General features: G+C 47.0%; 1 protein-coding gene across 1 annotated transcript; it reads left to right on the top strand.

Annotated features, from left to right (window-relative positions):
* Positions 1 to 24,911: 24,911 nt before the first annotated feature.
* On the top strand, positions 24,912 to 139,579 carry HTR3A (5-hydroxytryptamine receptor 3A). Its single transcript, XM_078683971.1, has 9 exons — positions 24,912 to 24,981; positions 63,388 to 63,554; positions 96,282 to 96,326; positions 97,896 to 98,005; positions 114,341 to 114,510; positions 118,523 to 118,680; positions 129,775 to 129,985; positions 132,611 to 132,844; positions 139,284 to 139,579. Exons 1-9 carry the CDS (start codon positions 24,912 to 24,914, stop codon positions 139,577 to 139,579), a joined length of 1,461 nt encoding a protein of 486 aa, XP_078540097.1.
* The last annotated feature ends 4,600 nt before the right edge of the window (positions 139,580 to 144,179 follow it).

Below are 144,179 nucleotides of genomic sequence, written 5' to 3'. Positions count from 1 at the left end.
GCATGGACATGGCTGTGGTTTGCCTCCCCATTTCTGCCCTGCACATCAACGCCTCACTTGTCGTTGTGTACATTGCCATTCACGGGTCACTTGCATCCTACGCACATGGCTGCATTCTGCATCTACACACGTTCAGCTGTTGTGTGGCTATGGTGCCATGATATGGCTGTATTGTGTGCAGGGGTAGGTCAGGTTCACCATGGAGTGGTGTTGTTGTGTCTGGTGGGTGGACATGTTGTTTGGCATGCTGTATGTGGTTTGGTCACGTGTGCATTCCCACAAATGTGCGTTGTTTGATGGTGGCTTTGAGGTGTGTGGTGTGTTGATTTTGCACTTACCAAAGAGCAGTCCAGTTCCATATGTGCCATCCTGGAAGCGCTGGCTGATGATGGACTGTCGGAAGATGTAGGAATCGTGCACACTGCCTGGGTAGTTTGCGAAAACATTAGTGAAGAGTCCCCGTGGTCCACTACTTCCTGCACATTGATGGAATGCGTGTGCTTCCTGTTATGATAGTGGTGTGCTGTATCTACAGGGGGCACAAGTAGGACATGTGTGCAGTCCATTGCCCCCAACACGGCCGGGAATCCGGCTATGGCATAGAAGCCTTGCTTGGTCTACTGCTGTTCCTGCGCAGTGTGGGGGAAGTGAAGTTACTTAGGTATGAAGCTGAGGATGGCATCCAGGACCGGTATGATGAACTTAGTTAGGGCTGGCTGTGAGACCCCTACGACTCTGGCAGTTGTTGGTTGGAAGGTACCAGAGTCCAACAGGTGCAGCACAGCCAGCAGCTTTGTCTGCGGAGGGATGTTGGCTGTCCACTGTGTTGGGACCGTCAACCTGTGGGCAATGTGGGTCATGATGCGGAGGATGGTGTTCCTTTTGAACCTGTAGTGGGCATTGACTTGCTCTGGCGTTAGGTCTGTGAGACTGGTGCGTTTTCGGTAGGTCCGCTGTCTTACTCTGCGCTGCCTCTGTGGTGATCCGGGGGGGGGGCGTGGGGGGTCCAGGTCCTGGGGGTGGTGGCGGTGGGTGTTTTGGCCCTGTTGGGGCTCCGAGCTGCATCATGAGACGCTTCATGGCGTCATTTGTTCTTCGGGCGTGGCTGTGTGCGGGGCTCCGTTGCCTACTGCAGGTAGTCGACCGACTTTACACCTGCAGGTGGCAGGTGTTAAATACCTGCTGCAACCGCGGATTATCACGTGGTTGTGGTCCGCATCACAGATCTGGCATTTTGTTGTGAAAGTGGTGTTGTGGTTTTTTTGTGTGTTTTTTCATGGGTAAAACTACTCTGCATCTCATTAGGGTTAGTTGGTGGTCTCCACCGTGGAGATACATTTTGGGGCAGTTATAGCGGGAATACAGGCGATGTCTGCAGTTTGCACTAGCTTTTAATGGGGTATTAATTCTATCTCCACATTTATTGAGTTAGGGTGGGGATAAATTGGAGTTTAGTCCTTGTGAATATATCCCTAATTCGAAGGGATAGGATGTAGTCTAATGGCTGGAGCTGTCGATCTCAAAGCTGAGGAACTGGATTTGAGTCTCGGAACTTAGGAAGAGACACTCAATATCCTGTGATTTTGGGCAAATCGCTTAATCACCCGGTGCCTAACAAAAATGAATGTGTCCATCTATATATAACGAAACTGGTGCGCAAGCTGCTCTGATACTGGATATCTTCGGGTCTAGTTTGCGCTATATAAAACATAACAAAAAATGAAACTATTCGATTTTCTGTCGAGAACTCTTACGACTGAGTTTTTTTGTAAATGAGATAAAGTACCCCCTGCCATACATTATAAGGATAATGCAAGTCACAAAGAAGTTCAATGACCATATAGAGCATGGGTACTCTTAAACGTTTTCCCAGGGGTCACATTGGTCTGCGATGTGACTGAGGGACGCATTGATACCAACAAGGTGGGGTAGGGGTTTGTGGTAAGGTGGGTGTAAGGGAAGCTAGGCTTATACATCTAGTGTTTGAATTACACAATGTGAAACTAAAAACTTGAGATTATTCCCAGCTTCTACGCTTAACCAAATTGTGTGATCCTAGGCAATTATTTTATTTCACTTTTTCTTCATTATCAAATATGAGGACCTCGAAATACATGACTTCAGGATGTGTGCTGTACAAAGCCTTCTCCAGTGTTTGATTGACTAAACTATATGTTAATTATGTAGAATAGAAATCCCAGTCCCCAAAAAGCACACATGACAAATGACAACTGACTCCTATACTATTGGTATTGTTATCAGGGTGTAGGGCCGAATTAATGTTTCTCAATTCATGTTTGAAAAATATCACTAAAAAAATAGTTCTCAATGCACTGATAATCTGATGTACTAAGGTGAAACGATTCTGCATGTTAATGAATTATTAACAGACTTTGTCTTGCTTTTACTGCAAGATGTCTTTATAAATAAAGCTGTTTTTAAAGTTAAGTGGTTTAGGACACCCTATTTACTTCCTTTCTTTAATTTCAATCAACCTTTAAATAAATGCTTGCCAGTTTATTTAACATATTTTTCATGTTAGTGCAGAGTCACCTTAACATTAGTTCAGTGCTGCTCCTGACCCGAGGGCTGCATGTAGATGTCAGGAGGGCCGCGTGTGGCTCCCGGGCTGTAGAGTATCATCAATGTAGAGGAATGAGGCTGAAGGCCGCATTTCTTCATAAGGTTAGGGAAGCAGAGGTGACTTACAATAGCCTTACATTGTATGGCAGGGGGTTCTTTGTTCCTTATAATACATGGTCAGACCATCACCTTTCCCACAAACCACTTAAATCCTTGGTGCATAGCTCATATAAGAGAGAGAATATTCGTAAACATGGTGAATAAGAATAGAATTGTAGAATCTCTAGTGCAAACTTAAACAAAAAAACTATTGGATAGTTATTGCAAAAAGATATTAGAATCAGTGTATTACAAGTCATAAAAAAAGCAAAGTAAAAACATACAGAAATATTCTAACTTTTCTATAACTAATTCAGGAGTGTAAAAAATAAATATGTTGCTATAAATCTACCCCTTTCAGATTGTTATTGCACAACTAGAAAAACTGAGCGGAAGAAAGAAAATCAACATTTTGTTTACCGTTTAAACACCTATCTATATAATACACAGTGACCTGACTGGCCTTTCACCTTGGCTGCTGGTAGCAGGCATTGTGATGTCAGAACTTGACTGCAATAAGTTATTACACAGTTGACTTCTGAAGTTGTGATTTCTTTATAATCGGCGACTGAGTGCCTCACAAGTTGCCGCAATAAATAAATAAATCAGAGACAGCTTATAAACAGGGATTTCAGAATCCCATGAATTATATGCACCTTGCTATATAACTAAGGTGTGAGGGAAATGTATTTAGAAAATCTAGGACTCTGTGTCAGTAGGGACATTGTTATGGCAAAGCAGTTCCTACATATCTGCCTTACGTTTGCCAGATTTAACCTAGAAGCATCATATACGGACCATTACTAGGCGAGTGGCATGCAGGGCATCACTTCAATTGGGGCATCAAAAATATTGCACCAGCCTGATATGCAAGTACCCACTAGAAAGTAGACACCTGAAGTGCAAGAATAGCTTTACTACCATCTCTTAACACACCAACATACTTTAAGTATGGTTCTGGAGTGCCACTTATGCCAGTTGGAAAGTATTTTACATTTCACATGCATTAGATATCTGATTTTAAGTTGTTCGCTGGATGTTTCACCCTGTATGCTGTTGGATTTACAATCTCTGTGAGGCATAGAAGCAAAATCTTTTAGTGTTGGTCATCAGAGTGGCAGAGATTTAACCACCAAAGTTTTATTTCACTGTGGAAGGTGCTACTTAGGTTGATAAACATTTTGGCAGAAAATCCACAAATCTTTGGGAATTCTGATGGGCTGGGAATACCCCACAAATCAGGAGCACATGGATAGTACCCACAAAGTAGTCTCATAAATACTGAGAAATGTGTCCAGGCATGTTGGGAACACTATTCCTGGCTTTTCCTAAAGACCCATCCATTTCTCTGTGGCCTTTCTTGGAGTTGTGACGCGTTAACATGAGCTGTGATGCTATTATTCCACCATGTCTGGTGAAGTCAGAGCCATGCCTTGGCATAGCAGATGCCACATCTGAAGGTGTCTCCAAGAGAATGTCAGCTACATAGTGTACACTAAATAGTGAAGTAATATCTCTAGAGAAGAGGATGCTAAATACAGCATTTTTGGGGAACGAAAGCTTTTGCAAGGCCTGACAAAAATTATATTGAATTGGATAGCATTTCTTAGAGAACGGGAATGAAGACACCCTTATCATCACCAAAACCTACCCACAATACAACAGATGACAAAAGCTTAAATTCATGGTTGATCTACGTTGGATTCAAGCCAGTTCAACTGATGATAAATAAAGGCCACATTAGGAGTTCAATGTTTTTGCCTGGCCTACAATCACAATTTTTGGGCAAATTGGGCCCAGACCTGGGGTTTTCACAACACACCTTCCTCCAGATTGTACCTGGAGGTACTTGTGTGAGCAAAACAGTGCTGTGTTTTGGGGCAGCATATGGAAAACCAGGTGCAAAGACCAATTCTGTAAGTTCTTTGTGATTGCATGGGGGAAGACTTGGAATTAGGCACAAAAAGTAACCAAATACCAGGAAAAATATCTACCTTTTGAGACCAAAATATCTTTGCTTTAAGCCAATGTATTTTTTTTTTGGCAAGGCTAAGGCTTTCCAAGCAATAACGTTTAACAAAAAGCATGACAGAACAAAACAAGCATTGACAAATCGGAAGGCTGGCACCCATCCCTGGGCCTCCCGGTTTTGCCAATGCTTGCGTGTGCGGAGTTAAAAAAAATACAGTGTCCTCTGTAACAGGGTCTATGAGCAACTGGTTGGACATCTCTGAACATGGTAAAATTATTATTATTATAAAGTCCTGCTATCATGGTATGGCATAAGAGTGCTAGATATAAACAAAGGGGCAACCTGCTCTGCGGGCAGCGAACTGTGAAGCAAACAAAGTGTTTCATTTCTGCAGGTGGTAGGCACCAGCATTCTAGTCTGAGAACCCAGATTTATAAATTGATCTTCAGTCTTTCACCCAACAGCAAGAGAGTGAAAGGCAGAAAAGTGGGCTAGAAAGAGGAAGCGAAAGATGCGAAAACAAAGACAAAAGAGGAAAGCAGGGGAGAAAAAGAATCCGGAAGAGTGAGCTAAATGGACAAGAAGTATAGGGTGGTAGAAGAAAAGAGCATGAGGTATAATTAGGCTTAGGCTTAGGCAGTTCTGGGGTCTGCGCAGCCCTGGCATTCAGGAGTTCCGGGGGCGAGCACCTAAGAAGTGCATTTTACCTTGGCTCAATTATTTATTTAACAAATTAAGCACTGCTCATACTTGCAGGTTACTTGAACTCAAGCTAAGGACTGGCAGGCTGTCTATCCTCTATGAGTACCATGGTACTTACCCTGTGGCACGAATGTGATGCAGGCTCTCTGCGCTGGGAGTCTGGTGGCGCGAACCACTTTGTACATCAAGGGGGAGAATGTGAAGAAAATATCGAGAAAACACACATTCTAATGCTCAATATGTAAGAGACAGATAATTATTGTATATGACTCAAATTCGTTGTAATCAAGTGAGTGCTCTCATTTATTAGATGTTACATGTTTCAGCCCGTTATGTTAATACTGAGAGGGTCTGATGAATCAATGATACTGGGGGCTTGATTCTTCGAATCAGAAGTCTGCACTTGCAGGTGTCCGGCCTCCCATGGGTGCATATGTCTGATTTTTTGGAATTCACAAATGGTTTCAAGGGAGGGTCGACACTGATGTCTACACGATAGAATAAATATATCCTTCAGTTCAGGAAATGAATCAAAGACTGTGTATTCGAAGTCATTTTGATCAGCAAAAATCATTTAGGGACCTGATGCTCATTGCAGGTGTGTTTAGCGCTACATAAGAAGTATTTGATGACATTCAACAGGGGCGTAGCTTTGGGGCGGTGGGGGGGTGGCGGGTGTTACCCCAATAAAAATGTATTCCATTGTTAATAGTTGGGTACAAGTGCCTTCAGTTGGGTATGGTGTGGTGTCTGTTGGATTTTAGCTCGGATGTTTAAAAATCCATAGAGAAAAACACACACTCTGTTTCGAAGGTCTTAAAAAAACAGTTGATTCATTGTTGGGAAATCTGAAGTTCACCCCCTCCCCCCACCCCCTATCTCACTGACTAAGCTACGCTCCTGACGATGAAGTCAAGGGGGCTGCTGGCATTTGTGAGTTGGATCTAAATAATAAGTCTCAAACTGAATTCATCTTCAAGAAAAGGTAGTCTGGCCACCACTAAGATGGCTGCTTCCAGATCGAGCTCCGTAGCGTCGCACCGCTCTGAGAGCCACTCTACTGTCCTGAGATAGACTGCGGACGATTGGGGAATAAGTGATGGTGGAGCTATACCCATTTCGAGGACCTGATGTCCAGAGGAGCAACAGTGGAAAAAGACATCTGACCAGGCAATCTTTTTCATGATCTCCTCCTCAGATTCCCTCACTACTGCGCGGCAAAAGGGCCTCTCATCTCGCTATTGCCCCTCTCTCGTATGCATTTTCTTTGTTTTGAAGCACTGGCAAAGGTTGCCTTTATTAATCATATAAAACACAATGATGGTGTGCTGTCCTTTTACTGGGAGCGTCTGGAGTAAATGCCAGAAGCAAATCACTTGATTCAATTGTTTTGAATATAAAGAAGATTTTTATGCTTTTATGTCTCCTACTGAAGATGGCAAGAGTCTTGACCACAAACACCCCACAGGAGTGAATACAAAGGTCTTATGAATGAGCATAAAAATACACATCTTGGCCAACAGACACAATCAATGTGGCCCTCACAGCCCTCTGTCAACATGCATAGTCAGTCTGTGGTGCTGCTGGGCCCCCGGGTGAAAGACACTCATGTTTCTAATGCTTCTTAGTCGTTTATGGTCTGCTGACACACTTTTAGGCAGTGGGGCACGACCCTCTGCTTCCAGCCTAAGTGTCCTACACAAACTGAATCTCAGGGACCTAAAAGAGACACAACAGTACAAATTCACAATCTCATATCTTATTACACCTGCATACTTGCATCCAGATCCTCTCGCATGGTTAGACAACTGCTTGTGGGATGCCCCACACGTTATTCTCCAGGGTCCTGTGGCCTCCCAAATAGTTCATTTATATTCTAGACCAACAGCTGACCCATTGTGGATACTCATCTCTCAACAACATTTGCATAACTGACAACTACCTCTGTGCTCCTCACGAATATTATAGAAATCATGCTACCCCAAAACTGCCTTTCATCCCAGAAAATAGCCATGATGATGCAAGCGCGTACCCAAAACTTGTCACTGTCCTCTCTCTATGAGCACAGGTTCCGCAGTATATTAAAAGGAGATGATCTTTTCTTACCTCCTTATGAAACTGCAGTCTTACCGAAGACACAAATCTCCTCTCTCTCGAGACGGGAAGGCTGAGAAGGGACTAGGTAGGCATATCATATAAAGCATTAGAACAACAACTGATCATACTCGTGGTAGGCTAATCCAGCTAGATCTAAGTAATCCGGCAGAGCAATACTACTAAAAAGGTTCCTACCCTACTAGGTTCTGAAGACATGGACAGTTTGGGGGTAGATATGTGCTAGCAAACCTTTTTATACGTGCAGAGATGATCATTGTAGGGTCCATATATGCCCCAAACTCAAATAGTGCTAATTTATTTTCCCAAATGTCCTTACGGGATTTGGATCTACATGCACAATAAGAGGTGGTGACTGGAGCCCAGCAATTGACCCTGTCTTGGACAGAATGGACCCTATTGATTTTGGTAACAAAAATGACAGGACATTCCTTTGGGGTACAGTCAAGGATGATCTTTTAGCAGATGTATAGAGACGAGGAACCGGACTGAGAAAAGTTGTTTCTTCCTTATAGGGGCACACAAAACGTCCCAAGGACTGATTACTTCCTTATCTTGGGCTCTCTACTTCCTAAGGCGCAGGAGTGCAACGTCTTGGGAAATGCTTTATTGGACCGCCCTGTACCAACCCTCACTATTACCTATGGTCTCACTATACCCATACACAAACAGTGGCTGATGAATGTCTCTGAATACAAGATGCCCATAGATAAATAGGAGATAGCTGCCAGCATCTGAACATATGTGACTTAAAATACAAGTTTGGTAACCACAGCACAAATGCTCTTGGCAGCAGAAAAAGCCTTAGTTAAAGGCTTGATGATGAAAGATGCTTCCATATCGAAACAGAAAATGTGAATGGAACAAGCAAGACTTGAATCTACCAGAAAAGACTTAACACTCATATAGGAATCCCAATGAAGAGAATAGAAGAGGGCTTGAATGGATGAAACTCTTTCTTAATTCCCTCTTCACCACTGGGGCCAAAGATGCCCTGCCACGCCTGAAACTGCAACATTGCATCTGATCTATTATCTTCCTTAAAATGGGTATTATATTCGCACTTAGCCACGATTTTGGGGGCACCTCTATTGCTATACTTCTCATGATATTTGTGAGCAATGGGGCCCATAGATCGAGATTGTCTAGGAAGAGGTTGGCTGGTACCCCCTGTAAGGTACTTATTTCTCTTGGTAGATTTCAGTGCACAGAGAACCCCCCTGTAAGTGGCCGGGTGTATCTCCATTCTGCCACCTATCTTTGTGGGGGTACCTAGTCCAGGATGACTGTCGATTGCGTCAATAGCACTGTATAGCCCGGAGAAATGCTCAACCCAGTCTTGTGGTGGAATGGTGACATCAGTGTGTGCTGTTGTCATCTTTGAACTATGGATCATTAACTCTCTTCCAAAACAAATAGGAATCTTTCCTTGTGCTTGCTGCATGCAGTTTCACAGGCAGGGCCGGCTTTAGCGCTGGTGGCGCCCGGTGTGATAATCATTTTTGGTGCCCCCACACCCCATGACCGCCTCCTTGGATTCTCTCACTACCACTGGGCAAAAGTACCCTTCATCTCTCCAATCATGTTATTGCTAAACACAGCGCCCCCTCCTGAGGTCAGCGTCCCCCTCCACAGGTCAGCGCCCAGTGCGGCCGCACCAGTCACGCTGACCTAAAGCCAGCTCTGTTCACGGCATGGAATTATGAGAATGACATGAATTAGTGGGAAACGCTGGACAGCTTGCAAAGGCGTAAAACGTATACCGCAGCGGGTATTGGTGAATGGTTCTGAAATCCAACCTTAGGCGCATGATTGTAAACCTGTAAACCACTTAATTATGAGGATACCAGACTTTTTCACCAAGAGGTAGACTGCAGCCGCTTTGATATAGAGAAATTATGGGAATATGTAAGAGTGCAATCGGTGCACTGATGATTATTCACTCACCCTCATTCATCATTGGGCTGTACCTGGTTCATATACTTTGGGCTAATTATTGAAATCTTTCATGTTCCCCTTGCCTGACTGTTCTCAAGACTTTGAATATTGATTGAGATGTTGATATTTACTGATTTGTTTGTTTCATGCCTAAATGTGCTTTTTTTGTTCTAGATTGCTTGAATGTTAATGAGACCCCCTCTCGGTTACTGTGTTTGAAGATAGGTTTTTTGACATGCATTACACTGTCACATGTACAAAGGTTATGATTTTAATTTATGATTCAAAAATTAAAAGTAATCCAAGAAACGTTTAAAAGAATGGATGCATGGCCAAGTTATTATGCAGACGAGGTGAAGAATTCCGGTTCTGCAAGATGGCTGCCGAGTTGGACAATCATGCATTTCAGACCCTCAGAATTAAAGAAGTCTAGAACTTTAGGCCAGTATTTTTCAGACAATGCCATGACAATCTGGAACAGTCTTCTCATGACATTGAGAAAGTTTCCCTTCAGTGTAAATTATGTTCTGCAATTGTAATATGTTTTATAAATCAATGCTGTTTTGAAATGGAACGTTTTCTGTACTGTTTCAGTATAATAAACTGACATTTTCATTGCATTATCGGTCCTTCACAGGGACCAGGTTCAATTATGCTATCTTCAGGCTTTTATAAAAAAAACTTTTAAAAAGATGCATTAAAAAAGAACTTACTTTGGTTTATAAGCTTTTACATTGGTTTGTTATTTGTGTTTACTTCTTTTCAGACTTTACAGAGAAACATTGTTCCTGTGAGAGAAGAGTTCAGTACCATGGAAAGCTCCCTGCAAATGTAAATAAAAATACAGTAATTCTGATTTGAGTTTTCTACCTGAGCCTTATATACAATACCAGGTTGAGGCATCCTATGAATCCATGCCATCGCTGTCTGATCTTTTTTACCGTTCCTATATGTGGAGCAGCGTTGTGGAGTTAATATTAGGATGGGAGATTCGACGTGCATTATAGATTTGACCTAAGTAGGGAGCAAAATTAATGGGCGACTGCTGACCAATCAGATTCTGATCCACTGCGGATTACTTTCAAGACATAGTCTGTGCAATGAAACAAGTAGTATTCCCACTGATGTAATCCTCATGATTTGTTTGTCTATTGTGGTGTTGTGGTGCAAGACAGACAATCAGACCTGTTTGCCAGTCGTATTAATTGGTGTCAGCGACTGCTATGGGTGTTTCACATCTGTCAGTGTCTGTCTGACTGTGACAGATGCACTGCCCAATCTCTATTTGAGTCTGTTAGACCTGAAATCCTTGGCGTGGTTTCCCCCCCAAGCTTTTTGCCTTCCTTCCTCTTTTTTTACTGAGTTTGTTTTTGTTGGACCTAGAACTCTGGGCACGTGACCACTATTAACCAATGCTAAGGTGCACGTGCACACTCCTGTAAACATGGAAAAAATGGACCAACATCAAATTAGCACATTTGATTTACTTGCAAGTCCCTAGTGAAGTGGTACTACGTGTACCCAGGGCCTGCAAATTAAATGCTACTAGTGGGCCTGCCCCATTACACAAAAACAGGGAAACCACAAAACAATCCGTAGGCTCTGGCCTACAGCACTTAATGTGACTCTTCGTGCCGGACTTTGAAAAGGTAACTTTTTCAGCGGGACCAATCTGGTCCCTGTATCCGGTCTGCACAACATCACGGTCAGCCTCAACTTGTGACTGTCCCCCAGTCTAGCACATCCAGAAGACCGCGAGTGGTGTTTTGTGTTTTTAGGCACTAAACTTACCTAGATCTTTGAAACTGCATATCTCTGGGTTCTACTGATTGGATTCTTGTCATTTTAATGTTGATTTATTTATTCAATTTTACTCTAGTTTTCTAAATTGGGATGCTAGTTTTCTTGTGTTATGTTTTCACTTTATTACGGTTTGTGTACTGCATAAATACTTTACACATTGCCTCTAAGCTAAGCCTGACTGCTTTTGTGCCACGCCATCAGAGGGTTAACACAGCTTAATTTAGTGAGTTTTTGTGGTTCATCCTGACAAAGATTGTGGTTAGTGCTTGAGTAGGGTTTCACCCCCTCAATAACTAACACAATATTTCACAGAGACTATGGTAACAACACAATTAATGTGGTTAACAGGGGCATAATGGTGGCCACTGCAGTGCAGAGAGGGGGCTTCAGCTCTTCAGTGGCACCCACTCAGCGTAAAGCCAATAAAGACTCGGGGGCCCTCATCACATTCTGCATTACACCACTGGTGGTAAACTCTGATCCAACCCATACTGGCAGATAAATTCCACTTCAAGATTTGGCCACATCTATAACCTAGAATGCAGTTCATGTCATACTGTGTCCTTTTGGTTTGTTGTGGTTTGGATCAACAGCTAGAAAAGTGTAGACTGGATGGAATTAAGATTTATTAACTATGAGATCACAAAATAAGACACTCACAGTGGTCAGACATTGTTACAGAAATGTTATAAAATGAAGGCAAGTTAACTTTCAAATCGGTCAATGTGTGCAACCGCTACTAGGAGGTGATGGTAAAGAATGGTATTTGAAACAAAAGGAAGCATACTCCTGTTGCTCTCTAGACACAGTGGTAGCCGTGGCCCCTTCTGGAAAGAGTGGTAGGGTGGTGGGGCAGTGTGGGGGTATTTTGAGGAATGATGACGAGGGAAAGTTATTAATTTAATTTCCCATCAACGTCGTACATCGATATACACCCCACACAGCCACACCGCTCTTACCTGGACGGGCCGTGGCTGCACAGTGGCACCCAATAACTTTAACTTGCTTCTTCTGTAATATTTGTCTTTGGTAACCTTGTGGATAAAGGAGTGAGGATAATGGAGGCTGACCTTCTTCGCTTAACTTAAATTCACTGTTGAGGTCTGTATTGACTTGGAGGGGTCACCAAAACTAAGTCACCAGCCTTAGGGCCTGATTTAGAGTTTGGCCGACAGATACTCCATCACAAATGTGATGAATAACCTATCTTTCTCATTATAAGTATATCACACTTGCAATATTATTTGTACTAATACGGATGGGATATCCCTTAAGATTGTCATGGAGGACCAGTCCATCTAACTCTAAATTATGCACTTAGTGTTAATTATGGTTTCTGTATCAATAACATAGAGATTTGATTTTGAGATTCTGAGCTATGATGGATCCTTATTTCTTGCAAGACTATTGAGCAAGTAGACAGAGGTTTTTACGGGAACTAATTGCTCATGTTTCAACTATTCACTTAGGTGCACAGAGCCATCTATAGCATCATCGCCATTCAGTAGAGCTGCACACTCACCATGATACTATCCCTTGACTGAAGTGCACAGAGGCTTCTGTGGTGCCAACCCCTCAAACTTCCACCACACACTGCCCCATCAGGAGAAGAAAGGCTTGTTTGACAAAAGGCATTCATACCACTTACTAAGGTGCACATAATCTTCTATTGTAACAGTGTTTCATAACTCAAGCACTCAATAAGGAGCAATTAACTTTCTATGACATCAGTCATAACATCATCTTTCACTGGATGCACAGAGCATTCTGGGACAGAAAACACTGACCCCTTTACTTCTCTTTGAGGTGCACACACATCTCTGTGGAATCATTTTCTCCTACATCCGTAATTCATAGCACTGTACGACAAATTGCACTCACTGAGGTGCACAGAGCCTTCTATTACAATGGCTTGTCATTCATCCACCATTCACCAAGGTGTACCACACATCAACCACTCACTGAGATGACCAAGCCCTTACACAGCACCAGCCTCTCACACCTGTGGTACTCAATGATGATAAAGCAATCTCCGATGGCAGCATCTCCTCATTCATTCATCAATCACAGAGGTGCACATAGAAGTCTATGGTGTCAGCCCATCACGCCATCACTTTTCACTGAGGTGTCCACAGCCTTCTAAGGCACCGCCACCTCACACCACTACCATTAACTGAGGGCCCACAGACTTCTAAGGCACCTGCCCCTCACACTGCCACTATTCACTGAGGTGTCCACAGCCTTCTAAGGCACCTGCCCCTCACAACGCCACTATTCACTGAGGTGTCCACAGCCTTCTAAGGAACATGCCCCTCACACTGTGACGATTCACTGAGGGGTCCACAGCCTTCTAAGGCACCTGCCTCCCAGAACGCCACTATTCACTGAGGTGTCCACAGCCTTCTAAGGCACCTGCCCCTCACAACACCACTATTCACTGAGGTGTCCACAGCCTTCTAAGGCACCTGCCCCTCACAACGCCACTATTCACTGAGGTGTCCACAGCCTTCTAAAGCACCTGCCCCTCACAACGCCACTATTCACTGAGGTGTACACAGACTTCTAAGGCACCTGCCCTCACACTGCCACAATTCACTGAGGGGTCCACAGCCTTCTAAGGCACCTGCCCCTCACAACGCCACTATTCACTGAGGTGTCCACAGCCTTCAAAGGCACCTGCCCCTCACACTGCCACAATTCACTGAGGGGTCCACAGCCTTCTAAGGCACTTGCCCCTCACACCGCCACCATTCACTGAGGGGTCCACAGTCTTCAAAGGTACCTGCCCCTCACAACATCACTATTCACTGAGGTGTCCACAGACTTCTAAGGCACCTGCCCCACACAACGCCACTATTCACTGAGGTGTTCACAGCCATCTAAGGCGCCTGCACCTCACACCTCTATTCACTGAGGTGTCCACAGCTTTCAAAGGCAACTGCACCTCACACCACTACCGTTAACTGAGGGCACACCGCCTTCTAAGGCACCTGCCCCTCACACCACTATTCACTGAGGTGTCCACAGCCTTCTCAAGTACCAGCCTCTCACACAAACACTATTCACTGACGTGTCCACAGCATACTAGGGCCGTCACACCACTACTATTCACTGAGGTGGTCACACACTTATAAGGCACCCGCCCCTCACACCACCACCCTTCACTGAGGTGCCAACAGCCTTCTAATGTGCCAGCCCCTCACACCACCCCTATTCACCAGCCCCTCACACCACTACTATTTACTAGGGTGCCCACAGCCATCTAAGACATCAGCCCCTCACACCACTACTATTCACTGAGGTGTCCACAACCTTCTAAGGCACCTGCCCCTCACAACGGCACTATTCACTGGGGTATCCACAGCCTCCTAAGGCACCTGCCCCTCACACCACTATTCACTGAGGTGTCCACAGCCTTCGAAGACACCTGCCCCTCACAACGCCATTATTCACTGAGGTGTCCACAGCCTTATAAGGCCCCTGCACCTCACACCACTACCATTAACTGAGGGTCCGCAGACTTCTAAGGCACCTGGACCTCACACCACAATTCACTGAGGTGTCCACAGCCTTCTAAGGCACCTGCACCTCACACCACTATTCACTGAGGTGTCCACAGCCTTCTAAGGCACCTGCACCTCACACCACTACCATTAACTGAGGGCCCACAGACGTCTAAGGCACCTGCACCTCTCACCACTATTCACTGAGGTGTCCACAGCCTTCTAAGGCACCTGCACCTCACACCACAATTCACTGAGGTGTCCACATCCTTCTAAGGCATCTGCACCTCACACCACTATTCATTGAGGTGTCCACAGCCTTCTAAGGCACTTGCACCTCACACCACTACCATTAACTGAGGCCCCACAGATTTCTAAGGCACCTGCCTCTCACACCACTATTCACTGAGGTGTCCACAGCCTTCTAAGGCACCTGCCCCTCAAAACGCCACTTTTCACTCAGATGTCCACAGACTTCTAAGGCACCTGCACCTCACACCACTACCACCAACTGAGGGCCCAGAGACTTCTAAGGCACCTGCCACCCCACCACTGTACACTGAGGTGTCCACAGCCTTCTAAGGCACCCGCACCTCACACCACTATTCACTGAGGCGTCCACAGCCTTCTAAGGCACCTGCCCCTCACACCACTATTCACTGAGGCGTCCACAGCCTTCTAAGGCACCTACCCCTCACACACTATTCACTGAGGTGTTCACAGCCTTCTCAAGCACCTGCACCTCACGCCACTATTCACTGAGGTGTCCACAGTTGCACTCACTGAGGTGCACAGAGCCATCTATTACACTGGCTTGTCATTCATCCACCATTCACCAAGGTGTACCACACATCAACCACTCACTGAGATGACCAAGCCCTTACACAGCACCAGCCTCTCACACCTGTGGTACTCAATGATGATAAAGCAATCTCCGATGGCAGCATCTCCTCATTCATTCATCAATCACAGAGGTGCACATAGAAGTCTATGGTGTCAGCCCATCACACCATCACTTTTCACTGAGGTGTACACAGCCTTCTAAGGCACCGGCACCTCACACCACTACCATTAACTGAGGGCCCACAGACTTCTAAGGCACCTGCCCCTCACAATGCCACTATTCACTGAGGTGTCCACAGCCTTCCAAGGCACCTGCCCCTCACAATGCCACTATTCACTGAGGTGTCCACAGCCTTCTAAGGCACATGCCCCTCACACTGTCACAATTCACTGAGGGGTCCACAGCCTTCTAAGGCACCTGCCTCCCACAACGCCACTATACACTGAGGTGTCCACAGCCTTCTAAGGCACCTGCCCCTCACATTACCACTATTCACTGAGGTGTCCACAGCCTTCTTAGGCACCTGCCCCTCACAACGCCACTATTCACTGAGGTGTCCACAGCCTTCTAAGGCACCTGCCCCTCACAACGCCACTATTCACTGAGGTGTACACAGACTTCTAAGGCACCTGCCCTCACACTGCCACAATTCACTGAGGTGTCCACAGCCTTCTAAGGCACTTGCACCTCACACCACTACCATTAACTGAGGCCCCACAGACTTCTAAGGCACCTGCCTCTCACACCACTATTCACTGAGGTGTCCACAGTCTTCTAAGGCACTTGCACCTCACACCACTAACATTAACTGAGGCCCCACAGACTTCTAAGGCACCTGCCTCTCACACCACTATTCACTGAGGTGTCCACAGCCTTCTAAGGCACCTGCCCCTCAAAACGCCACTTTTCATTCAGATGTCCACAGACTTCTAAGGCACCTGCACCTCACACCACTACCACCAACTGAGGGCCCAGAGACTTCTAAGGCACCTGCACCTCCACCACTGTACACTGAGGTGTCCACAGCCTTCTAAGGCACCTGCACCTCACACCACTATTCACTGAGGCGTCCACAGCCTTCTAAGGCACCTGCCCCTCACACCACTATTTACTGAGTTGTCCACAGCCTACAAGGCACCTGCACCTCACACCACTACCACTATCTGAGGGCCCACAGACTTATAAGGCACCTACACATCACACCACTATTCATGGAGGTGTCTACAGCCTTCTAAGGCACCTGCCCCTCACACCACTATTCACTGAGGCGCCCACAGCCTTCTAAGGCACCTACCCCTCACACACTATTCACTGAGGTGTTCACAGCCTTCTCAAGCACCTGCACCTCACGCCACTATTCACTGAGGAGTCCACAGCCTTCTAAGGCACCTGCACCTCACACCACTATTCACTGAGGTGTCCACAGCCTTCTAAGGCGCCTGCCCCTCACACTGCCACCATTCACTGAGTGGTCCACAGCCTTCTAAGGCACCTGCACCTCACACCACTATTCACTGACGTGTCCACAGCCTTCTAAGGCACCTGCACCTAACACCACTATTCACTGAGGTGTCCACAGCCTTCTAAGGCACCTGCCCCTCACACTGCCACCATTCACTGAGTGGTCCACAGCCTTCTAAGGCACCTGGACCTCACACCACTATTCACTGAGGTGTCCACAGCCTTCTAAGGCACCTGGACCTCACACCACTATTCACTGAGGTGTCCACAGCCTTCTAAGGCACTTGCACCTCACACCACTATTCACTGAGGTGTCCACAGCCTTCTAAGGCACCACCCCCTCACACCAACACTATTCACCGAAGTGTCCACAACATTCTAGGGCACCAAGACGTCACACAACTATTATTCCCTGAGCTGATCACACACTTATAAGTCACTCGCCCCTCACACCGCCACCATTCACGGAGGTGCAAACAGCCTTCTAAGGTGTCAGCCCCTCACACCACCCTATGCACCAGCCCCTCACATCACTACTATTCACTAAGGTACCCACAGCCGTCTAAGGCATCAGCCCCTCACACCACTACTATACACTTTAGGCACTCAGCCTTCTGAGGCTCTAGCCCCTCTCACCACCCCTATTCACTGTGGTGTCCTCAGTCTTTCAAGGCAACTGCACCCCACACCACTTCAGTTCGCTGCATTGATCACTCTCTTCAACAAATACACAACGCAACTCCAGTCCTGCCTGGCAATCCTGTACACTTTAACACCCCCCGTAAACCACACAAATATAGGCCTTAGTTGCCTCCCTTTCTGATGGGTCTATTCAACTTCGCTCTGAAACCCTATGGACACCTGAAAGCACCTCACAGTCCACCAGGGTCTTATAGTTCACATAACTCCAATGGCTTTAAGAGGGCATATAACAGTTTGACACACAAAGGTGAGCCAGTTCCCAGGGTACAGAGTATGAGTAAGGACCTTATTTAGAAATACACGGACGGGATACTCCATCAAAATGTGACGCATGTCCCGTCCGCTGTTCTACAAGAGCCATGGTCTATAATACACTTGTAATATGGCAGACAAGACATCCCATCCGCCAAACTCTAAAGAAGGCCCTAGGTAACTGAATACATTAATGAGTAAACACATACATAACAGTAATCCATTTAGGAATGTCAGGTATTTGTAAAGAAGAGAAAATGAAACAATGAAAATATTAATTTAACATCAATAGTCAGAAAGGATGAAAATGTACAGAGAAGAACTGGGCGGTCAGTAGAACATGAGCAGCAGAGGATTATGGGAGCAGTAAAAGGGGAGAGAAGAAGGGAAGAGCAGTCCAAGAGGAGTGGCACAAGAGATGGCGGAGCAGTGCAAAAGGAGAAGGGGAGCGGTGCAAGAGGAGAGACAGAGAAGAAGGGGGAGCAGTGCAAGAGGAGAAACAGAGGAGATGGGGAGTAGTGCAAGAGGAGAGACAGAGGAGAAGGGGGAGAAGTGCAGGAAGTGAAACAGAGGAGAAGGGGGAGCAGTACAAGAGGTGAAATAGAGGAGAAGGGGGAGTGGTACAAGAGGAGAAGGGGAGCAGTGCAAGAGGAAAGGCAGAGGAGAAGGGGGAGCAGTGCAAGAGGAGAAACAGAGGAGATGGGGAGTAGTGCAAGAGGAGAGACAGAGGAGAAGGGGGAGAAGTGCAAGAGGAGAGACAGAGGAGAAGGGAGGAGTACAAGCGGAGAGGCAGAGGAGCAGAGACAGCGGGGAAGGGAGGAGCATCAAAAGAGGAGGGACAGAGCAGAAGGGGGAGGAGGGCAAGAGGAGAAACAGAGGAGAAGGGGGAGCAATGCAGGAGGAAAGACAGAGGAGAAGGGAGAGCAGGGCAAGCGGAGAGCCAGAGGAGAAGAGACAGAGGGGAAGGGAGGAGCATCAAAAGAGGAGAGAGAGCAGAAGGGGGAGGAGTACACGAGGAGAAGCAGAGGAGAAGCAGAGGAGAAGAGGGAGCTGTACAAGAGAAGAGATGGAGGAGGGAGGAGCAGCAGAAGAGGAGAGACAGAGGAGAAGAGGGAGCTGTACAAGAGAAGAGATGGAGGAGGGAGGAGCAGCAGAAGAGGAGATACAGAGGAGAAGCAGAGGCAGCATAAGAGGAGAGGTAGGGAAGGGAGGAGCAGCAGAAGGTGAGTGACAGAGGAGAAGGGAGGAGCAGCAGAAGAGGAGAGACAGGGGAGAAGGGGAGCAGCGTAAGAGGAAAAATAGAGGAGAAGGGAGAAGCAGCAGAAGAGGAGAGACAGAGTAGATGGGAGGAGCAGCAGAAGATGAGAGACAGAGGATAGGGGGAGCAGTGTAAGAGGAGAGATAGAGGAGACAGGAGGAATAGCAGAAGAGGAGAGACAGAGGAGAAGAGGGAGCTATACAAGAGAAGAGATGGAGGAGCAACAGAAGAGGGGAGATATAGGAGAAATAGGAGCAGCATAAGAGGAGAGACAGAGGAGAAGGGAAGAGCAGCAGAAGAGGAGCGAGATGAGAAGTGGGAGCAGTGTAAGGGGAGAGACAGAGGAGAAGTGGGAGCAGTGCAAGAGGAGAGACAGAGGAGAAGGGGAGCATGGCAAGAGGAGAGACAGATGAGAAGACGGAGCAGTGCAAGAAGAGAGACAGAGGAGAAGTGGGAGCAGTGCAAGAGGAGAGACAGATGAGAAGGGGAACAGAGCAAGAGGAGAGACAGAGGAGAGAGGGGAGCTTACAAGAGGAGACAGAGGAGAAGGCGGACAGAGCAAGAGGAGAGACAGAGGAGAGAGGGGAGCATACAAGAGGAGACAGAGGAGAAGGGGGACAGTGCAAGAGGAGAGACAGAGGAGAAGGGGGAGCAGCATAAGAGGAGAGACAGATGAGAAGATGGAACAGTGGAAAAAGAGAGACAGAGGAGAAGGGGCAGTGCAAGAGGAGAGACAGAGGTGAAGGGGAGCAGGGCAAGAGGAGAGAAGAAAGGAGAAGGGGGAGCTTACAAGAGGAGACTGAGGAGAAGTGCGAGCAGTGCAAGAGAAGAGACAGAGGATAAGGGGAGCAGTGCAAGAGGGGAGACAGAGAAGAAGGGGAGCTTACAAGAGGAGACAGAGGAGAAAGGGAGAGAGGTACAAGAGGAGAGAGAGAGAGGAGAAGTGGAAGCAGTGTAAGGGGAGGGACAGGGGAGAAGTGGGAGCTTAAAAGAGGGGATACAGATTAGAAGGGGGAGCAGTACAAATGGAGAGACAGAGGAGAAGGGAGGAGCAGTACAAGAGCAGAGAGAGAGGAGAAGTGGGAGCAGTGTTAGAGGAGAGACAGAGGAGAAATGGGAGGTTGCAAGAGGGGATACAGAGGAGAAGGGGGAGCAGTACAAGAGGAGAGACAGAGGCGAAGGGGGAGCTTACAAGAGGAGACAGGGGAGAAGGGGGAGCAGTGCAAGAGGAGTGATAGGGGAGAAGGGGATCAGTGCAAGAGACAGAGGTGAAGGGGAGAAGGGCAAGAGGAGAGACAGATGAGAAGAGGGAGCAGGGCAAGAGAGGAGACAGAGAAGAAGGGGGAGCTTACAAGAGGGGACAGAGGAGTAGTACAAGAGGGGAGAGAGAGGAGAAGGGAGGAGCAGTACAAGTGGAGAGACAGAGGAGAAGAGGGCGCAGAACAAGAGGAGAGACAGATGAGAAGTGGGAGCAATGCAATAGGGGAGACAGAGAAGAAGGGAGGAGTAGTACAAGAGGGGAGCGAGAGGAGAAGGGAGGAGCAGTACAAGTGGAGAGACAGAGGAGAAGAGGGCGCAGTACAAGAGGAGAGACAGAGGAGAAGGGGGAGCAGTGCAAGAGGAGAGACAGAGGAGAAGGGGAGCAGTGCAAGAGGAGAGACAGAGGAGAAGGAGGAGCAGTACAAGAGGAGAGACAGAGGAGAAGAGGGAGCAGTACAAGAGGGGAGATAGAGGAGAATGGGGAGCTTACAAGAGGAGACGGAAAAGAAGGAAGGAGCAGTACAAGAGGAGAGAAGTGGGAGCAGTGTAAGGGGAGAGGCACAGGAGAAGGAGGAGCAGTACAAGAGTAGAGGCAAAGGTAAAGAGAGAGCAGTGCAAGAGGAGAGACAGAGGAGAAGGGGAGCAGTGCAAGAGGAGAGACAGAGGAGAAGGGGGAGCAGTACAAGAGGAGAGACAGAGGAGAAGAGGGAGCAGTACAAGAGGAGAGACAGAGGAGAAGGGGAGCAGTACAAGAGGAGAGACAGAGGAGAAGGGGAGCAGTGCAAGAGGAGAGACAGAGGAGAAGGAGGAGCAGTACAAGAGTAGAGGCAGAGGAAAAGAGAGAGCAGTGCAAGAGGAGAGACAGAGGAGAAGGGGAGCAGTGCAAGAGGAGAGACAGAGGAGAAGGAGGAGCAGTACACGAGTAGAGGCAGAGGAAAAGAGAGAGCAGTGCAAGAGGAGAGACAGAGAAGAAGGGGAGCAGTACAAGAGGAGAGACAGAGGAGAAGGAGGAGCAGTACAAGAGTAGAGGCAGAGGAAAAGAGAGAGCAGTGCAAGAGGAGAGACAGAGGAGAAGGGGAGCAGTGCAAGAGGAGAGACAGAGGAGAAGGGGGAGCAGTACAAGAGGAGAGACAGAGGAGAAGAGGGAGCAGTGCAAGAGGAGAGACAGGGGAGAAGGGGAGCAGTGCAAGAGGAGAGATAGAGGAGAAGGGGAGCAGAGCAAGAGGAGAGACAGAGGAGAAGGGGAGCAGTGCAAGAGGAGAGACAGAGGAGAAGGGGGAGCAGTACAAGAGGAGAGACAGAGGAGAAGGGGAGCAGTGCAAGAGGAGAGACAGAGGAGAAGGAGGAGCAGTACAAGAGGAGAGACAGAGGAGAAGAGGGAGCAGTACAAGAGGGGAGATAGAGGAGAATGGGGAGCTCACAAGAGGAGATGGAAAAGAAGGAAGGAGCAGTACAAGAGGAGAGAAGTGGGAGCAGTGTAAGGGGAGAGGCACGGGAGAAGGGGAGCAGGACAAGAGACAAGATAGAGAAGAAGGGAGCACAGTGCAAGAGGAGAGACAGAGGATAAGGGGAGCAGTGCAAGAGGAGAGACAGGGGAGAAGGAGGAGCAGTACAAGAGTAGAGGCAGAGGAAAAGAGAGAGCAGTGCAAGAGGAGAGACAGAGGAGAAGGGGAGCAGAGCAAGAGGAGAGACAGAGGAGAAGGGGAGCAGTGCAAGAGGAGAGACAGAGGAGAAGGGGGAGCAGTACAAGAGGAGAGACAGAGGAGAAGGGGAGCAGTGCAAGAGGAGAGACAGAGGAGAAGGAGGAGCAGTACAAGAGGAGAGACAGAGGAGAAGGGGAGCAGTGCAAGAGGAGAGACAGAGGAGAAGGAGGAGCAGTACAAGAGTAGAGGCAGAGGAAAAGAGAGAGCAGTGCAAGAGGAGAGACAGAGGAGAAGGGGAGCAGTGCAAGAGGAGAGACAGAGGAGAAGGAGGAGCAGTACACGAGTAGAGGCAGAGGAAAAGAGAGAGCAGTGCAAGAGGAGAGACAGAGGAGAAGGGGAGCAGTGCAAGAGGAGAGACAGAGGAGAAGGAGGAGCAGTACAAGAGTAGAGGCAGATGAAAAGAGAGAGCAGTGCAAGAGGAGAGACAGAGGAGAAGGGGAGCAGTGCAAGAGGAGAGACAGAGGAGAAGGAGGAGCAGTACACGAGTAGAGGCAGAGGAAAAGAGAGAGCAGTGCAAGAGGAGAGACAGAGAAGAAGGGGAGCAGTACAAGAGGAGAGACAGAGGAGAAGGAGGAGCAGTACAAGAGTAGAGGCAGAGGAAAAGAGAGAGCAGTGCAAGAGGAGAGACAGAGGAGAAGGGGAGCAGTGCAAGAGGAGAGACAGAGGAGAAGGGGGAGCAGTACAAGAGGAGAGACAGAGGAGAAGAGGGAGCAGTGCAAGAGGAGAGACAGGGGAGAAGGGGAGCAGTGCAAGAGGAGAGACAGAGGAGAAGGGGGAGCAGTACAAGAGGAGAGACAGAGGAGAAGGGAAGCAGTGCAAGAGGAGAGACAGAGGAGAAGGGGGAGCAGTACAAGAGGAGAGACAGAGGAGAAGAGGGAGCAGTACAAGAGGAGAGACAGAGGAGAAGGGGGAGCAGTACAAGAGGAGAGACAGAGGAGAAGGGGAGCATTGCAAGAGGAGAGACAGAGGAGAAGGAGGAGCAGTACAAGAGTAGAGGCAGAGGAAAAGAGAGAGCAGTGCAAGAGGAGAGACAGAGGAGAAGGGGAGCAGAGCAAGAGGAGAGACAGAGGAGAAGGAGGAGCAGTACACGAGTAGAGGCAGAGGAAAAAAGAGAGCAGTGCAAGAGGAGAGACAGAGGAGAAGGAGAGCAGTGCAAGAGGAGAGACAGAGGAGAAGGGGAGCAGTGCAAGAGGAGAGACAGAGGAGAAGGAGGAGCAGTACACGAGTAGAGGCAGAGGAAAAAAGAGAGCAGTGCAAGAGGAGAGACAGAGGAGAAGGGGAGCAGTGCAAGAGGAGAGACAGAGGAGAAGGAGGAGCAGTACAAGAGTAGAGGCAGAGGAAAAGAGAGAGCAGTGCAAGAGGAGAGACAGAGGAGAAGGGGAGCAGTGCAAGAGGAGAGACAGAGGAGAAGGAGGAGCAGTACACGAGTAGAGGCAGAGGAAAAAAGAGAGCAGTGCAAGAGGAGAGACAGAGGAGAAGGGGAGCAGTGCAAGAGGAGAGACAGAGGAGAAGGAGGAGCAGTACAAGAGTAGAGGCAGAGGAAAAGAGAGAGCAGTGCAAGAGGAGAGACAGAGGAGAAGGGGAGCAGTGCAAAAGGAGAGACAGAGGAGAAAGGGGAGCAGTACAAGAGGAGAGACAGAGGAGAAGAGGGAGCAGTACAAGAGGGGAGATAGAGGAGAATGGGGAGCTTACAGGAGGAGACAGAAAAGAAGGAAGGAGCAGTACAAGAGGAGAGAAGTGGGAGCAGTGTAAGGGGAGAGGCACAGGAGAAGGAGGAGCAGTACAAGAGTAGAGGCAGAGGTAAAGAGAGAGCAGTGCAAGAGGAGAGACAGAGGAGAAGGGGAGCAGAGCAAGAGGAGCGACAGAGGAGAAGGGGAGCAGTGCAAGAGGAGAGACAGAGGAGAAGGGGGAGCAGTACAAGAGGAGAGACAGAGGAGAAGAGGGAGCAGTACAAGAGGAGAGACAGAGGAGAAGGGGAGCAGTGCAAGAGGAGAGGCACAGGAGAAGGGGAGCAGGACAAGAGATTAGATAGAGAAGAAGGAGCACAGTGCAAGAGGAGAGACAGAGGAGAAGGGGAGCAGTGCAAGAGAAAAGGCACAAGAGAAAGGGAGCGGGGCAAGAGAGAAGATAGAGGAGAAGGGAGCGCAGTGCAAGAGGAGAGACAGAGGAGAAGTACAAGAGGAGAGACAGAGAAGTGGGAGCTGTTCAAGAAGAGAGACAGGAGATGGGTGAGCAGTGCAAGAGGAGAGAGAGGAGAGGGGGGCAGTGTAAGGGGGAGACAGAGGGTAAAGAGGAGCAGTGGAGGGAGACAGACTGACGAAGACAGTGGAGAAGAGGGAGAAACGGATGAGGAGTGAAAGTGGACAAGCAGAACAGTGAGAAATAGAGAAGGGTGAATGCTGAGAAGTAGGAGAGGAGAAAGGGAAGCAGTGGAATAGGGGAGCTAGGGGGAGGACGAGAGAAGTGAAAATGTGAGAGAAGAAGACGAGCAGTTTTACGGTGAGAGAAAAGGTGGAGTGATTAAGTTAAGGATAAAAGAGACGAAATGAATCGAGAAACAGAGAAATATGAAGAGTGGTGGATGCATGGAGGGGGAGAAGGTGGGAGGAGGGACCGAGGGTGGGGAGAGTGAACGAGAGAGCTCAGACATCATTCAATAACATAGCTCCCTCCGTGTGGAGTCTCCCTGAAGTGCAGCTTGGAGAAAGGGGCGAGGATGAGAGCCTGCAGCCTTTGGACAGCTGCCACCATGCTGCTCACCGCCAGTCTGGGTCTACAGGGCACAGGTAGGAACAGAAACTCACCGGGGCCATGTTTACTGCTAATGAGGCCGGGGGGCTGACTGCTGTGGACAGGTGGCTTTCAGGTCAACAATTGTCAAACTCTGCATTTATTGAAATTTAAAAAAACTGAGTAGGAATCACCTTTTCGATAATGAAAACGGCCATGTTTTGTTTGCTGCCACTAAAACTGCGACCTTCCAGACCTCATAAAAATTCTTGCTTGTATATACCGCTTTATTCCGCTGTCCGGCCTGATTCTAGGCACGTATACTTTTGATAGATAAGATAATTAGAGGTAAAGCACATAAACTGATATTTCCCAGGTTCACGGGGTTAGTTCGGAAAGGGGGGGGGGGGGGGGGAAGCCGGACCGGAAAGTTTGTCGCAGACTTCCAAAGACAAGTTTGGCCCACAAGACTCCGCTTATCCCCTCTTCTGGAAAGACCTCTGCCGAATAACACATACAATTCCTTTTATACATCAACGCAATAACAAGCCCATTAGAGCCCTATTTTCATATATTTCTTTGTTTTACATACATGTCTTTATGCTACAAGCGTTCATCAGGAACACTAGGGTTACTTTCTTTCTCAAGCAGGTGTGCTCTACTGTCTAGAAACATGTCTTTAGGACGCATTTTAAATAATTTCGGACAATTAACGAACAGCAAGCTATGTTTTTGTATCCGGGTTTTTATTGCAGAGCTCTGCATGGAGCTAAAAAAAAAATCGGAGTTTTATATAGCACGACCTTGACCAGAAGGTATCAGTGCGCTGTACATAGCACCAATTGCTGTGCATGAGGACACATTCCTTTTTGTTAGGCACGGGGAGATTAAGTGATTTTCCCAGAATCACAGGATGTTCAGTGTCATTGCTGAGACTCGAACCCAGGGCCATATTATCAAGAACGGCAATAACATTATCGCTGCCCTAGCGGCAGGAAACTGCTGCTAAAGCGGCAATAAGGGGCTTGATAATATGCCCTTAAGAATTCCCATACAAGCCCAGGTTCTGGTGTGCACCTGGGCTTCTATGGGAAGTCACAAGGGCATTTTATCAAGCCCCTTATCGCCGGTTTAGCGCACTTTCCTGTAGATAAAGTGGCGATAATATCATCGCCGTTCTTGATAATATGGCCCCCAGTTCCCCAGATTCAAGGTCAACCGCCCTAGCCATTAGGCCAACTCCTCTCCCCAATTATTCTTTTCTACCCAAAGATTAGTGAGTCTCACACGATGTTTGGCCCAGGGGAGTTGTCGATGACCCATCAGGAAGGTAGAGAGCTGTAGTATGTTTCTGGAGTAGGGTGGCATCATTTTGGGTCATGTCGGATTACTGTCAGCGAGGGACCCATGTGCTGGGCTGTGGGGGTGCCACTGGAATGGTACCCTGGGTTGGGTGCCTAGGGGTCTATGTGCCATTCATGGCTCCTAAGGGGATTGCCTGGAAAATACTAGGCATATGATAGAGCCTTGGTTGAAGGAGTCAAGAAGAATGGAGTGTAGTTGGTGAACATTAAGAGTGTCTGACCGGTAAGTGAGTTTCAGAGTGAATGCCCGAGACGGAGATGCACGGGTCACAAGGTGTGTCCTAGCACAATCAGGGAATGCCCCTTCCAGGTCTCAAGAGGATTCTTGGGTAATATTCAGCTGATAATAAAGCCTTGAGCAAGACAGTGATAGAGCAACTGGGGCCGCAATGCTGGAAAGCAGTCCCGGTTCCAGCAGCTATTTCTGGGCCCTATCTGTGATCCGGCTGGCCATGGAAAAATGCTGAATTTGTCCTGGTGTAATTTTTTGGCACTGGGACACAATGCAGCAGTGCCTGCATGTTGTGTGCATTCCGATCCTTGCAGCAGCCAGCAGGCTGCGAGGGGCTTTCTGTTTTTCACTTTCAGCCTGGCTAAAACAAATGCCTGATTTAAAGGGCCATCAGCCCTTCATTTTTTTCAAGTATCATCCTGGGGAGCCTTCTGGAGCTGAACACCTAGATACCATTGCAATGGGTGCAAACAAAGGCACACAGTTGATCTCTTTACGAGAACTTTAGAGGAACTATGACTTGGAGGCAGGTTTTTGACTTTGTACAAGACATGTGCATGCACTGTAAGAATGTAAGATTTATGGGTGTATGAGTAATTACACTAACAAGGATTTAAATGACACATACTAAATTATTTTTAATTTAGTTTGATTGTAGCGCAACTTATCCCAGTATACGGTATCTTAGAGCTTACCTCACTCACAGAGGCACAATAAATCAAACAAGTGTGAAGATCAATGTACACGAAATATTACTTACGACATTGAGGGTTATGAGGTGTAGGAATCACATATTTTTCATACTTGTAGACATTATATATTAAGAGTGAACGATTGTGAGAAACACAATGTCAGGATATAAAACTTACACAGTCATTGCTGTTGTCTGTACTAACAAGACATTAGTACTTCTTAGAACAACAACAGATTGTAAAAATACAAATGAAGCTTGAAGCTCATGACATACAGTTTGCATGCAGCTCCTCGATGCCTGTAAATAGATCACTGAGCTATATTACAAGGATGGCAACTTATAAACTGGAAGTAGCAAAATGATCTCAGTGTCAAAAGCAGTAGCCCACTTACCTATCTATATAAAATACAGATGTGTTATCTCCAAATTGCACAATTTATTTTGCAGCATGCACATTAACTCTTTATGCTACTTTATGAGCCAAAACTGTGATTAGACAAAATACAGAACTGCATTACTTACCAGAGTCTTCTTACTGCTATAGAATCCCCTTAAAATTGCTGGCCACACATGGATCTCTGGGGCAGATGTCTCAACCCTGTAATGTATTTTAGCCTTACAGCCTGATGGTGAGGCTATATTGGTTGTAAAAGGCCCTGAATACAAGTTATAGGCCCAAGACACAGGCAATAACGAACAGGGCCTTTAACAACCGGTATAGCCTGAGGTTGCAGGGCTATATGGCTATTAAAACATTCCACCCACACATGGCAGAGTGTTCTACGTTAAAAAGGGAGAAATAGAAAGGCAAACATTAAAATGTTGGAGGATTTGGCTAATACCAGCCATTGTAAGCCCTGAACCCCTTCATTGTCTTCAATGGAGCTCCCAAAATTCCAATTTAAAATGCAGTCTCTTTGTGACTAATTAAATATGCTAAAACAAATTTGTTGTCACATTTGTCCTTGTTGCCAGTTTTTTGGCATCTTTTTTTTAAATAAATATATCAATTGAGTGCCAGACTCTGCTTTTCAAGCTCTGTCTCACCTGACTAATCTCTTTTGCCTCTGTCACACCATAATTACCCAATTTAATGGGTTCCTGGGGTACATTTTTTTCAGTTCCAGCACGGTGGCTGTGTATCGCAGAAAGTCCTTTGGAGCGCAACTGCTCTTTGATCCTCTTCTTGTGCCCCCAGGGATCTTTGGGATTATAGAAGGGAACAGAGATGCTTGTGCATATTTTGCACCAGCACGATGACAATGGGTCTTCCCTCCTTTGCAAGAGGTGCCGACCAATCCAAATGAGGGACCACTTTCCCTTTCCATCCATGCAGGATTACAGACATGGACAGAGAGGCAAAGAATCTGTTGGGAATCCCACTAACATAGAGGAAGTGCACAGTAACTACACTCCTCTCCTCCAGTGCACCACTAGGGAGGGTGGCGTTGTGATGAGAGAGACCCCTTCAGGCATTCCCATGCATGTGGGTCAGTGTCACACGACATGTGGCAGAATGGTGATGCCTTTCCATCATTTAAAGCAGAGGCTGGTCTGCCTTAGGAAAGGATGGAGCCATAGTACCAAATGGCATCCCTTACTTTTAGTAACAGACGCTCCTCAGCACTGACATAAATAATCAGGGTTCATGTCTGTGCTGAGGAGGGCATGGTTGTTTGTCACACACACCTAGTTAACAGTGCGTCGTGGTGCCAAAAGGGAACAATGCACCCAATATGTAATTCATGCCTTAGCTGGCAACTGATAAGGAAGATTTCTATGCTTCTCAACAGTAAGAAAGATCACAAAAGAGTGCCAGGCAAGCAATGTATATGGTTGAAGGGGGCAGATGGATCAGAGGTGCTTGCCCCCGAGTAGCAGGCAGGGGTGTGGATAGAAAAATAACCTAAAAATTACTTACCTTGCTGTCGGACTGCTGCCTCACCTCGCATCGTCCTTTTCTGTTTCTGCTTGAAGCAGGAAGAACCCACAGGCTCCCCTAAGCCAATCACAACACCCTAATGCAGCGTTGAGATTGGTCTGAGCGCCATGCTTCTGCGCTCAAACAGAAACTATAAGCCTGTGCATTTTCCTCACCAGATTGTGTATTACAGCATGGTGGGGAACATGCAAAGTGCGCATGACTATTTGGCCGGCTCAAGATGGCCGGCTAAACCGTCATGCGCACTTAAGTGCCCCAACCACTACTCCCCCGCTGGATGTGACAACAGCAAAGTCCCGCCCAGCCCCGTAAACCTGCCTGCCAACAGAAAATAAAAATGCTAATACCATAGTGTTAATATCATTTTAGTTTTTCCTTTTTCTACTGCTCAAAATGCAGTGGAGCGGCGCTCCTCCGCGACTAAGCGGAGGAGCCACCACTGCATGGATTCTAAAGGAATCCTGGTAGGTCATTCCAGGTCTCCAACAATTGCCTTAGTATTAATAGACCGACAAAGCTTTGGTTAAGAGTGACATGGAGCACTGAGTGTTACCTAATTGATTGGCAACTGATTCAGCCAGGTCTTGCGCGCCTAACCAGTAAGTGAGCCTGACTCAAAAAGTAGCGAAGGTTTGTTAATCTATCACCTTTCACTTCTATTTTGATTTTTATTGGAAATACGTCCGGCTTTCGCAGTCATACTTCTATTTATGTCTCGTGTGAACAGTCCTTTGAGTTTCCTTTTAGATTGAGTTGGCAACTCGAAGGAACTTAGAAATGGAGAGCGATAAAATGAGTGCTGAGTGTTTGTGCGCGCCAAAGATGGAGGGTGGCAATATAAAGACGGTGTCCCAGGAGATGTCAGTATTTTTTAACTCTCTTTCATACCTTAGCATCTTACAATTTAATGTACAAAACATATTGAAAAATAGAAGCTATCACTGGTGGAGTAGTCTGCTTGATAACAAAGGATATGAAACAATTGAAAATGAGATTTAAATATTAATATCAAACAAAACACCTTGGGCCTCATTTATGAGGTTTTGCCGTAGGGCAGCGCCACAGGCTGCGCTGCCCTATGGCACAAAAAAGGGCAGGGATGCACTGTATCTATCAAATATGGTGCATTCCTGTCCTTTTCCCCTGCGCCGGCACACAATGGTGGCTGTGCGACAATGCAGGCACCTTTGCACCATGGTGCAAGAGTGCATGCATTGCAGGGATGCTTATTTGTGTGCAGGAAGGGAAAACTACCTGCACAAAAACAATCTCAAGAGCCTTTTTCTTTTTTCTACACAGAAAAAGGAAAAATGAGGAGAAATAAAGATATTTTTCCTCGTTGTGCCTCTGAGGCGGCGAACATTTTTGGCGCTGCCTCACATTTATGATTTCTCATAAATCTGGGACAGTGTCAAAAAGCCATGGATGTTGCTGAGAACACACCTAGTAACACCCGATGCACGCCCCTTTATCGCAGAAATCTACGTTAAAGGGAACAATATTTACGAGGCAGAATTAAGCCACAAAAGTGACTTACTGACGCCTCCTAAATATGGAGCAGGCTCCTGCACCATGGAACGTCACAAAAAGTGATGTCCGGCGGTTCTCGTTGTTTTCTAACCGGGTTTTTTAGACCCTGGTGGTATTTGTGGGCGCCTAAACACTCCAGCGCTGATAACATTTGAGCTGAAAGTCATGTGGCTGATTCACAGTTGTGTGCAAAAAACGTGACATACACCGCGGGGAACCATTTTTGGTGATTGAATTGAATGCACCATTTCCACATTTTTCTTAACCTTTTTTTAAGGGCATTTGGCAAAAGGTAGAAGGTGAGGGTCATGCACATGTGGTGGAAAATATTTGCAGAAAGTTTAGGGCTACTGAATGACTCGGTGAGCAGAGACAGTGAAGTTGTTGTTCGGATGGTACTGAAGTCCTTCGGTGTGCATGTGTTTGATATTCTCTGAGAGTCTGCTAGGGCAGGGTTGGAGTTTTAATTCATATCACAATGCGGGGTGCCTGTGAATGTCGCCACATTAAATATAAAACGAATATGGTTTGATGTAAAATTTGGGCTTCCCTCGCGATGATCTTAAAATGATTGACACTACCTCTTAACGTGAAGATGCTCTTCCCGTGAACCTGTCATTTGCAAAAATATGTAGACGGTCCATCCAACGCTTTACGAATGCAGAAAGTTAATTTGTATTCACGTCACACTCCTGAGAATAGCTATATTCCTCCTTCTCTACATTTCTCTCTTTATTGTTTACTAACCTTCTACTTTTATAAAACTTATGGCCATATTATCAAGAACGGCAATAACATTAGCGCCATTTTAGCATCAGGAAACTGCCGCTAAAGCGGCAATAAGGGGCTTCATAATATGCCCTTTTGAATTCCCATAGAAGCCCAGGTTCTGGTGTGGAGGAAAGCAAACCTGGGCTTCAATAGGAATTCACAAGGGCGTATTATCAAGCCCCTTATCGCCGCTTTAGCGATAATGTTATCGCCGTTCTTGATAGTATGGCCCCGGGCTCTTTTGCAAATAGTCTGTTTTCTGAAAACAGCCACCTGGTTCATATTTTCCCTCCAATCCTTTGGCTCAGCTCACAAACCTTTGTAGGTATACAGCTGTGTTTAGAGTAGAGCAGCTCTCTAGTAGTACTTACATTCGTAATCGTTTGAACGCTCAAAATGTACATCCTGTCTATTTACAGATGTGTAAATCCTTAGCAAAAGTGCAGTTGCACTTGCTAACCTTTACCCCCTTTTCTTCAAGAGGAAAATATGTTTTCTGTATAAAGTCCCCTTCCCCCACAACCCCGCCAATTGTTAGTGTTCTCTGCCTATTCCTGCCCAGTAGGCAGATTTACTTCTGGGATGGGAATGGGAGGTGCAAAACTTTGTGAATACCCAAAAACTCGCTTATTAGTCAAAGTGTTCCCGCTATTGAACACCCACTGCTGCTGGGAGCAGAATAACACCACGTGATATATTACACCTTATCCAGGTAATATTATCACTCGGTAAATCAGCTTACAAGCGTAAATTCGTGTTTCCGGAAGTGCAATTTTTGAATTTGTCATTGAAATAATACAATTTCTTTGCTAAAATGTAGGAGTTCAGGTGATTTTAAAAAAAATTGTGACCAGTGGCTTTTCAGGTAATTGCACGCATATACTGTTATTTAATGTTTCAATTCCCCCACTGTAAGTTTGGGCCTACCAATTCTCCCATCTATAGCACTGTTGGATGTAAAACCAAGGTTGGATGGAAGTCGCTGCACAAGACATGGAGCCAGCTTTCCTTAGTTATGAAAGCTATTGAAAATGATATGATCGCTACTTTGAGTTACTATGAAACTCCTAGTCACAGTTTGCAAAGGGACACACACAAGGGAGTAGCCAGAAATATAAAATACTCCCCACTTTCAACCATATCCCAAATGGCACTGAGTGAGTAAGTGAGGGAAGTGAATCAGGTAGCCCTTAGGCTACTTCTACATAGGTATTCTGAAAACAGTGTGGCATATGGTGTCTTTTATGTCTTCATTCTTAATGGATTCACCCATCCTTCACTGCTTCCTTCTCTTCATCCATCCATCCATCCATCCTTCCTTCTCGTCATCCACCCATCTATCCATTCATCCCTCTCTCTCTCCATCTATTCTTCCGTTGTCATCAAACCACCCATTCTTCTGCCCATCCATCCATCCATCCTTTCTCCTCTCCTTCCATTGTTCTCTCCAACCATTCTAAATTTACTCCTACAATCCATTCCTCTGTCTTTCCATCGATCTATCCATCCTTCACTTCATCCATCCTTTCCTACATCCTTTCTATCCATCTTTATCCCCATCAATCTCTCCGTCCTGCCCTCCATGTATTCTGCCTTCCCTGTTTCCATCTCTCCGTTCACCCATCCACACGTCTGTCTGTCCATCTATCCATCCTTGCATCACCCTCCCTCTATTCCTTCCTTTTCCCCCTTTCTTTTTTCATTCCATCGTTCGCACACTCTTGCTTCAAAGCTCCATCATGCTTTTCCCCTGCAGTGGGTTCTATAAGCCTTTGTTTGGAGATCCGTGTCTCTGATCAAAAGGACAATCAGCAACCTTTTAGAGGTTTGATGCTACCCAGCCAGAAAAGTCAGCAACATTGCAATACACACCATATTGTTAGGAGCTCAATTACCAAGATGACTTGCATGAGGGAGGGTGATAGGCCTAGAGGAGTATGCCACTTCAGAGCTTACCAAGGCCTCATTTCAAGTGCCCGGTGGTGATTTGGGCACAAATTTGCACTCGAATTCGGATTGGAATTAGTGCACAAATCTCATGTCTTGTGGAATTGTGCACGGAAAATGAAATATTCTTTGTTTCTGAGCACAGGGACAAGGCATGCATGTGCCTTCACGCGTGGCTCAGCCCGCCTTGTAAAGTCTGTTCCTCCCATTTCATACTTCGGCACTGTGATTGCGCATTTGCGGGACATACGCAAGAAATGCTTTTATACAAAAACACCTGAATGGGAATCATTTACATAGTGAGTGGCTGCCAATCTCACGGACCAATGTTTGACATGCCTCTTCGCCGCAAATATAGGCCTAGGGATACGCAAGCTTATGAAAAAGCTGCAAACATAATACATTTTATTTTCATGCTGCATGTCAACATTGCATGCACCTTCTCCAAGACAACTCCCCACATAGGAATCCCCCCCCCCCCCCCCACACCCCGTAGCATTACCATGCAGCCATTGGCTGGCCAGATGTGCTTGCACATCCCCAGCACCTTCAGTCAAGGGCACTGGCCAGGAAACTTTCTCTGAGGATGATTAATGGAACTCTCTGGAACACAATCAATGGTGGGTTCCTGACACCCTTACACACTGATTGCAATTAATTCTGAATGCGGCCTCCTCCCGGCCTCCCGCTCATTTGTAGGCTGCGGCCAATTGTTAAACAACCGCTGGTATGCATGCAAAGCCCTACAAGCACCCTGTCGTGTAGGAGCATGTAGTTACTGCCCTGATTAATTCACGGCTGTCACTGCTAGGGGAAGTGATTAAATGATTGTGTGACGTTGTGAAGTTTACGGTGGGGACAGCTGAAACTATAAGATCTTTAGCTTAGCAGATGTAAAATGGCACAAATTGAAAGTGTATCGTCACCTCAGTCACGAAATATAACACGTTTGTTTCTGCATGATTACTTTTAAGTATAGAGAAACGTATGGACTTTTCAGGAATTCACCAAAAATACACGAAGTAAATGTGTGTAAAAGTTTGCAAAAACGGGAAACTGGTGAAATTCCACCTTTAAATAATATATATTTTTTTAAAAACTGTGAAGAGTGGTACGGTTTGAAAAAATGCCAAAATATGGGCGAGTCTATAGACAAAAGGAGAGATTTTGTGCTACAATGCAGAAAACAGACTATGTTAGGGGTTGCGCTATGGACAGTTCTGTGATATGTGGTCAATGTTTGTGCTATCCACAGATATTATGGGCCTCATTTCTGAGGCCGTGCGTCACTTTTATGCCGCCGGTGCGTCACTTTTTGTGACGCACCAGCAGCGTAAATAATGTGCTTTTTTGCACCATATTTACAAAGTGACGCATCTAGGTAGATGCGTCACTTTGTAACCCCTGCCCACATTATACCTGCGCCAGGTATAATGTATGCAGGGGGGGGGGGCGTTCTGACGCAAGAAAGGGTCATAGAAGTGACGCAGTGAAATCTATAAGATTTCACTGTGCCACTTCTAAGATACAAATGCGTCAATTTCTTACGCCTGCCTCACAGCAGGAGTAAGACTGACGCAGGTCCTTTCACATGGGGCTTGCCCCATGTGAAAGGACACATTGCTGGAGTTGCGTCACTTTTGTGACACACTCCAGCAATGCGTCACTTTTGCGCCATACAGATACATCAGAAATACTGACGTATCTGTAACTCCTTGCGCCATGATGTGTCATACTGTTAATATGACGCATCATTGGTGTCGCAAGGAGTGCGCAGTGAAAAGTGACGCATCGCTGTTTTCACGCAGCAATGCGTCAATTTTCATAAATGAGGCCCCATGATTGGCTTTTTTTCCTAACACAGAGACTTATTCTGATTGGTTCAAAGGGTGGCCAAACAGATTACTGTTTGGCCACCCGGGCAACCAATCAGAACAGGACCATCCTAATAGATTACCAACAGCCAACCACTATAGCTGTGGAATGAACTGACCAAGACTGATGTAAGATATCACCCACCAGTCACAATTTTGTTACGGTCTGAATTAAATGAAATCAGTTTGCTGAAAAAAATTAGGATTTGCACTTTCTTCTTGGGGACTGAAAAAAACACAAGATTTGCTCAGGGATACCCTGAGGTGCTCTTTCAAAACATCAACATTCCAGGTTGTCATGCAGCACAACCGCAGCAAGACACCTTGCTTGATTGTGCTGCGTGAAAGGGCAGAAATGAGCCCTATTTATCAAGATATGGGCCCAGATGCATAAAGCTAAAAATCACTCGCAAAGGGGCAGATTCTCAGAATCTGCCCCTTTGCGACCGGTATTTTAGCATTTAGGATGCATCATCTCAAATGCAAAAATCGCAAATTGAGAATTCGCTAAATTGCGATTACTTGCATTTAAGGAATCTCAAATTGAGATTCCTTAAATGCAATGCATTAAAGTTTAAAAAATAGCGATTTCGCTAATAGGGCACGCAAATTACCATGAAGTACAACTTCATGGTAATTTGCAAAAACTTTGAAAAATGCACTAAAGTGCATTTTTCAAAGTTTCATGTTGCGCACACACATGCCCTAAGGGTATGTGTGTGCGCAACATATGTGCACAGATCAATTTCAGGGGTGCAACAGGGTGTCCTCTGGACACCCCTGTACCCTTGAAATCGCATTCTCATTTTGCGATTCGCTAATTGCGATTCGCAAATTGAAAATTCTTCCCATTCATTCCTATGGGCCTCTAGGCCCATAGAAATGAATGGGGAGGTATTCCTTAATTTGCGAATCGCAATTAAGGAATTTTTAGAAATCGCTATTTTTAAAGTGATTTCTTCTTGCATACCATTTTGCTATTCCTTATTAGCGATTCCTTATTTTTCGCTAATAAGGAATCGCAAAATGGATGCTTGAGGCATCTGGGGGATGATGCATTCCTGCTCGCTTCTTGCACAGACGCGCTTTTGGCTGCCTTGCACAAACGCAGGCACCCTTGCACCATGGGGTGACTGACTGCATTGCAGGCAGGATTGTTTTTGTGCAGGTAGGTACACTTTCCTTCATAAAAACAATCCTCTTGAGGCTGTTCCACGTTCTATGTGCACTGCAGAATGCAGCACATATAGAAAGAGGAAAAAAGTAGGAGAAATATACACATTTCTCCTCATTACGCCTCCCCTGTGAAGGTGTAGCATTTTGACGCATTTCCAGGTCTACCACTCACGGCAATTCTGGGAATGCGCTAAAATCCATGGGTGGATGCGTGGGAACACCCACACTCCACCCATGGAATGCCTCCCTGGGGCAGTGTAATGCCAGGCAGTACCTTGCTCTGCCTTGCATTGCTCCAAATTCACAGGCACACAAGGCCACACAAGGTGGCCTTGTGTGGCTTGGTAAATATCATTCTAGGTTTTGTGTCACCCTCTGTCCCCTTCACATCACAAGGGCAATTGAAAACCTTTGATAAACATGTTCTTTTATGACTTAAATTCATGCTAAAAGAATCTTCACCTAGCAGAAAATTATGCATATGCAAAATATGGTGTGAATATCCATTTGCATTTTAACCTGCAAATCGTTTCTCAATGGGGGACACATTTTTCTCCATAGAGGAAATTGAACTTCTACATCCATGTTAAATATGGTGATAGTCTCTTTCCCGTCCCACCATGGAAATACACTTACTACTGCGTTTAACTGGACTACATTTACGAGCTTTTACAGGGTCGAAAATATCAGGAAGCCATAGAGGGCGATATGTACATGGATAGTCAGAACTCCAGGCGAAACGGAAACGTGCCTACTTGAATATACCCAAAGCACTTATACAGGCAGTTTTTGTGTAATTTTTGTTTATTAAATAGGCACTACCATAAGGTGCGCCTTGAGAGTGCTGCTACCTTACTTGCTTCATGGGACCATTGAGTCTGCCCAGGTATGTACCTACACACATGCTTATAAGTGTGGGAATGTGCCCCTTTTATAGTTGGTCTGACCTTCTTGGAATGTCCGCAAACCTGCCCCTAGTACCAAATCTATGAATACCAAAATTCCATCTTATTGAGAAATTTCAATACTTACAAATCCCATGTGAGATTAAATGTCTGCCAGTTCTGAACCTGTTACTCACGGTTGAGATTTTGCACACACAAATGCATTTCTTTGCTCACCTTCTGAAATTAGGTACACAAATACAGGGCCGGACTGGCCGTAGCGGGCACAGGGCAATCCACCGGTGCCCCGCACAGTTGGGGGCCGGTTTTGGGCCCCTGGGGGCCGTTTTTGTTACAGGGCCGTTTTTGCAGCATAGCTGCAAAATCATCCCTGTAACAAAATCGTCAGAAAACCGGCCCTGGCAAAGAGCTCAGCAGCACCCCCAACCCCCAGCGGGGGCCGGTTTTGGTTCCCAGTCCGGCCCTGCACAAATACCTTTGTGAATCAGGTCCTCTAGCAGCTTTTCCTGGTCCTCCTCAAGGGAGTGAGTGAGGGTACGCTTCCCAGGTAGAACCTGGATGTATTTTCTTCATTTTAGGCCCTGACTGAGAATATGTGGGTGTATCAAAGGTGTCCAGACTTGATTTCACAAATTCCAGCATGTCATTTGACCGTACCATTGGAACCAGTGTTTCAAGATGTGTTAGTCCTATTTGTTCGGTTGAAATTAGTAAAGACTACAATACCATAATGCTCCAGTCTAGGGTGTTAAAATAAAAATTGTGGCTTGTGGCATTTTTTCACGCAACGCAGCAAGACAATTTGCTGTGCTATGCTGCGTGAAAGGGAGAAGGCAGAAATGTGGCCACATTTACCATTATATGTGCATTCCTGTACTCTCCTTCCACTAGCGCACTCATTGCAGCCTCGCCCCAGCGCAGGCACTCTTGCATCATTGTACACGGGTAGCTGCTTCGCAGGTAGGATTGTTTTTGTGCAGGAAGGGACACCTTCCTGCACAAAAACAATTTTTAGAGGCAATTTTCTCTTCGCCAGTGTGCTGCATGCAGCACACTCAGAAAGAGGAAACAACAAGGAGAAATAAAGATATTTCTTCTCATTGCGCCTCTGATGGGAAGTCGTACAATTCTGATGCATTACCATGTTTAACAGTGTTGGTAAATCTGTGAATGAGTCAGAATGCATGCTTGGATGCGTGGGAACATCCACACACCACTCATGTAAACCCTTTGCCACTACACTGTAACGTAATGCAGCACGTAGCGTGGCTGTGCATGGTTTGGTAAATCTGATTTTAGGTACTGAGTCACTCTATGCCAGCTTGCATACCGCAAGGGCGATGCAAAACAATGATAAATCTGGCCATGTCTTTGGTGACATGGGGGGCCATCTAGTTAACTTAACCCCTTCGCTGCAGGAGTTATTCCCCCGCTGTGCTGGGGGTGAGGGGGGCGCGCACAGCGCCCCCATGCTCATGACGAGCTCAGCTCATCATGAGCTACGGCGCTCCTGTGCTCATGACGAGCTCAGCTCGTCACAGGTGCATTGGCTCCCGTGGAACGCTCAGCACAGCGGGGGAATTCTCCCCGCACCTGAGCGTTCCACGGCCCATGACGAGCTGAGCTCATCATGAGCACCGGAGCGCCGTGGCTCATGACGACCTCAGCTCGTCATGAGCGTCGAAAAGGTTAAGTACTCTACAAAATCAGTCTCCTGTGTTCAGCACTCCCAGCATCACCCTTGCTGCTGTTTGGCTGTGCTCCATCCTTTCACATCCCCTGTTCCTCGCTCAGTACCTTTCGACCGCTAGAAGTGGTATCACAAAGGCTCAATAATTACATAAATGAAACATCTACGTCTACATTCATTGCAGGGGACTTTTTAATTCTAGATAACTCCTGGACATTGCTGTAAAAATAGATGAGCGACTAAAGCAAATGGGATCTGGCTTGTGATGATAAAAGAGAGAGAGAGAGAGAGAGAGAGTGTGTGTGTGTGTGGGGGGGGGGCATACATAACCCACATGTGAGGACAAGATTGCTCCTGATAGCGTGGGTAAACCCTGGCAGAACCAGACAAACCCTATCTTTGTGAGGGCCGGTGTGTTAGGAGGACCAGTCCCCATATTATGTTCAGGAACTTTCGAGTGAGTGTATCAAAAAGCTAAAAGTGCAGTTATATTTGTCTTGGTCCACTTTATAACCTCTGTACTATCGAATCACGTGTGGTGTTAGAATAGTAAATACACACTTCATCACTGTCAATGGTCGGTACTCATAATAGTAAGTATGTTATGGTGTGTGTGTGTGTGTGTGTGTTTATGTGTGTGTAAGAGACATAGAGACTGAAAGGGAGAGAGAGACAGAAGAGAAAGAGGGAAGTGAAAGGATGAGAAAGCGAGAGAGAGAAAGGAAAAGAGAAAGAGGGTGCAGAGAGACAGGAGAGAAAGAAGAAGTGGGGCAAAGGAGAAAATAAATAGAAAAGAAAAATTGGGGAAAAAGGCGAAAAAGGGAGAGAGAAAAGGGGAGTGAGCAAGAATGAGAGAGTGACATAGGGATAAAGAGAGAGAAGTAGAGCATGAAGTAGGGAGAGGGAATGAAAGAGTGGAGAAACAGGAAAACGAATCAGAAAAGTGAGTAAGAAGGAAAAAAGAAGGAAGAAAATAGAGAGGGAGAGAGGGAGCGAGAACAATGGAGAGTGTGACAGTGAAAGAGATGTGGAGAAAGTGAGATTAAAGTGGAGAAATATGTCTAAAAAGGGAAGAAAGAATATGAGACTGAAGAAGGAAAGGCAAATGAGAGATAGAAAAGTTACAGCTATGGTATGTTGTTAAATGATATTTATGTAGCACTCATTCACCAAAAAAGATGAAGGCGAGCCTTTACAGTCTACTAAAAGTTTGCAACCCTTTTAGAAAATCCATATCTTCAGAGCTTTTAGAAGAGAAGAAAGTACATAGAAAAGGAATAGTATGGATGCTAAGAGGAAAGTTAAAAAAGGGAGGAAGGTATGAAAGGAAAGTTATGACGTCCCAGATGAGTTTTGTTGTATTTAGGAAAGAGTCTAAGGGCCGGATTTAGAGTTTTTTGGACAGTGCTCTATTATAAACATGATGGATAGGCCATACCCCAAAATTTAAATCAGGTCCTAAGTAAGAAGATGAGGACTTAAATAGGTTGTCAGGAATGAAGTCACGAATATGTTCAAAATGAAAATAGAGGCATGACCATAGATGGATAGTTTACAATACACTGTTTTTTATAAGAAATAAATAGTGAAACACTAAATGATGTCCGGCAGATCTGGGCTCCAAATATCAATGAAACAACTTGATTTTAGGTCAGTCGGATATAGCAGACCAAACATATGGGGAAGCCCGATACAATTAATTAGAGTTTTCTTGCCAAGTGGAGAAAGATAACAGATACTGAAGAAATATTTTGGGAGCACTAGCCTAGAAATGAAGGGCTTTGGTCCATTGCAGAGGAATAAGGAATAGCTGGAGAGCACAGAAACAGTTTGAGGAACTAGGAGGATAACCCAGTCAACCTGGAGTCCAAGATTGCATACTTTAGAAACAATGGCAAATCAGAATCCTATTTCCTTTGTGTGAGGAAGCCATTTGTGATGTGTGGTTGTGCAACCTCTCTGAGTTATAAATTCACCAATCCGTTCTGAGTTCAGTCAGGCTTATCTGTAAAACCTTAGCTCAACCTTGGATAGCTGTGGCTGCGAGTATTCAAGCTTTAACAAAGGAGCATGTGCAAAGCATTTAAAAGTACTACAACAGTTGAATAAGAAAGAGATACTACACAAAGGAAATCTGACACAATTTTTTTTAAAACAATCTTATTTTTATGACTTTTTAAGACAGTAAAATGAACAAAATCCACAGGGGGTTCTGGAGATATAGATTATTAAGCAAATCGTAAATCAATGCTTTTCACTTAAATCGCAAACAAGGATTTGGCAACTACTGTAGTTACTTTGCTAGATTTTCAACACTTTACGGAGTTAAATTCGGCTACTTCAGCCCACTTTGAATGACCAATTCCAGCAGGGAGCGAGTAATAGAAAACAATGAGGCTTGGCAGGACAGTTACCATGCAGTCAAAGCAGTCTTCAGCTGAGTTCCAGGCTCTATGGTGAACTACCATAGACTTCTAGAGAGTGATTCTAAAGCAAGGGATACAGGATGCTGAAAATGCTGATGGATGCTGAGGATGCTGATTCAGTGACAGGGGCCACCTCTCCATCCAGGAGCAAAGTGGGGTGACTTTGGCCACAGGGGTTGATGTCCCTCGATGTCCGGTTGAATTCCAGCCAAAAAACAGTTGCCACTTGTCTACTGGTCTCCGGTCAAAGCAAAACCAGTGGTTCTCTTTAACCGAGGTTACTATCCATCTTGGGTTACCAAATGGCACTCTGACGACTCCAGCAGAATCAAGTACAACTTTTGAGCATCAAGATTCAGTCTCCCAGGCTGTTTTTTAAAGAACAGTGGTGATCAAGAGATAATGGCTACCAACTGGCCAAGGCAGGCTTCTTCAGCTTTTGTGGCCCTAGATCTATAACAGAAAGTCAGCCAACTGACTCTTGGAGTTCACCTCTTTTGTCTGGGGCTTAGGGATGACTTTTCCTTGAGCAGGGAACCACAGGCTCCATATTCTCTTTGCTATCCCAAGGACCACCAGTTACAGTCCAATTGTTGGTGCAGGCTCTCTTTGCTGGGTCTAGGGACAAGCAGGGCACTCCTTCTTCGGTCCTCTCTCCAGTGTAGATGTGATCTGTGGTCTGGATGTCAGGGGTGCCGCTTTGATGCCCGCAACTGACCCTCAGGGGATGAAATGACTACTAGTCAATGGCTACCAAATCCCTTCCTGCCTGATGATGCTTCCTGCAAAGTGTGGCATATAGCTATGCCGGTGTGCAATATTCAGCCCAGTCCCAAGATTCAAGAACCCCTTTCTCTGTGTGGGGTTCTTAGTAGCCCACCCTAGAGGCATGGCTACCTGAGGGCTACATGCCTGCATGAAAACTGGTTTGGCAACTGTTTCTCCTTCTCTGCCCCAAGAGGCAACATGTCTACCAGAACAAAAGAGAAGCCTCTTTCCTGTGTGTCCACCATTTTCCCTTCAGGGGGTGTCTTACCCTCTGAAGTTTACCTTTTGTGCAGACACCTTGTTTGGCTTTCCCGCTAGTGCAGGGAACATCTCTTCCAACAGCAGCCTTGTTAGAAATTGAGTTTCTGGTTGACTAGGGTATGCACCTACCATGCAGCACCCACCACTCTAGTCAGGGTAAGGGAATTACACACCCACGATAACCCCTGCTCACCACAAGGTAGCTTGGCAGAGCAGTCAGGCTTATCCCAGAGGCAAAGTGTGGATGGATGGATAGGTTTTTATATAGCGCAATATCACCGCCAGGTCTCAAAGCGCTTTGCATTGGGAACCCGTCCTGGTTTTTCCCTGTGAGATAGCCCCTACTGGGTATCCCCAAGGTGAAATCCAGGCATCCCGCCGCGGGGGGCCGTAGTGGAGATTAAGCAAGCTATTGCCCAGAGTGGCAGAGTGTGAACCTGTGATTCGAGTAGGCACCGAAGCGAGAATTACCGAGTCCGTGGACATTTTGGGCTCAAGACCCTGCCGCGTCGGAATTTGAACCCTGGTCCCGGGCCTGATCTCAGCGTCCGGGTCTGCCTCCTCTAACCAGTGAGCCACACTTCTCCACACAAAGTGTAAAGCGTTTGCGCAACACACACATACCAGTGACACACAAAATAATCAATCAATCAATCAATCAGAGCATTTGTATAGCGCACTACTCACCCGGAGGGTCTCAAGGCGCTGGGGGGAGGGGGTCCGCTACTGCTCGAACAGCCAGGTCTTGAGCTGCTTCCTGAAGGCGAGGTGGTCCTGGGTGAGGCGGAGGTGGGTCGGAAGGGAGTTCCAAGTCTTGGCGGCCAGGTAGGAGAAGGACCTTCCTCCTGTGGTGGCTCTTCGGATGCGGGGGACGGCGGCGAGGGCGTGGCTGGTCGATCGAAGCTTGCGTTTGGGAGCGTAGAAGTTGAGACGGCTGTTGAGGTATCCTGGTCCTTGGTTGTGTAGGGCTTTGTGTGCGTGGGTGAGGAGCCGGAAGGTGATTCTCTTGTTGACCGGGAGCCAGTGCAGGTCTCTCAGGTGTCCGGAGATGTGGCTGCGGCGGGGGATGTCCAGGATGAGTCGTGCTGAGGTGTTCTGGATCCGCTGGAGTCTCTTCTGGAGTTTGGCGGTGGTTCCGGCGTAGAGGGAGTTGCCGTAGTCCAGACGGCTGGTGACGAGGGCCTGGGTGACCATCTTCCTGGTCTCGGTGGGGATCCAGCGGAAGATCTTGCGTAGCATGCGCAGGATGTTGAAGCACGACGAGGAGACGGCGTTGACTTGTCTGGTCATGGAGAGGGAGGAGTCCAAGATGAAGCCCAGGTTGCGTGCGTGGTCAGTTGGTTTGGGTGCGCTGCCCAGGGCGGGGGGCCACCAGGAGTCGTCCCAGGCGGAGGGTGAGGATCCCAGGATGAGGACTTCCGTCTTGTCCGAGTTCAGTTTCAGGCGGCTGTTCGACATCCATTTGGCAACGTCTGTCATCCCTTCGTGCAGGTTGGCTCTGGCGGTGGCGGGGTCGTTAGTGAGGGAGAGGATCAGCTGGGTGTCGTCGGCGTAGGAGATGATGTTCAGGTTGTGCTGGCGTGCGATGGCTGCGAGGGGGCTCATGTAGACGTTGAAGAGTGTTGGGCTGAGCGAGGAGCCTTGAGGAACGCCGCAGATGACTTCGGTGGCCTCCGATCTGAACGGGGGGAGGCGGACTCTCTGTGTCCTTCCGGCGAGGAAGGAGGTGATCCACTCCAGTGCCTTCTCCTGGATTCCGACGTTGCTGAGGCGCTGTACTAGGGTACGGTGGCAGACAGTGTCGAAGGCCGCGGAGAGGTCCAGGAGGATGAGGGCCGCTGTTTCTCCGTTGTCGAGCAGGGCTCGGATGTCATCTGTAGCTGCGATCAGGGCGGTCTCGGTGCTGTGGTTGGCCCGGAAGCCAGACTGCGAGAGGTCGAGGGAGCCGTTCGTCTCGAGGAAGGCGGCCAGTTGCTTGTTGACGGTCTTCTCGATGACTTTGGCCGGGAACGGGAGCAGCGAGATGGGGCGGTAGTTCTTGAGGTCGGTAGGGTCTGCTGAATACACCACAAAAGAGACTACACACAAGGTTATATAAAAATATCTCATATATTGTATATAAAACGCACTAGACGACAATCGCATAAATCACTTTGCCAACTAGGCAATTGTCAAGGCATCCCATTTAGTGCACTGAAGTAAATACTTATATATGGCACAAGTCATAACACCACATAGACAAAACTTCATAGGTAGTGTAATAAAGAAAACTCTTATATATTGCACCTGTCATGAAACCGTTCCCACTGGACATAATATGTAGATATTGTCCTTATTTTAGTTGCCCTGCCACTGCAAGGTATACAAATGACATCCAGCCATATATCAGTGCACGAAAAGGCTGCAGTTCAGATTTGAGGCCCAACACCTAAAACGCCCACTTTAAACCTGGCCGCCTTCATGCGGCCAGCTCCAGATTGGGGGCCCATCCTGTGCTTGCCCCCAAAAGGCCACAAAAGTAAAGAAATGCCCCCAATGTAGCAGTCAGGACAGAGGGAGGTAAACACGCCCTGTCGTTGTCAGTGGGAGGACCACCTTTGGTCCCCCACACACTAAATAATCACCACACAGCTGCCCACGATTGTGCAGTGCAGCTGCACATGCCATGAAGCTCAGCTCCACTCCACAAGCAGCGGGCGGAGCGGGTTAGATCACTGTGCAGGTGCACCACCATGAGACACATTTACAGGTCTACTCGTGGGTGGCACAACCAGTGCTGCGGGCCCACTAGTAGCATTTGATTTACAGGCCCTGGCACACCAAGTGCACTTTACTAGGGACTTACCAGTTAATCAAATATACCAATCATGGGTAATCAATTATAATTACAATTTACACATAGAGCACTTTGGCACTGATTAGCATTGGCAAAGTGCCCAGATCACTTAAACTGTCAAAAACGGAATCCAGCACACAGCGAAAAAATTCAGAAGGCACAGGCAAAAAGTCAGGGGAAAACAACATGAAGGATGCCAGGTCTTACTAGGCTCTTTATGTTCCTTCCTGGGAATAATTCACACCTCTCCCCAGGAGAGCAGAAAGCTAAAGCTGTGTTGTGGCCAGCCGCCATAATTGGCCACTGGAAAACTTGGGCAACAGAGTGGCATCTTTCAAAAGTTAGACCCATTCGGTGTTCTTAAAACGGCGGACTGGGAAAGTTTAAATGAGAAAAAACACAACCGCATTAGAACCATTCTCCACAGGGTCATCCTCACTGAATATTTGAGAAACAATACTGCCCCCAGAGGACTAATAGTCACGAATGCTCCCCGCATTTTTCTGAAAGATGAGACTTTCTGCAAGGATTGGGCACAAATAGCGTGGCAAAGCACACAGGATTGGATCATTCTTATAATTCAAACAGCCAAGCGCCTGTCTGAGTCCATTCTCATTGAAATCCGAACCACTGAAACATTTTAAAGCCACTCTGACTTCCTTCAAAAAAAGACTGGACGAGACCAATAAGGAGATCAATGCATATAAAGAAAGCTTGACACAAAGCAAAATCAACAAATTCCAGATAGATCTAAAAAAAATTCTCTTACTTGAAACCATACCCTTACGCAGACAACAGACTACAAAGCCTCCAAGAGGAGTAATACATCAGGAGGGTCTTCGGATAAGGACTCGTTAGGAAGCAGTAACTATAGCTCAAACAGGTACAGAAGAAAGCAACAAGGAAGAGGAAGGAACACCAGGTGGCAACAACCATGGACACCAGCACCACCGGGACCAAACATACATTATCCTGGTCAATACCCTCCAATGCATCCACAATATGGATACAGCTGGAACATGCCTTTTGGACCCCCCACCACCACTTGAGATAGCAATATATGAACAAGCTGTATCCAAAGACATTGAAGAGCTCAACAAGGACTACACTTTCCAGAATACTAGCACATCAGAATGGGCAACTACCAACGCGAGTGCATAAGACTCCTCAGTGACACAAAGAACTACAAAAAACTCAACCAGGACCCAAGTAATAGCCTGAGATCATGCATTCACACTCTAGTGGAAGAAGCAGAAACAACAGGACTTATTACGCCTGGAGAAGCCAAATTTCTTACCACCACTACAGGCAAAACACCTTACTTCTACCTGGTACCTAAGATACACAAGAGTATAACACCCCCTCCGGGGCGCCCAATTGTATTTGGCATTGGTTCTTTACTAGAGCCTCTGTCGGGTTACTGTGACTTCTTCCTCCAACCAATGGTTCAGACCACAAACACCTATCAACAGGACACAAAGGACCTTCTCAGACTACTCAACGGTCTAACATACAACCTAGAAACCTCGTTCCCAGTAAGTCTCGACGTGGAGAGCCTCTACATGAGCCTCCCACAAGATGACACACTGAGAGTCCTGGAGATGGCCCTGGAGAAAACAGACTGGCAATACCAGACATCCAAAAAATTCCTCTGGTAATGCGGTAAACTTGTGTTAAAAGACAACTTCTTTGAATTCGAAGGCCAACTCTACCTCCAAAAGTACGGTACATCTATGGGGAGCGTCTTCGCCCCTAGCATAGCAGGCCTTTATGTACACCACATAGAGACAAAAAACATTTTTTCCAACAATGTGTCACGGATTCCAGAAATAAAATTCTACAAACGCTATATAGACGATATCTTACTTATCTGGGAAGGTAACACAGAGTCGCTCAATACATTCTGCCAATGGCTCAACACCTGCGACCAGAACCTCAAATTTACGCACAGCTTTGATCGTCAAAAAACAACATTCCTAGAACTTGACATCGAAGCTGATGATGGTCACCTCAAAAGCAAAACACCTTTTAAACCGACCGCCCGAAATTCCCTTTTACATTTTTCCAGCTTCCATCCAAGGACCCTGAGGGAGAACCTTCCCTATGGACAATAGCTAGGGCTGCTAAGAAACTGCAGCAACGTGACAGACTTTAAGAATCAAGACAAGGACTTGAGCAATACGCTTAGGGATCGTGAGTATCCCAAACATATCACTGAAAAAGCCAGAAAACAAGCCAGAAATCAAAATTGCGAAGGACTCATCAAGACACATCCACGTGAAGCCACACCAATACCGTTGACATGCGTCACAACCTTCAACACGGTCTCTAATCAAGTTTCCATCATCATAAATAAACATTGGAAGATCCACAGGAGAGGGAACGTCAAATGGGACCCTTCTCCTTCTTTCCCACAAAAAAGCCAAATTCATAAAAGACGCCATTGTTTCTACAAGACTGTCACAACCACAACAACAAGGAAATTATGTCCAGAATGCTTGGGGCCTTCCAAAAGTCACAGGCCACTTTGCATGTGGCAATTGCAGAGTATGCCACCTGACTGCAACCACCAAGAATCTACACCTAGAGCCGGGCAAGACGTGGGAGTTGCGACAACACACCAATTGCAACACTGCACATGTAATATACCTCATTGTGTGTCCCTGCAACCTCACTTACATTAGGATGACAAACAGAAAAGTAAAGACCAGAATATGTGAGCATCGGAGCACCATACGATGTAAGAAGAACATCATTAAGATGACCAATCATTTTCTGGAGGCAGGACACACAACCAACGACATGAGCCAGGTCATCATAGAAGCCCTGGACCCTAACATGCCCAACATTCAACAGCAACTACTACTGAAAGAACAAAGATGGATCTATCGCCTTTCCAGCCACAAGACTGGCTTGAATGATAACATTCCTTGGAACAGTCTCAATAGACAATAAGTACAAAGTTTGTAATACCACAAATTAATACACACATTTCCACATGTCTGCCATCAGGGACATGACAGACCCAAAACACTGTGACATGCCGGTGGCACAAACCATATTAACCTCAGCACAATCTCTGAAACAGGAGCCCGTTACAGGCTCACAAACATCACCATTACATCAATATGGTATATTAAGAACACTCCCTCTAAAGAGTATATAGACAGCGCCCTATGATTCCCCTGGCCGCATCTATATCGCTGCCATCAGATAATTAATACACCCATGAACCATGATCATTGGAATCTTGAGTATAACCCCTCTCCAAGATGGCCGCCCTGCGGGTCACCCGACTCCCAAACTTGCTGCCTGCAGGTACTACACACAGGAACAACTCTCCTTACTATGCAGCGCCATAAGTTTTCCTAGGATGCACAAACATTGAAACTCTTAGCACTCTCATGAGCAGTGCCTGTCTCATCTTTTAAATAACACCCCTTTCCAATATGGCCACCCGGCAAGACATCCACAATAGCGCTCTAAGCATCCACTGCCCATTGATATTGCGCATGCTGAAGCATGCGCACCTAACCTAATGCTAAGTCACTGCCGTACCCGTACATGCATTCACGCACATACCGGGGCCACACTATTTAAGCCGCCTCCCCGGTACACCCAGTACCAGCCAGGACTACGGGGGACTGAATGAGGTTTGCAGCGGATGACTCTCCATTACCAAGGAAGGTTTTGCGTGCTCCAATGTTGCCACTACAGAGAGCCTATCTTGACGATTGCGCTCACCCTGGCGCTCTTTGATTTCCATATTGGAATCTTGGACGAACATCCCACCCCCAATCCTCGATATCTGCCTAAAACTCATTAGAATTGTAACTATGACTAAATCAACTACTTATGCATGTTTTTTAAATTGTTTATTTTCCTCCTTATATCGATTTCCACACTTGTGATATAACTTAGGAGCACTAAGCCTCCTTAGTGCATGATCTGACTACAGCAGTACTGCACATAGTGCGCTGTGGACCACTAGGCACCAACCATAGTGGCCCCCACGTACGACCCAGTGCCACAATTAGCAGTTATAGACTGCAAATAGCACTTGCGCTATCACTTGTGCAGCCAATGATTAGAGCCTTAAAGCCTCCAGTAAAGCGCACCTTGAACCCTATTGCCCATTCCCTAATGGGTGTGTGAAAATAATTGGGGGGCACTACCAACCAGAATATAAGATCCTTAAGTATTTGCCCGGCGGTGTCGCCTCTTGAACCCACAAAGAAGTTAAACTATTGAAGAGGCAGGCGCTGGAGACTGGAAGGCAGGAAACAAGGTTTTTATTCTCTCCGGAGGAGAACACAACGAAACGGACAGAAGGTATCGTTCTGAGGTGCTCTAACTGCATCCCTGAGGCCTGGCCTCTTATACACACGTTTATCTGTTTATTGCATGTAACACATTCTCGTCGATACTTTGATGTACGGAAAGACATCCTCAGAATCCCCCCTTCCCAGCCCGTTCCCACGCAAGGTTACAGTGGGAGTCCCCGCCCCGTTCACAACAGGTGATGATCATCGCGCAGCTGGATATTCCGCCGATTCACGGAGTGTGTGGGGTTTGATCGGATCTCGTAGGGCGGGGGGGCTTTGATCAACCCGGGGATCCCTTGCTGGGGGGAAACTTTCTATTGTACGGGGAGGGGCAAGGGATTGGTATCGGCAGAGCTGGGTGTCGGCCTGGGAACGGGGAAGACAAACGGGTACACGGGGAAAAGGGGTTTGCATCAAAGGGCCGGGGATTATAAATGGGAAGAAGGGAGGTGTCGCGCTGGGAACAGGACGAGGGCCTGGGGCAGAGCAGCGCTGAAGAGGGGTTTTATGATTCGCGGCAGGTGCAGGCAGGGGGGTTGTCAGTATGCGGGGGATGCCGGCGAAGCTAGGAGTGGGAGAGAGGCGCGCTGGCTCTCGGCGGGAGCAGGGAAGCCATGGTGTTCAAAATGGCGGCTGTTTTACGCGCACAAAAAGGTTAAGGAGAGCAAGAGGGCGCCGATAATGTTGACGGTCTCAGTCCAACTTTCAACAGTCCCCCCTTTTCAACATATCTAGCCACCTTGCTTTACTCAATGTCAATTTTCATCAAATTTCTAACTTCGGTATCATACAATGCTCTCATATGTTCGCTTCCAATGTCCACAGTTTTGGGAAAAATGCAACTCGCACATAGAGAACACATAGGTGGCAGACATTGAATTCCTAAGCATAGGCCACATATTACAACTACGGGAATCATGATAATGGTGAGTAGTCTCCAGCCCCAGCTTTTGACGGTGTCCCAGAACCAACCGCCAAGCGACCATTCTTCTTGCTCTTGGTGTACTTCCGAAGAGAGTCTGTGAAGATGTTCGATGGCTTTGTACACTGAGGGTGAGTTGTCCGGTATGTATGTACAACAGCTGGACCCAATAATGCGGCATGCTCCTCCACGGTCCGCCAGAACCACATCTAGAACGAGGCGGTTCTGAAGAGCCACCAGACGGACCGCTTGGAGTTCGGCAGTGTTGTTGGCAAAGATGCCCGCTGTGATGTTCATGGTTGTCTCGACTGCCTGAGTCAAATGTCGGATGGCACGGCTGTTTGCCATCGGGCCCCAGAGGGGGACGAGTCCTTTCATAGCATCGAGGAACTGCGCCCCTGTTGAGTCGGCTTGCTCAACGTCTTTGGCTCGTTTTTGCCTGTGGTGATTCGCTGGGGCCACATAAGTTGGAGGAAGGATGAAGGAGATGTAGCAAGTGCCCCCCCAGCCTTTGGGGAGCCAGGTGTAGGCCTTCGTGCCACAGATGAAATACATGTTTGGGGATGACACAAAGGAAGGTGGATCCGTGGAATCCAGAGTGCTGGTAAAGCGGCAAGCACTGCGACCCACCAGCTGTGTCCCAAGTCCTTCTACACACATGTGGCCTGTGACGTTGATAACCGACAGGGCCACAGTCAGAGTGGCAGCCGTTCGTTTCCGCAGATAGGAGAAGGTGGGCCTGGTTGGATTGTTGAACACCTGCATTTCGATTCGTTCTTTGGCCGGGATGTCCATTTGGATCGAGTCGCTGGGGGTCAGCGGGCAGAAGTGTGTCTTTGTCTTGTTTCGCCCGGCCCCATGAGAAGAATGTGCTGCAGTTCTGCTGGAGGTGGCGTTTCCCGTATAGCTCTCTTGCAGGAGGATCAGCCAGGCAAGGCAGGAGCCGTGGACGGAGAAGGGTGAAGGGATGAATGGTATTGAATGTCCAGTGGCATGGGGTAGCAACCCACAGATCCAGCAGTTGGTGGTGTTGGTGGCAAGATTGTGCTGGTGAAGTAGCTGCACGAAAGAGTTGTTCCAAAACTCCTTTCGCCTCTCTCTTAGTTGAGGAGAGAGCGAAATTAGATGATGTTCCTTCATGGTGGTAGGCTGAGCAGTGGTTAGGAATGTTTCGTGAGCAGGTGCGTGTTCTTCCATAATCCAGAGCGTAGTCATGAGGAGAAAACAGAGGAGGATTATGATGAAGAGTGCAATTGTCTTTGAGCTATGGAGTCTGTCTATTCTCGGATTTCTGTAGTGGGTATTTCCTGCTGTCTCCGTCGGCTTCTTATTTGGCGCTTCCATCATCTTCTTATCTGGCGCTTCCATCATCTTCGTCTTCAAGGTGCTCGGTAGTGGGCAGGACCACAGACTTAGTTTTAGCTTCTCTCCAGGTAACCCTTGGTAGTTTGGGTCACCGTTCTGAGATCCTTTAACCTAGTCCGTGGCCTACTTAGCCGAAGCTCCCTCCTTTCGACGCAGGAAATACCCTTCTCGAGATGGCACAGTGGGGTCAGGATGTTTTGAAAGTTCAAGTGTCTCAGTATCAGGGTAGCAGTTCAACGATGGTCGGTCCTGGTTCAGGAGCTCTTCTTGGGTGTTGACGGTGTCTGTCGTGGCCAGGGCTGGAGAGACCTTTTTGCAGTGATGAGCGTGCAGCCAGTGTTTCTTCCCCTCCACTCGAAGTGCGGTCCGAGTGGTGATCAGCACTTGCCAGGGGCCCGTCCACCGGGGTTCCAAACTCTTTGATCGCTGAAAATTTCGGATCAGCACGAAGTCCCCCGGCTGGATGGCGTGACCCGGACCCCTGGAAGCATCGGGGATGGCCTGCTGCACCTGCTGATGAAGGACAGACAAAGTTTCAGTCAATTTGTACAGATAATCAGACATTAGGACATCCGGAACGTCATGAATGGAAGTTGGTTTCGGGGCAGACCAGACGCTCATGGGTCGACCGAAGACAACTTCATAAGGGGTTAAGTGATGTCGGGTGGGGGTAGAGCGCATCGATAGCAATGCCAATGGGAGGGCGTCTGGCCATTTCAGGCCCGTCGTAGCCACTATTTTGGCCAGTTTAAGCTTTAGTGTGGCATTGTGTCGTTCGACAAGCCCAGCAGATTGAGGGTGGAAGACTGCGTGGAATTTCTGTTTAATACCCAGCCCATTTAGGATGAGCTGGATAACTTTGGCTATAAAGTGGGGGCCATTATCACTCCATAAAACACGACAGAGGCCATAACGGGGGAAAAACTCCTTTAACAGAACCTTTGCAGTGGCCATAGCGGTGTTGTCACGGGTTGGATATGCTTCCACCCACTTGCTAAATGCGCACACCACGACGAGTACATATTTCAGGCCTTGGCATCTGTCTAGCTGGATGTAGTCCATCTGCAGGACTTCAAATGGGTGGTTTGGGACCCCAAATCCCCCCCGGGGTACTACAGTTCCTTTCCCGGGGTTGTGTTGCAGGCATATTAAGCATTGTTGGACCAGGCGTTTGGCGGAATCTGGGATCTTGTCATTGTGCCAAACCCTGGAGACAAGTTCGATCATGGGGGCTGATCCTATGTGGGCAGGGGAGTGTGCCATGGTTAATATGGGGATCAAGTACGAATCAGGTAGCAACCATCTGTTCGTGTCTTTTGTCCGCCAGCAGCCTTCATCGTCTTTCAATCCCACCCGTGTCCATTCAGTCAATTCGTGTTGTGCGCTAGTCGTTTGTATGTCTCTAATTGTGTCCTTGGCGTCAGTCCAGTTTTCTGCTTGTGACCTGGTCACGTACATATGTGTTGTCGTTCTATTTTCAGCTGTCGTTCGGGCGGTGATGTCGGCTAGTGCATTTCCCTGTCCAATAATGTCTGTCACTTTCTTGTGTGCCTGGCATTTGATAACGGCAAGTTTGTTGGGGAGGAGGACAGCTTCAATTAAGGCGGAGACTAGATCCCCGTGCAAAATGGGTGTGCCGTGTGAGGTCAAGAATCCTCTCTCCCTCCAGAGGAGCCCAAAATGGTGAACCACCCCGAAGGCATACTGGCTGTCGGTGTAAATGTTCGCTGTGGTTCCTGTTGCCAGGATGCAGGCTCGCGTCAAAGCAATCAGTTCCGCTGCCTGGGCAGATCGCTGGGCGATGCGGGCTGTTTCTACTACAGTTCGAGCCGTGGTGACTGCATAGGCAGCGGAAGTGGTACCATCGGAGAGTTTGATGCAAGAACCGTCCACCCACAGCTCCCCGTCGGGGTCAGGGAAAGCCGTGTCTCTGAGATCGACCCTACTCCTGGTCTGTTCGTCCGTAAGAGTCACGCAGTCATGTACGGGGTGCACATTGGGATCGTTCTCTGGCAAGGGTAACAGAGTTGCTGGGTTCAGTGTGGTGCATCTTTTCAGGGTGATATGGGGGGCAAGCAAGGTCAGTTCGTATCCAGTCAGTCGTGCACTCGTCAGATGTTGCGTCTTGGTTTGGTTCAGCAGGGTGTCGACTGCATGGGGTACCAGTACCGTGAGGGAATTCGAGAGTACAATCCCCTCACTCTGTCGGATAGAGATTGCAGCAGCAGCTACAGCTCGAAGGCAGGCAGGCAAGGCTCTGGCGACAGGGTCAAGAGTGGCAGAGAAGTAAGCGCACGGTCGTTGCTTAGGGCCGATGGCCTGGGTCAGGACAGATAAAGCGCACCCCTCCCTTTCGTGAGTGTAAAGGGAGAAGGGCTTTTTGTAATCAGGGGTACCTAGGACAGGGGCTGAGCAAAGGGCATCTCGCAGTTCTGTGAAGGAAGTTTGACACTCAAGAGTCCAAGGGAGTGGGAAAGGGACGTCTTTGTTTAGCAGAGAAAGCAGTGGTTTTACAACGAGGCTGAAGTTTGGTAACCATTGTCGGCAGAAGGAGGTGAGGCCTAATAGGGAGCGAACCTGCTTCTGGGTTTTAGGGACAGGGGTATCTAGAATGGTTTGGATTCGATCAGGGGTGAGTTTTCTTCCATCTTTGGACAAAAGGTGGCCTAGGTAAGTGACCTGGGGTAGGCAGAATTGCAACTTCTTCTTGGAGACCTTGTGGCCATTTTCCGCAAGGAAGTGCAAGAGTTGAATGGTGGCGGTAACCGCTAGAGGGGTGGTGTCGGCTGCCAAAAGGATGTCATCGACATATTGTACCAACACCACCCCGTCGGGTAACTGGACTTGGTCTAGTTGTCTTTTGAGGGCCTGGCTGTAGATGCTAGGGCTTTCCGTGTAGCCTTGAGGCGCTCGGCAAAACCTATATGAGCGGGCTTTTAGGGTAAAGCCGAAGAGATATCGGCTGTCTGGGTGGATGGGGATGGAGAAGAATGCGTTCTTGAGGTCGATGACGGAAAAGGTGGTGGCAGTGGATGGAATCAAGGTCAGGATGGTGGTGATGTCTGAGACCACAGGGTACTGGGGTACCACCACTTTGTTGATCTCTCGGAGGTCGATGATGAAACGGTATGCTTTCTCATCTCCCTCTCCCTGCTTCTTGATAATGGGCAAGATAGGGCTGTTGCAAACGTTGCTAACCACTTCCTCTACCACACCTGCGTCTATCAGTGACTGGATAATCATTACCAATGCCTTCTCGCCCTCTGGCGATATCCGATATTGTGGGAGTTTTGGGAGTGTTGCGTCTGGTCGGACAGTAATGTGCACTGGGTCAATTAACATACGCCCTACGTCCGAATCCGCTTTGGCCCACAGATACGGAGGTAGAGTGTCAAGCAGGGACGCGTCAACGTCGGTGATGGAAAACATGTGTCGGGGAGAGCAATGTCTAAGCAGAACGGGGTTGTCGTAAAGAAACACTCGAACTCCATCTTGAGAACACCTGATCGTCGCTCGGAAGTGTTTCAGTAAGTCAAGTCCCATAATGGCGTCAGGGCTATTAGAGGAAAGCAAGAACGTGGTGTCGGTGGTGTTGTTTTCTACGTCAAAGAGAATCGGGGCAGACAAAGGGTTGGTGGAGGGCGTTCCATCGAAACCTGTCGATGTTATGAGTGAGCCAGACAAGGGTGCCCTTGGAATCAGTCGTTTAGATAACGCACTACGTGTTGCGCCAGTGTCTACCAGAAATGGAGACTTGGTACCCAGGACCTTAGCAGTGACGTAAGGGCCCTGCTGGTCAACATAGAGCTCGACTGGATCCCTCCCTCGCCCTTGGCTGTCCTATGCGAAGGTGTGAGTATCGTCATAGTCAGATTGTTGATATTGGTTCTGCCTGGGTCGATCGAACGTATTTGGTCTGCTTGTTCTGTCATTAGTCGCGTCATTTGGGGGCCCTCGTTGTTGTCCCTTAGGTCTCGGTCCGTTTGCTACGTCCCTGGGGTCTTTGTTTCTGATCATTTCCAGAAGAACTGGGCACTGGGATTTCCAATGGCCAGTCCCTTTGCAGAAAGCGCACTGGTCTTCTCTAAGGTCTGTGCGTCCACTGTAGGAAGTCACAGTGCGGTCCTGGGGAAATGTAGTCTTAGGGACGTTTGTCTGGTAGTTTCCCCGGTATTGGTCTCGTCCTATAGTCACCCCTTGCAGTTTGGCAATCATCACCCTCTCTTTTAAGTCCTTCTTCTTTTTCTCTGTCGCCCTATCGTTTTCATTTTTCTGATGCTCATAATATTGGGCCATTTGGAGAATCGCTGTAGGTTTGGAGGCTGCCCAACTACTCTCGCTGGCCTGTAGTTTCTGGGAGATTTCCGATGATAGGCCCTTAACATAATTCTGGACAAACAGATGGTGTCCGGTTGCAGTGGTCATGTCCTGGCCGCTGTAATCGGAGAACACCGTTTCAAACCGGGAGAAGTATTCCGATACATCCTCCTGGGGTTTTTGGCGACAGGCTGTTACTATCGACCAGTCCACTTTCTTTTCTGGGATTAGGGTTTTTAATTTCTCTACGATTTTATCTGGGAGGTCTAGAATGGATTTCAACGGCTTTTGTCCTGGTCCCCGTTGTTTGTCCAGGTCATCGAGTTGTGACCAGGTATGTCCAAACAGCTCAAGGTGGTCGACTTTCCGGATTTGCTTCCACACATCAGCTGGTAGACATAACCCGAAGAACAAGTCGATGTCAGCCAGGGTCATGATCGTTGAACCCAGGGCTGTACCCAATTCAGTATAGAAGGCAGTGGGGTTTTTACGTAGGTCGGGTAGAGATTTCCGGAATGTCAGTATCTCTTGCCGGTCCCATGGCTGGTAGACCCAGTTGTATACTACCCTTCCCTTCGCATCTTGGTTGTTTGCATCATCGTGAGTCCCTGTACCCCGAGGAGGAACCCAGTAAGGGGCAGCCTCACGTATCGGCATCATGGTGTTAGATTGCTCGGTTGGTGGTTCGGTCACTACGGAGGCTGCGGATTTAGCTCCCGGCTTTTGTTCAGTGAGGTGGCGGAAAACCTCAAGCGTACGCGTAAGGAGGTCCGACACATCACACTCGCCCTCATCCCCGATATCGACCTTCCGGTACAGAGTCCTTAGGCTCTCGGGACCTTTGTCTCGATATCGGTCCTCGTATGCATTCAAGACATGATAACACAGTCGTACGGTAAAATGTCGTCTGTGACTCCCTGTATACGAGCTGAACATATCTGTGATGTACTCTTCATCATCCTTCCTTTCTACCAGTGTCCTTGCTATTTTGTCGATCCCCGCTCGCTCATCTTTGTCTAGTCTGTTTGTTCTTGCAGGGCCAGCCCCTCGAGTCTCATGGTCGTCTAACGTTGTTGTTGATGCGGGTTTTAATACAAGGGGTTCGGCTGGCACAGAGGCCATTGGGGCCGACGCTGTGGCGGTACCTTCGTTTGTACCTGGGGGTGGCGCGTGTTGCGCCAAGGGTTGAGAAGGGGCATATGGAGGGGGCATGTAGATGATAGGAGGACCTAACAGCAGGTCCTCATTGGCTTGTCGTTTCGAGGGTAAATCAGGGTAGAGCATGGAGGGGGTTCTAACCGGACACTGGCTTGGCGTTTCCATTTCTAGTTTCTGTTTAGCTTTCTCTCTTTCCTTTATCTCTTTTTTTAGTTTCTGAGCAGCTAGGTGGGCTGTTTTTCGCAGCTCTTTTTCCAACCTACTCTCAGTTTTCTTTTTACGTTGTTCAGTTTCTTTTCGCCACATGCCGAAGCTGTCAAGCATAGTAGGTGTTGTCTTGTTTTTACCCAGGGCAGTTTCTAGCGTTTTTATTTTATCATCATCGAAGGATCCTATCAGGGGCCATTGACTTTCTTGACCCTTTTTTGTATATTTATGCCATAGTTTACTATAGGCTATAGCGGTCAATCCATGCTTCATGAACATGTCCTTATTAGGGGTGCCTTCCAGTGGGGCTGGATGGTCCATCTCTAATAGGCGGTCCGGGCTAAACAGGCTACTAATCAGTGGGGAGAAGACAGACATGACGGCTCGTAACGAGGGACTAAAAAGTCAGCACTGCCTATCTTATCACTAGGTGCAAAGACTGGACAGAATATTTCTATTCTACGTTGTTTGCAGGCAGTGAATACCTCATGGATCAAAATAACAAAAGACCAATAAATAACAATGGGGAGAATGAGCAGGTCCGCAAAGATCTGCGTTACCTACCCTTTTCACTATCTGCAAAAAGGGTGGTCTCTTCCCTGTTTGCAGACAGGGAATCTCCAGGAAACAATAGTTTTGCGAACAACAGTTCAGTTTCAAGTGATTATTGAGTGGGGGAGAAAAAATAAGCACGGCTGCTGCCCTACCTATCCTCCACTGCTTGCAAAGAGAGAGCCCGTTGTTTCTCCGTTTGCAGACAGTGAATCTCCAAATAAATAAAAAGAGCAATACTAGTATTTTTAAACAAACAAGCAATCAAGCAATTATTTCGCGACTTGTCGTGGTTACACGACCTTACCCGGACCGCATGGACAGTTTCCTGTCTTCCGAATCCAGCGCCCGATCGTCCTCTCTTCTCCGTTATCCTCGCGGCACTCCTGATGGTTCCCAGTCAGGACCGTAGATCACTCGAGAGAGGTCTGTTCGGAACCAGTGAAGTTCGGATGATCGGCTGTCAGACGAGGGTCTATCGGACAGACGCGTTCCCGATCGTTGCAGTCGTTCACTTTGTCGTCAGGACCTCTCCCACTGGATCCATGGGTCGCTGATGGGCCCCACGCTTGGGACGCCAATTGTGAAAATAATTGGGGGGCACTACCAACCAGAATATAAGATCCTTAAGTATTTTCCCGGCGGTGTCGCCTCTTGAACCCACAAAGAAGTTAAACTATTGAAGAGGCAGGCGCTGGAGACTGGAAGGCAGGAAACAAGGTTTTTATTCTCTCCGGAGGAGAACACAACGAAACGGACAGAAGGTATCGTTCTGAGGTGCTCTAACTGCATCCCTGAGGCCTGGCCTCTTATACACACGTTTATCTGTTTATTGCATGTAACACATTCTCGTCGATACTTTGATGTACGGAAAGACATCCTCAGAATCCCCCCTTCCCAGCCCGTTCCCACGCAAGGTTACAGTGGGAGTCCCCGCCCCGTTCACAACAGGTGATGATCATCGCGCAGCTGGATATTCCGCCGATTCACGGAGTGTGTGGGGTTTGATCGGATCTCGTAGGGCGGGGGGGCTTTGATCAACCCGGGGATCCCTTGCTGGGGGGAAACTTTCTATTGTACGGGGAGGGGCAAGGGATTGGTATCGGCAGAGCTGGGTGTCGGCCTGGGAACGGGGAAGACAAACGGGTACACGGGGAAAAGGGGTTTGCATCAAAGGGCCGGGGATCATAAATGGGAAGAAGGGAGGTGTCGCGCTGGGAACAGGACGAGGGCCTGGGGCAGAGCAGCGCTGAAGAGGGGTTTTATGATTCGCGGCAGGTGCAGGCAGGGGGGTTGTCAGTATGCGGGGGATGCCGGCGAAGCTAGGAGTGGGAGAGAGGCGCGCTGGCTCTCGGCGGGAGCAGGGAAGCCATGGTGTTCAAAATGGCGGCTGTTTTACGCGCACAAAAAGGTTAAGGAGAGCAAGAGGGCGCCGATAATGTTGACGGTCTCAGTCCAACTTTCAACAGGTGCATCATGCACAAAGTATTTCTGCATGTCGCGATTTGCATGGGCAACACACCAGTCACTGTAGTAGCTTTCTTGACAATGACTACAGAACACCAATGTAACCAGAAAGATTGGATTTGATGTTGCAACATTATATGTTTTGTCTTGTCTCTCTTTTCCCCACAGGAATGTTTGCTTTTTTTCAAAGTGTCAGTGAGTACACCAACATTTTTACCACACAACTTAGCACAGGTATAGGTACCGCACTGGTTTTCACATGGCATCCTTCACCTTTGCCACTCACCCATCACTCACCTGGTCCTGATGAAATCCCTGTTAATCACTTCTTAGGGGCTGAAACATAGACCGCCACACATATTCAACTTAATGGTAATAACCCCTGAATAGTTGCACCACACATATCTATTTTTAGTCATATCCTGAGCCGCCAACATTAAAATTAGAGTCAAGGATTCTCAGGTATTTTTAACTGAAAAAAATAACTTCACATCACACTTACGCACCAACACTAGCTCAGCTGTAATCAGGTGTCGTAGCACAACGGGGAGCACTCGGCAGCCCGGTTGGGACCCCAATGATGAAGCATGGCACCAACTAGGTTGGTGTGTGAGGGGTCTTTTAAGAACACCTAATGGGTCCAAGTTCACACTTCATACAGTGAATTAACTACATACACATAGTGGGCCTGTCCACATTGTTTAAGTTTAGTACGCATCCGGGGAACAGGACGTTCCCCTAAGCCCTCGCTCTCCCATTGATTTTTCTAGTAAACTTTCAAAAGTTGCCATTTACTTAGAAGTTACATCAAATTTGACCAGGGCATCAAGTCTGGTTTAATTAAACGATTCTTTTGATACCTTGGAGTACCGATTTTAGGAGTTTCAATCAGATGTTCGCACAGCTGAGTTGGTATAACCCGTTACTCGCCAAAGGGGCTACTAGCCTTTCTATAGCAAAAATGACAATTTGAGGGTTTTACTGTAAGGACATATAACAACACATGTCCTACTTTTAATATAGAGCACCCTTCCTTAGGGCTTGGTAGGCCTACGTTAGGGGATTAGGGATTTACACTGGTTACCAGTCGGCCAGCGGATTAAGTTCAAGGCTCTCTGCATAGCCTTTAAGGCCTTGCATGGAGATGGACCACGTTTCCTGAAAGATTTGTTTGGCTGGTACTCTCTCAACAGAGCGCTTTGCTCAGCCAATGCCTTCCTGATGCTCATCCCCAGATTAAAAGATCTAATTGGGGAGGAAGGAGTTTCAGCCATAATACTATTAAGGAGTGGAATGCTCTTCCACTCCCTCTTACGAAATCCCCCTTCCTGTTTGAGTTCAGGAAGTCGCTTAAAACTTGGCTTTTCAGATACTAGTTCTTCTTCTCAGTTCTCTTGGAGACCGCGAGCGCCTAGACACCTTCGGGTAGTAGTGCGCACAATAAATTGTTATAAAATAACATAACATAACTTGTATATATTAAAAAAGAAGATGTGGACTTGAGAGATTTAAATGGCAAAGTCAAGATAGCAGTTGGAAAACTCCTGTGCCAGCCAGCAATGGCAGGCTAGGTGTCTTGCTTTGTCACACTCGTGGTGGTACAATAAGTGCTGCAGTCCATGAGGGACACATTAATCTACAAGTCATGGGTACACCTGGTTCCAGATACTAGGGGTTTATAAGTCAGTTAACTTTTGCCGATTGGGTATAAGCCAATTAAACACAAACTTTTCCGAGTCCGAGCACATGTCCTGAAGCCTGGTCAGCAGGGCCCAGTGCATCACAGAGTCATCACACCAGTACTTAGTAGTCAAAAAGTGGGAGTGAACCTGCACAAAGCCATTTCCTCACACTTTGGCCAGTACCCGCCTAATTTAGGGTTCCACTTCGTGAGAGGGGATTTAGAGTATGAGGGTGCAAGTTTCCATATTTAATCCAGAATTGAACATATATAATCCATCACCACTGCATGATTGGACACAGTAGGAAAAGAAAGGAATCTAACCAAGAAGGATTCTGCAACAGAAATAGAAGGAAAATAATGAGCTTTGATAGCTCTTGTTCTTCTTGATTTTATCAGAGAAAATGTTATCAAGTGCATTGCAGAATTGTCAACATGGTGTGTCAGAAGGAGGAAGAGATAGAAGGTCAGCCAGGTCTTTGATGGTTTTAAATACCATTTGTTGTGTATTTTGGGTAAAGGGGGTACACTTGAATGGAGCTCAAAAAGGGCCACATAAAGGTGTTTAATATTATCATGCAGATGTGAGCTTGGTAGCCAGCCTAGCACTACTAAGAGAGATAGAGATAAATGGAGTGAGATAGAGTGGAAGAAAGAAAGAAGGAGTGCTGTGTGGAGAGCGTCAGCCATACAGTGGGATATAGAAAAAGAGGGAGTAGTGAGTGAAGGAGGAAGAGAAGAGAAGAGAAGAAAGAAATAGAACAGTGATTAATACAAAGGCGAGAGATTAAAAAAGAAATAAGATAAGAAGGAAGAAAGGAAGGAAACAGAAATGGGAGGGAAAGAGAAAGCAAGATAGGTAGACAAATAGATGAAAGATAGAATTATAGAGGGAGAAACAAAGAAATAGGAAATATAACAGATGGCTTTCACAACATATTTGGGTACTAATCCAGACTTTTACCCTTGCTTTGGTAAGGCAGGCAGAAAAAAGGGCGCAGAATTAGCAGCAGCGGTGGAAATTAATAGATGGCTCACAAAATAACTTCAGAAATGCACATCTATAGGTTTACGGCTACTTTTGGAATACAGTTCCATTTATTGCAATAGACATAGCCAGTGCTTAATTAGTAGAACAATAAATGCTGTGCACAAACCTTTGCTCAGAATCTGCTATTGAATATTAGTGTGCTTATTACCAAGGCTCCGTTGACTTGATTCCATCTAATGCCTCTTTAATCTCCCACTGGACGTAACTTTCCCCTGTAATTCACCCGTTCAAGTTTCTGCTTTCTCTTATTGTCACATTTTTATATTTTTTCTCTTCCTCCTTCTTTTCCTTTTGTGTGTTTTTCACTCTGTTGCTCTGTGTAAAAGTAAAAATATTAGCTGGTCCCCAATAATAAGTGCTGGAGGGCCCCACCTCCCAACACCGCTCAAATTCGCTAATGGATATAGCTTTCCAAGACTGCTACTAAAATTATAAAACTCTCGCAGTTTTCCCAGGAGTACTCATGCACGTTTGTGAATTCCTTTTTTGCACGATCAAATGTACATATGGATATATACTTGCTCATGCAAGGACAATTAACTTTCTATTTTTCTCTGTGGCTACACATATGCCTTCATTTATTTTGGGGATCTAACCTACCCCCAATGCCTTGCTCATTTATGTATTTACAATCAGATACGTTTGTTGGTGTGCAAAAAGTTTTCAGGACATTCCAGCCGTGGAAGCCCAATGTATGTATGAGTAGATATTTCAGAAGGACATACAAATGTTTTGGGAATCTTAAAATTGGATTTACGCTTATAAAATTGAATATTTGAGCGGTTTAACCGGCGGCAGTAGTGCAAATGACTTAGAAAATAAAACCTTACTAAAGCGAATGCCTGAAAATCGTTTTCACACTCCCCACGTCCCTCATAGTAAGTATGGCGGCTCTATGCACCTATAAAAATATGGAGGCAGTCCATAATTCCAGACTAGCGATCCTGGAAACGTAAATTATTGTAAACGGAAATGAGTTTTCTTCTCTCTTGTATTTACAGAAACCTGTAAAACAACGAGCTTATCTGCCAGCTGCAGCAAGCCAACTCTGATCCGTCTTTTCGACCACCTGATGGACGGCTACCAGAAGAGCGTGCGCCCGGTGCGTGACTGGAAGCAGGCGACGGACGTGTCCATCGACGTCATGGTCTACTCCATTCTCGACGTGGTAAGGCCTTCCTCCCCCATCCTTCATTCGGGCGTTTTGACCCTTACTCAATTAGCGCCTTTTGAGCCTTTGGTGTGATTTAAAGAATGACTCAGAAAAGCGCACGCGTTATGGGCCAATCCGGACGCTCGAGCCCACTGTACATTCCATATTGGCCATTAAACACCTCTACGCATAGGTATCTGGTGAAAATGAGAAAGCGCAATGGACACATCGCGTGAACCCTACAGCAGGAGCCAGCCTAAAGGACTGATGGCCAAATCACACCCATTTGCGGAACACGTCAAAATATATATGTAAATAATAAGGCAATATCACACATTGGTCGCAAACTAATGGCAGCTGTGTCCTGATATACCAGACAGAGAAATTGCTTCTCCCTCTTAAAATCAGTAGTGTAGCACGCATGCCAGGGGTAATGCAAACAAGCAAAAGGCCCCAAATCACCAGGGACGATGGTATTTTTGCCATAGGACAGCGCCGCAGGCCTTCCTGGTGCACTGCTGTACGGCAAAACAAAAGGGCAGGAATACGCCATATCGATTAGATACGGGGCATTCCTGTCCTTTTCCCCTGTGCCGGCGCACAATGGGATGTTGTGCGCCAATATTGGCACCTTTGCTCCATGATGCAAGGGAGCCTGCATTGTGGGGATGATTATTTGTGTGCAGGAAGAGAAACCATGCACTAAAATAATCACAAAAGGCTTTTCCCTCTATGTGTGCTACAAAAGCACACATAGAGAAAAAAAACCTTGATAAATAAAGATATTTCTCTTCGTTGTGCCTCCATTATGCCTTCCCTGGGAGGCGTAAGTTTTGGGCGCTGCCTCAGACTTACAATTTCCCGTAAATCTGGGGCAGTGTCAAAAAGCCATGTCTGTTACTGGGAACACAGCCAGCAACACCCATGGAACACCGCTTTTACGCAGTTTTCTGCATGAAAGGGGCACCTATTTATAAAGCCATGAAGAGCCACTTAACATTGCTTTATGTGGCCTTATAAATATGCCAGTGGCACATTGCACCACTGGAACTTAAAAAAAGTGACGTTCCGGCAGAGCAATAGTGCCGGTAGGCCCTGGTTCGGAAGCTAAATACCGCTATAACTGGGAAGCATAATGCCCGTCAGACCCTCAGGCCCTGATAAAAACACCTGCTGCACATTTGATATGCACCAACTCACTCAGGAAACCATTATGCCTTTTTGCCATTTTATGGTATTACCAATGAGGTTAAATATGTTGAGTATTATTCACCAAATTCCAGCATCACTATTCGTTCTGCCGGGGTCTCAGTGCTGATGATTTCATCAAGTCAAACTAACTGGAATGAGAACAGCCAGGCCATTGAATAAATTGACCTAGAGTTTGAAGAGACAAACTCACTATTATTGCATAGGGGACCAGCACAAAGAGCCGGCTAAGGCAGCTACCTGGGTTAAGGCACCTTCTTCAGAGTTCTATTTTCAACCTGGAGGTCACTAGTTTAAATTCTGATGGGGTGACTCTGCTGTTCAAGGTTCCTTGGGAAATAAAGTGAATAAAGTTGAGTTGATTGAAGTGACAGAAGCAATTGGTAGTGGTGTTCCCTAAAAGGGAGTAACCGCACTTTCAAATATATACAAGTATCAAGAATCCTGTTAGTTGGGGCATAAAATTATAACAATTACTGTGAGTACAGTCGGAGTGCTAGGGAGACCACCGTCACTCACTACCTAGGGTGACTAGAGCAAATCAAAATGACCTGCCAAGACAGAAATTCAAAAAGGGTCAGTTCAGCACTATCCTGATAACAATGTTAGGGATGACTTATTGGTCACAAAATTCTTTCAAGAATACAGTCATAATATATGCGTAGTACCGTATTTTCTGGCGTATAAGACGACTTTTTAACCCTTGAAAATCTTTTCAAAAGTCGGGGGTCGTCTTATACGCCGGGGTCATTTTATGAGCAAGCGAATATAGCCCAAACCCTATATTTTAAAGGAAAAGTAGGGGGTCGTCTTATACGCCCAGTCCCCTTATACGCCAGAAAATACGGTACATCAAAATAATCTTCTTGGGACAAGATGATCAGACCGAAGACTTTTTGCATGTGATTTTCTTTTTATTCGTATATTTGTATTCAAACGTCAAAAAGCAGCCAGCCAACATGTGTTTCGTCAGTACATAGTCCGTACCAAGACTTCCTCAAGGCTAAAATATATTAGGATCGAACATGCCACTTGAATTTGTGGTATAATAACCTCAAAGATTGTGTTAGTCACTGCAGGATGTGGACATAGTAACAAGCAAGAGAATATTTGTGTCGACCAAGTCCCGGTCTAAAATATAATGTTGGAAGAACTTTCTTAGATGCCGTATGGGGAATAGTTCACTTTGAAATGGCCAACTTGGTCCTCACAAGGTGTCTCCTCTAATTGCGGAAATGAGGGTGTAGTGGAGACCAGGACACCGGCATCTGTAGTCCTGTGCGATAACTTTCTGCCCGTCCTGTGACGTGAGTGACGGACCGATCGCTGCTAGTAATCATAGAAGTAAACCAGGTCTCCAGTCGCGTTATCATGCATGAAGGACGCTATCACTCGGGATCACGGATGTTGTTGTCTATAAATTGATTTTACTTCTATGATTACTAGCAGCGATCTGTCCGTCATTCACATCACCGGATGGGCAGAAAGCTATTGCACAGGACAGATATTTTATTTTTTAAATTACATTACATATTTTTAATATAAAGTTCCAAAACTGCACACTTAGAAAACTTTCCAAGTGAAATCAGTCAATGTGGAGGGTCTGCTGCTTGTTTGGCGCCTGGAGGGACGCCAGAAAATTGACTGGCTGAGCGGGGGGTGTCGCGCAGGCTCCCACGGGATCATCGAGGGCCTAAAAGTGCGCAACGCGACACCACAGCGCCATTTTGTCATGGCTCCTCAGGGGCTGAGGCCGGAGGTGAGGAGCTAAACCGCGCACCCATTGGGGCCAAGCGAGCAGTGCAAGCGGCCCTGGTCGAGTGTGGGGCTCGTAGCTGTGTGCAGAGGACAGCCGTGTGCCTGTGGCGGTGGTTAAGGCCGCAAAATAGCCTTGGCAGAGGAGCGTGGCCTCCGTAGAGGTGCCCCGGGGGGACCGTACCCCGGCACCGTGGAGCCCGGACAAGCGGACCCAGAGCCCAACATCCGTAGCAGGAGGTGAGGTGGGGGGACTCCGGTGGGGTGCTAGACTGTACCAGATCTGGAACCTGGAACTAAGAAGCTGCGGAAGGCCAGAGGAGGCGGCGCTCGCAATCCCGCATTTGCAGAGTGGTCGCAGGTCCCCGGAGGGTGCCCTGGGCGCTCCCTGGAGCGGAGGTGCACAGTGTGTACTTACAGCTTCTTTGGGCCCTGAAGGTGGTGAACCTGGTGAGGCTCCCTGATCTTGAGCCGCAGCAGCGGGCGGGACGGGACCCAGTGGAGGTGTGCACACGCCCGCAGGTACCGAGTGAGGGCAGCGCGGGGGGGCCTCCCTGCTGAGGGAAGTACCAGGCCTTTCAAGGTGACAGCAAACAGGCGAGTGACTTACCTACCCTGTCCAGCAGGCCTGTGGACCCTGCAGCCGGGTGGTGGACCACAGGAGTGGCAAATCCTCACATCATGAGGCCTAAAGGGGGAGGCAATACCCAGACCAACAAGTTGGATAAATACGCAGTTCCTCTGGGGCAGGGACAGACAGGCGTGGCAGCTGAGGACCAGGCGGGCCAGAAGGAACCGTCCCTGAGTTCCATAATGACCGCGATCCAGACGCTGGGCACGAACCTAGAGACTAAAATGGACAAAATCTCCATTGAAGGGAACCTGCTGCGAGCAGATCTGGGTAAGACCACAGAGAGATCTAAGGCCAACGCAACAGACATTGCAGTACTGCAGGCCTCGGAAAAGAAGCTTGAAAGTCGGATCACTGACCTGGTGCACCAGCACCGCCAAATGGCCCTTCGGCTCGAGGATCAGGAAGGGCGGGCCCGAAGAAGCAACATTCGCCTGGTAGGTGTGCCGGAGGGAAGGGAAGGGCACAGCGTAGAACTGTTCCTAGAGGACCTGATACTCACCCACTTGAAGCCGAAAAGACTGTCCAATATCTTCACGGTTGAGCGGGCTCACCGTGCACCGTTTCCCAGACCCAAGCTGGGGGCGCCACCCAGGACCATCTTGCTAAAATATTGAACTACAGGGACCGCGACGCCATCCTGCAGGCGGCAAGGCGAAAAGGAGACCTGCAACACGAGGCAGCCGCAATCTGGTTTTTCCCTGACTTCACACTCCAGGTCCAACAGGAACAGAGATCCTTCTTGGGCGTAAAGATGGCGCTCCGAAACAAAGGAATAAAATACATGATGTTCTTTCCGGCCAAGTTAAAGGTCATCTCGGGGGGTAAGTCCCTGTTCTTCACCACGCCGGCGGAGGTCCAGAACTGGCTGGACACAGCAGCTCCAGCCGAACAAGCACGACAAGATCATGACTCATGGAGGGACCACCGGGCCACATCCCCTGGGTCCGTGGTGAACAAATCGGAAGTAGACGTGCAGAGCCAGCGTTCATGGCGTTCCAGATCTGCCAGTCCGAGGTGGGACACTCTCCGTGACACAGATGCATGCTGAAGACGAACGCTACGGGACCAGGCCTTGCTGAACTGTAATGTATATTGTACTGGTGCTGATTGTAAAACTTTGACTCGGCTTGGGGGTGGCACAAATATCTGCCCAGTGACTATTTAACTTTGCTGCTATGCTTTGGGTGCTCCACGGCTGAGGGTAACACACTGGAGAGGGGGCGGTGCTGGTGCGGCGGCTGGAGTTGGGGCCGGCACACGTTTCCCCTAACAGAATTTTTCAGGAGGGGGTAGTTTTCCTCACTCCCGGGTTGGGATAGGGCGAAAGGCGCTCTGCTAATTGGGGTTGTGGGTAGTTTGAAACCTACGGAGCAGGGAGCAGGGTGGAGGGGAACTGTTGGGGGGGATGAGTCCCTTAGACATAGAGAAGGTCTTCGAGGATTGGTTGTTTGAGATGGTAGGGGGAGGGGGATGGGACTGGAGGGGGGAGGGCGGGTGGCGAGTTGGGGTGGGGGGGAGGACTTGACCAGACGCACCTACACCGTCTGATTGTTTCTATGCATGTCATGTGGGGGAGGGAGGGGGTTGGAGGGGAGTTGGGGAGGGGGGAACTGTTTTTCTGGTCGCACTTGAGTGGTTCGAAGAGGGTTGTGGGGCGCGCAGGTGTTCAAGGGACAAAGCCAGCAGTGAAACGTGGATATGGCTAAGAAATGGGACAAGAGCCTCAAGATACTGAGCTGGAACGTAAATGGGCTGGGGGACAAGCTCAAACGAACTATGGTATTACAGTTCGTAAAGCGCCACATGCCTGACGCAGTATTGCTACAGGAGACATACTTACTAGGCAACACCTGCCATGCCCTAAATAGGTGAGGTTACTCTTTGACAGTACACTCAGGCTTCACTTCGGGGTCCCGGGGAGTGGGGATCCTTCTCCGATGTACCTTCCCCTTCCTTCCAGATCATAATGAAACAGATCCACAGGGTCGCTTTGCAGCAGTCTCGGGGAAATGGGAGGGGCGCAGGTTGACTCTAGTCTCCACATATATCCCGCTGGGTCTCCAGACGCAGGCATACACTGACCTAGGTAAACTCCTCCTTTCCCTCCCAGATGGGCAGTTACTCGTTGGAGGTGACTTCAACGTGGTAGTTTCTGGTACACTGGACAGGCACCCACCCAGGGACATACCTCGGGGGCAGAGATGGCTGGGGGACTTCCTTGAGACATTTGGCCTCACAGATGTCTGGCATCTGGCACACCCGACGGACACACAGTATACATTCTTTTCGGGCCGCATCACTCTTTCTCCCGATTCGATTATATTCTCACCCTCCTACACCGTGACACTGAGGTGCGTAACGTCACACATCTGGCAAGGGGTATTTCTGACCACTCACCGGTTATAGCCCACCTCACTGTCGGGAATAGACGAGAGGGCTGCATTGCGCCTATCAATGCTTGGTATCTCCAAAATGAGGACCTCCGAAAGGTGCTTACCCTCTCGATAGACAGTTATTTCGAAAGTAATGACGGGTTGGTGGAATCGGCTGTGACATTATGGGAGGCCTTTAAAACGGTCCTCAGAGGAGAGGCCCTCTCGGAAATTGCTGGCCGGTGCAAGGAGAGGGAGGCACGGTTGGCTACGGTTAAGGCAGACCTTGGGAAGCTGGAGGAGGTGGCACGCAGAGAGGACACACCTGGGGCGCGCCATAGGCTGTCCCTCAAGACAGCGGAGTACCAGGCCATTGTGACTGATGGAGGTAAAAGATGGCCACCACTAGGGAGGGCAGGATATACGATCAGGGAGATAAGGCGGGTAAGCTTCTGGCTTGGCTTGACAAAAAGCAACAGGCCAGTAAGGTTGTGGCCTAGCTTCAGACAGCAGCTGGCACCACGGTCACTGAACCGCATGACATTGTCGTTGAATTTTCTCGTCATTTCCAGACAGTGTATAGCAGGGGGTCTGATCGCCCGGAGGAAGAATCAGTTGAATTATTAGCTGACCTCAGGATGCCGGCCCTATCTGATGTAGAACACGAACTCCTGGAGGCGCCGCTCACCACGGCAGAGGTGGAGCGAGCTATCAGAGATCTCCGTCCCGGTAAGGCTTTTATGATCCGAAAAGTGACGCATTGCTGGAGCTGCGTCGCAAGCGGGACGCAGCTCCAGCAATGCTCTGGGGTGCCCTATCTTGTTAATGCTGCGTCAATCCTTACGCCTGCTTCAAGCAGGAGCAGGATTTTGAAGCAGCATGGGCCCCAAAGCGACTGAGTGAAATCTTGTAGATTTCACTCAGCCACTTTTAGAAGGCGTTCCTGCGCCGGAACGCCCCCCCCTGCGCAGGAACGCCTCCTTCTGGCGCAGGGCTTTACAACGTGACGCATCTACCAGATGCGTCACGTTGTAAATACCCCGCACCATTGCGCATCTTTTGTGCCACTGCTGCGTCACAAAAGTGGTAATCGATGAGGAGTGGAAGTGTGCGCTCGCCACCCCTAAAGAAGTGGCTATCTCATCCAGACTGCGGCTCATTCAACTGAAAATCTTACACAGAGTGTACATGTCAAGCACCAGGCTGAAAAGAATGGGTAGGAGTGAGGAGGACTGCTGTAAGAGGGGGTGCGGGATGGTTGGTTCCTTCTTTCACATGGTATGGGAATGTCCGATACTTCAGACTTATTGGAAAAAGGTGGTACGATGTATGCAGGAGGTTTGGGGGGTAGAAATGCGCCCTGAGGCGAAACGCTGCATTTTGAACATCTGGGAGCCAACGGACCTACCAGCGAGGGGAAGGCTCTGGGTAACGCTTGGTCAAGTTTTAGCTAAGCGCAATATTGCACGACACTGGGGGGCAGTCCTGCCTCCACGACTCACCGAATGGAAACGGGACATGGACTGGTGCATGCACAAGAAAGAACGGTAAATGTAGCCCAGGGGTGCCCCAATAAATGGGGGGAGGTTTGGGACAAATGGAATGATTATAGAGGAAACATCTGTGAACCCCCTCAGCCTCGACAGTCGGTACTTGAGGTAGAGGTATAAGTGATTTACCATATTGCTGTCTTTTTGCCATGACATTGATGTTAAGATGTACGCCCTGTATGATCTTTTGTGCGTCTCTGTGACCCTAGTGTGCGACTATGCAGGCCACTGTTTGGTCTTAATAAAAAGAATTTAAAAAAAAAAAAGAAAAAAGAAGAATTACTTTTCAGGATCAGTAGTGGGCTGAAAGATGCAGCACTGAGGTCTTTCCTGATGACAGGTAAGTAAATCGGAATTTGTAGTTCGGCTGATTTTAGAGGAATATTTCGCCCAATAGTGAAGGAAGGGGGCGGAACTGAGGTGACATGTGTGCAAACATGCCCTGTGGCGCGTTTTAGGTTGGGGAATTAATTCCTCTTCAATCCTGAGGTTCCCTGTGAGCCAACTAGCCCACCAGGCACCTCCAGTATGCGCCAGGGAGCTGCGTTGCAGAGAGGTGTTCAGAGGGCACGCCCCCTTTTTACAACACTCTGCAACACAGCTCCGTGGCGCTTACTAGAGGTACCTGTTGGACTAGTTGGCCCCTAGGGGACCTCTGGATTGAAGAGGAATTAATTCCCCAACTTAAAACGCGCCACAGGGCATGTTTGCACACATATCACCACAAGCCCCGCGCCTTACCTTTACCACTGTGCAAACATGCCCCATAACACGTTCTAAGTGGGGGGATTAAGTCCCCTTGCATACTGGGGGTCCATGGGGGCCAACTGGCCTACCAGGAACCTCCAGTATGCGCCAAGGGGCTGCGTTGCAGAGAGGTGTAAAAAAGGGGCATGGCCTCATTACACCTCTCTGCAACACAGCCCCTTGGCGCGTTTGCAGAGGGGGAACTAATTCCCCTTGCATACTGGGGGTCCCTGGGGGCCAACTAGCCCACCAGGAACCTCCAGTATGCACCTGGGGGCTGCGTTGCAGAGAGGTGTAATAAGGCCACGCCCCTTTTTACACCCCTCTGCAACGCAGCCCCCTGGCGCATACTGGAGGCTCCTGGTGCACTAGTCGGCCCCCAGGGACCCCATGTATGCAAAGAGAATTAGTTCCCCCTCTGCAAACGCGCCAGGGGTCGCTTTTGCAGAGAGGTGCAGGGAGGGGGCGTGGCCTCCGCCTGATCCAGTTTTTCTTTAAAATCTGCTTTTAAGGAGGGGGGCTGCGTAGCCCCCCTTATTTTTCTTTTTTTTTGGCCCTGGTGACCCCATCCCCCAGGGCATGCCCCCTATTCTTATTTATTATTTTATTTTTTACGGGAAGGGGGCCGTGTGGCCACCCTCCCGTGGCCAATTCTGGCCCCGGGGACCCCATCCCCGGGGCATGGCCAACTTTTCCAATTTTTTTTTCTGGAGGGGGGCTGCCCCCTCCTATGCCCCCTTAAGGCCCCGGAGACCCCATCCCCCGGGGCCTGCCAAACTTTTTTTTTTTTTAAATATTTTTTTAATAGTGGAGGGGGGCTGCGTGGCCCCCTTCCTGGGCAACTTATGGCCCTGGGGACCCCATCCCCCGGGTCCTGCCCTCTCCGTTGGGGACCGTGGGGGGGTCCCCAAGCCCCCCACGGTCCCTGCCGGCTCCCCGCATCCTGCGGGAGCCGGCATTGCTTTTCTGCATGGGGAGCAGCTAACATGCTGCTCCCCATGCAGAAAAGCAATCCACTTTGATTTTTGAAAAAGAGAGAGCAGGTTTCCTGCTCTCTCTTTCAAAAACCAAAGCAGTTTGCTATGGTAGGGCGGGAGCGGCTCCCCAGTGTCCCGGTGTAGGCACCCCGGGACACTGCAGTAGCCGGCCCAGGGAAATGGCGGTCCCCAGGGCCATCAAGGGCTCCAGGAGGGGGCCGCGTGGCCCCCCTCCCACCTGTTAAAAGCCCCGGGGGTGGTGGTCCCAGGGGCTGGGGGGTCCATCACAGACCCCCCAATTCAAATATTAGTGCCCCGGGGAGGTGGCGGTCCCCGGGGCGTGTGGGAGGGGCTTGAGCCCCCCACACAAGTTTTTTTTTCTTTATTTATTACTAACGAAGCCCCGGGGGGTGGCGGTCCCCGGGGCCGTGTGGCCCTCGCTATCATACTTACTTTGCCCTGTGGATGGTGCTCCCCGGGGCAGTGTGGGGGGATTAGGGCCCCCACCCACACTTTTTTTCATAAAGCCCCCGGGATTTGGTGCCCCCGGGGGCTAATTAGAATAAAAAAATCAGACCGGGTTTTTTTTTTCCCCCACGGGGTACGCGTACATACGCGTACCTTGTGGTACCCCCTGAGCAGGCCTAGGGTGTTTCTACCATGCCCCTTTGCGTGTTTTGCACGTTTGTTTTGATAGAGCGCGCGAGGTCACCCGGCCAATGATTTCGCCGTTTCCGGCTTCAGGGCCCATATACTTTCAGTTCACACTACTCATTGACAGGGCGACTTCACGGGCTGCTACCAATTGTGTGTTCCTTACCGTTATTACTCAGTGTACCCGACTTACCATCCACCGACACGGGTACCTATGACCTCAACGGATCAGGGGCCTAGCTGTAAAAGGAAAGGCAGCAAATGCAAATTCAAATGACTTTCAATACTGTTGTAAAATGACCACGGACAACTGGAAGTTTTAAAAGCTTTATCTAAAGTTCGTTTTCTTCATGCATAAGATACACAAGAATAAGGCAATCAATAACCAAGATAATGTAAATTATGTAACTATAGAGAAATAAAGACAGGGTAATCATTTAAAATGCAAATGTGAGATGCAAAGAAAATATGCTATGCATTCAAGGCAACAATTCTTGAGACAGTTTAAGTAAGGCCGTTCTAGACCAAATCAGAAAATGACAAAATGCAATGCAAAATATGATTTCTAAAAGGTAGGGTAACATGGGAACATATCAAGAAAATATGCAAATGACTTTACGTTTCAAGTGTTGCGGCAAAAGCATGGAAAAATCACCATATGCAAGGTGTATCTTTATTAAAGCAAAGTCAGAAAAATAGAAAGGTGCAAGTTTAAAGAATTTAGAGCAGTATTTACCTAGACTGGTGTGGAAACCAAACCCTGGCCACGGGTCAGTTAAAGACAGGAAACCCTCAAGGAAGGATACCCCTCAAAGGACAGCAGGTACAGAATGGACACCCAAAACAGGACAGGATACCCTCGGAATAGGAATCAGGACAGGACCCTCAGGACAGGACAGCAAACCCTCAGGACAGGACCGCTCAGGACAGGACCGCACCCGCAGTTTGGAAGCAACGCCTGCGCTCCACCCTCTCTGCAGCTATCGATCAAGACCCCGATTGGGTCAGCGAACTCCCAGCAAAGTGCTTCGCCAGCACTTTAAGGTTCAGTAAAACCTTAGTCTATGGTCAAATTCGGACAGAGTGCTCCGCAGCGCTCTGTATCTTCAGTCACCTATTGAGTACGATGGGTCAGTGACAGGTCAGCTAAACCAGACAAGTCGGACAAATTCCCTAGGTGAACCCAGGGTAGATATACTCTTTTGGGACGGTGTACCACCCCCCAATGTTGCAAAGTGTCAGAATCCCTCAATTTGGATTGGTCCTAAGGTAGGATTTGGGTAACACACCAATCATAACATGCTATTTAGATGCTTCATTAGCATATTTGGGTACCGCCTAGCAAGATTGGGGTTCCCATGAGAAAACTGCGCAGAATACAGGCAAAGAATACATTTTTGCAACATATTAGAACAATATCGTGACGTTGCGGGCGAAGGTGCTGCTTTCCCAGGCTTGCTTCTGGTATCAACCTTCTTTGGCAGCTATTCAATGCCGAGATGACTTTCGGCGAGTCTGCGCACAAGTACCCTCCAAAATGGCTCTCAGTTCAGTTTGGACCCCCATTCCCCGCGGTACATGAAAAGCAAGCGAAAACAAATTAATACATGGAGATAACATTATGAAATCACATCACAGGGTTGTACTTTCAACTTATCATCATAAAATATTCTTATGCAGTCTAAATGTTAGCTACATATAAACATACACAAGAGCAGTGGCACGAGCAGTACCACGTTATGGGCCAAGCTATGTATTACGCATGCGCATAATTTTCCCTCCAACTCTGCAGACACGTCAGGACACGTGAGTGTGGCTGACGCATGCGCAGTAACTAAATACAAGCGGCAGACATTTTAAATGACTCAAGTAAATTATTTTAGTAAAACACATGTGCAAGCTTCTTAATCCTTATTCAAACTCAATATAAACGTTAGTAAGACGTACACTTATTACCTTGTTACACATAAACGAGGTTCATGAGTACAGAAAGTCGCAAAATATGCGAAGCTTTGCTTCATCAATCCCCTCTTTGATGATATTTACTATCATCACAAATTATAATGGAACCAGATGCCAACTTTTCTTTCACACTCTATATAGTTCTATTTCTTCCAGCAATCGCTCCAGCTTTTCTCTTTCAGTTTTGGTAGGGTGAGAACTCTTCACCTTTTTATAGATCTGATTATTCATCTCTTCTAATTCGAGCTCATCCACACTCCGTTTCACTCTTCTTGCATTCACTTCATGTTTCTTTGTGTGTTTACGACACTTGCAGCAGACAAATATGAAAAATAGGATGAGACCTATAATTCCAATTGGCATCAGTACCTTAAACAATAAGCTTTTACCTAAGCTAGCAAGCCAATGACCTACATTTGAGAGACCATCTACCAGTCTCTTCCAGGCACTATCAACCTCGAGTGGTTTAAGTTCCTTTTCCAAATTAGTAATGTTTTTCACATATCTTTTAAGCTGCACACTTTTGTCCGGAATATAAGTGCAACAATGTTGCGACTTCAACATCCGGCAGACTCCGCCCTCTTTTGCTAATAAGGTGTCAAGAGCAAGTCTGTTCTGCAAAACCATTGATCTGATCGCAACCATTTCGGTATTGACCAGCAGAAATCCATGAGCTGTGTCAGTAGACAACACATCCACTATGGTAGACAATTTGCAAATTCTGTGAGTGTTCAGAACCACTCCCACTCCAGGTATCAGTGCACTGAAAATACTACCCATTATTTCACCTACACTTTCTCTTTTACTACGCACTAAGCCATTAGTATTTTCATTGCTTCCAGCAACTCCATTCACATGGTATATTTTCGGGAAGACAATGCCAAAATAGCAGCTTCCATACCAGTGGTCCGGCAATTTGAAATAAGCCTTGTCCCCACAAATATAATAAATTCCAGGAAACACAGGCTCTGACCCATTTTCGAAACCCCAACCTCCAATTACCTTGTAATTATGTTCGCATTCACTGGAACCAATGAAAATGTTATTATAATAGCTAGTCTTCTCGCGGTGAAGACATAGCTTGCCTTTCTTTTCAAAATCCAGCAACAGAGCAGGACCCGCCCCACCAGTTGAGGTGCCTTCCATGTTCTCTGCCCATCTTGGCCTTTTCTGACTTTCGTCATTAGCCTTCTTTTGTATTTTAATTCTCCTTTTCTCTGCCATGTTCAGGAACATCTTTTCCTGCTCACGCAAAGAACAAGTCAAGTTATCTCTGTGTGCGTCCGCTATGTCAATGTTACCTATAGTCAGAAAGTAGTCTCCCATATATCGTATCACGTCACTTCTGGTATGTACAGGATTCAAGTTCCCACGTATAGGAAGTTCAGAAAAGATCACGTCATTGTTAGAGTAATAGTACTGTAACGGTCCTCTTTTGTAAAATAAACTAGCTAAAATACTACAGGAGATTCCATATGTCAACGGCAAGTGATGGTATGTCACGCCTTCAGCTACAGAAGTAGGTAGCTTCATGCAGACATAGCAATCTTCAATTTCCATAGTCTCTACATAGTGTATTAACAAGTTTGCGAAAACATTTAAGTGTGTCTTGTTCTTAACTCCATGATAATGTAGTCCTCCCTCATCTGATGCTTCTAAGTCTTGTTTTGTTTGTCTCAGTGCTCTTTCATGTCTTGCTACACTCTGTGTTGTTAGCTCCTCACTGTCAGTATTTACAATTTCAGTAGGGACAATGTTAGTATCTTTACTCACAGCAAAGGGAATGAAAATTGTTAGTCCTATCCAGATTAATATCAGGACAACTATACTACATACACATACCTTGCAGCATGTTTTGCAACGACTGCAACTAGGTCTACCATTCACGTTTGAATCAGACATTTTGGCTTCAGAAGAAGTATCTCGACCCCTCTTTGTGACTTTACACGAGTATCTTACTTTGTGCAAATTCACGGTGGCTCGTCTTCTTCCTCGTCAGAGTACTCAGGGACGGGCTCTCCGTCGCTTACGTCAGTTATATCAAGATCTTCAAGTTCTTCCAACACCAGTGTCCATTCAGGTGACTTGTACCTTTTGTTTTGTTTCTTTATTTGATCACTCCTTCGGTTGGAGGTATCTTCTTGTTGCTTAGCTATGCGTGCACTTCTCCTTTCTTCTGCACGTTTTTCTTCTACTGTTTTTATCCTTAGTCTCAATTTCTTTACGAATTTAGGCTCACGATGCTTTCTTTTCTTAAGTCTTTTCGTTGGTATTTGGACTTCGTTTCCTTCTCTGATCCTTTTGTTTTCATTAACTGTTGGCAATTTAGTTTCAGTTTCTTCCCCTTCTATCTGACTAATTCCAGGGCTCGCACTTATTTCTTCTGCCTGGTTACTGATCTGGCCTGGTTCAGGACAGTTTTGGTTTTGTTTTTCAAAAGTCTCTGTTTCTGGTTCCTGAACACTTTCTTCTGGTACTATCTGATCCTGTTCAAGCACTTCGATCTCTTGATTTTCTTCTGCTCGAACTATTACACTATGTCTAGTCTGTCCCTTCCCGATATCAGGAGTCAGTGGAGGAGTATCGATCACTTGCTCTGTATCTTTTACTTGTTCAGTAGCAGACACTGGCTCAGTATTATTCACTTGTTCTGTATCAATCACGTGCTCTGTCCCTGTCTGACCTTCTCCTTCCTCAGTTTTGATGTGAATCTCAAGATTCTGAGGTTCTTCGCCTGTGCCTTGCTTTTCCTGACTAGTCCACTCTCTACCTTCCCAAAGTCTCTCACTTGTTCGAATAGGGTCTTCAGTGAGGTCAATCAATGGAATCCACTCCTCTGGCCATATGCTCGGCAGCTCGTCTTCAGCTACTTCTGGCTCAGCTTCTTGGACCCCTTCAGCAGGTTGGGCTCTTGGTAGTTCGTTGTCAACTATTCTTGGGCCAACGTCGGCTGATTCTGCAGCTTGACTGGTACTGGGCTGTACGTTGTCAGCTACTTCCGGTCTAGCTCCTGCAGAGTCCTCTGCTGGACACCCCTCTGCTTCAGGCTCCTCGTCTGGCAATACCTTCTGGGTGTGGCTGGCGTGTACCCAGCGTGGAACTCCTGCACACTTTACTGCTGTGGTAGTTACCAGGATCACCTGACGTTTTTCTCCCCACCTTGGCTCCAGGCAGCTCTTCCGAGTATGCTTCTTTATCTTCACCCAGTCCCCTGGGACCAGTTTGTGGAGAGGAGTCGTTGGATTGAGGATGGCGTCTTCTCCGATCTGGCGAGAGATAGAACGCACTTGGTCACCCAATCTCTTGCAGTATTCAAGCACCAAATCATCAGTAATACTCAACAGTTTGCTTCCTGGCACCCATGCTTGTCTCATCACTCTTCCCATAATGATTTCATGGGGACTTAGGCCTGTTTTGCGATCAGGAACACTTCTCAGTCCCATCAGGACCAGGGGCAGGGCCTTCACCCAGGTCAATTTAGATGCATCACACAGTTTTGCTAGTCTGTTTTTGATAGTTCCATTTATTTGTTCCACTACTCCAGAAGCCTCTGGACGGTAGGCACAGTGAAGCTTTTGGGAAATTCCAAAGGCCTTACAGAGTTCGTCGATCACTGCATTCTGAAAATGTGAGCCTTGATCTGATTCAATAGTGACTGGCACCCCGAACCTAGGTATCAGTTCTTTTAGTAAACACTTAGCTACTGTCTTTGCGTCATTTTGGGGAGTAGGGAAAGCTTCCACCCACTTGGAAAATAAACAGACCATGACAAGGACATATCGTTTCCCTTCACAACGGGGCATGGTGATGAAATCAACCTGTATTCTTACAAAGGGACCCCCGGACCTCCCAATTTTTCCCAGTTCCACCAAAGTTTTCTTCCCTGGGTTCATCTTTTGACATGACAGGCACCTCTGGCAGAGGGATTCTGCTACTTTCCTGAACTTTTTACTGTACCAAGTCTGTTGGAACACTAGAATCATGGCATCCCTACCAATGTGTGACCCTTCATGTATCAACCTCGCCATTGTGCTAAGTAAGTGTCTAGGTAACACAGGCATACCAGTCGGACCTAAGATGACACCATCCACACGCCTTGGTCGACACCCATCGTCCTTCCACTTCTCTCTTTCTTGCCAAGGTGCCGCCTGCTGCCACTCTTTCACTTCATCCCATGTGGGCACTTCTTCAAACACCTGAAGTTGGCAGCTGGTTCCTGGCCCCCCTCGTTTTGGATTTACGATATACCGATCTCTGGCGCACCATTGAGCCACTCGATCAGCATAATCGTTTCCCAGTGATACTTTGTCCATGCTCTTCTTATGAGCAACACATTTCACCACTGCCAGTTCCTTTGGTAACTGGATTGCCTCTAAAAGGTCTTGTACCACCTTTCCATTTCGAATAGGTGTACCTGATGAAGTCAGGAACTCCCTCTGTAGCCACAATTGGCCAAAGTCATGCACAACCCCATAACAGTACTGACTGTCAGTATACACTGTTATGCGTAGGTTTTTCCCAATTTGGCAAGCTTTTATCATAGCAATCAATTCGGCTACTTGTGCAGACTTTATGTGATATAGATAACCTGCTTCCTCTATTTTCTCTAAGGAGACTACCGCATAGGCAGCACTCAGGCCTCCTTGTTCATGTCTTAGGCATGAACCATCCACAAATAGTTCTTTATCATGCACAGGCAATGGCACTTCTTTTATGTCTGGGCGTGGCTTGGTGTTGAATTCCGTTAGATCAATACAATCATGTTCATCATCCACCCCCCCTTCCATGTCTTTTGGGTCGGGGAGTAAGGTGGCTGGGTTCAGAATACTGCACCTAACAATGTTTACATTTGCAGCACCCACAAGAATCCTCTCGTATTTAGTCAGCCGACTAGGGGTGAGGTACTGAGTCTTCGTTCTGGTCAGTAAAATTACCACTCCATGTGGAACATACACAGTTACCGGATGTCCCATGACAATGGACTCACTCTGCTCTAAACTTGCGCAGGTAGCAGCTACTGCTTTCAGACAACCTGGTAATCCAGCAGCCACTGGATCCAGGGTGGCAGAGAAATATGCCACAGGCCTTCTCGTTGTGCCATGATCCTGTGTCAGGACTGACACCGCGCAATTATCACGAGTGTCACAGAACAGGGCAAATTCTTTGGAATAGTCTGGCATTCCCAATGCAGGGGCTGTACACAGACAATCTCGCAGTTTCGTGAAGGCTGTTAAGCTTTCATCATCCCACTCTACAATATCTGGAGTTCCTCTCTTGGTCATTTTTATCAAGGGCCTGGCTAGAACTGCAAATCCCAGAATCCACTGCCTGCAGTATCCTATCACACCCAAGAACATTCTGATTTCTTTCTGAGTACGGGGTAACTGCATCTTTTGAATTATTCTCACCCTTTCGGATGTCACTTTTCGGACACCTTTTTCTATTTGGTGCCCCAGATATTTCACTGATTTTGCACAGAACTGTAACTTGTCAGGGGCCACTTTGTGTCCCTTCTCACACAAATGATTCAGTAGGGCAATGGTGTCAATCACACAATCCTTATGACTTTTAGACGCCACCAAGAGGTCGTCTATGTATTGCACCAAGACAGAATTCCCAGGTAAGACCAAAGTTTCCAAACATTTTTTCAAGATCTGATTAAAGATAGAGGGGCTCTCTGTATACCCTTGAGGGACCCGGTTCCAGCAATACACGTGACCATTGAAGGCAAATGAGAAAAGAAATTTGCTATCTGGATGCAAGGGAATGGAAAAGAATGCATGACACAGATCTATCACGGTGAACCACTCAGCATCCCAGGGAATCTGATACAGAATATCACTGCTGGGTTCGGGACAATAGGGCAACAGGGAACTACTATTTTGTTAACTTTTTGTAGATCCTGCACTACTCTGTACTTGCCACTAGGCTTCTTAATACCCATAATCGGGGAGTTACATGGGCTACTCATTACCTCTTGTATGATGTTCCCCTCTAGCAATTTCTGTATTTCCACAGTAACACCAGCTTTCACTTCTGCATTCATTCTGTAGGGTTTAGTATTTGGGTATACAGCATTATCCTTTATTGCTATCTGTATGGGGTCCACGTTTTTCATTAACCCTACATCTTTCCCAGTAAAGTCCCACACCTCTGGCTTCACTGCTTCTTGGATTTCTTTGGGTAAATCCTGCATGGTCATTCGTTTAATTTCCGAGTCAGGGCGGACCAGCATTAATTTATAAATGCCGTCTTCATCTGGGGTCTGAATTTCAACACCCTTTGGTGTGCAAAAGATGGTACAGTTCATTTTGCACAGCAAATCACGTCCCAGTAAGTTTACCGGACTGGTGTCACAAACGACAAATCTATGCATTTCCTTAAAGTTTCCAATTTAGATCTCCATGGGCTTGGTAACAGGAGTACTAATCAATTGATTAGATACACCCACTACTTGGATTGCTTCTCCCGAGAGGGGTAGGTTTGGAACGTCCACTGTTCTCACAGTAGAACGGGTAGCGCCAGTGTCCAAGAGAAAGGTGACATCATTTCCGTCAACCTTTCCTTCAATGTATGGTCCAGACTGGTCTACCGGCAAGGAGGCGCCAAGTACGCACTCCTCGTCCTCCCCTCTCAGGCCCCGTCAGTACTGGTCATCACAAAGGAAGGTATCATTTAATAGATACTGCGAAGTTGCTGCATTTCTGTTCTCACCGCTTTCCCAAACTTCTATCTCATCACCCTCTGCCTGTTTTCCCCTGTATACTTGCTTTGGTGCTCGGGGCACCTGAACTGTTTTTACCTGTGGTTGAGTCTTTCTTGGTCTTTCTTTCTGCGTCTGTGGAGTTAAATCAGGTGTTTTGGGGTTATCGTCAGGCAAATAAGGACACTCGTTGCGCCAGTGTCCAATTTCGCCGCACTGATGGCAGGGAAATTTCTTCATAGCCTCTTCCCTGCTCATTTTGGGCCGGGGCTTGCCTCCTCCCCCTCCCCCAGGACCTTCGTTCTTAGCATTTTTGACCATATTACTCAACTGCTTTTCCTGCTGTTCTGCGAGCTTCACCTGAGCCCACATTACCTTTTCCTTGAGAGCCTTTTTCTTTTCTGCCATCTAGTCCTCGCAGTACTTTGCGTACCGCAGGACCTCGTCTACCTTTTTGGAGTGCCAACAGATTTTGTTATCCTTTATCCACTGACAAATTTCAGGTCTTAAACCGTTTACAAACCTGTAAATAAAGTGCGTCATATCCTTCATCTCGATGTTATCTATACCACTGTAGGTTTTGAACACCTGCAACAGCCTTTCGTAATAGGAGTGCACTGTCTCATCCCTTTCCTGCGTTGTTCTATCTATCCTGGTCCAATCAGTTTCTTTTGCGGGCACCTTTTTTTTCAAGTGCTGAATTACCTGCTCATATTTTCTCATAACTTCCTTCGAAGGCTCCCCTGTTTCTTTATCTCTTGTGTACTCCTCACTAGGCCAGTCTATGGCTATTTTACACTCGGTCCATAGATCGACCGGGACCACAATGTCGAAAAACCCATCCAGGTCTTTCCACAGGCATTTCTGTATCTTTACGAACCTTTCCACTTGCCGGTACCATTCGACCGGTTTCTCGCGCAGTTTCGGGAAATCGTCCTGTCTGGACCATGGAACGTGCACATACCTCCCACCCGGTACTTCCCGCATGGGGCATAACGTTTCGGGCTTATCTACTTCTCTCAGAGGGAACTCAGGGGTTGTTTGTCTGGATCGGGCCTCATCTTTCTTTCGCGCCCACCTCGTTTTCCATCTTTCCACGTCTCCCCATTTTTGCAAAACTGCAAGCAACTCTTTAATCTGTAACTTCCTCCCTGACACATTCAAGTTCTCTAAATCTTTGTCTGAGAACTCAGCTCGGTATGGTTTCTGCAAGGGCTTGGATCTGGAAATATCTATCCCCATACTGGCTGCGGTGTCTGTCAGTTTCTCGTGGAGCACTCTAGTATTCCGGGTAAGGCTTTTACACATGAACAGCAACTCTTCCTCAGAGTAGGTGTTCAATCTGTCTAATCCCACATTTCCTGCCATTAATTCCTCTATTTCTACTCTCAGTTTGTAGAGGTCTAAAGGTTTCGTTTGCGGAGTCTGTTTTTCTAATTCACGACTCCAGTTTTCAATTTCCTCCGGAGTTACCAGAGAGACACTCCTAGTACCTGACGTTGATTCTAATTTAATTTCTTTCGCATCAAAAGGGTTCTGCCGCTTCGGCATTCCCTTTCCGATCTGTTTGCTTGGCAGGTCCAAGAACGCAACTTCAGACTCACACTCACTGGACTGATCGTCTATCAGTAGGGGTTCTTGCCTCGGCGGGGCCATCACTGGGTTCATGACCGGAGGGTTTAGACTTCCTTGACTGTTCCCGTACAACGGAACCACTGGTCCGATTGTTACCGGAATAGTCAAAGCTTCAGGACTGGTATTTAACTGGGAGATTTTCTGAATTATTTCTGATCTCTGTCTAGCCAGAACTTCTTGCTCCCTCTCTTCCAGTATTCTTCCTAATGTTCGTTCAGGCACTATCTGTGGGGTCAGTTGAGGCGTAAAACTCGGGGCAGTAGGATGCGTTTCACTTGGTCCCCCACCATAATTTGGTTTCGGGAACAAAGTTCCTGTGCTGAATGACCTGCGCTCCTCCCCATATGGAGGCTGCAAAAAGGGCACTCCTGAACTTACTGGCTTTTCTTCGTTTTCATAAAGAGGTCTGGGGAAAAAGAGCTTTTCACGGGAATATTTTTCTTCCGGGCTCACGGGCATTTTAGGATATATAGCCCTCACTTCTGGGGGTTCGGGCTTCTCGTAATAGGGCAATACCTGGCCCCCTGCCCCCCTACATAGGGATCTATCCTCCTCCTTAAGAGATGGACGTTGGGCAATTTCTCCTGCACTGGAAGGTCGGGCTCCCTCATTATAAGGTGGCGGACTTCTCGTAAAAATGTCATCTAAAAATTCATCGTCTGACTCCCCAGGGGCTCCCCAATGCTTACTCTTTTCTGTCTTTTTCTCTCCCGCCGAAGGGTTACCTGCGGGCATCATGGGAAACAGACCCTCAACAATCATACTCTGTCTCCACTGTTTCATCCTTTTATCCCTGGTCTCTTGTTTCAGCCTGGGGTACCACTTGGTCAGACCTTTGTCCATCCGGGGTTTCTCTCTTTCAAAAGCCTCAATCTCCCATTCCTCTAATGCCTCATACTGCGTTAATCTCGGTCTGGGATGTAATTCATTCATTCGGGTTCTCAAATTAAATAAAATTCTACCATTGAAAGTACCATCTAACGGAAAAGGCAATACTCCGTCATCTTTTGTGTACTTCACCCAATTCTCCAACCACACACAGGTATTGTACCCTCGGTCAAACATCATGAATGAGGCGGGAGTATTCGGTGGCGGGACAATAACGCCCTCTCTAGATTTAATCGGTTTGTCCGTTTTGAAATAATTCTTTACCCTACTTACAAGGGACATCTTTCTCTTTCCTCCGTACATAATATCGTATCTATTGGCTTTCCACTGATCCCTTTCAAACCCTTGGTTTCTCGGATCGGGTCTAGTCTCTGGACAATACGAGTGCCACATACGATTTCTACGCTTAACTTTGTTTACAAAGCTACCTCCAATCAGAACGCGCCTTGCAATTCTGTGCGACCAATGTGGTGCACGCGTTCAAATAGTTTCGACCAATGGGTGCGCGGCCCCTTCGTGAGACAGTTCTCACTCCTCGGCGCTTCACCCCTCCTTTACAATTCCAGTCCCGCTACCCGCCCGCTGTTTCTACCAATCCCAGCGCGGCACGGAGTGACGTCAGAGACGCTTCGCGGCTGACTCCCTCCCTTCACAAGGTAACGGAAACTTTCTTTCTTTCTAAAGTGCTCAGTGCTTGGTTATTTAACAACGAATACACATTCGCCACAGTGCTCAAGTGTCTAGACAGAAAGATTTATTTTACTGCAAGTAAACTACTTCCATTTACTTTTCACGCGCTGCGAGTAGATCTCTTCCGCCTACCCTTCACTCTAGCATCGGTGAACCTGTTATTCCCCTAAACTCATCCACTTCTCTGGGATATATCCGAGTCTAAGGTTTCTCAGCGGACCCCTTTGCTTTCACCCAAGCTCCGAGGAACCTGCTACTCTTCCGATGTGACCCTTACTAGGTTACGCCACTATGGGAATTTTGCCAATGAACCTCGTTACTAACATTTATTCACACATGTATTCAGAAAAAAACCCTAGTTAGTGCTTCCCGGTTATCCTAACCTGCACCTAACTTTCCTTAAGCCTGTGACCTCAGGACAATGGATTCTATTCACCACTTGCCCTTTCAATTCCCCGGGGAGTTCGGACAACAAGAAACGATACGGTTTACAAATGCATGGATTAGTACATATAACAATATAAGAACAAGAATAATAACAATACAACAATTCATGAATTCCAAAGCAGCGTATTCACAAGAGAATGATCAGCTCTCTTAGAACAGCCGCTCTTCTAGCAGCATCAATATACTAGCAGCTACCGACTTAACTAGCCGAACTAGTCCTACCTAACCTTTAGCTAGTCCCTAACCATCCTCTGATCTACCAGAAAACTGATAGAGCGCGCGAGGTCACCCGGCCAATGATTTCGCCGTTTCCGGCTTCAGGGCCCATATACTTTCAATTCACACTACTCATTGACAGGGCGACTTCACGGGCTGCTACCACTTGTGTGTTCCCTACCGTTATTTCTCAGTGTACCCGACTTACCATCCACCGACACGGGTACCTAGGACCTCAACGGATCAGGGGCCTAGCTGTAAAAGGAAAGGCAGCAAATGCAAATTCAAATGACTTTCAATACTGTTGTAAAATGACCACGGACAACTGGAAGTTTTAAAAGCTTTATCTAAAGTTCGTTTTCTTCATGCATAAGATACACAAGAATAAGGCAATCAATAACCAAGATAATGTAAATTATGTAACTATAGAGAAATAAAGACAGGGTAATCATTTAAAATGCAAATGTGAGATGCAAAGAAAATATGCTATGCATTCAAGGCAACAATTCTTGAGACAGTTTAAGTAAGGCCGTTCTAGACCAAATCAGAAAATGACAAAATGCAATGCAAAATATGATTTCTAAAAGGTAGGGTAACATGGGAACATATCAAGAAAATATGCAAATGACTTTACGTTTCAAGTGTTGCGGCAAAAGCATGGAAAAATCACCATATGCAAGGTGTATCTTTATTAAAGCAAAGTCAGAAAAATAGAAAGGTGCAAGTTTAAAGAATTTAGAGCAGTATTTACCTAGACTGGTGTGGAAACCAAACCCTGGCCACGGGTCAGTTAAAGACAGGAAACCCTCAAGGAAGGATACCCCTCAAAGGACAGCAGGTACAGAATGGACACCCAAAACAGGACAGGATACCCTCGGAATAGGAATCAGGACAGGACCCTCAGGACAGGACAGCAAACCCTCAGGACAGGACCGCTCAGGACAGGACCGCACCCGCAGTTTGGAAGCAACGCCTGCGCTCCACCCTCTCTGCAGCTATCGATCAAGACCCCGATTGGGTCAGCGAACTCCCAGCAAAGTGCTTCGCCAGCACTTTAAGGTTCAGTAAAACCTTAGTCTATGGTCAAATTCGGACAGAGTGCTCCGCAGCGCTCTGTATCTTCAGTCACCTATTGAGTACGATGGGTCAGTGACAGGTCAGCTAAACCAGACAAGTCGGACAAATTCCCTAGGTGAACCCAGGGTAGATATACTCTTTTGGGACGGTGTACCACCCCCCAATGTTGCAAAGTGTCAGAATCCCTCAATTTGGATTGGTCCTAAGGTAGGATTTGGGTAACACACCAATCATAACATGCTATTTAGATGCTTCATTAGCATATTTGGGTACCGCCTAGCAAGATTGGGGTTCCCATGAGAAAACTGCGCAGAATACAGGCAAAGAATACATTTTTGCAACATATTAGAACAATATCGTGACGTTGCGGGCGAAGGTGCTGCTTTCCCAGGCTTGCTTCTGGTATCAACCTTCTTTGGCAGCTATTCAATGCCGAGATGACTTTCGGCGAGTCTGCGCACAAGTACCCTCCAAAATGGCTCTCAGTTCAGTTTGGACCCCCATTCCCCGCGGTACATGAAAAGCAAGCGAAAACAAATTAATACATGGAGATAACATTATGAAATCACATCACAGGGTTGTACTTTCAACTTATCATCATAAAATATTCTTATGCAGTCTAAATGTTAGCTACATATAAACATACACAAGAGCAGTGGCACGAGCAGTACCACGTTATGGGCCAAGCTATGTATTACGCATGTGCATAATTTTCCCTCCAACTCTGCAGACACGTCAGGACACGTGAGTGTGGCTGACGCATGCGCAGTAACTAAATACAAGCGGCAGACATTTTAAATGACTCGAGTAAATTATTTTAGTAAAACACATGTGCAAGCTTCTTAATCCTTATTCAAACTTAATATAAACGTTAGTAAGACGTACACTTATTACCTTGTTACACATAAACGAGGTTCATGAGTACAGCAAGTCGCAAAATATGCGAAGCTTTGCTTCATCAGTTTCACTGGTTTCTTGTGCCTCGGTTCTACCGAGGCACAAGATGGCTGCCAACACTTCCTGGTTTGGAGTGTTGACAGCCAATTAGCATGAAGCTAGTGCTCGGGAAGGTACAGAGTACAGTACAGAGTACGGTACTTCATCTCTAGATATATCTATGATTTTACTCTTGATTTTCTTAGGAACTACTGAACGGATTTACACCATTTAACAAAAAGCGTAATCTGCGAACCAAACTCTACCTTTTTGCCAAATTTGGTGTAATTCCGGTCAGCAGTTTGGGCTGTAGCCGTGTCTAAAGGTCGCTATGGAAAATTGCATGGGGAAAACACATTTTGGGACCCCCTTTTTTCTCAGCCCCCGCTTCACGAATCACCCCGAAAATTTCAGGGAAGGAGTGGAGCAGAGCAGGCCATTCTCTTGGAGAATTTCGCGAAGATTCGTCGATTGGCGCCAAAGTTATTCCAATTAGAATGTTGCAGATTTCCTATGGAAACTAGGTCCTAACTATAACTACCTACTGGCGACCGTCAGTAGGTAATATATCTATATATGTATCTATCTAAATATTATATATCTCTATCTATATCTATATATTATATATCTATCTCTCTCTCTCTCTTTATACAAGATTACAGGGACCTAATAGTTAGGCTCAGATTTCACTCGTACAAAGCCAGAGAAATGTAGCAGTTATAGTTATGTGAGCTAACTATACCTTACGCACCTGTAACGCACTGCTTATGACCTCACATATTCCATCACTCATGACATTGTTAGTGACATCACTGATGACATCTCAAATTACATCACTGAGGACATCATCCACAGAACCACTTAAACACCTACTTACACTCCTATACATCTCATAAACCCGCTCACACACAACCACTGAAATAACAATTTGCAGCCCCATACAAAGACTCTCACACCTACTCCCTGATCCATAAAGCCTCTCACACATCAGCTCACTCATACAGCCACTTATACGACCACTAACTCGGATAAGATATGCAGCCAATCATGCACCTACTCACTGAAAATACAGCCATCACACATCCAGTCATGCAAACATAAAGGTACTTACGCACCCACTTATAGACCCATACAGCCACTCACAAACTGATTCAGTCACTGATACAGTTACTCACACACCTACTCTATAATTTACGCCACGCAATGCACTGCTTATGATCCCACATTTTACATCTCTCTTGACATGGGCAGTGACATCACTGATGACATCTCAAATAACATCACTGATGATGTCAGTGATTACATTATCCACAGACCCCCTCAGACTCCCTACAAACTCTCATACATCCACTCTCACGCCCACATAACCACTCACATACCCATCCACAGACCCATACAACCACTCACACACTCACTCACTCATCCATAGAGCCAATCACACACCTACTCGCTCACACATACAGGCACTCACATAGCCACTCATTCAACTCACACAGCCACCCATTTACCATACAGCTGCTCGCACAACCCTTATTCAACCAAACAGCCACTCACATAGCCAGTCACTCACCCATACAGCATCTCAACGCAGCCATTCACCCACCCATCCAACTACTCAAGCACCCACACAAACACTTACATACCTATTCACACACCCATACAGCCTCTTACACACCTGCTCACTCACCCATACAGCCACTCACACGATCACTCTCCAAAACAGCCACTTACACACCAACTCACAAAACAACTCCTAACACAGCCACTTAGTATCCCATACAGCTACTCATACACCCACTCACCCACCAATACAGCCACTCACACACCCACTCACCCATTCATAGACCCACTCACACAGCCACGTAGTCACTGATACAGCCTCACACACACACTCACCCAGCCATGCAGTCACTCACTCACCCATACAGCCTCTCACACACCCAAATATTCACCCACTTACACACCCATACAGTCACTCAGACAGCCACTCACACACAGATTCAGACACTCACACCCACTCAGATTATGAATATATGACGTTAAAAAGCAAACATTTACAACACATGCCTTTACAAAGCGGGTTTTACATCGCAACCACCAATACAACGCATGATTTTACAACACATGCCATTACAACGCATTTTTAGAAGCTACCATTACAACGCATACCATTACAACACATACCATTACAACGCATAATACTTTTGAGGCAACAGTGGGGTAAGTGGTGATTAGTGTAGGGGTAAAAATTACTATTCCCACTCTAGTGAGTGCAACAGTAGGGTAAGTGTTGGATAGTGTAGGGGTAAAAATACTATGCCCATGTACCCCAAAACCCATACCCACCCTAAAACTAAAAAATCCCCATTACTTACCTTATAATGTGTTGTAATGGCATGCGTTGTAATGGTATGCGTGTACTGGCAAGCGTTGTAGTGACATGCGTTGTAATGCTATGCGATGTAAAGGCAGTTGCGTTGTAACAGCTGTGTTGTAAAGGTAGTGCATTGTAATGACTGTGTTGTAATGGTTATTTCCCCTCAGATTACATATGTTAGAAATACTATCACTCATTAGTAGTACAGAAAGCTTAGCAATTTAACTTATGCAGTAGCTTAATATATATCTTTAAGTCGCAGACGCGTTTTGAAGCTTTTACACTCAGTGGATAATGTCTTCAGAGATGTAATTTGAGATGTCATCCGTAATGTCACTGACCATGTCATGTGATCAAAACTGCTTGACAGTCAAAAGGCGTAGTGAGATGATAGATGAAACTCAACAAGTACTGCAACACATTTGTGTCCTGAGAGTGCGTCTTTGGTTGTTTGTGAGTGGATTTGATTACTGACATTCTCTGCTGGCGTACGCACCACCTCTCTCGGGTCCTTGGTCCCGGAAGGAGCATTATTCATTTAAATATATATATATATATTTTTTTTCAAACCAACTCGGCAGGTCCCCACAGAGCATCCACAGCACACAGAGAATCCACAGCACGGCAATTTCCTTTAAGGTATTTTATTTTTTCTTCTCTACACATGTGCAAAACAAAAGGACGGTCGACGCGTTTCGGCTGATGCCTTCAACTGGACGAGATATATATGGTTGCGAGTTGCGAATAAAATCTCTTAAAACTCTGCTCTGGAGTTCTGCGTCCTTTGCAAAATAAATTGAATTCGGGGCCAGCATCTGGCCCCTACGATGTGCACTCGTTGTTGATCGGACGGAACTTTATGGGATCCCTTTGTGGCTGATATACATATATTTATGTATTTTTTTTTCACTAAAAAAACAAAGGTTACAACAACATTATATTTAGGTAACCTTTGCAACTCAAAACAAAGCCAAAATTAACCAGTTATAGTTTGCAGAATCAACTAGAACTTGAACCCCCGCCATGCACTGCTGATGACCTCACATATTACATCACTCATGACATGTTCTATGACATCATTTATGACATCATTGATGACATCTCAAATTACATCAGTGATGGCATCATCCAAGCTGCTTTTATGTTCATTACATAAAGAAGTATGGCAATAGAGGTTACGAAGTTAAGTAGAAAATAGCTCACAATAAGATGAAGCATCAATAATGGCAGTACACATACAACCCCCTTAGGTGAAGCAAGCTTCTGTTATGTGCAAAATTGAACTGCTACGATACACTTCATTGGCAAGTTGACAATCAGTCACCCATAGATGAGAAAACCCTACTGCACACAGTGTTCAATCTGCCCACAACTGTTCAGAGAAAACCAACTTCCTCCAGATACTCAAGCCTTTCTACATAAGTTGTGCCCTATTATAGACAGCCTTTAGCCCATCTCAAGCCCTTCACAGATAGCGACCTTTTGTTAGAAATGAAGCGGATGTCAGTAAAAAAGTGGGTACTATAAGCAGTGTTTACCCTATTCAGAGATTCTACCCCGCACAGTCTGTACGCAGCCAGACTTTCATGAGCAATATATTACAGATTATGAAACACTATCTACTAACAGCAGTGGTCACTTAATGCAAACTATCTCCAAAAAAAGGCTGTAAACACTCAAGACCTGAAGGTGCTAAATGCCATACTACCCACACCATTAATACTCTACTGGAAACGTTATAGATGGATCAGCTTTGGTGGCTTTGGAAGCACATGTTCATGGGTAAATACCTGGTGCACGCAGTCATCTCTCCTTTATAGAAATTATCATACTGAGACAACTCCCTCAAATACTCAAGGGTGCTTACAAAAATTAGTATTTACTACTTACAGTCATCGTACTATTACAATATTTTTTTCCAAAACAAAAAACGTGGGTGCAAGCCATCAACTGGCACCTACACACCGTGTTCGTACTCTACACAACCATGCATAAAGTGTTCAATACCTCTACACATCTACGAGCCAATAGGGGCATAAACATTTGGTGAGCAGTTACACCTGTTAGCTTCAAAAAGATTGTTTAAAATTAGGTAGGGAACTAGGATGATACTTTCCTGCCACTATGCAAAGTATAAAACAAACACACTCATTGGATGATGTCATCAATGATGTCATTTGAGATGTAACCAGTGATGTTATAAATGATGTCATAGACATGTCATGAGTGAGGTAACATGTGAGGTCATAAGCAGTGCATGTAAGGGGCACAAGCTATTGTTAGCTCTGTTAAAGGTAACTGGTGAATTCATATTTTTTTAAAGATCAAAACGTTATAATGGCACTGACCAACTTTAACGTCACTTTAACCTTTGGTTTTTCACTGAATTTCTTGGGCTTTTTGTGGCATAATGTAATATTTTATTTCCATGCTTAAAGCCAAGCCCAGCTGTGCACGGCCTTTCACCTTGCACGTCTGGTGGTGAGTGCCTGTTGCACAGCATAGCCAGCTGTTAGACCCTGCGGCCAGCCCTTCGCAATCAACCAACCCCATGCTGCACACCGCTCTGGACTGTGCACGGCATGGGGTTCGATGGGTCCCCGCGTCCCTTTGTTTTTATAAAGGGGAGGGAGTGCATGCAGCCTCCCCTCCACAAGCCACTTTTGGCCCCCTGGTACCCTATCGCCGGGGGTATCAAAATATTTTATTAGAGGAGGGGGACGTGTGGTCCCCTTTCTTGAGCCTTTTGAGGACTGAAGAATCCACCCCCCAGGACCAAATGCATTAACATTAGGAGGGGGGCTTTTCTTCCCCCAGCCCTGATGAGCCTAAGGGTTCTCATCCTTGGGGCCATACTTTGATTATAGTAGAGGGGCGCATGGCTCTGGAGACGCCATCCCCAGGTGCCAAAACCATACTATTTGGGGAGGGAGACAGGGACCCCAACTCCCCAAGCCCAAATGGGCTGTGCATGGCATGGGGTTGGATGGGTCTCCGCATCCCTTTGTTTTTTATAAAGGGGAGGGAGTGCATGCAGCCTCCCCTTTACATGCCAATTTTAGCCCCAGGGAACCCTATCGCCGGGGGTAACAAAATATATTATTAGGGGAGGGGGACGTGTGGTCCCCTTCCCTGAGCCTTTTGAGGACTGAAGAATCCACCCCCAGGACCAAATACATTATTATTAGGAGGGGGGCTTTTCTCCCCCAGGCCCGTTGAGCCTCGGGGTTCCCATCCTTGGGGCCATACTTTGATTATAGTGGAGGGGGCGCATGACCCCCTTCCCTGAGCCTTAAGAGCCTCTAGAGACCCCATCCCCAGGTGCCAAAACCTTACTAATTGGGGAGGGAGGCAAGTGACCCCAACTCCCCAACCCAAAGTGGCCCTGGGGGCGCAATCACTGGAGCCATATTTTAATTAAAGGGGAGGAGGGCCTGCGGTCTCCCCTTCCTGAGCCTTAAAAGGTCCCAGTGACCCTATCCCCTAAGCCAGATTCCAATTTATAAGAGGAGAGGGGCATGCATCCCCCATCTCCAAACCTTAACAGACCCCCAAGGACCTCATCCTCCTGGGCCAAATCCAAATTATAAAGAGGTGGGGTGCACTACCCCTCCCCAAGCCTTATTTGGCCCAGCGGTTCGCATCCTCCACGCCGGATTGCATAATTAAGGACAGGGGAGCATGCAGCCCCCTCCACAAGCTTTCTTGGACACCGGGGACCCCCCCCAAAAAAAAAAAATATATATATATATATATTATATATATATATATCTCCAATAACTCCCGATTCTGAATGAACACACACGTGGGGCACAGACTTCTCAAGTGCTTGTTTATTTTAAAATTAGTAACGTCCATATGACGCATTTTGGCCGCCGTCCTGCAGCCTTGATCACTATATATATGAAGAGGCTCTTGCTTTTCTTTAAAGATCCTCTGAAATACTCCCCCTTCTATCTGTTGGATCATGTCAGAGAAGTAACAGCAGGAGTCTTATCCCGGTTAGACTAGAAGAGAACTTATAAAGTGCATGGTGATCTTATATAATGAAACTATGTTAGGCTATGATTCATGCATTCTACAAGGTTATTCCTTTATTTCTGATTCACCAGCCGAAGATACTGCTTAATCTGGCTGCTCGCCTCCTTACATGAACTCATAAAAAGGGCCTTTCTTTTATTGTTGAAATGCTGCACAACTATAGGCCATAAAATATTGCCGATAGATCACATATTGCTAACTTGTTCACAGGAAAAGTGTAGCAAGTTGCAATTTTGCTTAAGGCACAAAAAATGTCGTACATCCATGCCTGTAAGTGGTAACGTTGAAATAGTGAGAACTGTCTTGGCTGTCAGTGTAGCGGAGAGAGCAGGTTAAGTCCTCCACTGTTTTTCTCACATACACGCTCGGTCCCTCCTTTTTAACCTCTTGGACGCTCATGACGAGCTCAGCTCGTCATGAGGCGCAGTAGAGCTGTGCTCATGACGAGCTCAGCTCGTCATAACGGCCATGGAACGCCGACGTGGGGCTAATACCCCTCCTGTGCGGGGCGTTCCATTGAGTGGGCGGAGTCATGACGAGCTCAGCTCGTCATGAGCACAGCTCTGCTGTGCAGCATGACGAGCTGGGCTCGTCATGAGTACTGCGGCCCTGCGCGCGGCCCCCCTCTCCCCCGCACCGCGGGGGTATTAGCCCTGCGGCGAAGGGGTTAAAGGACAAACTACGTCCCCAATGAACAGATGTACCGTGTAACAACCAAATAACTTTAAAGTAACAACAAAAAGCCCATCACCAGAGAGGGCAAGTTAAGTCAAGTGGCAGATTTAAGGTGAAGAATGTGAAGGGGACATTCAGTGAAAGGCTCTTTTTTTAAATTAATCAACTTAGATTCTGGGCTTCACGGAAAAGCAACAAGAAATCTACAAGTCAATATGCACCGTATAAATATTCCATCCATCCTCTGATCAATCCATCCATCCATAAACAAACCCAGCCACCAATCAGTGCTTTCATCCTTCATCCAACTACACATCCATGTATCCACACCCATCATACAGTCCACCCACCCACCCTTCCATTCACCTATCTATCCCTCCACTTAGCGATCCATCATTCTATCTAGTCATCCAAAGTCCATCAGCCAACCATCCATCCATCCATCGCCCATATCTCCTCCACCTTCTACAATATGGAATCCTGCAATTTCCTGAAAATCCTTGCATGACATGTTTTGCGCTACTTCCAATAACTTGATGCAGTGCAACCTCATTTATTTCAGAGTGCTGGGGTCTGTAAAGTTACAAAACGGTATTTATACCCCAACTTTGTTACATTTTCTGAAGTCTGCAATCTTAGAGACCATTCCAAAGTCGCTAAAGTTAAAAAAGAACTGCAGTTGTAAACCACAGGTAAAAGCTGGTTTGCAGAAGAAAATTACTATATTCGGGTTCGGTTGTTTTCCTGTCTTTAACGTTTCTTTTTCCCTTGCAGAGTATCGTCCAGTCTACTTGGTATGCAACAGTTTTCCACACTAGTAATGGAACCTTGTCAACACTTCTGTGTGTAAAAGCTTGGGCTGGGAATTCCATCGGTAGCAGCTGGAAGCCTAAGTAGGGCAATTGAGAAAGAGTTGGGTGGTATCAGATGCCTGCAGGAGAAATAAACTTGGTGGAGGTCATCTTTATTATGAAGGTGTCCTGCAAAAGCATTTCCGTGTGATATACCTCTTCCGTAAGTGAAGATGGGTGACATTGATTAACTTTACAAAGTCTGTACTTTTCAAATGTGCCCTTCACTGTCTTTAAAATCCTGTAATAGAGCTGCAGTTCTTGCCTTTATCGCTATATGCATATTCTTTTAAAAATACAGAAAATACAACTTCCCTTCTCCTGTTTTTCTCCTTACTCACTGTAGGATGAAAAAAACCAAGTTCTGACCACCTACATTTGGTACCGACAGGTAAGACAGTGCAACATCAGCCACAAGAGCCCATTCAGTGCATTATCATTTTGACATCAAGAGGAGGAAAACATCGCCCCTACTTAAAGGCTGCACAGATGTCTTGCAGGTTAATTGCTTTGTTCCACAAATAAAGTAGCTTTTCTCTTAAAAAGTAGCATTAGAAAATGTACAATGATCAGTAGACAGGCACGAGAAGTTGCTGTTGATTTAACCATATATATATATATATAAACAAATGAAAGAAATTGTTATTATTTCATCAGTTTATTTACTGATTTAGATAAAATTAATTTTTTCTTTACCTTGCACCTTTTAAAACCAAATAACCAGTTTTAAGGTTACAAGCAGCGTCAGTGCCTCAATTATTAATTTATTATGATTTATACACTCGGGGTCCGATTCGGGTCGGAAGGGCTCCGAACTATGTTCAGAGCCCTTCCGACCGAATCGGTACGTGTCGGACGGATTTCTTTCTGACCGAGCCATTCTGATGGGCTCGGTCGGAATGGAATCCGACTCGGATTTCCGGATGGCCTACGACAGGCTCGGAGAGCCAGTGTGCCATCTGCAAATCCTCCAGTACTCCAGTAGGGTTCGGTCGCATCGTACTAGCAGGGTCATAACCTAATACAGCAGGTTGGTCGGTTACGGCTCTTGACCTATGTCGGACGGACCTGAGTCCGTCCGACATCGGAATCGGCCCCTCAGTGTTGGAAACAGTTATGGTTATGAGTGCAGCTGGTTACACCACGGTCACCTTTTTGTAAGTAGTCACTGTTAATTGACATAAACGATGTTGGGAACCAATATGATATAAATTTAAATGCAAACGTATGCTCAAGAAAAAATATCCATGTATCACAGAAACAGAGGTCATCAAATTCCTCATCAGATACCTAAAGAAATTTACATATCCCTGTCCCACATCCAATTCATACATCTCAGATCCAAATGCAATCCACAAATCACAGAAGTTAAGGTAATCCTCTTGTTATGAAACCATTTATCTCAGAAGCATTAATAGACCATGCAACACAAAACCAAATTTAGTCTACGCATCACCAGTGCTTAATTTTTAAAAAATAAGTACCAGGGCTCTAGTCAGGAGGCCACTTCAGCTTGCACCCCACATTTCCCTTAGCATGCTGCCATGATAGTAACAACGCACCTACTAACCCTCACACTCCTACAAGTGGAACTATTCCAGGGCCCGAAAGCTGTAAGAATTGCTTGGGTGTAAGGTAGTAGCCATTCTAAATGTATATTTCATTAATAATTGACTGTTGTGATCAACTCTAAATTAGCCAGACAGCCCCACCTTGTGGTAGACTGTCAGAAGCACTGGTGTTGACAATTAAGTGCCAGTGCCGAGCACCGGAAACCGCCGGCTCAAATGAAGCACTGCGCCTCACAGATCAGATGTCACCGCTTCATGATTTTACCAAGTGTATTTTCTGAATCACAAGACAACGTCAATCAAAATCACCCTAATAGAGGGTCGTAACTGTCCAGAGCTTGGCATGCTTTTGTGTACAGGAACTATTCTCACGCTATCTGTTTTTTCAGATATGGAAAGACGAATTTCTTACTTGGGAGCCACAGGACTTTGATAATGTCACACAGGTTTCAATTCCCACTGATAAAATATGGGTCCCGGACATACTGATCAACGAATTGTAAGTACTAAGTTCATGAAACTATGTTTTTTCATTCTCTACTTTATTGACAAAGGGCCATATGGAGGCAATTTTAGTTTTGGAGGAACTTCCTTACACATTCTCCCCAAGCCATTTAGCACATCTACACATATTACTATTCATAGCCACTCCAATAAATAGAAGGTTCACTATCACCCTCCAACAATGAAGGTTTTTATTGCTATTCTAAATTGTTTTCGCATAGTTTATAAATATTTATGTTTAGAAGCACAAACAAATAGGAAAACACATGGCTAAAGCTCTTCTAAACTTTGAGAGTCAGGAAAACGTTCTGGGCAATGCAAGATCTCTTGTCAAATCTCCCAAAATCCAGTTCACAAACTTAGCAGACTGAGCTTCTACCAGATCAAAGACATGCATAGTCTCTCATTATCAAGGCTGTCTCTTGCCACTTAAAACAGGCTTCTTGCCTCAACACACCACCCAGTCTCACAAACACCCACTCATGCAAAGTTTGTAAAAGCAGGAATCAGTAATGAAGCTTTCTAAGTATAGGAAAAGAGCTGTATATGACATCCCAGTTCACTAACGGCTCCTGAAACTGAGGCGCATGCATACAAGACCCTATTGCCTCCAGAACTTAGATACGGGATTTGCCTAATTTACTAGGCAGCGTTAAGCCTTTTAACGTGGCTTAATACTGCCTTGTAAATAGGGCACCCTTTCATGTCATACTTAGTGTGAAAAGGGTGGGCTATGGGTGTTGCGGTGAGCGTTCCGCCGCAATACCCATTGACTTTCACACTGTCCCATACTTACTATAGTGCCATAAATATGGGGCAGCGCCAATATTAAGACCAGAGAAAACCTGGTCTTAACAGGGCGCAATGAGGAGAAATGCATTATTTCTCCTTGTTTTGCTGTTTTTATGTGTGCTGCATTGTCCAGCACTCATAAAACCAGCAAAATGCCATGAATGATTGTTTATGAACAGGAATGTGTCCCTTCCTGTACATAAACAATCATTTAACAAATGACGAGTTGCAACTTCCAAGTATGCTGCACAAAGAAGGGCACATAGAAGTTAGAAATCTCCATTTAAGATTGTTTATATGTACGAAGGGACACCTTCCTGCACATAAACAAGCATTCACCACAATGCAGGCACCCTTGCACTACTGCAAGGGTGCCTGCGTTGGCGCTAGTCAGCTGAAATTAGCCCCAGCGCAGGGGGAAATGCAGGGCTGCACTGTATTGTTGTAAATACTGTGCAGCCCTGCATTTCAGAAGTGGCGGCGTGCAGCCTCAAGCCAAGAAGGCTAAAACCGTGCTCTGTCACGTCTTGGTAAATATGTCCCTGGGCCTGGCTAAGGTAAAATAAAGGGATTCAATCACGTTATTTTACTTTAGCGAGACTCCGTTTCAGGAGCCATTTGTGAGCTGGTGTGTCATACACAGCTCTTTTGTTTTACTTTAGAAAGCTTCATTAACATGGCATTGAGAAATACATTTGACACAGTTAAAAAAAAGGAATACAGCAGGTAGTTCTTCCCCAAAATGAAGCCAACATGATTCAATATTTGAAACATTACAAGCCGGTAGCAAATTTTGAGAAGATCATAAATACAACAATTCAGTGACGCAATAAACGGCCCCACAGCCCCAGCAGTGTGGGGGAGGGGAGCCGGAGCTCCATGGGGCCCCCTCAGGACAGTACCCTGGTGTGACAGCTCCTAATTGAGTCCCAAGGGATGGCCTTCCATGTAGTTTGCAGGTGGGACCGCCCCTCAAATTTTGTTATGCTAGTGTAACAATTATACCGTCTGGTAAAATCATGTAACAAAGTGCTTCCAAATCTTTTTAGAACCACAACCCACTTATTAGCATGACAATCTTTAGCAACCAACCTAGCTTTGATGGACATGAGGCAGACTATTTTTTTTATTTAACTAAAGCATCATAGGGTAGCATATTTTAATTTACAGACAGCACAATTTCTATTTAACAAATCTATATTGCACACAAATGATAATGTGTGGAAATCGGGTTTCAGTGAATATTGATCATTTGTGCATCACCAAATAAAGTGGCTTGATTTGTTCTGATTCTTATTACATTCTTTGTTTCCATCACACTTCGGAATTACAAAAAATGTGCTTCGTTTTTGCTTTCCTAACTGCTGAATGTGTATAGTTCATTCACAGGTATTTACATTTTGTTGTCTGTTATGAAAAAATGACATCCTATCCTTTCCTTTCATGCTTCATGAACCCCAGCAATATTGCCACATAATTCACTTTACTTTTCTTTCTCTGATTGCAAAGTGAGAGCAGTTCACACACACGTCTCCATTTACAAAAAAACCATAAGCAGCAGAAGACATAACCTGACATTTGACCTCTGCTTTTAAAGCGCAGTAAATGTGTCATGATAAACTTAATTAAAATGCATCTTTATTTATTGCTTGAGGTTCGGCGACCTACCAAAAATCGGCTCAGGGCCCAAAGTTTAGAAAACACCGCTATAACACATTATATCTCGACAAAAATTATCTATTTTTTTAGAAAAAAGAACAAAAATGTAAAGAAAGGAGAAGAGGAGAAATGGAAGAAAACAACACATAGACTGTCAGATAGAAAATCAAGAGCATATGTCTAAAAGTTTACAAGTTCAATAGTATGTTATGGGAACTCAAAAATCAAGACAGATAAAATTAAGGTTGTTAAAACATTAAATGATACAAATATTAGGCTGGGTGAAAAAATTCCAGTACTATACAACAATTACTAGACACCACGGCATAAAACATCTGAGGCAAAAAAAAAAGTCAAATGATTCATGCTTCGTTTTTAACTGAAGAGAAACATTATTATTAATATCCAGTCTGTAACTGTGGTACACGCAATTCCACCAAGCGATATATGATAAAGCTTTTGCTTTCTTCCAATGAGAAATTACCTGTAGAAAAATAGCAATTCGTAGATCTAGTCATTTTCCTTTTATAACAGAAGAGAACCCCTGGTCCTTAATGCTACCCAATATAATATTAGGATAAGATAATGGATTGAGGTGTCAAGAATTTCATTACCTTTGAGCCAAAACCGGTTAAGAACCGCTGCTTTATATGATGAAGCAAGTAAATATGAGCATGCAGAATCAAAGCCATGATATAAAAGACTAAAGAGAAAGCCAAACTGCTTGTTATGCAAATATGGGGACAGAACCTCTCCCCCACTGCAAAGATAGCAAATCACTTTAAAATCAAATCAAAATTCACATCATAAGAGAATCAACCTGTTAGAATTGGGGGTCTCTGGTTGGCACAGGTAGGTACTTGTGGCAAACAGGGACCCTCTCCTTTAAGTAAGGGCAAGGGAATTACCCCTTAAGAATAACCCCTGCTCACCCTCTAGGTTGCATGGCGCGAGCAGTCAAGGCTAAACTCAGGAGCGTTAAGTCAGTTAAGCATTTGTAAGCATACACAGTAAAAATCACTGATTCCCCCCACAAATAGACACCAGGCGGTATTTCTATAAAAATACGTAGACTTTATGTAACAAATACTTATTCTGCAGGATTATCACAAGACCATAAATAACGTTTCTGAGAATGAGGCCACAAGATGTAAAAGCAATGGCAAGTGTTCTCTTAAGTTTTCAAATAGCTTGGGTTGCTTCCATATTGTTCCAACAACCTAACAGACAGTTCCACTACACTCAGGGCAATACTTCAGGGCTCTGATGCAAGGTTGGTTAGGGCTGTGCGCTTCGTAGCACTTCTGCACGCTTCGTTCGGGCTGGAAGAACAGGCCCTGCTGATGCCCACGCGCCTCGCGGTACACTGCGTACGGCGCGGTCGATTTCACTGAGGGGTACGAGTCGTACCACTCCGGTGTGACTCGTAATCCGGAACAAACTGAAGGCTCCTACCAGGGTACGCGCCTCACGCACGCAGCGTACAGCGCTGGTAGGCAGGAACAGATGAAGGCGCACAGTGTCTACGGGGAAATCAGAACGTTGCGGGCCCCGAGCCCGTTGGTGACGTACTTGGGAAGTATAGTACATTGAAGGGTGCTGCTCTCTGGGCGCGGCGCACACTCCTCGATCGGCCTTCTTTGCAGGGGATGAGTAGTACGCTGTCAGTGCGCTTCGTGGCACAAGCGTATCTTCGGATCTTTCAGTCAGCGGGCGGCTCCCGGCAGGCAGGCGCGGCCCACGGCCTCCAGTACGGACTGTACTGGGGGTCACTTCAGGAGGGCGGCGCGGCCTGTATCACAACTTGGAGGGCAAAGCGGGGCGGCAGGGTACGTTTAGGCGTACAGGCGGCCGTGCGGGGCGTAGATCGTGCTCCGAAGTAGAATTCCGGCGGGAGGGGCGAGGGAGCACCCAACGCGCTTCAGTAGCAGGCAGGTGACAGGGGAGCAAGCGGCCCGGCCCGACGGGTAGAGAGCGACTCAGACAGAGCGGGGCTCTCAGCGGGCAAGGGCGGCCAGGCTCCTGGGTGTCACGGCCCTAGGAGGAGGCGGGGGTGCACAGGGCTCAGCTCCGGCGGTAAGGAGGACACAGCTCAAGTGAAAGACGAGCGAAGACACAAGGAACCCACTGGTTCTGGGGTTCCGTTCAGGGGATAAGCTCAGTCAAGCCCTTGGAGATAGTTTTCAGCACAGTAAAGCAAAGTCCTCTTTGGGTTTCTCCTCTCCTTCCTTAGCAAGGCACCACTGCAGGCCAGTCCTTCAGCTTCTTCTTGGTCCTTCTAGTTGGGCAGAGGTTCGTTGTGGGAAAACAGGATCTGATTTGTTAGGAGCAGGGCTCCTACATTTATACTCAGTTTCTTTTGTCTTTGCAGGCCAGGGGGCCTGAGCCTGGTTCAACCCAGTTTTGGAGCACTCTGTTTACAGGAAGCTGCCTTCTCCATTCGGGGTGCAGGGCAGGGACGTCAGACGCTCCGCAGGAGGTGGAGCCAGCATTGTGATGGCAGAGCACAGCCCTATTCAGAGTCAAGGGGCACTCCTCCCATCTAGCCTGGGGGTAATCCCTCCATTCACCACCTGGCAGCCCAGACTGTCCTCTGGAATTCCCCAGCCCTGTCACTCACACAAACCAGACAGCAGATACACATCCTGGCAGAGGCGGGCTGAAATAGACAGGCAAGCAAAGGCTAACTTTCTAAAAGTAGCATTTGCAAACACAGGATATTAAAATAAACTTTACTAAAAGAAGTATGTTATTATTCTGAGTTCAGGCATACTAATCTTGATGTTCTACCATGCTCCCTGAATCTGTTGGGATTATATAGTGTAATAATTCCAGCAGCCCATTCTGGCCTATGGAGAGCAGGTAGCCATACAATAGTGAAAAACGAAAATGGTTGTAATTCACTATTAGGACATGCCACACACATCAGGGCTTGTCCTACCTTATGCTTACAATGCACCCTGCCCTAGGGCCTACCATAGGGGTTACTCACATGAAGTAAAGGGAAGGTTTAGAGGCTGGCAAATGTGTGCACTTGCCGAGCCAGCATGACAGTACCAGACTGCACGCAGGTTCTGCAATGGCAGACCTTAGACATATTTTAAGAGGCTGCTTCTGTGGGTGGCGCAACCAACACTGCAGGCCCACTAGCAGTGTTTAAATTTACAAGCCCTGGCACTCCTGGTGCACTTTACTGGGGACTGACAGTAAATCAAATGAGCCAATCATCATGGAAATCAATTACAGGTACACTTTACAATCGGAGCACTTGCACTGCGGCACGGCTTGGCCGTGGCGCAGTACCCTGAGCAGCTAACACCAGCAAAACATCTGAGGCACATCAGCAAAAAGTGGAAGGGAGACTCACGCCAAGGTGCCAGGTCCAGCTGAAATGTGGGGAGAACTACCCTACCCCAGGGAGTTCCTCATCACTAAGGCAGAAAAACCTGGACAGACCATCAGCATTGGCGTGATCTGTGCCAGGGCGATGTTCCACGTGAAGTCCATACCCTGTAGGGAAATGGACCACCTCAACAGCTTTGGGATCTCACCCCTCCTTTGCATCAACCATCTGAGGCGCCTGTGGTCAGTCTGAACTCGGAAGTGAGACCCAAACAAGTAGGGTCTTGGCTTCTTCAATGCCCAGACCACAGCAAATGCTTCTCCCTCGATTGCACTCCACCTCTGTTCCTGGGGAAGTAACCTCCTACTGATGAAGGCTACAGGTTGGTCCCAGCCCTCCTCAGTCATCTGTGAGAGAACAGCCCCTACACCATGCTCTGAAGCGTCTGTGTGCACTAGGAATTCCTTGGAGAAGTCAGGAGACAGGAGCACGGGTGCCGTGCACATGGCAGTCTTCAGGGTGTCAAAAGCTTTCTGACAGGTGTCAGTCCAGATCACTTTCCTGGGCTGCTCTTGAAAGTCAGCTCTGTCAAGGGTGCAACAATGCTGAAAATACCCCTTGACGAACCTCCTGTAGTACCCTGTGAGACCTAAGAAGGCTCTCACTGCAGTTTGGGTCTTGGGGGGCTCCCAAGCCAGGATGGTTGCAATCTTGGGTTGTAGGGGTGCCACCTTGCCGCTCCCCACTTGGTGTCCCAAGTACACCACTGAACCCTGCCCGATCTGACACTTGCTTGCCTTGATCGTGAGGCCTGCCTTGCGCAGAGCCCTCAACACTTCCCAGAGGTGTTGCAAGTGTTCTTCCCATGTGCTGCTGAACACTGCAATGTCATCCAGGTAGGCGGCGCTGAACTCAGCCAGTCCAGCCAACACCTGGTTGACCAATCTCTGGAAGGTGGCAGGGGCATTCTTCATCCCGAATGGCATAACCCGGAACTGGAAATGCCCATCTGGGGTGGAGAATGCTGACCTCTCTTTGGCCCCATCAGTCAGGGCGGTCTGCCAGTACCCAGATGTTAAATCAAATGTCCTGAGGTACCGGGCAGCCCCTAACCGAGCGATGAGCTCATCAGCTCTGGGGATGGGGTGCGCGTCAGTCTTGGTGACTGAATTTAGTCCTCTGTAGTCCACACAGAACCGGAGTTCAGGTATGGCTCCCGTCGCTGCAGCCTTTGGGACCAAGACAACTGGGCTGGCCCAAGGACTGCTGGAGGACTCAACCACCCCAAGAGCAAGCATTTTGGAGACCTCCTCCTTGATGCAGGCTCTGACCCTGTCAGTTACTCTGTAGGCCTTGTGCTTCACAGGCAAGCTGTCTCCTGAGTCCACATCATGGACGCACCAATCTGTGACACCAGGAACCAGGGAGAACAGATCAGGGAACTGCCCCAGCAAGTGGCGGCAGTCCCCCTGTTGCTAAGGGGTGAGTATGGGTGAGAGGTTAACTCCATCCACTGACCCATCCTTCTCTGAGGCCACCAGTAGATCAGGAAGAGGCTCAGTCTCCTCCTCCATCCCATCATCTGTGGCCAAGAGCATGCCCACTTCGGACCTCTCCAAGTGGGGCTTAAGGCGGTTAACATGTAGGACCCTCAAGGGGTTCCTGGGAGACTGCATGTCCACCAAGTAGGTGACATCACTCTTGCACTCCACAACCTCAAATGGACCTGTCCACTTATCCTGAAGTGCACAAGGCTCCACTGGGGCCAAGACCCACACCTTTTGTCCAGGATGAAGCTCTACCACAGTGGCATTCTGGTCGTACCACCGCTTCATCTCTTCCTGGCTGGCTTCCAGATTTGCCTCAGCAAATTGCCTGAATCGCCTGGTCTGGTTCCTCAAGGCCAGCATGTAACTATACATTCTGGGGAGGTTTCCTGGGAGATTGCTCCCAGCCTTCCTTTACCAAACTCAGAGGTCCTCTCACTGGGTGACCATACAGAAGCTCAAAGGGGCTGAACCCTAGAGACTTCTGTGGTACCTCACGGTATGCAAACAGAAGGCATGGCAAGAGGACGTCCCACCTACGCCTCATGGGTTCTTCCAGACCCATAATCATGCCTTTTAGGGTTCGGTTGAATCTCTCAACCAACCCATTTCCTTGGGGATGGTAAGGTGTGGTGAACTTTTAGGTTACACCACACTCCTGCCAAGGGGATTTCATATATTTGGAGATTAAATTGGTGCCCCTGTCACTCACCACCTCTAGAGGGAATCCCACTCGGGAGAAAATTCCCATCAGTGCTCGTCCCACCATGGAGGCCGTCACTGTCCTCAGAGGGATGGCTTCAGGGTACGGGTGGCATGGTCCACCAAGACCAGGATGAACCTGTTGTCCATGGCTGTCTTGGGGCCCAGAGACCCCACAATGTCAATGCCCACTCGCTGGAATGGGGTACTGATGACGGGGAAGGGCTGCAGAGGGGCCTTGTGCCTCCCTCCGCTCTTACCACTTGCCTGGCAAGTCTGACATGACCTACAGTGAGCATCTGAGCTCCAGTGCATTTGGGGCCAATAGAAGTGGGTGACAAGCCTGTCATAGGTCTTGTCTATCCCCAAATGACCTGCTAAAGGTACATCATGAGCCAGCCCCAGTAGGAAGGCTCTGAACTTCTGGGGTACCACCAGCGCACGGGCTGACCCAGGTTCAGCAACCTTAGGCTCTGAATACAGGAGGTCATTCTCCCAGTACACAAAATGTGTTCCAGACTGAACACCATTCACCTGGTCTGCAGCCTGCTGCCGCATACCCACGAGAGAAGGGCATTCTTTCTGCTCCCTGCAGGATTCCTCCCTGGAGGGGCCTCCTTCCTGCTGCCAATGGGTCAGCTCAGGCAGGTCCCCCAGTTCAGTAATCTGTCCCCCCGTAGGCTCCAGGGCATCCCCCTCAAGGTCTGCTTCTTCCTGGGCCGCGGGAACTTCAGGGGCCGGATTTCCGCACCCCCTGCGCCTCCTCTCTAAGGCCGGTTCCTGGGCCTCTCCTTCAGGCTCCAGGATCTCTTGAGCACCCCTACTGGCTGCCATTGACCCCGTGGTCACGCACGCCCAGTCAGGTAAACCCACCATCCTCGGGTGAGTTGTCTTCTCCACCTTTTCCCAAGGGGAGATCTCCAAGTCATTCCCTAGCAAACAGTCAACAGGCATGGCAGTTCTCACAGCAACCTGCAGAGTACCAGAGACCCCCCCCCCCACTCAAAGGGAACCTGAGCCATTGGACAATGACTCTCTGTGTTGTCAGCATTGACAACACAGCAATAGGCATGGGGTACAACCTGCTCCTGAGACACCCTGTGCTGCCGGACTCACACTGGCTCCTGTGTCTCTAAGAGCCTCCGCTTTCTTGCCATTGATGGTCACCACCTGCCCATATTTCTTAGTGTTAGAGGGCAGGTAGTTCTCAGGGACCATCTCGCTGTCTCCTAAAGAACTGGGTCCCCCCCACCCTGGACTTCTTCTTCCTCCCCCAGGGTTACACTAGCCATCTGTCGGGGGGAGCACCCGTGGGTGCTGGTTTAACAAAAAGGCGACACCAGGGATCACTGGCCACATGACCCAGTTCGCCACACTTATAACACGTTGGGGGCCCTCTTTGAACAGGATTACCTGTCTGGGCCCCGGTCTGCTTCTGGGGTGGGGGAGGCTGAGAACCTTTCCCTTGGTTCCCTTGGGTATTACTTTGGGTCGTCTTTGGAACTCCCTCTGTTTTCCCCTGTCCCTCCCACTCTTCTGCTGGGGACCCTGCCCACCCTTGGCTGAGTCTCCCACTGGACCCTTGTGGACCCTGGTGCTGAGCCAGCGGTCCGCCTCCTCAGCATGCTTCCTCGGGTTGGTCAGCTTGCTATCAATTAGCTGGCGTAGCTCAGGAAAACACTTACTAGACAGGTGCACCCATGCCATTAAATCAAGAAGCCCTTGAAAAGCATTCACTTTGCTACCCTTCACCCAACCATCCAGTGCTCTGCAAAAAAAAGTTACATACTCCACATAGGTACCCCCAGGAATCTTAGTACAACCTCTAAACCTCTGTCTATACATTTCAGGAGTTAACCCAAACCTGGCCATTAAGGCATCCTTCATGTGGGAATAAGAATTGTAAACTTCAGAGGGTAGATCTAGCAGAGTGTCGCGCCCCTCAGCGAGGAACCGCCCCCACAACCCTGCTCCCCAATCTCTCTTAGGGACCCGGTGGGAGGACATGGCTACCTCATAGGCCTTGAACCACTGCCCTATGTCGTCCCCCTTGAGGTATTCCTTTACCACATCCTTAGGCATGTACACCCTTGACTCTACCTGTACCGGCGTTGTGCTGCCACCAGAGGGAGTTGTGTCCAAACTTTTAGCTTTCAGCTCCAACTCCTTCAATCTCATGTCATGATCCATTTGTAGCTTTTACTCTTCCATTGCTAATCTTTGTTTCTCCATTTCCATTTGCCCATTGAGTTTTGCCATCTCTATTTCGTGCACCCGGGTTGCTGCCCTGTCTTCCATCTCCTCTGGTGACAGGACTCTGCCAAAATCAATAAGGCCTTCTGGTGGTTCTACTTACACCACATTTTAGGAATTGGGGTTTCTTTTTACATCCTGAGTGGGGAACTCTCAACTTATTGCAGAAGCCTCTCAACTGCTCCACTGCGTAGCCATCAAGTCCTTCCCAATCTACGTCATCTAGTCCAGAAATTACAGAGGCTGCCCTTCCAGAATGGTATGAACCAGGCATGATTTAACTTGGAGATCTCTCAGCAAAACTGACAAAATTAATAAACCCGTGGCTGCTTTATAGGTCTGCTCTCACTATGTGGTGATCAATAATTCACTGTACATAAATCACAAATGCAAATTTGAAAATCCCTTCCGCTGCGTCCAATGTTAGAATTGGGGATCTCTGGTTGGCACAGGTAGGTACTTGTGACAACAGGGACCCTCTCCTCTAGTCAGGGCAGGAGAATTACCCATTAAGAATAACCCCTCTCACCCTCTAGGTTGCGTGGCGCGAGCAGTCAAGGCTAAACTCAGGAGCGCTAAGTCAGTTAAGCATTTGTAACCATACACAGTAAAAACACTGATTCCCCCCACAAATGGACACCAGGTGGTATTTCTATAAAAATACGTAGGCTTTATGTAAAAAATACGGCGCGGTCGATTTCACTGAGGGGTACGAGTCGTTCCACTCCTGTGCGACTCGTACTCCGGAACGAACTGAAGGCTCCTACCAGGGTACGCGCCTCACGCACGCGGCGTACAGCGCTGGTAGGCAGGAACAGATGAAGGCGCACAGTGTCTACGGGGAAATCAGAACGTTGCGGGCCACGAGTCCGTTGGTGACGTACTTGGGAAGTATAGTACCTTGAAGGGTGCTGCTCTCTGGGCGCGACGTACACTCCTCGATTGGCCTTCTTTGCAGGGGACGAGTAGTACGCTGTCAGTGCACTTCGTGGCACAAGCGTATCTTCGGATATTTGAGTCAGCAGGCAGCTCCCGGCAGGCAGATGCGGCCCACGGCCTCCAGTACGGACCGTACTGGGGGTCATTTTAGGAGGGCACCGCGGCCTGTATCACAACTTGGAGGGCAAAGCGGGGCGGCCGGGTATGTTTAGGCGTACGGGCGGCCATCCAAGGGGTAGATCGTGCTCCGAAGTGGAATTCCGGCGGGAGGGGCGAGGGAGCACCCGACGCGCTCCAGTAGCAGGCAGGTGACAGGGGAGCAAGCAGCCCGGCCCGACAGGTAGAGAGCGACTCGGACAGAGCGGGCTCTCAGCGGGCAAGGGCGGCCAGGCTCCTGGGTGTCACGGCCCTAGGAGGGGGCGGGGGTGCCCAGGGCTCAGCTGCGGTGGGAAGGAGCACACGGCTCAAGTGAAAGACGAGCGAAGACACAAGGAATCAACTGGTCCTGGGGTTCCGTTCAGGGGGCAAGCTCAGCAAGCCCTTGGAGATAGTTTTCAGCACAGTAAAGCAAAGTCCTCTTTGGTCTTCTCCTCTCCTTCCTCAGCAAGGCACCACTGCAGGCCAGTCCACTTCGTTGTGGGAAAACAGGATCTGATTTGTTAGGAGCAGGGCTCCTACATTTTTCCCCTGTTTCTTTTGTCGTTGCAGGCCAGGGGGCCTGAGCCTGGTTCAACCCAGTTTTGGAGCACTTTGTTTACAGGAAGCTGCCTTCTCCTTTCGGGGTGCAGGGCTGGGACATCAGACGTGGAGCCTCCATTGTGGTGGCAGAGCACAGCCCTATTCAGAGTCAAGGGGCACTCCTCCCTCCTAGCCTGGGGGTAATCCCTCCATTCACCACCTGGCAGCCCAGACTGTTCCCTGGAATTCCCCAGCCCTGTCACTCACACAAACCAGACAGCAGATACACATCCTGGCAGAGGCGGGCTGGAATAGTCAGGCAAGCAAATGCTAACTTTCTAAAAGTAGCAATTGCAAACACAGGATATTAAAATAAACTTTACTAAAAGAAGTATTTTATTATTCTGAGTTCAGGCATACTAAACTTGACGTTCTACCATGCTCCCTGAGTCTGTTGGGATTATATAGTGTAATAATTCCAGCAGACCATTCTCGCCTATGGAGAGCAGGTAGCCTTACAATAGTGAAAAACGAAAATGGCTGTAATTCACTATTAGGACATGCCACACACATCAGGGCTTGTCCTACCTTAGGCTTACAATGCACCCTGCCCTAGGGCCTACCATAGGGGTGACTCACATGAAGCAAAGGGAAGGTTTAGAGGCTGGCAAGTCTGTGCACTTGCCCAGCCAGCATGACAGTACCAGACTGCACGCAGGTTCTGCAATGGCAGAACTTAAGACATATTTTAAGAGGCTGCTTCTGTGGGTGGCGCAACCAGTGCTGCAGGCCCACTAGCAGTATTTGAATTTACAAGCCCTGGCACTCCTGGTGCACTTTACTGGGGACTGACAGTAAATCAAATGAGCCAATCATGGAAATCAATTACAGGTACACTTTACATTGGCCGTGGCGCAGTGCCCTGAGCAGCTAACACCAGCAAAACATCTGAGGCACATCAGGAAAAAGTGGAAGGGAGACTCACGCCAAGGTGCCAGGTCTAACACAAACCATATATTGAATTCAAATTTCAGTTGAAAAGCCTTGTGTAAACTCGGTTTTCCACATACTGGTAGTAATATGACAGAGCCTTGATTTATATCACAAGACATTAAAAGTATTCAGCATACAAACAAAAAAAAATACTTGTCAGACTAGGCATAGGGCCTGATTGTGAGTTTGGCGGTGTGGCAGCAGGCCCCGACGCCAGCGCCCCTCTGCCACACCACCAAACTCGTCCGCACACCACCTGCCAGATTATAAGTTCATCCATGGTCTGGCAGGTAGTGTTTTGGTGGTCTCACTGTGGTGCCTTTCAAAGGCTCATATCTGAGCCTTAGAAAGGCAACACAGCGGGAGTGTCAAAGCACGTTCCTGCATGGCATGTACTTGCCATGCAGGAACTGGGGTTGCAAGCTTACAGGGGGGCACAACATGTGCCCCCCTGCATGCACCCCCTGGCCTGAGACAACAGGCGGCCCTGTAGGGCCCCTTTAGTTCCCTCACTGCCATGAAAACTGTGGCAGTGAGGAAACTCGTAATATGCTTGGCAGTGCTACAGCGCCACCATATTGTGGGCCTCAGAATGCTGCAAGAGCGCCAGGGATCATGGATGATGGTATGGTGCCAAACTCGTAATATGGCGGTTAGATTGCCAGTGCAGCTGTGCCAGTACTGCTATCATGGCTACAGCAGTCCATAAGACCGCTGTAGTCATAATCAGGCCCATAGACCGGTCATCAAAGTTGGTATCGGACCATCAGGCCCTATTTTACATGGCAAGGTTTGGAAATATAAGGCCTGCATTGAATACAAACTGCATTTTGTTAAGATAACCAAATAACATTATAGAAAATCATTCGAAAGAAATGGTGGCCCAGTTTGTCATTCTCATCAAGTACTTGGACATATGCGCATTGGTTATCACCTCCTCATCCGTCTTCCCATCCCATTACTTACACATGAGTTTGCCTTCTCCACAGAGCCTATCACCTTGCTGAGGTCAAAATACTTCCCCCAATATGGCACCAACTACCGAGCATGCTTAAAGGGAGAAGGACGTCATAAGACAGCCAGAGAATACCCTAGGATAGAACAACAATCACCATAAACAGAAACCTGGGAGGGGGGGTCGAGCTCAGGAATGGAATGGGAGGCCTGAGCTCACAATAATGAAGATTATAGGTGAGTATCCAGGCAGTACAAAAAAAGAAGAGGTGTTATAATCTTAAAACTATCACCGCACCATGTACTGGATGAAAGTACAGGCATTTCCCCAATTGTGGCTAAGCAATGTACTGCAAGTACTGCTTCTATTTCAATGGAGGAAAAAAAGAGGGACATGAGACTGCTTAGACTGTTGTTGTTGACTTAGGGTAGGAAAAACGTGCCTTTTGATACAGGGTCGGAATGGTAAGGCGGGCACTCGGGCAATGGCCGAGGGGCCGGTATCCGAGTTCCATCTGTGGGCCACTATTTTGGGCAGCCTAGGGGGCCGATTTGGGCAGTGTCTGTGTTGATCGGATGCTGCCTGCGGCCCAGTGGGTGCCTGAGTGGCCTTTCTGGAGGCAGATGGGCGTCCATTACCTCCCTTTTATCAACGGGCAGAGGTCACTCCCTTTCTCTCACTGGGCCACCCATCAATTTCAGTGGCGGACAGTAAGTTTTGGAGAGAGGGGGGCGGATGGGACACACAAACACGCTCACATACACATAACACTAACAACCAGGCACACACACACACAAACACATTCATTCACAACACTCTTTCCCAAACATTCATACATGCACGCACGCTCCAAACAATGTAAAAAGAAAATAAATCACATTTACCTTCAGCCAGCTCTGCTCTGCCTCGGAGGTTCCAGGAGGCTTGGGCCTGCTGCCTCCCCTCATTGGCTGGAGGGAAGGCAGCAGTCCTATCATCATCACAGAGTGGGATGGGGTCAGGGGGACTAGTGACCCCACCCCACTCTGTGATGAAGTGTCACTGATTGACACTCGACCGTGGGCGCTTCAGGGCTTCAAACTGAAGAGCCCAGGTGCAGGGCAATCAGTGACGCTATCCCTCGTCACTGAGGGGGAGGGCCTAAGCAACCTTTGCTGAGCTGAGAAAGTCACGCCCAACGGAGCTGTGACTTTCTCAGCCCAGCAAAGTTCAGTTCAGGCAGCCAGGAGCCTACGCTAAATGCGCATGTGTGTCTCCTGGCTGCTTAAACTGAAAATGAACAGTGTTGGTCAGGCTGACTTTTGTTCAGCCTCACAGACACTGTTCCTACAGGGAAAAAGGGGGCAGGGCGGGGCCTTCCGCCCAAATGGACCAGCCGCGCCTGATCAATTTATGCATATTGAGCGGGGGCAGGGGGCCAGAGCAGAAGTGGCCTCACTCGTTTTCAGGTGTGCTTCACCAGTGTGAACTAATCCATGCATTTTTTTTTATCTAAGTAAAGCTAAGAAAACATGCCTCTCTTCAGAGACCCTCCCCCCTTCTGTTTATAAAACTTCACCGAAGCAATGTTTTGCAGAAAGGCAATATGCAAATGTGGGCCATCTTTTTTTAAGCGTGCCCAGGCCAAATTTTTAATCCCTATCCAACCCTGTCTTGAGAGGACGGAAGGGATGCATTTATGCTGCTACATTAGAAAAATAAATACGGCGAATATCAGTCATTATCCTACAAGTGGTATAATGGAATTCGGCTCCAGTGCTGTTAGAGAACTTTTTGGCATGGAAGCATTTTTCACACACGCCCTTTGATAAATGTAGGGGTTATTTTGCAATTTGCTTTGCTTGTTGTATCGCAACCACTTACATGGACTCGTTTGTGAACATAAATCGACTAAGTATTTGAAAAGAAGAAACAGATAAATGTCCAATTAAATAATTATTACTTTCTAAATTCTGGTGGTGTGAGTGTGTTTCCTGAATGCCATGTGTCAGAATAAAATGATGGAAATCTCGTATGTCCATGTATCTCCCTCCGGATTTTTATTTAATGCAATTTTATATAGCGCAAACTTTACCTGAAGGTGTCAGAACGCTTTACATAAGAACCAGTTGCAAAACATAAGGACTTAGGATTACATGTGTTACATAAAAGATACAAACAGAAAAAAATGCAAATGTACAAGATGTAAAGTCACACAAGAAAGAGATACAAACAGAAAGAAAAATTGCAAATGTACAAATAGTAGAGTCACTCAAGGTAGCGATACATATGGATATACTCTAAGAGTCACATAGGAATGGTAGAGAGTACAATTGTCTACTGCATATACTAGTGATTAGAGTTATCTCTATATACAAATCTACACATAGTAGATTTTCTCAGGTCAAGACCCAAGAGGTCAATTCAATGTAGGCTTACTTGCCTTTGCTTCGTCACAAGTTACTTCATTTGTATTTTTTCACTTTTTAGTGTTGACGTTGGGAAGTCACCGGACATCCCGTATGTGTATGTGAAAAACACAGGCCACGTGAAGAACTACAAGCCGATCCAAGTGCTGACCGCCTGCAGCCTCGACATCTACAGTTTCCCCTTCGACGTGCAGAACTGCACGCTTACTTTCACCAGCTGGCTGCATAAAAGTACGTCACTTGACCTCTGCGCATGCGCAGTAAGGGGCTCTTGAAGTAGCCCGTTATTGCTGATGTCAGCCAGGGTGCAGGTGGGCTCGATGGCGCCAGAGGTCCATTCACGTGTACAACCCCATCTTTTGTTCCTTTCCTTAACGCTTCACATGGGCCTGCAACCTCGATTTCTCTGTCAATTTGTTTAACATTCATGATTAGCTTCAGTGCCTACGGCTACTTTACCTGCCAGGGGGATAGGCGAGCAGTCACTGGGAAAGGAAGCTGTGTCGTTATCATTCATATGTGAATTGCTTGGGTATCCTGCCGCACTCCCAGTATACCAAAGGAGAGTGCCTACCGCATAATAATTAAGAGATAAAAACAGACATGTGACAAAACTGTTCTGAGTAGAGTTTTGCCACGCCAGGAGAAGAGATTGAAAATATGATGACAATTCGGATATTGCTGATATGTGCAGGGTTATTTGAAGAACAAACAATGACAATGTCAATCGTTTTGAATTTTTGAAGCGAAAAGACTCCTGCCAAGTTCCTCTAACAAAACACAGATTAATCATGGATAGGATATGGATAGGCTCTCGTTACCCTAAGAAAAAGTGTAATTTGTAGCTAGAGTGCAAGGTCTGGTCACCCACCCGCTCACAAGCATGAACGCCTGCTGGTACAATAGAGGTTCAAATGGGCATATTATCAACAAAGTGGCGAAGAGAGGCGTTAGCCAGCTTGGCTTAACGCCTCTCTTCTCCACTTCGGAAACACTAAGCTGCACCATATTACCAACGATATGGTGCAGCCTAGCGTTTCCCCTGCAATGGCGGTAGGTTTTACAACTTATCGCCAGCGCAGGCACCCTTGCACCAGAGTGCAAGGTTGTCTGCTAGCAGGGAGGTTTGTTTTATGTTCAGGAAGGAGTTCCTTACTGCACATAAACAAACCTTAAATGCCATTTTGTAACTTACATGTGTGCTGCTTTTTTTTTTTTGCACAAGGCAGCACACATGAAAAAAGCAAAAACGAGGAGAAATGAAGCATTTCTGCTCGCTTCGCCACCTTAACACCAGGATTTTTCAGGTGTTAAATTTGGCGCTGCCACCTATTATCGCCAAGCTTGATAATAGGTGGCAGCGTCAAAGTGAATGGGTGTTGCGGTGGAACGCCCACCGCAACACCCACTGCACGCCCCCTTTCACAAGTTTATCGTGAAAGGGGCCCTATTACCAAGGCAGCGTTAAGTCAATTAACGTTGCTTTAAGCCACGTTAATTGACTTAACGCTGCCTTGATAATAGGGCGATGCAAATATTGCCGCGTTAGCGGCAGAAAAGTGCCGATAACGCGGCGATAAGGGGCTTGATAATATGCCCCAAGATTCTTTATGGACTCAAATCCGTTACCCCACAGGCTGCAGCAGTGAGGTGAGGCTGAGAGAAGATGAGACGGAGAGAGTTATGGGCGAGGATGAAAGAGAGTAGGGTGGGATGGAGAGAGAGGAGAATGAGGATGGAAGAAGAGGTGTGGTGTACAGAGACAGGACGGTGAGATGGAGACAGAGAGAGAAGGGCGAGTTGGGAGAAAGGAGTGTGAGGTGGGTGAGGGTGAGGTGACGACAAGGGAGGGTGAGGCAGAGGGAGTAGTTGAGCTAAAACCCCAACTAACACAGAGTTTAAAAAAGTTAGGCACAACCCTGGCAATACATAGAGTATGCACCTTCCCCCCGAAGATCTTTCTGAGTGCCCAATCATAGCTCTCAGACACTTGGGAGCCACTCGGCAACCACATTTAAATTGAATTTATATTGCACTTACTACCCCTGAAGAGGCCTTTAATTCATCTGCCTGGTTCACCCATGCCTCTTCATGGATCTCAAGATCTAGACTCCGTCCTGGAGTCATGCATAGCTGGAAGGCGCTTTAGAACACAGAGAATGTCAAGCGAAGAAAACAAGCTTTGAAAAAAAGCAACTGTTATATAATTGAAGAGTGAAACAAGTTGTGTAGTTGAGATTGAAAAAGAGCTTGACGGGCAGATAAAGTGTAGTAGCACTTACCATTGCGGTATTCAATTGATCTGTTGACTGTCCTGGAGTGAGCAATTTGTATATAGCGCAAATTCGATCCAAAGGCCCTGGTGCACTCTACATGAGCACGAGTTATGTTACACAAGGACACATTCATTTTTAGGGAGCAGGGTGGTTAAGTGATTTGTCCAGCACCACAGTATGTTGAACCCACGCCAAGACTCTAATCTAGTTCCCCAGTTCTAAAGTCGGTAACCCTGGCCGTTATGCCACATCCTTTACTGTTTTTTCCCCATTATAGAACCAGAATTTCAAGTACCAGGAGACAGAGGAAAAACCTGGATTGGATGTGTTACTCCTACATGGACCTGGGATACTTGAGAGCCCAGGATATGTAGTGTGTGTAACATAGGGTGTAGGTGTTGCAGGTAGTGGCATACATGGTGAATGAGGTAGATGGTGTAGCTTGAAGAAGATGTGGCACAGATAATCTAGGATGTTCATTTTGGTGTACCTGACATGCGAGGTTTCAGGTGGGTAGTGTATGTTGTGCGAGTGGAGCAGGTTGAATACGGCGCCAGACGGATGTGGCATGTAAGATATTCGTTGTGCGGGTTAGGGTGCAGATATGTTGATAAATAACCTGCTGGTGTATTGTGGGACATAGAGGTTATAGGTGGTGGATGCAGAGGGGCAGATTATGCAGAAGATAAGTAGTGAATGATATAGCTGGTGTACGTTGCAGCTAATGTATGTTTTAATTGGGTGGTGTAGGCAGTAGGTGCTGATATTTGTAGGTAATGGTGTAGGTGCTGGTCGAGGTGATAAGGTGAAAATGATGGTGTAGTTGGTTTCTGGCAAACTCTTAAATTGTATATGGTTGTCTATGACAGTCTGCAATATGGGTTGTAGGCGGTTTTGTAAAGGATATGCTGTCTAGATGGTGCTGTAAGGTGAAGGGTGTAGGTGATGGAGCGAGAAAGTGCTTGTGCAAGGTGGATACAAATGCTGTAGATTTTTGGCGAAAGTGGTGTTTAAATTTATATAAGGTTTGAGGATGGTGGAAAAGTTTGGGGAGTAGTTGGCAGAGTGCAAACAGTGGCCTGTATGGAGCGTGTGTGGCTGTGTAGGGCATACACTATGGTGGAAGTGGTTGGCACAGTATAAGAAGTATTGCTTTCAGACAGTGGTATTAGGTGCAGTGTACACATGTAAGATATTGATATAGGTATATACTCTAGGTAACAGTGTGGGTGTTAGGTGGTAGCGACTTTGTATTACAACCCTATTAACAGATGCCTCCCAGATGGAGGAAGGTCTTTTAGCTGTCAATGAGGTATACTTTGAAATTCTCTTCACCTAGTCATTCCTTATACTTACATTTTCTCAGCATCCAAGAGGAACAAAAACATGATTTTGACTTCTAGGTGTATTTTTACTGACCCTGTACCCGTTGATATTCTGTGGTGTTTTCTCTATCTTATCCCCTCACGTATAACTTAAAATGGCGTGGAACAATATAAGTCGTATTAATAAACATGCGGACACATAAATAGAAATCGCTGCTGTGTGTTTTTAACGCAAGCTGTCTGCCTGCTCTCTCCTGCATTGGCTAGAGGAGTGGGCAATAAACAGCCTCGCCCATCAAGGGCAATCTCGCATGGCCTTTTAACTATTGTACTCCATAACAGACCCCACTGTTGTTTTTTTCGTATTGCAAGAGCTGGGCTTGCACTTCCATTAGGCAAGGTAGGGCAGTGCTTCTCGTAAGAGACTTTGTGGTGGCGTCAAATTACAAGAAAAGGACAGTAAAATTGACTTTTTAGTGTATGAGCTGCAGACATACTGCTAATTTGCCAAATATGTAGACAATCCCAAAACTATTTCCATCTTCAAATCGGTCATATTTTGGAGAAGTTCAATGACTAGGATTTAATATCATGATTTAATATTTTTGCATTGCATTATCTTTTGTGTTTCCTCTGCTCTAGTTCAAGATATCAACATTATGTTAGTGAGAACAGCAGAAGAAGTGCAAAACGTCAGCGGCCTCTTCATGGACGCGGGCGAGTGGGAACTTCTCTCAGTCATTCCCCAGAATTCGACATTTGAGGAAAACAACGATACCTTCGCCGAGATGAAATTTTTTGTAAGTCCCAAGTGGTTCTAAGTATATTTGGAAAAGAGGTGGAGTCAGGGCTTTAAGTGGGCCGGGTCTTGCCGGTGATCCACTCCGGCAGTTCTTAAAAGCAGGTGCTGACACCGGTCCTTGTCGGGCTCTCCATTTTTACCCTGGGGGTAGGTTATATTTTTTTAGCTCTGCAATAGCAGCACCTGTCACTGCTTTTGATGTAACTTCAAAGTGACTTGTTTTTCAGTTGCATATAACGCAAACATGAGCACCAGTCACATTACACAAGGATGTTTTTTCACCTTTTTGAATTATAGGATGTCAGTCTCGAACCTGCTATCTCAGGTCGAAGGTCGGCTACTCTAGCCTTACTCCACAACCTCGCCTACAACAAATGAACCAATTTTAATATTATATAAAACAAAGTCATAGGTGTTGCTAATTTGTACGTGTAATGTTACTTGTTGTATTATATATCTGGATAAATGGACAGAAGCGGCAAAATACCATTTGGGCGGCGCACTAGGCTCAGCACAGATTTTTAGCATAAGTGTATTAAGCCACACCTTTAATTAGATTTGAAACTCCCCTAAGGGAGACCCCGCAGTTTTTTCAGCCCACTTAAAACCCTGGGTAGACTGTCTAACAGGACAGTGGGTCGTTGGTCTGAGCTTGCAGCCTTAAAAATGTTGTGTCAGCTGGTATCATGGGTATGATGGTCAAGAAGGCCAACGTTTAGAGGGCATCAACACTGACCGGTATGTCGCCAAATCACCTGTTTTTACCAAGGTTATGGCAAATGGATGAAGAACAACCATGGTGGGAGTTTGGTGTGGGTTTGTTTAAGGAGGTGTGTCCAACATAGATCCAAGAAGGCCAGATGTGTCAGATTTTCACTATACACATGTAAGATACATTTGAAAATAATTAATCTAAAGGAACCTTTAGATTAAATAGTCAGTGGTTATCCTGAAAGTATGACAGGGATCCGGTCCTCCTGGGCCTGTGCTGAACTCCTCTAATTTAAGCTCTCTCTTATTGTCCTTCAGACTCTTCGCTTCCTGATATGGGGTTGGCCGTATTTAGGGAAATGATGCGAGTTGTACTTGTTAATGATCAGGAAACAGGCGACACACATTTACCATAGTTTGCTCCGTTTACTTTGTATTCTAATATGCAAAGCTTTTTCAACATGTCATAATTCATCATCATTAAATTCCTTCATTTCGGTTTAACAATAAACAAAAAATGTACAAATATATAAATACAAAACATGTTAAAAAACATCTTAGGCCCAAGCATAAGACAACATCATGATTTATATGTCGAAAAAACACAAAGGTTAATGGACAACATCCTGATAAAAAAGTAACTAACAATCCCAGGACAATCGTAATCTGACCGCCCCCTGAAAGAATCAAGCAACAGAGAAGCACATGTTTCCTAACAACAACATCTTCAAAAATAAAAAATCTGGCCTGCTTGGCTTAAAATTCTCACCTCTAAGCAGAGGAACGATAAATCTAGTCTACCTTGTGGCCATAAAACCCACAAAAGAAAAGAAAATGAAGTGTATGCTGAGTTGAGAGGGAATCACACCCACGGGGCGGGCAAACTATTACCTCTACGTCCCTCGTCCTCGACCCAGTCATCACTCATGAGGTATTCCTCACGACAGGAAACAAAACAGGAAACGCTTTTAGGCTCCACCCCCCCCCTCCTGCCAGGTGCTATATCACTACCAACCACCAGAAGCACATCCTGTTTTGTTTCCTGTCGGTGGTTTACTTGGTGGGAGACGCTGGGGTGGGTGCCGGGCACTTACCTCCATCTTTTGTCCTGTGGTTCCTCCTCTGCTGGGCTCTGGGAGGCTCCCATGGACCTTCGTGGGATTCTTTGGAGTTGGGCTGCTGGGCTTCCCTTTCTCCTCCTTGGATTGGTTGACCTGGGCTGCTGGGCTTCCCTGGTCTTCCTGCTTCTCCTTCGTTTGTTTCTTCTGGCTACCTGGTAGGGGTGGGGTGCGCTGGTCTGCCTCTGCGGCCCCTCCTCGGGGTGTTCTTTCCCCCCTGACCCCTCCCTCCGGGCCTCTCTGTGGTTGTGGGGGCCCGGGGGTGTTTTCTTTCCTGTGGGGGGCTTGGTTATGAGCGCTGTTTCTGTGCGCGCTCTTTTCCGCCCCCCCCCCCGTTCTGTTCATCTGTGCGGTGGGGGCGAGGAGCGTTTGGTGCTCGTTGTGTCCCTGGTGGCCCCCGGTTCAGTCCCCGGCATTTCCCGGAGGTTTTCAGGGACGGCGCTGGTTTCCTGGGGCCGGGCGTCCTTGTTGTTGGTTTGCCCGGCCTCCTCTCGCGATGCGTGGTTCACGCATGCGCGGTGGCGCACTCCATGCCTGACCTTGCAATGGCCGGTCGCCCGGGTGAGCTCCGGGCGCTCCGGTGTTCCGGATGGGTTTTGGTACCCCGTCACGGGTCCTGGGCGTTTTCGGCGCCCCTGCTTCCCGCTTCAGTCATGGACCTTCCGTTTTGGATGACGGTCAGTTGTGCTTCGTTTTGGCGCGCGGCTGCAAATTTTGTATTTCTATCCCTCCCTCTTCTCCGGCCTGGCCTGTTGGTTGGTGGGGAGGTGGGACCTTGCCTCCCGATCGGTGTGTTGGGCCTATCCCGGTCCTCCCTGTGGGGGGTTAATTGGGGTGTGCCCATTTCATTTATATGTGCCTCTGGGGGGGGGGTTGTGTTCTTGTGGTGTTTCCTTTGTTCCTGTTTTGTGCTTTGGTTGTTTCATCATGGGCAAACACCATCGCAAGAGGAAGCATTCCTCTCCTGTGCCTCCCTCTTCCTCGGATTCCGGTGGGGACTCCTCTCCTCCTCCTGTGAAGCGTGCCAAGGGGGATGATGATGATAGGATTAAGCGCCTTATCATGGAGACACTTTCTGATATTAGGGCGTTCAAGAAAGGTGCTGCTGGTCTTTCTGGTTCTGCTGCGCTTTACTCTGATATTTCGTCCTCTTCTGGGTCTGATGAGTCTTCTTCGGCTGCGGTTGAGCTTCAGGGCAAATACATTTCCAGGGATCTCTTGCCTGACGTCCTTTCCCATGTGCGTGTTAACATGGGGTTTCCTGATGTTTCTACGCCCAGTGTTTCTCAGTTTAGGAAGCCTGTTGCCTCTTCCTTGCCGATACATCCCTTTGTCTCTGCTGTCCTGCTGAATGAGTGGAAGGACCCTGATCATATTCCCATGCCCAGGTTTATGTCCAAGCTTTATCCCTTGCTGGATATGGCGGAGCATTTGCCTGATTCCGTTCCTGTGGACTCTGTTGTGGCCAGTCTTGTGGGACGTCCTTCTATGGCGGATGATAACATTCTGAAGGATGGTGTGGACAAGAAGGTGGATTCTGCACTGAAGAAGTCTTATGCTGCCTCTCACCTGGCGATTCGTTCTGGCGTTTATGGGGCGTATGTTGCCCAGTCTCTGCTGACTGATTTCAAGTCCCTGTTTTCATCTATGCAGGAGGGTACCAGTTGTCCGGAATTGCTGGAGTCTATGGAGCGCCAGGCGGAATTCCTGTCGGACATTGCCTTTGATTCTGTGAGGGCTTCTGCTATGTCCTGTGGTTCCTCTGTGGCTGCCCGTCATAACCTGTTGCTGAGAGATTGGAAGACGGATGCGGCCCAGCGTTCCATGGCTTTGCGGTTGCCTTTCACTGGTGCCCGTCTCTTTGGTGACTCGCTGGAGGAGAAACTGCACAAGGTCTTCAAGGAACGCAAGCATTCTTTGTCCTTTCGTGATCCTCAGCCCCGTAGGGGTTCCTCCTTCTCTGGTGCCAGGTCTTTCCGCCAGCCTTCCAGGTTTCAACAGTCTTCGTTTCAGAGTCAGCGGGGCGCTGGCCGGTCTTTTCCCCGGAAGTTTCAGAAGAAGTCCCAGCGTGGTGCCGGGTCTGGTCCCCAGCGTTCCTGACTATGCCAACCTGGGGGACGTTCTTGCTGGTGGTCTGCCTCTGGTTGGTGGGAGGCTTCGCCAGTTCCTTCCTGCTTGGCGCCGGACGACCTCGGACAGATGGGTGCTGGATGTCTTGTCCAAGGGCTACCGGATCGAGTTCTTGTCCCCTCCTCCCCCCTCCGGGGTGGTGGGGACCCCTTCTCCTCGGGATGCCTCCCGCCGTCTGGCCTTGTCGGACGGGGTTCGTTCTTTGGTCGGCAAGCTTGCGGTTGTTCCTGTCCCTCTGGTGGAGAGGGGGTTGGGTGTCTACTCCATCATCTTTGTGGTGCCGAAGATCACGGGGGCTTTCGGGTGGTCATCAACCTCCGGGGTCTGAACTTGTTCGTCAGGAAGATCCCGTTCAAGATGGAGACTCTCCAGAAGGTTATCCCGCTGATCCAGTCCGGTTGGGTGTTCTCCACTCTGGACCTCCAGGATGCGTACCTGCACGTCCCGGTGGCTGTGAGGGATCAGCGTTTCCTGCGCTTCTGCCTGGAGGGCCGGCACTGGCAGTTCTGCGTCCTTCCCTTTGGTCTTCGGTCCGCCCCCGGGTGTTCACCAAGGTGGTGGCTCCCTTGGTGGCCCATCTCCATCTCCTGGGGGTGTCGGTGTTCCCGTACCTAGACGACTGGATGGTTCAGGCTCCGTCCCTGGAGGTCATGTCTCGCCACCTTCTCTTGACCATGTCTACGCTCAGGGACCACGGGTTCTTAATCAACTTGCCGAAGTGCCACCTGGAGCCTGCCACTCGGAGGACCTTCATCGGTGCTGTGTTCGATTCCGTGTTGGGCAAAGTGTTCCTGCCGGAGGCCCAGTTCACCGCCTCCAGTCTTTGCTGAGGAAGTTGTTGGCACTGCCCTCGGCTCCCCTCCTTCAGTGGCTGGAGGTTCAGGGCCACATGGCTGCTTCTGTCTTCACCGTGCCCTGGGCCAGGGTTCATCTACGCCCTCTGCTGTGGCATGTGCAGCGGTGGGTCCCCTTTCCTGTCCTGGATTATGCGGTTCCTGTGCCTGTGACTCTGGACGTTGTGTCTGCTCTTCAATGGTGGCTGGATCCTTGCCACCTTTCCGTGGGGATGTTGTTCCGTCTGCCTCCTCCTCTGGTTGTGACCACGGATGCCAGCGCTTCCGGCTGGGGGGCGACTCTGGACCATTGGGCTGTGCAGGCTCGTTGGCTCCCGTCGGAGTCTCGCAGGTCGTCCAACTGGAGGGAGTTGTCTGCGGTGGAGAGGGCGCTCCGCTTTTTCCATCTTCATCTGAGGGGTTGCCATGTCCTGGTGAGATCGGACAACACGGTGTCTGTGGCCTACGTCAATCACCAGGGCGGGACCCGCAGTTCTTCCCTGAACCTGGTGGCCGGCTCCATTTCGGACTGGGCGGAGGAAAATCTTCTGGCCCTGTCTGCTCAGCATATTCGGGGTGTGGACAACGTGGTGGCGGACTCTTTGAGCCGGAGGTTTCCTTCGTCTCTGTCCCTGTGCTTGGCCCCCCGGACTTTTCGCTTGCTTTGCCTGAGGTTTGGGACTCCTTGTCTGGACTTGTTCGCCTCCCGGTCCAATGCCCTGGTTCCCCTGTTCTGCTCGAGGTCTCCGGAGGTGGGCGCCTGGTGAGTGGATGCCTTGTCTCTCCGGTGGCCTCCTTGGCTTCTTTATGCCTTTCCTCCCTTTCCTCTGATTCCTGCGTTCTTGCTGAAGGTTCAGCGGGAGGGGGCTCAGGTTGTGGCTGTTCTTCCACACTGGCCGAGGAGGTCCTGGTTTCCTCTGCTGCTGGGCCTAGCGGTGGGCCCCCCTTGGCTTCTGCCCCGCTACCCCTCTCCTCTGAGGTCCCCGTCCCTTCTTCTGGTTCCCCTCTCCTTGGCGGTCTGGAGGTTGAACGGTTGTCTCTTGGGGTCCGTGGTCTGCCCGACCACATCATTTCTGTGATGCAGGCCTCTCGTAGGCCGTCTACTTTGTCTTCTTACTCGAAGCACTGGTCTTCTTTCTCAGGGTGGTGTTCCTCTTCTGGTTTGTCTCCTACCTCTTGCCCTGTATCTTCTATCCTTCCGTTTTTTCTGGATGGTTTTCAGAAGCATTTTGCTGTGTCTACCCTGCGTGGTCAGTGGGCTGCCATCCGGGCCTTCCAGGACCCGGATTCTTTTCTTGCTTCTGATGGCCTTTTGGTTTCTCGGCTGTTTTGTAGTTTTTCTCTTTCTTCCCCTTCTGTTTGTTCTCTGGTTCCGTCGTTGGGATCTCTCTTTGGTGTTGGGTGTTTTGCAGTCTTCCCCCTTTGAGCCTTTGTAGACTGTGGACCTTAAGTTTCTGTCCTACAAGGTGGCCTTTCTGGTGGCCATCACTTCTGCGAGGCGGTTGGGGGAACTTACGGCCTTGCGTTGTTCCCCCCGTTTTTGCGTTTTCTGGATGACGCTGTTGTGCTCTCTTTGGATCCTGGTTTTGTCCCCAAGGTCCGCTCCCGTTTCCATTCCTCTCAGGAGTTGGTTCTTCCTTCTTTGTGCCCTTCTCCTTCTTCTCCTTCTGAGCTGTTGCTTCATTCTTTGGACCTGAAGCGTGCCTTGTCTATTTATGTGGCTCGTTCTGGGGATTTTCGCTCTTCTGACTCTCTCTTTGTCACCTTTGGTTTGGCTGGTAAGGGTAAGGCTGCTTCCAGGCTCACCTTGGGTCGTTGGATTAAGGCTGTCATCACTCTTGCCTATCGTGGTGCTGCTTTGCCTTGTCCAGCGGGGGTTCAGGCGCGTTCCACTCGGGGCGTGTCTGCCTCCTGGGCTGCTTACCATGGTGTGTCTCTTGATGAGATTTGTCGTGCTGGGACCTGGGCCTCTGAGTCCACGTTTGTGAGGCACTACAGGTTGAATTGTGCCCTGTCTGACCGGACCAATTTTGGTCGTGGGGTGTTGCAAGCTGTGGGGGTTCCCCCTCCACTCTGAGTTCTGTTTGTGTATTAAACTTTTTCTCTTGCTGCACTCCTTTGTGTCTGGTCTGTGTTTGCTGTCTTTGGGTTGCCAAAGGCCTGTTTGGGCGTTGCTTTGGTATGCCTCATGAGTGATGACTGGGTCGAGGACGAGGGACGTAGAGGTAATGCTATGATTACGTATGGTAATCCCCATTACTCCTAGTCCTACTCGTCCTCGACCCAGTCATACTTCCCACCCTCCCTCCCTGTCCAGGCCTTTGTTGCTTGGTGTGTCAGGATGTGCTTCTGGTGGTTGGTAGTGATATAGCACCTGGCAGGAGGGGGGTGGAGCCTAAAAGCGTTTCCTGTTTTGTTTCCTGTCGTGTGGAATACCTCATGAGTGATGACTGGGTCGAGGACGAGTAGGACTAAGAGTAATGGGGATTACCATACGTAATCATAGCATTAGCCTGATTCCAACCTCTCTGTACTGCAAGCAGATAATGGGCCATATTTAATCTGAATCTTTTTATAAGGCAACGATGATTAGACCATTTCGTACAGACAAATATGGCTCCATTATTAAATAGTTATTGTAATAGTTTGCGGGATAAAACCCTGTGTTGTAAAAGATTTTGCGGTGCAAAAACTGGGGGGTAATGGCACTGCTGAGTAACGCATGTGAGGTAAAGGATGTTTCCCCTCCTAAATACATGATGTAATCAGGTTTTTACTGAATGTCTCAAGAACGATCTTAGACCACTTGATCCTAGCCATGTTCTCTGTGAGTTAAAATGTCATTAGCTCTTGGCCCGATATTTGCTCCGACATGTGCCATGCGCACCACGGGGAACCCTCAATGGATTTATTGGACATGTGGTACATAAAATGCTGGTCCTGTCTCCTAAAGTACTGGTGCAGATTGGGTTGTGTGATCCTAGGTCCAAGACCCTGCGTGCAAAGAAAGGGTGGTGCTCCATGTGGAACCCGCAATGAATTTATGGGGCCACGCAGAGCTCACAATGCTGTCCCGCCTCCTGAAGTGCTGATGCAGACTGGGCTTTGTGGTCCAAGCCCTCGATGTGCAGAGAAAGATTTGTGTGACGCATGGAGCACACAATGAATTTATAGAGTCACGCAGTGCTCACAATGCTGACCTCTCCTCCTAAAGTGCTGGCTCAGGCTGGGCCTTGTGATCCTAGGTCCAATCTCCTGGCGTGTCGAAGAAAGGGTGGTGCACCTCATGGAGCCTGCAATTAACTTAAGCGGCTGCATGGTGCCCACATTGTTGGCCGACCTCCTAAAGTACTGGTGCAGACTGGACTTTGTGGTCCAAGGTTGAAGCCCCAGGCATGCAAAGAAAGTGTCCAGTGCCCGCAGTAAATTGATGGAGCTGCACAGTGCTCACAAGAATATAGCATGTTACTATGCATGCTATCACATCGTATTCCTTTACAACGCGGTTGTTACAATGACCGCTATGTTAGAACGCGATACCTTTACAATGCAAGTCATTAGATCGACTTGCTGTAGGGGGCGAGCTGGACTTAGGAATAGTATAATTTACTATTCCAACTCCAGCCTGCGCAACAGTAGGGAAGGTGTTGGAATAGTAAATTATACTATTCCTTATGTTAGAGCGCCCCCTACAGCAAGTCGATCTAATGACTTACGTTGTAAAGACATTGTGTTCTAACAACGCGGTCGTTGTAATGACCATGTTGTAAAGGAACTGCGATGTGATGACTGCGTTGTTAACGCTGTCGCCCACTCACAATGCTGGCCCCGCCTCCTAAAGAGTTGGTGCGGACTGGGCTTTGTTGTCCAAGGTCCAATCCCCTGGTGTGCCAGGAAAGTGTCACAATTAATTATTTTCCTCTAGGAAGGTTTTCTATGTCAAATATCCAAATTTTTTACACCACAAAAAATACACAGAAAAACGTCAATATGTACAGAACATTATCCAAACATGCCTGTGACGTATGAATGCTTGGTTCCCTTTAGGCACATCTGACCATTTCACAACAAACTTATTCAGCCTTGATGAAGATCTTGCGGAAACACAGTCCCCATGGAGAGCGAAACGCATTGGTAGTTTATAGGCGCTTCACATCAGATGGATAAAAACAATACACTTAACATAAGGACGAATCCACCTTCCCTTTTGGTAGTCAGGAATAAGACTAAAAGGTGGAACTGAAAGAAACTGGATATATATACCTGAACAATTTTTTTAGAGCATGGGAAATCACTCTGTGTTAAATGTACACACAGTATTGTTATTATATGTGTTGCGAGTTTTAAAAGAGAAGTGCAGAATGTCTTGTGAAACACATACATTATGTCACTGTATGTTCTGTACATATTGATGTTTTTCTGTTTACTTTTTGGTGGTATCACATTTTTGGCTTGAATATTTGACAATGCACACCTTCCTAAAATAAAGTAATGAATCATGGCATGTGGAAAAAGGCCTGAATGTTACAATACAAAATAAAAACAGTCTCAATGTTGAATGAGGGTCACCTATTTTCTTATCAGGCTCTTTGCTTCAGTCACTGCCCTACAATGCTTCCTGCTTTTTTCACATTTCCATCCAACCCTCTGAAATAAGGTTTAAAGTATATATTGACTTACAGTCTTTGCCTTAAAAGCGGTAGTTGTGTATGGCTGGCCAGGGTTGGATTGGGATTGAAAATCGGCCCGGGCACGCAAAAAAAAAAAGTGGCCCACATTTGCATATTGCGTTGCCGCAAAACACTGCTTCAGCGAAATTTTATTAAAAAGGTGTGGGGAAAGCGTAAAAAAAATGCAGGGATTAGTTAACACTGGTTAAACACACCTGAAGACAAATGAGCCCACTTTTGCTCAGGTCCCCTACCCCCGCTCAATATGCATACGTTAATGGGCCGGCCCAGCGAAACAAAAGGAGTGACACCGCTGCCCCTTGGTAAAAAGGAGGTAATGGATGCCCATTTACCTCCCGAAAGGCCACTCAGACTCCCACTGGGCCGTTGGTGGCCTGGAACAACTCAGAAACTGCCCAAATCGGCCCCCAGGCTGCTCAAAAAAGCAGCCCACAGCTGGAGCTCGGACACCGGCCCCTCTGGCATTGCCCGAGTGCCCTCATTACCAATCCGACGCTGTGGCTGGCCATGTTCATGTGCGTCTTTTACCTGTGTGTTATCGTATTGACAGATGCTGTTTGATTCTGTTATGGCCTTTGCGCAATCCATCACAGTCCCAAACATTATATTCAGTGGTGCCAATTTTCGGTTGGACATAGCTTACACTTCTACCCACTCCCATCCAATTTTCAAATACATCACAGAAATGACCAGCAGCAGGACATTCCCTCGCTCTCTAACTTCTCTGGTGAACCTTTACTTACTTATGTACACTTACCTTCATAATATTTTGGTAGTCGCTTTTCTAGTTTTGTAACATGATATTTGAAAGTCATATTTCGGGTATTGACCCATCTGTGAGTGCTTGTCTTCGTCCATATTTCATACAGTTTGGATTGCCCCTACTAACATAGAGTACCGGTGACATCAGTTGATTTACAAAATTGTAAGACCTCAGTTACGAGGCCCCTCATAATTTTAATGGTTCCAGTAACAAGAATTACTGGTCTTGCTAGTAATTTCCTGAAACAACTCCATGATGCTGAAGACTGAGGCGTTGGGCCAAGAATGACCAATTTCTATGTAATTCCTCATTTTTAAGGGGGGCCTTGGGGTTTCACTGTAATCCCTTTTTCTTCACCCCTCCCCAGAGTTACTGTGCCTCTGGTATCAATTAAATGGGGGAATTTTACAATACCAGGTTTCGCAACGGGTACCTTTATAATGAAGCCCATAGTGAACTAAAATGATTCGTTCATAGGATCACACATATCTATCTATCTATCTATCTATCTATCTATCTATCTATCTATCTATCTATCTATCTATCTATCTATCTATCTATCTATCTATCTATCTATCTATATATATATATATATATATATATATATATATATATATATATATATATAGACAAATGCAAGGAACTGGATTAGACTGAACATGGCTAGTCCTGCTTGACTTTCAGAAGTGCTACCCTGTCAGACACTGAGTAAATCTCTCCATTCTATTGACCTGCCCGCCATATTTTGTTGCCAGAAGTACCTGGGTTGACCATGAAAGATTGTTGCTAAAAGTCCACTGTGTCCTGCTGCTTCCTCACTTTTCTTAAACACTTTTTCCCTCACAGATCATCATCAAGAGACGGCCACTTTTCTATGTAGTGAACCTCCTTCTTCCCAGTATGTTCCTTATGTTCATGGATATCATGGGTTTCTACCTCCCTCCGGACAGTGGTGAACGTGTTTCCTTTAAAATTACCCTCCTCCTTGGCTACTCTGTCTTCTTGATCATTGTGTCCGACACTTTGCCTGTGACTGCCAATGGGACGCCGCTAATTGGTTAGTAATGTAAAGCTCATACATTGTTATGCTCATTCTGATGTGGTTTTAAGTGTGTCTTGCACACTCTCAAGGATTTGGTTGAAGAGGTGGTGATAAGTAGACAGGCCTGAACATGGTGAAAATTGAGGTAATGAGAGGAACTATGTAGGTGGGCATCCTCATTGCATCAGAGAAAAATCTGAACAGTCTGTACATCATCAACATTTCTCCAACCTCACTCCTATTTAGCCACACTCTTAATACCCAAGCAATGACCCCCCTCCAAACAGTCATCAAAATCAGGTGTATGTCACAATACGGTGGCCAAATTGTCGATCTGCAAAAACATTGACTAGAGTTTTGTACTCCTCTATATCATTAAAGTAAGAATATGAAGAGAAGTATAGATTTACTTTTTCTAACTGTAATTATACTCTTGAACATAGCCGATATTATGAAGTTGATATTGTTGCAGGTAAATAATGTCCATGACAATATTATGCCCACTCCAACTCAAAATACCATTTTACTATTTTGTTCCCAACCTATAATTCATTGTGTCTACATGTGTTTTGTAATTTGAACCTTTGTAATAAGTTGGTGGAAAGTGAAACCGAAGATGTCAGTCGAAATATCTCCGATCGACATCAAAATGAGGCCCTAAATGTCTTATCAGATAAATTACAAAGGGGCTGATTATAAGTTGAGGTGTTATTTATCTCTCCTGATACATAACAATACCACAGGTACTTTATTTATTGGGTGCGATAAATAACATCAGTTATGAATTTATGGAAATAACATGCGGATTTTAGTGTTTAACCCCTTCCGTGCTCCCCAGTGCTGCTGACGGCCAACGGCCGACGCAGCCCCGCCCACTCATCAGAACACCCGCACAGCGGCGGAATTGCCGCCGCAGTTAAGGCGTTAACACACCAAAATCTGCATTATACAGTAATTACCATATGTTTACCCTGTTACATTTCTACAGGTTTGACTGGCGGAAATGTAATGAATGTTGGTTTAATAAATGCAACCGGTAATTATCAGATCCGTTAAATGAAACCAAACTTGGAAATCCGTCCCGTGCGTAAACAGGAGTTTACGCATGGGACGGAATTTAATGAGCCAATCATAATTAGACCAAATGCTAGTTTTGGCAACTTTGTAACTAACATTTTAAAAAAAGTCCCAGTCTTTAAAAAGTTAGTAAATTATTGGAAAAAAAAATGTTAAAACTCTTGCAAAAATATGTTGTGTGCAAAAAATGTCAGCACAAATAACTTTCTTGCAGAAGGATTCCCTTACAGAATATTTCTCAATAGGAATTTGCACCCACAAACTCTAGTGCACCATGAGGTACTGATTCAGAAAAGGGGGTGGTGATGGACAGAGCATCTGAATTAAGCAGAACACTCATACCCAGTCAAAAGATCAGGGCTTGATCCATCACCGTTTTTTAGCTCACTGCACCATCCCAGTTCAGAACCTGGCTACATGCAAATTAGTCTGTCCCTGGCCCAGTGCATCATGGGAACAGGGCAGACCAAACTACCCAGCCAATTCTTTACTGGAAAGGAAACAAGCTTCCGGGGACCGGTTTCTGGCATTGCAGCCGTCTTCGGCCCGGCTTGCTTGAATCCTGATGGTGATGGATCAAGCCCTGATCTTTGGACTGGGTAGGAGTGTTCTGCTTAATTCAGATACTCTGTCCATCACCACCCCCCTTTTTGAATCGTTTTGGCCACCACAAGTGTGGAAGGGTATGCTCAGATGTGAGTACCTTGCTCACTGCACCATCAGGATGTAATGCCAGAAACCGGTCCCCGGAAGCTTGTTTCCTTTCCAGTAAAGAATTGGCTTGGTAGTTTGGTCTGCCCTGTTCCCATGATGCACTGGGCCAGGGTCAGACTAATTTGCATGTAGCCAGGTTCTGAACTGGGATGGTGCAGTGAGCTAAAAAACGGTGATGGATCAAGCCCTGATCTTTGGACTGGGTAGGAGTGTTCTGCTTAATTCAGATACTCTGTCCATCACCACCCCTCTTTTTGAACCATGAGGTACTGAGCACACTCATCTGGAGCACAAGTGACATCACCAATATAATTCCACAAACAAATTCGAAGATTTGTCAGCTGATGTCTGCCCTTTCCTATCAGATGTGAAATTACCCTTGGGCAATTCCAGTTTGTTTAGGTCCAGCCAGGATTGTTTTTTCCAATCACAGTGAATTTATTAATTCAATTAGGAAAATGTAGGCTCTAATTCAGAATTAACTGACAGTATAAAATAGACCATGAATAAAAGATGTATGACTCTAAGGCTTGTAATTCTCTTTTACTTTATGATGGAAAGAAAAAGGGGCGTGGTATGAGATTATTAGAGCCAAAATATTGTGCTAAATATTGTTTACAAAAATACTGCACCAGTGGAGTTAATGAAAGAAAATCTATACACAATGGAGTTTTATTTGTATAAGCAATATTTAGAACACAATGTTTCTCTAAGAGCATAATTTTACAGACCATATACTGCATTGAATTGGAAAACTGAAGCCTGACATTGTTAAGCATTGCAGCGCATGAACTGTTTGAGTTTATCCTGGTGCTATATGGCTAAACTCTGAATTTTCTTTCTCCTCAGGTGTATACTTTGCTGTGTGTATGGCCCTGCTCGTCCTAAGCTTGACTGAAACCATTCTTATTGTGAGGCTGGTCCACAAGCAGGACCTGCAACCACCCGTTCCTGAGTGGGTGAAACATCTGGTCTTAGACAAACTTACATTATTTCTCTGTGTCCCAGACAAGCAAAGATTTACACCAGTTCGAACCCATAGCTCAGATGTTTCCAGACACAAGGAGAACAGCAACAACACAGGTAATTTAAAATGATCAACTTTGTGGGAAGGCAATATAGAACAGTCAACTTGAGGGAAACTGGAGAGCCATAAACTATAAGAGGAGGAAAAGAAGTTATATTATCTTAATGGTAAAGAAACGAGATCCTCAGACTGTTAGGGAAGGGATTCAAAAGCAGGGAAAGAGTTCCTGGAGCCTAAAGGGAGAACATAGAACAATGAACTTTTAGATAAGAGAATTAAAAACCATAACTGTTAAGAAATCGAAGTCAGAACCTAAGACTGTAAGGGGGATACATGGTAAACCAACATGGTTATGCTATGGGAAGAGTTAACAGTTAACCTTAAGGGAAGGGGAAAAAGAACCATTATCTGGGAAATAACTTGAGTGCCAAACATTTGTGGTCCTGGTAAGAAAAGAAAAAAATATAATTCGGAAGAAAAAGAAATTCAAGATCCTCAAGGTTAACGGGAAAGCAATGGAGAAACTCTAACAACTAGCCACTAGGTCAAAAAACCATTTTTTTTAGAAAAGAATTGCGACAAAATCCCAATGTTCGCGAATTTGCGGGTAAAAATAAGAAGAAAGCAAACAGACTCCTGTACTTGCTTTTTAATAGCACCTGAGTGGGCCAGGGCCCTAGGGCATATCATAAAAATAGGAAGGGGTGCATAGAGGACCCCTCCAAGGGCTTTTGAAAGCCCTGGGGATCGCCACCTCACTGGGGCATTGGTTTTCATGTATGCGGGGGTACCCACGTGGCATCCTCTGTGCCCCGTGGACCACCACCTCCCCGGGGCAAATGTTTACAGTCTGGGGACCGCCACCTCCCCGGGCACTTTACAATATGTATAGGGCGGGTCCACTGGGCTCACTAGTACCCACTGTGAATGCCACCTCCTCGGAGATAAACACCCAAATAGTGCCAGGGCCCTCAGGGCTCCCCCGCAGTAACTGGGACCACCACCACCTCCCCAGGGCTAAGTACTACGATGGAGAGGGGCTGTGCGGATCCATGGCTGGCCCTGGGGATCGCCATCCCCCAGGGCTGGCTCCTGCTACCTTCTGAGGTGCCAACCCTCAGGAGGTAGCTGTTTGCTTTTGTTTGTAGGGAGCTGACAGCTTCCACCAAGCAAAAGCAAAACATAACTCCGCTTTCTGCAAGCCGGAGCCGTGGAGTTTTCATCTTTTTCCCTGCACGCAAATATCTGTGCAGGGAAACATGAAAATATTGCTCTGACAGACAATTTGTTGCCTTTCAGTAACTCCCTGTCTGTGAGAGCAATGCTGGCTCCCCCAGGAGGCAGGGAACCAGCAGGGATCCAGAGGCCCTTGAGGCTACCCCTTTGTTCCCCAACAGAGGTCACTGGGTGAGGTGGGGCCCTGGGGGATGGGGTCCCTGGTGCCAAGATCAGCCTGGTGCGGGAGGCTGCGTAACCCCCCTCATAATGTAATGGCCGGGTCCAAGGGGATAGGGTCCCTGGGGCCAAAATCGACCTGCGGAGGGGAGCTGTGTCGCCCCCTCTCTTTATAAAAATAAATGTAAAAAGAAGGCTGGGCCCCAGGATATGGGGTCCACGGGCCAAAATCAGCCCATAGTGTTAGGGCAGGGCCCCATGGGATGGGTTTCTCTGGGCAGAAACCGGCTCGGGTGGGGGGCCGCTTGGCCCACCTCCCTTTTTTAAAATGTATATTGAAAAGGCTGGACCCCTGGGGAAGAAGTCCCCTTGGATGCTGATGGTCTTTGGGGGCCAAGAACCCCTTCTGTTACCTGCAGTAATTCCGAGCTCATGGGAAGCCCCGCTCCCTTTCTCCATCTCTCTGCAAACATGCCTTATGATGCACTACTTGTTGGGGGATGAAGTCCCCTTGGATGTTGAGAGTCCTTGAGTGCCAAGAACCCCTGATGTTACCGCCAGTAAGTCTCACCCAGTGGGATTGCTGAGAACTCATGGGAGGCCCTGCCCCCTTTCTCCACTAGTTAGGAAATAGAATTTAAAAAATCCTAGAAATTCACTGAAAAAAATAAAGGCTACATTGATGGTATAGTTAGAAAATAGAATTTAAAAAACTGTAGAAATTCACTGGAAAAAAACAAAGGTTAAATGAACGTTATAGTTAGGAAATAGATTTATAACAACCTTAGAAATTCACTGAAAAGAAACCGAAGGGGACAGGGATGTTGTAGTTGGGAAATGAAATTTAAAAAACCTTAGAAATTCACTTAAAAAATAAAGGTAACAGGAACGTTATAGTTAGCGTCAGATCTCAGTCATACAAAAACAGTGACATTTAGCAGTTATAGTTACCTAAGCTAACTATAACTTACACCCCCACAATGCACTGCTTATGACCTCACATATTACATCAATGATGACATGGTCAGTGACATCACTGATGATATCTCACATGACATCACTGATGACATCATCTGGTGACAGTAAGTGTTTTATAAAGGCTTCTGAAAATTAAAGATATATACTAAGCTACAGCATAAGTTAAATTACTCTTATTTCTGTACTAGTAATTAAAAACAGCAAAACTATGGGCTGGTGTCCGCTCTCCAATTTATTGGGAAAAGTTTAGAGTACATTGTATCTTGGCAAATCCTAACTGTGAGAAATTGGGTTGTTGTTTGAAGGGGAAAGTGACCCTTTTCAGCAACAATCACAATCCCTGTTAAGGTGAACCACAAAATTCACTAAATTAACCCGTGCTTAACCCTCTGGTAGCTAGGCACAAACGTAGTCAGGCTTAACTTAGAGGCAACATGTACAGTATTTATGCAGCACTCAAAGTATAATAAAGTGAAAACACTGCTGAAGAAAAATCTCACACTAATTTATAACACTAGGGTACATTTTGGAGGCACTTTGATAGTCCTGGGTTCATCAGTAGAACAGGGCTTGAACAGCAGAGCAGATCTCGTTGAGGGTTCAAGGCAGACTTCAGGCAGCAAAGCACTCCTTCCGGGTAGAGCAAAGCAGTTTTCTAAAGTATACAGAAGGCCACAGCAGCAAGAAATCCTCTGAGAGTCCTTCCGCAAGTCCAGAAAGAAAACTGAAGAATGGGTCTGAGGGTCTTATTTTTATACCTGATGCCTGCTTTGAAGTAGGAGAAGCTTCTAGAAGATTCCTTTTGAAGTGCTTGATGTTCCTGCTTCCCCTGCCCTGGTTTGAAGCTGGTTGCATGAGCAATGCAGTTATGACAAGCCCTTTGTGTGAAGGCAGAGCACACCCTATTCTGTTGCTAGTGGGATTGTTCCCAGCTCTGGCCCCTATTCTACCAGTTGATAGCCCAATCCAGCACACCTAATACTTATATTGTGTGGCTGTCTGGGAGGAATCAACAAAGTCCAACTTCCATTAATACCCAGTCATGTGACGTAGGATTGGCTGCAGGCACTAAATACCTAGAGCAGGAAAACACCAACTTTCTAAAAGTATCATTTTCAAATATGGAATTTTAAATGTAACTTTGTTATTAAAGAGGATTTTTGATTACAATTTCTCAGGCACCAAACATGAAATGTGCACCTGTTCCCTGTAAAACGCTAGCACTTACTAAATGCAATAAGGCAACCCAATGTTATCCTATTGGAGAGGTAGTTAATTAATTCATTAATTCATTAGGTAGGCCTCACAGGCTGCAATGGCAGGCACGGGACATGTTTTAAGTGGCTAAATAGGGGGGTGGCACAATAAGTGCTGACGGCCTACTAAAAGCATTTTATCTACAGGACCTGTGTAGATGGTATACCAATATGCCAATCAGGTACAAGACAATTTTACCATGTTTAGGGGCGAGAGCACATGCACTTTAGCACTGGTTAGCAGGGATAAAGGGCACAAAGCCATACGGTCAACAAAAATCAAATTCAGCAAAAAGTGGAGGGCAAAGACAAAAGATCTGTGGGAAGACCACCATAAGGGTGACAGGTCTAGCGCTAACAATTTTCTAAAACAGGCTCTACTGTCAAACCCTTAAATCTCTCAGCACAACTGTTAAACATGTACTTATAACTATTGGGATAAATGATCAGTATCTTATCCTATTCAGGCTTTCACATTTGTGTGGACAGCTCCCAGCTCTTTATTGGATTCCACAGAGACAGCTTATCTCCACGGGAACAAATCTGATAATGTCCATAACGTCATCTAATCATAGATTAACAAGTCCATCTTTGCCTGAAAGTGATGAAGACCACGTTACTCATGCTCAACACTTCCAGGGCCCATTAACAGATTATACTCTTCTTGCTCCTATCAGGCGTTTCCAAATCTCCGGGGAGTGCAATATATTCTTATCAAAATAGTTAATACCATTGGTCTCAGCACCTATAGAGAAAACCTGAAGACCTGGCTGTTCTTGAAGCCTCAACTGATTGATTAACCCATATTTATTTATCATTCTCCCATTTTCTGTTAGCCCAACTCGGCCCACCCTATTTGTCAGGTGCCGTGAGACTTTTTGGTGTATAGATTAGTTAATCATCAATCAGGATCCATGAGGACCTTCAGCGGTTCCAAGCTAAAGGTTGATTGTTAACGAAATGATAGAGTCCTCACACAGGCAGCGTGTGAATGGTAAGCACATATCAGATGGATTAAATCTGGATTGCCTTTTAGTTCAATATGAAGGAAACATTGACAGACTTTGTGGCCAATGCCCATACCAATTGTGGGGAGGGACAGAAGTGTTTTGAGACTGATAGTGCCAAATGCATCATGAAGAAGAACGAGTATGCATAGTTCCTCTGTGACAGGAATTTGTAAGGTGTCAGCCGTTATTTTATGGTGCCCATTTCTGTGCTGCATCTTGGAGGAAATTCGTGTTAGCAGTTTTAGACGAGGTAGTATTGGGCTTCTGAGCATGTAGCTGTAGGTTTGTGACTGGAATGCTAGCAGCGGGGTCTAATTGTAGCTTCTTCATGGATTCATGGGCTTCAGCATGTCTTTAGGATAGAGGGAAAATTGATGATAACCAATGATGCATAGCCTCTGTTGAGGATTGGTTTAAGTTAAGCCTGGAGGAAGATTGATGATGTTGGTTGGGGTTGTATTGTCACCATATGTGGTTTACTGTAGGGGAAAGATGTGCTGGGCAGAATTTCAGTAGTTAGGGCTGGAAGTTGTGCCATTTAGAAATGTTACAGTTTGTGATGTGTATTTTTGTTTATAGTGGCATTCATTTTAATACATTTTCTGTAGCACATCTGTAATAGATTGGAAGGTAAAACCTACTGTACATTGCTTTGAAGTAGATTATCTAAATCACACATTGATGAGCTGGTCTGAAGAGAGTTATGTTTTACTGTACTATTCTTCCATTCTCTTGCTATTATTGAATAGTAAGCATTTGAGCTTTAGCATACCCCTGGGAAACTTCGTGGCCCAATAGGTTTTTGAAAGTCATCTGATCAGGAATAAGCGGTCCAATCTTGGCATTATTCACAATGATATGTACTTTTCCTGACAGCTGTGCTGTATTCATCCACAAATTAGTAAATTGTAGTTCTTTTACAAGTAAAAAATCCTCAGAATATAGGTCCATATCCAGAAAGGTAAATTTGGTTGTAAACTTTATCTTTTTACATCTGCCTGAATTTCTCAATAGGGCTCTAGGCATGGGCAAGCCAATTTATGGGCAGAGCTCTCCTCCACGAGTGCAGAGATCTCTGCAGCACGATATCGTCAAAAGAATGACCATGTGAACAAACAAGAATGTTTGTTGATATTCCCAAACTACAATTTGACCCACTCCATCTTTGGAAATGTAAATGTAAATGTAAATGTAGTATACTTGTAAAGCGCACAGCTGCCCCAGCAACGGGGCGTCCCGGCGCTGTATAACTCTGGGGAAAATGGTAGAAGATTTACAGCAGCATAATGCTGAAGTTACTTTTCTTTCAGTGTGGGAAGGAGAACATATCAGACCCAAATTTGGTGGGGGTGTAGGGTAAGAGCTTTCTCTATGGGGAAAATATTCTCTTAGTAATTATTTTTTTAATAAATACAACGCACAAGGTAATTAATTCCCTCTGTATGGAGTTCTGTGCCACAGAGAACTTTGTACAGAAAGACCAGAAACAAAAAATTGGAATCTCTAGATTCCCAAGGTAATCTGCATAGAAACCTGTGTGAGGCACAGGTTCCCATGCTGTTTTCAGTAGGAAATAGTGAATACCGAAAACTAGCAAATCTGTACCCATATGTACAAGTTAATCTCCAAGTGCAGATTTACCTATTTTGTTTGTGAATAGGGCCCATAGGTTTTCAACAAGTCAAACTTTATTGGTTAGGCTTATTTCAGCCATGTTACTTACCTGTTCTTGGTCCTACCAAAGTTTCCCAGGTACTCAAGGTAATAACATGTAAAATGAAGCAGGGTACTTCTGCCTTATGGTATGTGCTGTAAGAATGCTTTCTATTCAAACCACTTGTGTTCTTGCCTTCCAGTGAAACTGTCGCACTACAGTTGCGAATCCACCAAGGATTATGAGAAGGCATTGGGCATGATGGTACCCCAGCAAGACGGAACTCTTCTGGTGAACAGCATCCTTCATGAGGTCATGTCCATCCGCCATTTCCTGGAGAAGCGGGATGAGTCCCGTGATATTGCCAAAGAATGGCTGCAGGTGGGATATGTGGTTGACCTGCTCCTATTCCGTATCTACCTGATGGCCCTGTCCACTTACAGCATCACACTCTGCATTATGTGGGCACTGTACAGTAATGGTGGCTCCATCATCTAGACACTAGACAGCTAAACATGCATTGAAAGCAGGTGGCATTTAATGCCGGTCTCTCAATAGACCGAGGCAAGGTGTCAAAGCAAAATGACGTAAAATTCAAAGAAAGGGACCGAAAAATAGGTGTTTTCATTACTGGATTGGGAGTGCTCCGTCAATAAAATATTAATTTGACTGGATTGGCAACCATATATGCACTGTTCCTGGGACCATTCAGTTGTGTTACGAGTGCCACCATCTTTTTCCTGATTTACCCGCTTGAGCTCATAGAAGATAAAGCCCAGCAGGATGACTGCTGTTACTGCACTTCCGATGAAAACATTATTCTTGGGTGAAAATTTCCATATGGGTCTTAATGTGTGGAATTACAGTAAAACCGTGATTCAGTGTTCTGTAATCCAACAATTTCAAAATTATGTCACTCTGTGAATGTGTAGAAGAACTTTCATTGGTTCACTAAATGTGCAGGCTTCCAGGATAGAAATCAAGATACCCGTTCTGCAGTAACATCACTAGACAGAATATTCTGCTGCCTGTGCACAGTGCAGAAGACATACATGGATTGGATCTGATTAGTTTTACCCAGCCCACCTCCAATTGTAGATTTAATAACCTAGACTTGGTAAAGAGACTATATTCAACAAGCAACAGGATGTTGGCGCAGATTTTCGAAGTTATTAATGTAGGAAAGTCCTAATTTTACTAAACCCACGAGGCCAAGTATTCTGCATTTCTTTCTTAACCACTTTATTTCAGTAGCAGCCAGAAAAAATAACATGTTGAACAAAAGAGGCAGACATACTACAAACCCCAGAAACCTGTGTTAGATCTACTTAATCGCCTAGTACGGGTAAATCATTAAGGTCCAATAAAGAGCAAAAGAGCACAGTCATTGGCAGTCCTTTCTCTTTGTTGAGGCTACCCCTCTATATACACTGATGAAGAAACGAGCAAATCAAAAAGAAAATATCAATCCCCACAGGAAGAAAAACTGACAAACACTCCGGGCCCGATTCACAAAAGTAATCTGAGACAAAATCCTAACTTTATGACTTTCGGTCTTCACAAAAGGCATTTAGTAGTAGTAAAGTTAGGATTCCTAACTTTACTACTACTAAACTGAGACAAAATCCTAACTTTACAACTTTTGGTATTCACAAAAGGCATTTAGTAGTAGTAAAGTTAGGATTCCTAACTTTACTACTACTAAATGCCTTTTGTGAATACTAAAATTCATAAAGTTAGGATTTTGTCTCAGATTACTTTTGTGAATCGGGCCCTCCTTATCTTCCAAAGAGCTCTCAATTAGATTGCTGAAACCTGCATTGAGAGACAATGGGAAACAAGAAGCCTTGTCATATGCATGGGTGTGGAAAAAAGTTGTCAAACAGAAAGCAGTAGTGATACTTGGCACTTTGTTTTTAATAAAATTAGGACTTTCTTAGATTAATAATTTGTAAATTCTACATTTTATCTCATCATGGCTCGTATTATGTATGTTCAAAGCATATTCATGACTGGGTTTGAAGCATGTGCGATAGGTTTGAAATAATTAAATCGGTCAACCAGTCACTCTCAGAATGTCTTATAATTTAACACTTGTCTGAAAAGTTATTGAAGCCATGGCCCCTCCAGAGGATCTGCCCTGTAAAATAAAATATCAATACTGACTTAGAAGTTAACTCATTTGACTCATCTGGCAAAAGTAGTTAAAGAAAAAGGAGGATGAAGTTTTCTAAAAGAATTCAGTAATTTATCTGCGACAGCCTGAGATCAGAAGTGCAGTGTTCATATTTTTTGAGAATTGAACAAAACAGTTTTGTCTGGTCTGGTCAGGAAAAGTATATTCTACCAAAGATAAAAGTCCTCCTAGAAATAGAGAACATGCACTTGTAGGAGTAAACTGTCAGCTAACGAGTGTAATACTCTAATGTCAGAAATTATTTGAAATCAAGCTTAACAACCTAGTATCTTTGGCAGAGGTAGAAGAATTTTCCGGGCAGGACAAAATAATCACAAAGGGCCCCATTACGATGTTGGGTGAAAGGCCATCCAACAGCTCATTTGTGGCATTCCGTCCGACATCGAAGGTATCGGTCTGACTGCTGTATTATGATACGGGCGGTCCGACCGATGCCTGTGGGAGGAATCTGCTCCACCTCCGACAGGCCAGAGGAGCTCATGATTGTGTTGCCCGCAGCACAAGCTGCAATAGGAAAACTACACCTTTTGACCGCTGTGAAGGCGGTCGCATCCTAATTTGGGCAGTGGGATCTCTGAATCCTTGTCGGGCTATCCCATTTCTGACATGGTGCCGGTCGGACGCTCATCCGACCGGCATCGTAATGGGGCCCATAGTAATCCGCAGATTAAGAGATAGTTTCTTTTGATCTTCTTCTGATATGATTGTTCCATAAGACTAATCTGAAGCTGCCATACTCTTCATAAATTGGAAATGGAAGAGGTATTTGATGCAGCGGGATCAAGATTCGATTCCAGGCCAAGACCAGGCTGACCATGTCATGTTGTGTCAGGACCCAAGAAATTTTCGATGAGTCTGATATACTCTGATGAAAGGCCAGGGTTTGTTTGGGATAGCTTGATACTTTCCATGTCACAAGTTTGAGGTTGCCTAAAAGCAGCCTGTCATGAAGGTGCCCTGCTGAATTGTGAAGACAATGGTCAAAGTTGAGCAGAAGGGTTGGGACATCCACCAGATACCAGATTTGGGTTAGCTAGAATGGAGTTAGCAGCACTGGAGTTGATAGGGCCTTCCTGATCTTGTACGGGTAACAGGATATTATGTGGAAAGGCCTAGGGAAGAACCAAAATCCTATATTGAAGGAAAACTTCTAATACCAGGCCTAATGGATCTAGTCTCCACCTGATGAAAAGTGGTAGTTGAGAGGAACCCACATTTGTTAGAGTCTTTGAAAAACCGGAGGATGAAGTTTCAAGTTGCTCTTGTAATGAAAATGTCTTGAAACCAATATCTCCTCCCTCCCACCTCCCCTACTTAATGGCGGCCGTTCGCGGTCGCGCAGCAGAAGCGCACAGCAGGTGCGCCGCTGGTGCGCCAAAGGCAAGCCCATCTGCACCCGTCCGCGACTCGACCACGGCCAGTGCCAGGAACCCTGGACCTCCCACTATCCATCGCTACAACACCACCACCCTCCTTGCTCTCAACCCTGGAAGACTTAGATAATGACAACATGCCTCGCCGAACACGACCCATGGGCAGTTCTCCTGCCTCCACTGCCGCCAGGCCCTCATCGTCACCCCGGCCTCCTACACCGTCGATGCCAGCACCGGCGACACCCTAAAATGCATCATCCTCAATGTACGCTCCATACACAAACATGCCATGGAAATCTGGAACCTACTTTACTCTCTCTCATCCGACATTGCCTTCTTCACAGAGACCTGGACCAAGGCATCCTCCGCCTCTGACATCAGCACCGCCATCCCAGATGAATACAAGATCCAGAGGAAAGACTGCCCCAACCACCCAGGAGGGGGCCTCGCCATTGCCCACAAGAGCACCCCCCACCTCTCCACCTCCAGCAAAACCTTCCACTCCGCTGAACACCTGCACTTCCAGATCCAGACCACCCCCAAAGCCACACTTGGAGGAACCCTCGTCTACAGACCGTCCTGGGCCCCGAACACCCTTCGCCACCACCATCACTGATTTCATCGCACCCCACGCCATCGCCTCAACAAACTACATACTCATTGGAGACCTAAACTTCCACCTCGACAACCCAAGCAACCCCCAACTCGACTATCCTTTGTGACAACATCGCCAGCATCAGACTTAAACAACTCGTCAACACACTGACCCACAGAGCAGGACACACCCTCGACCACATCTTCGCGGCAGGAAACAGCGTCCAATTCGGCCACACAATGCAGCCGCCATGGACTGACCACCACTACGTACACTTCGCCATCAACAAATCCAAGGCACCCAAAGCAGTCCCACACCCACCACGAAGGAACTGGAGCAAGGTTACCGATGAGCAACTTATTTTCACCCTCGCCCAAGACAAGCACACCCGGGCACCCGATGCAAATGATGCAGCCAGAGAACTCCACACCTGGATCTCCAACTGCGCAAACAAGTTCCCCCGCAATGCAACCCCGACAGACAACGCCCCAGGAAAGTCACCTGGTTCACCACCACTCTCCAAGAAGCCAGACGCACCTGCAGGTGCCTGGAGAAAAACTGGAGAAACACCAAGACAACTGAAAACCACACCACCTACAAGGACACCATGACGGACTACCACAACCAGATCAAAGTCACCAAGAGGAACTTCATCCACAACAAAATCCTGACCAATTCCACCAACTACAAGGAACTTTTCAGTGTCATTCAAGAATTCACCAACCCACGCAGCGAAGCCACAGACATCACCCCATCCCAAGACCTCTGCGTCAAGCTTGGAACCTATTTCCACCTCAAGATCAAAAACCTCTACGACAACTTCATCGACCGTCCACCAGGTGCCACAGGTGGCCCCCGCGCCCCAGAAACACCAATTAGCCCACCATCTCCAACTGGACACCGATCAAGGCCGAAGACACTGCCTTGACCATG

This window comes from Lissotriton helveticus, chromosome 3_1, assembly GCF_964261635.1.
Source record: "Lissotriton helveticus chromosome 3_1, aLisHel1.1, whole genome shotgun sequence".
NCBI lineage: Eukaryota > Metazoa > Chordata > Amphibia > Caudata > Salamandridae > Lissotriton > Lissotriton helveticus.
This window is presented reverse-complemented; position numbering and strand designations above follow the sequence as displayed.

What these genes read in the sequence shown, in the direction of transcription:
- HTR3A (XM_078683971.1), top strand. Translation starts at nt 24,912, where the DNA reads ATGAGAGCCTGCAGCCTTTGGACAGCTGCCACCATGCTGCTCACCGCC. An exon ending in TCTGGGTCTACAGGGCACAG is followed by an intron (nt 24,982 to 63,387) that starts GTAGGAACAGAA and finishes TTGTATTTACAG; the next exon opens with AAACCTGTAAAACAACGAGC. An exon ending in CAATGGGACGCCGCTAATTG is followed by an intron (nt 129,986 to 132,610) that starts GTTAGTAATGTA and finishes CTTTCTCCTCAG; the next exon opens with GTGTATACTTTGCTGTGTGT.